General features: G+C 37.8%; 21 protein-coding genes and 2 long non-coding RNA genes across 33 annotated transcripts in view; 10 read left to right on the top strand and 13 right to left on the bottom strand.

Annotated features, from left to right (window-relative positions):
- The first annotated feature begins 1,658 nt into the window (after positions 1 to 1,658).
- On the top strand, positions 1,659 to 6,723 carry LOC113749049 (single-stranded DNA-binding protein WHY2, mitochondrial). Its single transcript, XM_027292692.1, has 8 exons — positions 1,659 to 1,831; positions 2,866 to 2,978; positions 3,103 to 3,200; positions 3,293 to 3,385; positions 3,912 to 4,006; positions 4,113 to 4,186; positions 5,344 to 5,432; positions 6,291 to 6,723. The coding sequence occupies exons 1-8, from the start codon at positions 1,782 to 1,784 to the stop codon at positions 6,405 to 6,407; spliced, it is 729 nt and encodes a 242-aa protein (XP_027148493.1). The 5' UTR covers positions 1,659 to 1,781; the 3' UTR covers positions 6,408 to 6,723.
- A 2,673-nt stretch (positions 6,724 to 9,396) lies between these two features.
- On the bottom strand, positions 9,397 to 11,284 carry LOC113749237 (phytolongin Phyl1.1-like). Of its 2 annotated transcripts, none has more exons than XM_027292922.1 (2): positions 11,058 to 11,284; positions 9,397 to 10,909 (listed from the first exon to the last, which is right to left on the bottom strand). In XM_027292922.1, exon 2 carries the CDS (start codon positions 10,650 to 10,652, stop codon positions 9,807 to 9,809), a length of 846 nt encoding a protein of 281 aa, XP_027148723.1. In that variant the 5' UTR covers positions 10,653 to 10,909; positions 11,058 to 11,284; the 3' UTR covers positions 9,397 to 9,806. The 2 variants fall into 2 exon arrangements, with proteins under 2 accessions (XP_027148723.1, XP_027148724.1); XM_027292923.1 differs by having other exon boundaries at positions 9,397 to 10,903.
- Positions 11,285 to 11,887: 603 nt separating this feature from the next.
- LOC113749713 (E3 ubiquitin-protein ligase ATL59-like) lies at positions 11,888 to 14,527 on the bottom strand. Its single transcript, XM_027293540.1, has 3 exons — positions 14,443 to 14,527; positions 14,213 to 14,298; positions 11,888 to 12,647 (listed from the first exon to the last, which is right to left on the bottom strand). The coding sequence occupies exons 1-3, from the start codon at positions 14,494 to 14,496 to the stop codon at positions 12,254 to 12,256; spliced, it is 534 nt and encodes a 177-aa protein (XP_027149341.1). The 5' UTR covers positions 14,497 to 14,527; the 3' UTR covers positions 11,888 to 12,253.
- An 886-nt stretch (positions 14,528 to 15,413) lies between these two features.
- Positions 15,414 to 20,225, bottom strand: LOC113748740. Of its 2 annotated transcripts, none has more exons than XM_027292287.1 (5): positions 19,740 to 20,225; positions 19,427 to 19,497; positions 18,640 to 18,745; positions 17,385 to 17,517; positions 15,414 to 15,893 (listed from the first exon to the last, which is right to left on the bottom strand). In XM_027292287.1, exons 1-5 carry the CDS (start codon positions 19,841 to 19,843, stop codon positions 15,747 to 15,749), a joined length of 561 nt encoding a protein of 186 aa, XP_027148088.1. In that variant the 5' UTR covers positions 19,844 to 20,225; the 3' UTR covers positions 15,414 to 15,746. The 2 variants fall into 2 exon arrangements, with proteins under 2 accessions (XP_027148088.1, XP_027148087.1); XM_027292286.1 differs by having other exon boundaries at positions 15,414 to 15,900; positions 19,740 to 20,222.
- A 1,016-nt stretch (positions 20,226 to 21,241) lies between these two features.
- Positions 21,242 to 28,304, bottom strand: LOC113748706 (glycerophosphodiester phosphodiesterase GDPD4). Of its 3 annotated transcripts, none has more exons than XM_027292241.1 (9): positions 27,861 to 28,304; positions 26,387 to 26,473; positions 25,690 to 25,787; positions 24,399 to 24,459; positions 23,852 to 23,932; positions 23,511 to 23,603; positions 22,829 to 22,918; positions 22,044 to 22,171; positions 21,242 to 21,815 (listed from the first exon to the last, which is right to left on the bottom strand). In XM_027292241.1, the coding sequence occupies exons 1-9, from the start codon at positions 28,071 to 28,073 to the stop codon at positions 21,647 to 21,649; spliced, it is 1,020 nt and encodes a 339-aa protein (XP_027148042.1). In that variant the 5' UTR covers positions 28,074 to 28,304; the 3' UTR covers positions 21,242 to 21,646. The 3 variants fall into 3 exon arrangements, with proteins under 3 accessions (XP_027148042.1, XP_027148044.1, XP_027148043.1); XM_027292243.1 differs by having other exon boundaries at positions 21,244 to 21,815; positions 24,399 to 24,463; positions 27,861 to 27,948; XM_027292242.1 differs by lacking the exon at positions 21,242 to 21,815 and adding an exon at positions 22,444 to 22,555 and having other exon boundaries at positions 22,108 to 22,171.
- A 1,079-nt stretch (positions 28,305 to 29,383) lies between these two features.
- Positions 29,384 to 38,160, top strand: LOC113749593 (spindle pole body component 110). 2 transcript variants are annotated; one of them, XM_027293383.1, is made up of 12 exons: positions 29,384 to 29,644; positions 29,817 to 29,876; positions 30,083 to 30,169; positions 31,396 to 31,529; positions 33,012 to 33,070; positions 33,204 to 33,258; positions 33,343 to 33,393; positions 34,523 to 34,562; positions 35,225 to 35,334; positions 37,143 to 37,190; positions 37,520 to 37,639; positions 37,863 to 38,160. In XM_027293383.1, the coding sequence occupies exons 1-12, from the start codon at positions 29,458 to 29,460 to the stop codon at positions 37,935 to 37,937; spliced, it is 1,026 nt and encodes a 341-aa protein (XP_027149184.1). In that variant the 5' UTR covers positions 29,384 to 29,457; the 3' UTR covers positions 37,938 to 38,160. The 2 variants fall into 2 exon arrangements, with proteins under 2 accessions (XP_027149184.1, XP_027149185.1); XM_027293384.1 differs by lacking the exon at positions 37,520 to 37,639.
- Positions 38,161 to 38,347: 187 nt separating this feature from the next.
- Positions 38,348 to 45,327, bottom strand: LOC113750026 (probable sucrose-phosphate synthase 4). The gene is made up of 14 exons (XM_027293933.1): positions 44,699 to 45,327; positions 44,207 to 44,296; positions 43,444 to 43,664; positions 43,162 to 43,225; positions 42,687 to 42,886; positions 42,009 to 42,489; positions 41,344 to 41,472; positions 41,031 to 41,162; positions 40,759 to 40,935; positions 40,409 to 40,462; positions 40,237 to 40,299; positions 39,159 to 39,995; positions 38,940 to 39,067; positions 38,348 to 38,824 (listed from the first exon to the last, which is right to left on the bottom strand). Exons 1-14 carry the CDS (start codon positions 44,972 to 44,974, stop codon positions 38,557 to 38,559), a joined length of 3,120 nt encoding a protein of 1,039 aa, XP_027149734.1. The 5' UTR covers positions 44,975 to 45,327; the 3' UTR covers positions 38,348 to 38,556.
- On the top strand, positions 42,897 to 43,451 carry LOC113750027. The gene is made up of 2 exons (XR_003464614.1): positions 42,897 to 42,998; positions 43,091 to 43,451. It is a non-coding gene; the product is annotated as an uncharacterized LOC113750027 (long non-coding RNA).
- A 2,094-nt stretch (positions 45,328 to 47,421) lies between the features above and the next one.
- Positions 47,422 to 54,448, bottom strand: LOC113749916 (eukaryotic translation initiation factor 2D). The gene is made up of 8 exons (XM_027293795.1): positions 54,153 to 54,448; positions 52,423 to 52,534; positions 51,449 to 51,639; positions 51,260 to 51,354; positions 50,766 to 51,188; positions 49,868 to 49,976; positions 48,413 to 49,061; positions 47,422 to 47,820 (listed from the first exon to the last, which is right to left on the bottom strand). Exons 1-8 carry the CDS (start codon positions 54,285 to 54,287, stop codon positions 47,699 to 47,701), a joined length of 1,836 nt encoding a protein of 611 aa, XP_027149596.1. The 5' UTR covers positions 54,288 to 54,448; the 3' UTR covers positions 47,422 to 47,698.
- Positions 54,449 to 54,993: 545 nt separating this feature from the next.
- LOC113749917 (reticuline oxidase-like) lies at positions 54,994 to 57,157 on the bottom strand. The gene has a single exon (XM_027293796.1). It carries the CDS (start codon positions 56,896 to 56,898, stop codon positions 55,126 to 55,128), a length of 1,773 nt encoding a protein of 590 aa, XP_027149597.1. The 5' UTR covers positions 56,899 to 57,157; the 3' UTR covers positions 54,994 to 55,125.
- A 1,336-nt stretch (positions 57,158 to 58,493) lies between these two features.
- On the top strand, positions 58,494 to 61,428 carry LOC113749984 (craniofacial development protein 1). 2 transcript variants are annotated; one of them, XM_027293880.1, is made up of 5 exons: positions 58,494 to 58,790; positions 59,463 to 59,546; positions 59,738 to 59,865; positions 59,968 to 60,153; positions 60,619 to 61,428. In XM_027293880.1, the coding sequence occupies exons 2-5, from the start codon at positions 59,468 to 59,470 to the stop codon at positions 60,988 to 60,990; spliced, it is 765 nt and encodes a 254-aa protein (XP_027149681.1). In that variant the 5' UTR covers positions 58,494 to 58,790; positions 59,463 to 59,467; the 3' UTR covers positions 60,991 to 61,428. The 2 variants fall into 2 exon arrangements, with proteins under 2 accessions (XP_027149681.1, XP_027149680.1); XM_027293879.1 differs by having other exon boundaries at positions 59,735 to 59,865.
- Positions 61,429 to 62,074: 646 nt separating this feature from the next.
- On the bottom strand, positions 62,075 to 66,725 carry LOC113750068 (SUN domain-containing protein 4). Of its 3 annotated transcripts, XM_027293988.1 has the most exons (6): positions 66,379 to 66,721; positions 65,337 to 65,389; positions 65,029 to 65,258; positions 62,957 to 64,245; positions 62,784 to 62,869; positions 62,075 to 62,376 (listed from the first exon to the last, which is right to left on the bottom strand). In XM_027293988.1, exons 3-6 carry the CDS (start codon positions 65,198 to 65,200, stop codon positions 62,148 to 62,150), a joined length of 1,776 nt encoding a protein of 591 aa, XP_027149789.1. In that variant the 5' UTR covers positions 65,201 to 65,258; positions 65,337 to 65,389; positions 66,379 to 66,721; the 3' UTR covers positions 62,075 to 62,147. The 3 variants fall into 3 exon arrangements, with proteins under 3 accessions (XP_027149789.1, XP_027149788.1, XP_027149790.1); XM_027293987.1 differs by lacking the exon at positions 65,337 to 65,389; XM_027293989.1 differs by lacking the exon at positions 65,337 to 65,389 and having other exon boundaries at positions 62,203 to 62,376; positions 62,764 to 62,869; positions 66,379 to 66,725.
- Positions 66,726 to 68,630: 1,905 nt separating this feature from the next.
- On the bottom strand, positions 68,631 to 71,194 carry LOC113750719 (TMV resistance protein N-like). The gene is made up of 2 exons (XM_027294665.1): positions 70,620 to 71,194; positions 68,631 to 69,519 (listed from the first exon to the last, which is right to left on the bottom strand). Exons 1-2 carry the CDS (start codon positions 71,192 to 71,194, stop codon positions 68,631 to 68,633), a joined length of 1,464 nt encoding a protein of 487 aa, XP_027150466.1.
- A 1,402-nt stretch (positions 71,195 to 72,596) lies between these two features.
- On the top strand, positions 72,597 to 74,878 carry LOC113748825. Its single transcript, XM_027292397.1, has 4 exons — positions 72,597 to 73,242; positions 73,394 to 73,483; positions 73,657 to 73,737; positions 74,509 to 74,878. Exons 1-4 carry the CDS (start codon positions 73,116 to 73,118, stop codon positions 74,643 to 74,645), a joined length of 435 nt encoding a protein of 144 aa, XP_027148198.1. The 5' UTR covers positions 72,597 to 73,115; the 3' UTR covers positions 74,646 to 74,878.
- Positions 74,879 to 77,622: 2,744 nt separating this feature from the next.
- On the top strand, positions 77,623 to 79,900 carry LOC113749712 (RNA-binding protein 7). Its single transcript, XM_027293539.1, has 4 exons — positions 77,623 to 77,800; positions 78,436 to 78,647; positions 79,105 to 79,267; positions 79,371 to 79,900. The coding sequence occupies exons 1-4, from the start codon at positions 77,764 to 77,766 to the stop codon at positions 79,589 to 79,591; spliced, it is 633 nt and encodes a 210-aa protein (XP_027149340.1). The 5' UTR covers positions 77,623 to 77,763; the 3' UTR covers positions 79,592 to 79,900.
- A 3,045-nt stretch (positions 79,901 to 82,945) lies between these two features.
- Positions 82,946 to 87,531, top strand: LOC113750717 (pentatricopeptide repeat-containing protein At2g35030, mitochondrial-like). Its single transcript, XM_027294664.1, has 5 exons — positions 82,946 to 85,232; positions 85,700 to 85,761; positions 86,960 to 87,022; positions 87,182 to 87,362; positions 87,478 to 87,531. The coding sequence occupies exons 1-5, from the start codon at positions 82,980 to 82,982 to the stop codon at positions 87,529 to 87,531; spliced, it is 2,613 nt and encodes an 870-aa protein (XP_027150465.1). The 5' UTR covers positions 82,946 to 82,979.
- A 649-nt stretch (positions 87,532 to 88,180) lies between these two features.
- On the bottom strand, positions 88,181 to 89,209 carry LOC113750716 (probable carboxylesterase 18). The gene has a single exon (XM_027294663.1). The coding sequence runs from the start codon at positions 89,207 to 89,209 to the stop codon at positions 88,181 to 88,183; it is 1,029 nt and encodes a 342-aa protein (XP_027150464.1).
- Positions 89,210 to 89,885: 676 nt separating this feature from the next.
- LOC113750122 (protein TAP1-like) lies at positions 89,886 to 90,702 on the bottom strand. Its single transcript, XM_027294062.1, has 2 exons — positions 90,311 to 90,702; positions 89,886 to 90,184 (listed from the first exon to the last, which is right to left on the bottom strand). The coding sequence occupies exons 1-2, from the start codon at positions 90,627 to 90,629 to the stop codon at positions 90,117 to 90,119; spliced, it is 387 nt and encodes a 128-aa protein (XP_027149863.1). The 5' UTR covers positions 90,630 to 90,702; the 3' UTR covers positions 89,886 to 90,116.
- A 770-nt stretch (positions 90,703 to 91,472) lies between these two features.
- Positions 91,473 to 97,001, top strand: LOC113749118 (eukaryotic translation initiation factor 3 subunit I-like). Its single transcript, XM_027292779.1, has 8 exons — positions 91,473 to 91,855; positions 92,479 to 92,694; positions 93,423 to 93,550; positions 93,766 to 93,885; positions 94,027 to 94,116; positions 95,967 to 96,053; positions 96,166 to 96,245; positions 96,556 to 97,001. The coding sequence occupies exons 1-8, from the start codon at positions 91,672 to 91,674 to the stop codon at positions 96,629 to 96,631; spliced, it is 981 nt and encodes a 326-aa protein (XP_027148580.1). The 5' UTR covers positions 91,473 to 91,671; the 3' UTR covers positions 96,632 to 97,001.
- Positions 97,002 to 97,672: 671 nt separating this feature from the next.
- LOC113749648 (endoglucanase 9) lies at positions 97,673 to 100,449 on the bottom strand. Its single transcript, XM_027293469.1, has 5 exons — positions 100,148 to 100,449; positions 98,944 to 99,447; positions 98,704 to 98,853; positions 98,479 to 98,590; positions 97,673 to 98,387 (listed from the first exon to the last, which is right to left on the bottom strand). Exons 1-5 carry the CDS (start codon positions 100,361 to 100,363, stop codon positions 97,891 to 97,893), a joined length of 1,479 nt encoding a protein of 492 aa, XP_027149270.1. The 5' UTR covers positions 100,364 to 100,449; the 3' UTR covers positions 97,673 to 97,890.
- Positions 100,450 to 108,336: 7,887 nt separating this feature from the next.
- On the top strand, positions 108,337 to 110,581 carry LOC113750011 (mannan endo-1,4-beta-mannosidase 5-like). Its single transcript, XM_027293914.1, has 5 exons — positions 108,337 to 108,760; positions 108,857 to 109,051; positions 109,190 to 109,312; positions 109,473 to 109,675; positions 109,812 to 110,581. The coding sequence occupies exons 1-5, from the start codon at positions 108,398 to 108,400 to the stop codon at positions 110,305 to 110,307; spliced, it is 1,380 nt and encodes a 459-aa protein (XP_027149715.1). The 5' UTR covers positions 108,337 to 108,397; the 3' UTR covers positions 110,308 to 110,581.
- Positions 110,582 to 111,354: 773 nt separating this feature from the next.
- LOC113749811 (indole-3-acetic acid-amido synthetase GH3.17-like) lies at positions 111,355 to 115,119 on the bottom strand. The gene is made up of 5 exons (XM_027293674.1): positions 115,035 to 115,119; positions 114,363 to 114,709; positions 113,810 to 113,911; positions 112,368 to 113,185; positions 111,355 to 112,123 (listed from the first exon to the last, which is right to left on the bottom strand). Exons 2-5 carry the CDS (start codon positions 114,653 to 114,655, stop codon positions 111,546 to 111,548), a joined length of 1,791 nt encoding a protein of 596 aa, XP_027149475.1. The 5' UTR covers positions 114,656 to 114,709; positions 115,035 to 115,119; the 3' UTR covers positions 111,355 to 111,545.
- Positions 115,120 to 118,015: 2,896 nt separating this feature from the next.
- Positions 118,016 to 122,116, top strand: part of LOC113748788 — a 4,491-nt gene continuing 390 nt past the window's right edge. The window contains exons 1-5 of one of the 3 annotated variants that reach the window (XR_003464469.1): positions 118,016 to 118,248; positions 118,518 to 118,576; positions 119,708 to 119,770; positions 120,693 to 120,790; positions 121,577 to 121,902. This is a non-coding gene — a long non-coding RNA (uncharacterized LOC113748788). Of the gene's footprint in view, positions 118,257 to 118,517; positions 118,577 to 119,707; positions 119,771 to 120,692; positions 120,791 to 121,576; positions 121,903 to 122,116 lie in introns of those variants that run through there. The other 2 variants (XR_003464467.1, XR_003464468.1) reach the window with 2 other exon arrangements.

The following is a 122,116-nucleotide window of genomic DNA, read 5'->3' as shown; positions in this document are numbered from 1 at the left end:
TCTCGCATCATTTTGTCCATAGTACTTCACATTATTGCTCCACTGTTTGTTTGCAAAGAAGACTGGATCAAAGGGTTTTTTTTTTTTACAAGTTGAACCAAATTACAATTGTTGCATGTCAAATTGAAACGTGAACTAAGAAAAGAGAAGGCTGAGCAATCGAGTGTTTCGGTCAAAGCATACACTCTTTTATATTTTGGTTCAGCAGTTCTAAAGTGTCGACTTTAGAAGACGGGGGGCAGGGGCTAAGCGAATACTCTATATGGCTAATTTTTTTTTTTTTTTTTGAATACAAAGGAGGGGCAACTGCCTGTTAACATGGTACTAAGCGTGGGGTTGTGACCCCTATTATATCAGCTCCTAGTAGTTCCCTTAGTCTGTCCGGTGGCTCTTCTATTAGTCCGCCTGATAACTGTAACTGGATTGCTTCCTTTGCTAGCCAGTCAGCACATCGATTTCCTTCCCTCCAGATATGTTGCAATTTGCATGACCAGTCTCTGCTCTTCATGTTTCTAATCTGCTTCACCAAATTGTGGTAAGGCGATGTGGCGACTGCATCTTCTATCAGCTCCAATCCCACTTTCGAATGCGACTCTATGATTACATCTTTGTATCCTTTTTCCCAAGCCAACTGCATTCCTTTAAGAATTCCCTATAGCTCAGCTGCTACGTTGCTTGCTTTCCCTATGCTTTCTGCAAAACCTCCTAGCCATATCCCTGTCGCATCCCGAATGAGCCCTCCTACTCCAGCTCTTCCAGGATTCCTATATGGCTAATTTGGCATGGTGCGTAAGAATGTATTTGTTTACCAAATTGAGAGGAAAGTGCATGTAATTGCACCATCATTATAAACCATGTTTGAGTTGTCTTCACATATATTTTTCAGTTATTATGTGAAAGACATTATTTGGAAAAATGTGAAGAATTATAAATCCCAATAGTCCTAAAATCTACGACTACTAATCTGGTAGTTTACTAAAATGATTTGGCTGATAGATATAATATTAGATCAATTACTAAATATTGAAAAAAAGAGAGAGAATTTACAAAAGAGAAAGCAAAAAGACAAAAGGTGGCAATATATATATATTAAATTTGTTTAAGTGAAACTTTGAATGAATTTCATAAAACTGAAGTTTGAAAACTGAAATCTTAACCCATTAGGTTAATAAATTGCTAAATATTATTTGAGTGTATACCAATGCTGAGTGAATATTTTATCACTTATTGTTTTGGAGTGGATACAGTACTACTTAATTAATTCACATTTTTTTGGAGCAAATTCAATACTACTTAATTAATTCAAGTATTCTAGTTTTGGTTATCAAACGTGTTTAAATTATTAAGATTTAAATTCATTAAATTTAAATATTAGATCGGGGTTATCAAATAAGGCCTCCGTCACAAGGGACTGATGGAGAAAATGGGATCAAAGTGTATATACAAGTGAATAAGGGGGGAGGGGAATGACGGCCCAGCCTTTTATGGATCAATGGTGAAAGCAGGAGTCCAGGTGGATCATTTGACCCATTATGGTGGACTAGAAGAACAAGTGGATGGGCTGCTGAATGGGTGTATTGGGCCGGGGGGCTGGTTTGGTCTTCCTCTTCCAAATTTCCAAATCCATTTAGGGAGTGAACAGGGGCAGAGTGTTCCGTTTCGTTCCGTTCCTCCGGAGCACTTTGATTTCTCTCTCCACTCTCCATCCATCCAAGAGCAAGAGCAAGACGACTCCTATCCTATCCTATCGCTCCGGCTGAAGTTAGCGGGTCGGGTCGGCAATGTTGTCCAGGCTTTCCAAGCAGCTTTCGCTGTCCGCTTCCACTTCCAGGTGCTTTGCTACTACTGCTGCTGTTACAAGAATACTATCAAACTTAAATGGAGTAGTACCTTTTTCTTTGGAACTTCTTAAACCCTAAACCCCTGCCGGCTTCTCCCTTCTTTAAATTTCCGTCTCGTGATTTGTTTATCAGTGCTCGGGTTCCGCCAGTCAGTTTATACCTTACCCATTGCAAGAATTTATACAGAGTCAGTTCAATGGGCATCATAATTCATATGCTACTAGCATTTTGCTACATCTTTATGTCTTCAAAAGACTAATTTTTTCTTTCTTAAGACTGGCATCTATTACAAAGAAAAGGTTTTTCTTCGACTCTTTTTCATGTGTGCTATTTTTCGAGCCCTACATTACACAGTGGAAAGGTGTCGGAGTCTCTTTTTTTTTTTGTGATTAGCTTTTCCCTTTTCCTTTTTCGGAGTGAACGGTGTCAAGTAAGGACTAGGCGGCTAATGCTCAAATTTACTGACTTGGGGAGCTTAAAATCAACCTACTGCAATTTATTCCACTCACTTCTCTGAAACTTGTTTCTTGAGCTTGCAAATCTGGTGGGCTGTTTAAAACTTGTGATGATTTTCTTTTCTTTCTTCTTTTTTTTTTCTTTAATTATTGGCATAGATGTTTCGTGTGAGCTCTTTGTATGCTCACCTGTTTCCCCCTAGAGTAAACTTTTGTTCCATTGTCAAGCGACACCGCTCCACGTTCCCAGTATTTACATTGTACAACGATATGAGTCCTTAGGCTGTTTTGTATAGACAAAGAAACCACAAGGCAAATGAAGGAAAATCAAGGAATGACTTATTCGTGTCCATTTTTTCCTCATATAGTTTATATGTTCTGTATGGATTTGTTGGTAAGTTTCCTGCCTTAATCACCTTCATTTTAAACTTAGCTGTCAATCATGAATTAACCTGTTTTATCCCCAGCATTCTATCTTCTGTCACTTCATAATAGTTCAGGAAATTCTTTTTTGTTGCTTACTCAATGATTTTCAAGATTAATTCTTCTTCTTTTATTCACTACTTCAGGAACTTACTCTTTCAAAAGTGGTTCTCTCCAAATGACGGAACTTCTCTGTGGTCCTGTTCCTTTGCCACGCAATCTGGAACATCTACTGCTAGACAAAGTTTCGTGGCAGATGGTATTATACTGTACCAAAATGAATTCTTTGGTTTCCTTTCTGCTTTAATACCACGTATCTTATCAAATGATAGGAGAGCAGAAGCTATTATTCTGATTTCTGGCCTTATGTTTGTTGTAATCAGGGAGCATGACGGATAAAATATTTGCTTCTTATTCTGTATACAAAGGCAAAGCTGCATTGTCCACCTCACCAATGCTCCCAACATTCAGAAAACTGGATGTGCGATATGTCTCCATCTTTTCTTTTATTAGCCCTTGGCAGTGATATTCTTGTCTGTTCAGCTATGTCTTTACCATCTGTCCTCTTTGTAGTCTGGTGGTGTCAAACTTGATCGCAAGGGATCAATCATGCTGACATTCTGGCCTGCGGTTGGTGAGCGCAAGTATGATTGGGAAAAGAAGCAGGCAAGTTGGCCATGTTTTCTACGGTGGCGATTTATTTATGTTTTGTCCTAAGTTACTTTATAGTGCTAGCTATGGTAGGAAAATCACCTCAAAACATGTGGCAGTTAATGTAAAGATTGTACTGACATTGTATCTACATAGAGTATATGCATGTGGAATCAAAAGGGAAGAAAATGTAAACTGTGATGTTTAACAGATAACTTTACAACTTATCAGCTGCTGTTCAGGTTATTCCTGCCCTGAGTCTAATTCGGCTTCAGAAATTGGTCTCCTAGATTCTTTTCTTTCCAACCATTAAAGTGGAAGTTTGCTTATATTCTAGTTGAGCTTAGATAAGATTTAGTTGCCCCAGAAATTTTGCAGTTGCGCACAAGTTGCTCTAAAATTGATACAACCATCAACAGTTGCCCGGAAATTAAATGTGAATAAAGATGCCTGCTGATAGCTCTTCTGAAATTTGTAATCTGATAACTAATTGTCTAAAGGAGATCTCTGGCCGACTGACTTGTTTGTTTGACTCAATCAGTGTTTTGCCTTATCTGCGACGGAGGTTGGATCGATGATAAATATGGGTCCTCAAGACACTCGTGAATTCTTCCATGACCCTGCTATGCTGTCAAGGTTGTTATTTCTAGTAATATGTTGTTTTATTAGTACCAATTGATTCAATCAGGGAGTAAGGATTCAGTAATATGTTTTCCCTTTTTACTTGTAAATAATTATTCAGCAATGCTGGTCAAGTTCGGAAGAGCTTATCAATCAAGCCGCATGCTGATGGTAGTGGCTATTTCTTCTCATTGAGTAAGTCCTCTAGATTATGCATACAAACCCAAAAAATGATAATCTATTTTGCTACTTTTCTCCAAATGATGTTTATGTAATGAAGATATATATTCCCCATTCAAAATATTCAATTACAAGTAAAATGATGCACATTCAACATCTAGTGGAGGTTTCATCAAAATGATTGTAGTGGTTAATGCTGAATCCTAGTGGTTGGCTATTTGACATCTATCTTTGTAAACTATAAAACTTCATACTGTAGCTGCCTTTGTGTTTTTCTTTTCGTATTCCTTGGGTGTGATGGGAGGCAGCAGTTGGGGTTGTTAGTTAGATAGGAGCTTTATGAGGTTGGTTAGACTTCGTAGAGCTCACTGTTGCTCTGCAGTGATTCTATCATATACATTGGCATCCCTTTTCTCTCTTCTATTCAACAGTGTTATCTATGGATGCTTTATGTTGAAAAAACTTGATTATGACTTTAGGAGCTTTTTCTCCATTTCACATCAAATTCTCCAATTGGTTAACTTCATAGAGCTCGCCGTTGTTCTGCAGTGGTTCTATCATATGCATTGGCATCCCTTTTCCCTTTTCTGTTCAACAATGTTATCTATGGATGTTTTATGTTGACAAAAGTTGACTATGACTTTAGGTCCATTTTCTTCATTTCATGTCAAACTCTCCAATTGGTCTTGATGACGACAATGGTTATAAAGGTTGAAAGGCATGCATGTCTGTGCCTTAGTTGTAGTTGTTGTTGATCCCTTTTGTCTTAGAGAGAGAGAGAGAGACACTAATGCTGTGGACAAATATGCTGTCAAGGAGGAAAATGATATGATAAATTAAGAAAAATTAACAATAGAGAGTATATGGTAGCTGCCTGAATGCACTGCAACTTAGCTTGATGCATCAATATCAAAGGGTGAAAAAGGTTTAATTAATCAGCAAGATTTGGTTCATTTCCAAAATTTCACCTGCTAAACAAAATTGACATAATTTGGCCCTCTGAAACCCAAACTACTAAACATATATTAACTGCTTGATGCATCACAATACACGCTCACTCTTTCGTATTTGCTTTATACTTGTTTTATTGTGTGTGCACTTTGGAGCACTAAACATATATTGACTGCTTACTGTGTAATTTAGCTACTAATCCTTTTCTTGTATGATTGCAGATGTTGTTAACAATATTCTGAAAACCAATGAACGATTCGTGGTTCCTGTGACTGCTGCTGAATTTGCAGTTATGAGAACAGCTTTTAGTGTATGGCACAACACATCTCTGTTTATTTAACCATGGAATGTTATTTTGTTATGTTAGTTCTGATTAAACTGGAATAGAGCACACCGGTATAGAACAACACAGAAAAATGTACCTGTGACTCGCACCCCCAAAAAAAAAAAAGAAAAGAAACTGTGGCTTGGAAAGGATTGCTTAAAAGGGAAAAGCCAAAAAATCAAGAATCTGCATTATGGGTTTGAGTTTCGACAATAATTTAGTGGCAATAACCTCCAATCTTTCAAATCAACGTCAAAACAGAAGTGGATAGTATAAATCCCATAGTTAGGGTGATGTTTATTTTGTTAGGTTTAAGGTTTCATGACTATTGAAACTCAATTAGAATGTCACTGAGAGAGAAGCTAAGTAACAAGACACTCAATTAGGCAAAATGCTTAACCTTCTAAAATCTAGTCACTGAAAATCTTCTTGCTGATGCATCATCATACTGTTGGAAGCAGAACGGGTGCGCACACAAACGCACTCTAAATACACATTTCACATGAGGGGCATAGGGGGGAAAAGAGGAGTGAGTTGGTATGTGCATGGCATTTGTTTTGTTCTCCAATAAACTTATGATACACTGAGACTTAAAATTACTTGCAAGAATATGTTGATCTAGAATTCTGCAAGCACTTGATTGAACATTAATTGTTGTCATTTGACATGGGTGCACTCGAGAATTTCAATTGTATTGAGGTTTAAGAACTTTGCGAGTCAGCACTCTCCTCCCTCCCACTATTCTATTAGCTTTCTAAGAGGTGTTTCAGCCCTTAGTTTAAGTTAATTGCACATTCATTTTCTTAGATTTTTATATGACTGTTTCCTCACCCTAATTTGCAGTTTGCTCTGCCGCGCATAATGGGATGGGACCAATACAGTAACCAGCCACTTGGGACCGCACATAAGAACCCATCAAAGGTGCTTCCTCACCTAACGGACTCGGAATGGGATAAATGAAGCTCTGTGCAGGTGATCTGTATGTAATTAGTGTGAGTTTTGGCAGCACCTCCGCTTATTTGGCCGATAGAAGAAAGACGAAGTTTGTCTGGGTGTTGCCGTGTTGTTACTTTTGTGGATTTGGTGCACTAGTGATTAATTTATATGTGGCCGACCGAATGAATGCTGAGGTTGGCCTGGAGATTGTTGTTCCCCTATTTTGTATATCAGGAGGGAATGCAGCAACAGTTCTAATGGACGGTTCTAAAAACTGTCTTTTAACTCCTGAGTGGATGGACATCCTTCAATGGAATGAAAGACAATTCCAGTCTAATGAGCCCGAAATTCCCCCTTAACGCACTCCAAATCGATGCGATGCATAAAAGTTTGTTTCCATAAAATCCAGTTTTGGGCAACTTTAACGAGGATTGGTAATGGAATTATCGGAAGGACAATAACCATCAAGGTGATCATCAATTTAGCCTAATTCGCAGCAAAATGATCAGTTCTTTCACAATATCACTTTTGGCATTATTGTCTGCTCTGTGTGATCCCGTTCATAGGGGCAGTTGGCTCGATTGGTGCGTTACCCTCCCTGGGCCAAGAATATATGAAACTAATTGTATTGAGTTCCTCTCAATTCGGGAGCGGCTCGTGTCAAAATTCAATTCGAGCTAAGTTCGAGCTGGCCAAATTAAAATCGAGTTTGAACTCAAACTTAAAATATTAAATTCGGTTCGCGAGCTCGAGTATATATATATATATATATATATATATATATATTAAAATTTTTATTTTAATAGTAAAATTACATATATATTTCTAATATTTTATTATTTATTAAGAAAAAATAATTATTTGTTGTTTTTATTAGATTATTTTCCAGAAACTCGAGCTAACAAGTTGCTCACGAGTCAGAAATTTGAGCTACATTACAAGCTGCTAGCGAGTCAGAAATCGAGCTACAACTCGCGAGTCTTGGCGACTTGAGCTCGAGCCTGGCTTTTCCTTGATTGAGTCGAGCTTGAGCTCAAATTTTTTGACTTGTCAAGTTCGAGCCTACCTGTTATTAAATCGAGTTCGATTCGATAAGTCCAAAATTCGACTCGACTCGACTCGTTTGCAGTCCTACTCTCAACACAACTGAACCTGCCAGCAACTCTACAGTGAGTATATCCACCTTAAGTAAAATTACGGAATCTGGGAGCACTTATACTATTACAACTTAAAAAGAAAAAATGGTTTTCCCGTTGCGTACTATAACAAACTGGCATACTTGGAAGGCGGTCATCCAAGAACCAAATTTTCGTCTTACTGCAAAACTCTCCTACCATTTTGTATCATCTAGCCTAGTGACTGCTTTCGCTATAAGCCTGATCTGCGGTTGCTCCGGTAATTTTAAATTTAATATGAACACATCAGAATATGAAGTCAATGAAACGTGCTGTATACTAACAAAACAAAAATAAAAGTTTAAAAAGTTTTAGGGTCCGTCAGATGATAAGGTAATACTACAACTCAATAGCAGTTTTGTTTGGAGAGAGAGACCACGATGGTGCACAGTGCATACAAATGCGTTGCCGCTATGAATTACAAACTACTACGGCGAGTCGAATGCTGTAAATAAGTATTACCTCTTCTGATGCTCTTTCTGGACAAGCAACCCGTTGCCTTGATCAACCATGAGAAGAAAGCAGCAGCAGGAAGAGCTTGGCAACTAATCCAGGTATCTCTTATGGTAAGAAATGAAATGGAGATGAGAGAATCTTAAAGAACTAACTGCAGAGTGGTATCCCTTCTCGCTTCAAAGTGAGCATTGGCAAAATAGTTTTATAGAGAAGATTCTACATAAGATCTGCTTCTGCTAGTAGAACTTTAACTAAGCTTTCAATGCTCAGGTCATAGTACTTCCCTTTGCCGACAAGATTTTTCAAGCCACAGACCGTTATTGTTTTCCTGATGGCTAAATTCCCAGCTTATGTACCTTTTACACAAGGAAGGAACGGTAAGGGCTAAGGTTGCCCACCATTAAAAACTCTATGCAGATACTAGCCAGTGGTCCTATACTGGGGACATCTTCTGTTTTTAGTAGCTCCTCAGATCTCCGCATCCAGATTTGGATCAGCTCATTCAAACTGCTTCACAACGATAATTGATAGGGAAGAAGTTCTTTCTCAACTGCCCCCACCCCACTTTCTCCTGACTCGCGAAAATGGAAGATGCTACTAACCTGTCTAAACTGGAGAGCGAATGAATTGCATAGTTCAAATGCTTAAGCCAAATAATTAGACAGTATCGTAAAATCAATTTGCACCCCAAAAAGGTAGTCAAGCATATACATATGAAATTTCTCTCATCCGTCTACTCTGCCTCTCCACTATATCTCAACGTCATCTGTTTACTTGAGTTTTCTGCAGCATCCAACTGACATGCAATCTTCTTATATGGTCTATGCTGCAACTTCTATTTGAATATTTCTACCCATGCCCCCCCCCCACCTGGATCTCTCTCTCTCTCACCCCAACAAAGAAAGAATATGATGTTCGTGCCTCTCATTTCCCATTTTCCTTCAAAAAACCTTCACATGCCTAACTTAATAGCAATGATATTGACTTAACATTGATAGCATTTCTCTTTTGCTTTTAAGGGAACTGTGATGTCTAAAAATGATCAAAGTATTTTTGGTTCATCTTCTTGCAAGAGGTAGCTCAATTTTGAAGTTGATACTTGATACTCATTCAGATACTGAATACCAGTGCCAAGATTTCTAATTCCCTAACACTCTCTTAGTGTCCCTTTAGTGAAGAAGTCCTAGGTGGGGCTCCTGAACGAGCTAAGAGAGTGGGGTGAGTGATCCTCGGGTAAGGGTCACGAACAGGTGGGGGAAGGGGGGGCGCATGAGGCTTAATTCCTAATCTTCCTCTTCCTCTTCTCTTGAGTTATTTACTACAACAGACACAAATATCATCGCAAAAATATAGCCAGATGACATGCAGCATTTGTTCCCAACTGAAAGACAAGAACCAAATAAAGTGGAATGCATTTTTACAAATATAAAAGAAGCATGGGCCATTTTGGAAGAAAGTCCAAGAGTTCATTGAGAAAACTGGTGTGTGACCCCAACAAATTTGGAACACATCCCAACAACAATTACTTCCTACCATATACAGCAGCCAGCACTAGCATTTCTAGATATTCAGTGTATGCTATATACAAGGGAGATTCTTACTCAGATGCAAAGAGCTACAATCCAATTTGTACCATAAGTATCGACGCCCTTAGATTAGCTGTAGCAATATAGCCAACAATAGTGGACCGAGTAGTTGACAAGCACTTTTGACAAACAAATTAAACTCTCTCATTATCATCCATTCTGAGTGGGGACATTCTGATTTCAGCACAAAAACATGAAAGAGAATTTCAATGTATGCACTCAACACCCCCGCATATCACTAACCAAATCCCAAATAGCACAAGACACACCACTATGTCGATTGCAAGGACAATCCTCACTTGACGGCACCATCTTTTCCGGAAATTTAGAGAATTTGACCTGAACCTCATTGAACCAAAATCCTTCTGCAATGATACTGGAGAAACTGATGTACCCTGGTTGTTAGCGTCCAAAGCTCCCAAATCAACCCTAGCTCCTCTTTCTGTGGATTTACGGTGTTCCTCCAACTCAATATCCCTGATACCAATTACATGTTCCTTCATCTTCTTCTTCTCTTGTTTGCTAGACTTGCCCAATAAAGGGGCTTTTGTCGAAGCCCCAGCTTCGGATGTGCCAGGTCCGTGGTTACTAGGTGAAGGAGTGAGCTCAGCGGCGTGATAGGGAGGAGTCTCTCCTAGCTGCTGCTCAGCAGCACCGGTCCTAGAGACATTTTCCAACACAGCAATTAAATGACGAATAACTGGGACTAGTTGGTCTTGTAAACAGGTTGAGTTGAGATTTGACAGGTTCCTAGTCGAACCCTTCTTAGTTGCCTTCTTGAATTCATCCCTCAAATGTTGGAGGAACTTAAGAACCCCAATTTTAGTTAAACCCTCATCAGCAATGGCAAAATACACATAGCCGTCTTCCATGAAAAACCCAAAAGTCTTTTTAGCCATGGTTTGAAAATACCATCTGTGGTAAGAAGGGGTTCTCTCCAAGCATAATACCGCCAAGTTGTCAATTTCAGGGTTTCCGCCATTATAAGAGTAGACAACTCGATCACCCTTTGACACGCAGCAGTATTGAACAGTGGTGTGAAGTGATCCCATTAGTACAAAATTAAACTATTTCTCAACATTGCCCTATATACTCAAGAAGAAGAATAATGTAAAGGAGGAGGGCCAAAATCGAACTCCAGTTTAGCCCGCCACAAAAGCTCAGCTTTTTGAAGTCCGGAAGGATACAAAGCAGTCAAGATTTCGAGAGAGAAATAGTAGCCCACAAATTGTCAACAGGAGGTGGCACGCAAGAATACAACCGAAAACAATTCAAGGGATCTGGATTCCCGAAACTTATATCCCTGCAACTTATAACAACCACAACCGATTAAAAAAAAACCCAAATTACGAAACTAGCTTAAGAAATAGTTGGGATTATCCAAACGATGATTCAACAAAACTCGATTAAAGAAAAAAGAGGTAAAAAAAAGTTCTCGAGTCTTTGAGAACACCTACCTCAGAACTAGTTTTTGGCAAAACGGCAACAACCTTCCCGTGACCTCCTGAGAGTTGCTTGAGAGCTGAAGAGGTGATGAGAATCGCGTATATATCTAACAAAGCCAATAATTGGATGAAAATAACAGTAGCAGGCAGATAAGGTAGTCGGTACCCGCACGCATATCTCTCTGACTGTTTAAATCCCGGTCCCGGACCCCACTTTCAGTAGATTCGCCCCCAAATTTGCCTCTTTTACATGCGATGGGATCGCCGACTCTGCAATTGCGGAATTGCACCCTGCAATATAGACATTACTAAATTAAATTAAATTAAGACACTAAAATAATTTTTTGAAACAAATTTTAAAGCGAAAAAATTTATTGTGTTTTCTTTTGCACGTTTGTCCCGTTTGGATTACTATTTTTTGAAAATTTTATAAATAAATATATACACATATTATAGCGATTTTGATGTACGTGAAATAAGAAAATGATTGAAAAATGTGTTAATGAAATACGTTAAAATTTTTTCTTTAGAGAATAGCAATCGAAATATGGATATAATATTTACGTTTAATGTTTATATTTATCTATACTGCAATGCAATTGCCTGCCATTATCAATTTCTTAATCCATTTACTGGACCGTGACTCTGGGATGATTACGTCATAATTGTGCACCGGTACTCACTTACATTCTAGTCTCGACTTCTAACTACTAACTTAGAAAGGTTAATCCTAAAGAGAATTCTGACTGGTACAAAAGAAAAAAAAAAAACTCTTGACTTTGGAGTGCCAATTTCAGCCAAATATAAATCCAAGGACAAGTTATTGTTTCTATTTTTTAAAATAAAATGTCAATCGAGGACTTAGACACTCCATATTTTGATTTAAATCTTGGCATCCAATTTCTCTATGGATTTAATCATAACAATAATTTATGTCTTTCTTTTTCATTCTCTTTTTGTTGCATCCATAAGAATTCAGCCGTCCTGCCTTAGAAGAAGCTGCTGTGAAAGGGAGATAATTGCTTCAGATTTTTAAGGCTCGTAAACCAGCTATGGACTGTCAAAGTCAATATGGTGGGCTTCAATTCAACTGCCTCGCTGTATGGACTGGAGGGAGAGCTACTAGCCTCTTCATCCCTGGATCCACACATCTGAACTGCTTCAGCAGAAACAACTCTGTGACTTCCACAATCCCACAATTCGCCTTTCTAGTAGTGTTCACTACTACTCCTCATCATTTCTGTATCATCATCTATGTTATGCACGCCCCTTTCCTCTTCTTCACTGCGTCTTGTCAGAATTCTTTCACCAGTATTGCAGGAATCATTATCTTGGCCGCTGTCTTCGCAGGGGCGGGAGCCATTTTCAGGAGACAATTCACCACCATCTGGAATATTAGAAGATATGTCATGGCTTGCTAACTGGATATCAGGTGCTTCAATTGATGCTTTAGCAGACACGAGGAGGGATTGGCGGCATAGCGGACACGTAGTATGAGTCGATAACCAGCTGTCAATGCAATCCCTGTGAAATGTATGTCCACAAGCAGGTATCTGTTGAAGCCGTTCCTCTGCTTGATAATCCCCGAGGCACACTGAACATCTGTCACACAAAACAAGACAACTTTTCAACGAGTTTCGCTAGTTGGTACTGATGCGATATGATGTACTTTGTAGGCATGCAGTCCTGGAGCCTTCTGTTTTTTTGGAGCATTTCGTTACACGGCTTTGGCACTACCATGATATGATGTGCTTATCGGTCATCTTAGGACAGGTAGATCTGCCGTATCGTACTTTCATTTCTCTTAAATTTTGTTCAAGCAATGAATGTACCCTACAGTACTAGTGAATTTCAACCTTTATCCACCAAATCCAAAGATGAGCTTCAACACACACACCTCGCAATAGTACATTACAGGGAGAGCATAATTTCTTGATTTTTATCTAACAGGTGGAAACAAATTGCCTTGGAATAAACACCTAAAACCCCACATTTGTAGCCTCCACTAATCAATCATCAAAAGCTTATTTGTGCGCATCACTCATGTTGATTGATTTAAGTATCAGCAGGCCAAGCTGACGTAGGACAAGGGACAGAACACGTGCCATAAACAATCAAAAGGCTTTATATGTAGAAGAAAAGGTCATAACATGGATGGATATTATTCCATGTTTGAGGAAGCGAGATATTTTCTTTATTTTCACCTGTTTGAGAAATGAATGCTTGATAATTAACTATGCAGTCATCTTCAAAGAGTATTTCAGCGTCAACACTTGGAAAAGAGAAGTCGAATCGCAACAAAAATACGCTACTCTGTTGCTCCTGCATTACATGGGGTATACTATAGCAGCTCTTTAAGCCAAAGACCTATAAGTCATACATACCAGGGATAATGCCTAGACTTAGACAACTGTGGAATGACGACACTAAAAGCTCTCTGTTTAGATATAGATGCCTGAGGAACTACGCATCACAAAACTTTTGGATGATGTTCCAAAGAAGTGGTCTGTCTACATTCTGAAGTAGTGTAATTTTAAGGCTCTACACTTTTAATCTAAAATGCTATCCAAAGCCTGATTTCCAAATCAAGAGTAGGTAAAAATTCTGTCCTCTTTTATACCTAGCAATTCGCGTGATGCTGCAGTCCTCAAATGAAACGAGCGGTCAAAGTTCCTTACTTTTTGCACAGGACAAAGGTCACATAGATAGAACTGTGAGTATTGGTGGGCAACCAACTTCATACAAGCCCACGCCCTCAATTTTGTTGAGCTTGAGATAGAAACATTGTAGTTGAAGCTTGCAAACTTATTAAGCTTTTGCAAGAATGTAATAAGATTAATACATGACCACCGAGCCTTATCGAACTCAATCTCCACCTATAACCATTCAGTCACCTCCTCTTACCACCATCCCAATAACAAGAACAATTACGTCGTCATAGCAGCGCACTAACCAATAGTAGCAGATTCTACTGTTGATTTTGTGTTATTAACCTTTTTTTTTTTTTTTTTATAGAGTGGAAGTCAAGCTATACATAGAGTGGTCTCAATGACTAACGGCCAGAAATTGAACGGCATCTTGTACTTTGTGTTTGTGCTAGTAATTGATAATGGCAATTTGGTTGACGGAGGAATAAAAAAAATTATATAAGTCCATGGAGCACTTACTGCGTGTCTTTGACGGAAAAACTTTCCTTGAATACAATCACGGGCAGCATCTCCCTGACCTCCTTCTTTAGCCCCCCAGATTCAGCCTGCAAAATTAATTGATATTCCAACGCTTACTACAATCAAGCAAGCTCCAGCCCATCGGATAGGAAGAAAGAAAATAGTAGTACTAGTGAGTGGGGCAGGCAGGTAGGTAGAGATAGAGATAGAGATAGAGATGAATAAAATACCCTGGAGGAGGAGGAGGAGGAGGAGCGGAAAGAAGAAGAAGAAGAGGCGGGCATTGTGAGAGAGGGCCAATCAAGCCTGCGACACGCGGCACCTCTTCTGATCACCTCCAAATTTGCTTCTGTTCAGGTGAACTCAGTCACCGTTGTGGTGAACTTGTCCTTAGAGAGTCGAAACAAAATAAAGATCGTGAGATCAGGGATCGTCCCCAGTGGATCTGGGATTTGTATTTTCCAATTTTGCTCTTGAAAATATGACCACGTGAGAGGGGCGTGCTATTTTTAGCCGGAGAAAGGAGCAAAAATGAGAATTAGGACCAAATTGGATCACAATTTAAATGTGAAGGACAATTTTGGCTGATTTTATATGTTAGGGACTAAAAAAGTGTTTTTGGTAAATGTTAGGGACCAATTTGGCAAATTTCCCTATTTTCTTTGCTTAATTTTGCAAGTGTTTTTTTCTTTTCGGAAAAAGAAAAGCAATGGAGTAATAATTTTGTTGGGCAGCTAATGCTTTGGCATGCCAATCACTTTCAAGCTTTTGTCATATGGAGTGAGTTAGTTCTACATTTCTATCATTAGCAATATTCGCTTGGAAAATGCACGAATCAGTATTGATGATGCAGAAGCGAAGCCGGAGGACAAACAACCCAAGAAGAGTCAACACAATAATAATAATTCTGTGGAACCAAAATCATTTTTATTTTTGTTTTTCTTTTTGGGTTTGGTATTTACTCCCCCCGGCCCTTTGAACCTTCCTTCTTAGCTAACAGTAGTAGGAGTATACTTATAAAAGCAAAAAGCTAGATACAGTCGACCTTATCCAAACTTCTTTGAGAAAGTTTGTTTTGTTTAAACATTAATTATTATTAATTCGCCTCTTTATTATATAATACTGTTTGAATAGGAGTTTATTTGAATAGCATTTTATGACATGACGTATGTGAGATAAAAAAATAATTAAAATTTATGCAATAAATTATTTTATTTCAAATCTTCTCAATCCAAACACATGATGTTTCTCACATCTTCCAATACTACTGTCAGGATTGCAACAAGTAAAATCATCAACAGTAAACTGTGTGTGTGTGTGCGTTTTTTTTTCTTGAAAAAGTAAACTGTGTGTTTACCTGCACAAATGCTTTTTTAACAAAATACATTGTAATTTAACAGCTACAATCAGTAATACTAGTGCACAAAGAGGTTAAATTCCTAGTTGTATGTACAACACCGCGACTGGAGTTGCCGATGCATCACTTCTTGCAGTCAGCAACTTTATCTTCTGCCTTGATACCGTCATACATCCCTTACCTTAAGCCTGGCTTCTGTATTGGAATGGAGCGGTAGCTTCGGGCTGGTAGGAACACCGCTGAATTTGCGCACCAAGAAGGCAAAGCATGGCAAGAACAATACATAGAGGGTCCCCAAGATGAAGGGCGCGGCCACAAGCCAGCCTAACAGCTGAAACAATCATCACCCGTACAACGATATAGAAACTGTAAGCAATGTGAACAATGCAGCAACACAATAACAATAATATCATCAGACTCGATCACAAGTCTGAGCAAACAAATTTTCTTGGCCTTTCAGTATTCAATTTTTGCATCAGCTTTGATCGCAAAAAAAAAAAAAAAAAAAAGCAACTAAAGATTAGCAAATCTAAGAGCTAAGTTTGTTTGGATAAGGTTATCGATTTGGATTGCCCAGGGCATAAGATGTCCAGATAACACTGGCAATACTCCCACTAGAAACATCAAAAATCCTCCTATCAGTGCGAAACCACCCCCTTTTTTGGCTCCACCAATTTCAGTCTTCAGCCTGCATACAAGTGCGCTTGAATATTGGCCAAAAAATGACAACAATGCAAAGCACTTGATTCAGCTTTTAAAATGAATCAAGTACTTTAGCATGATGTCAAGCCAGACACTCTTTAAGAGATACCTCAAGAGAACCGAGGTCAATGTTCCTCAAAAGAGAAGGTGATGGGGAGCCCATTCAGAAAAGTCTTAAGTCTTGGGTTTATAAAAAATCGACTAAACCAGCCCCCAGGTATTTGGCACTCTCAGATGAGTCAAGACCGATTAAAGATGTGATCCAAATGGAACTTTCTGGGACAGAACTATTATCTATTGCACACACCATTTGTTAAAGAGCGTGATGTTACAATGAAAAGCCTAAGCCATTGCAAATAAAAGTGCAATTTCTTTGCATAGTGTGAGACTGCAATTTCTTAGTGCTTTTCTTGTTTACTCCTTGTGATTTTTCCCTTGATACATAGATCACTAACAAGGACATGGAACAAATTTCGAAAGTTCAATGATCAATCATGAGAAAAGGGCCTAGCTCAAAAGCAATTGGTTTCTTCAACTAAACGTTGAATATGTTGGAAAAGAAGAATTACATGAGGTCGTCTTACTTGATGTATCTCCAACTAGTTCAGCAGTCAAACATGTGTGAAATTCTTTCTTTGTCTAAGAAAGGTCCAGTGAAGAAATTAAGTGCGCCTGAAAAGAATGTTTGTCCAATACACCCTCTTATGGTTTGCAAAAGAACATACCAACACTGATTAGGCACATGTATCACTAGACTGAAGCACCACTTCCTATCAATGATCAGAGATTAAGGCTAATAATAGGAAATGCCGGCACCTTAAATTTAGACCTCACTTTTTCACTTGGTAGAGGTCGTTGCACTTGTCAAAATTGAAGGGCTTTCAAACAGATACCTAACGAAGGACATTAACCATATGTACTACCATCAAACTATGGGGCAACGGAAGAGCCTAAGAAAAACTTCCACTTATTTGTATCTATTTATCAATCCATAACCCAACATCCACAGATAGATAAAGCTAGGTAGATAAAATGAACAGACTACATACACAAACAACATATCCACAAGCTGACATAAAAGATGAGCTTGGAAATGCCGAGTCAGTTACCCACCGCATTGAAGATGCCCCGCAAGATTTCTCTTGAAGCTTGACCAGTCAAGACCTTCTTCAATGCATCAGAAGTTAGAGGAAAGTGAGGTCCTCCAGTGATGAATTCACCAAAGCGCAAGAAAAAAATTATCAGACTGCAAAACACAGAAAGGTGACTGTCAAGAAATCACAGAAAGTATGGTAAATGGCTAACTCTAAACTAAATGTTAGGGATGCATAATGTATTTGATGAAAAGATTCTTTACAGCACCTGCAGTACTCCATTATTTATTTCAGCTTTTAGATTAGTAAGGTCCATACGTATTAAGTCCTTTTGTTGTCAAGATACACAACGAATGCGTTATGCAATCCCCTGTCAAGAAGTGCTCGGAGTCTTCCAAGTCATGCTCATCCATGCAGGCCTTTGCAAATTTTTACTATGATTTTTCGATGGAGTTGAATAAAGCTTCTCTGCCATTTCTTACCATTGCCAAAATGACTCAATTATCTCCTTCCAAATGACCCTCTTAGGATTCTATAGTTTTCACAATTTCTCTAGCTTTTATTTCCCATCCTTGTTCTTCTTTCCAGTCCTCTGAATCTCCTTTGCTCCTTTTTTAAAAATTATCTACAAGGGCTAATCTGCATGAAGTTACTTACTAATTGTTGCTTTCAACTTCAAAAGGGCACAACATCTCAAACTTATGAAATACATATTTGTAGGAAAAAGCAGCCATTTAGAAAAGAAACTAAAAAAGAAAGGCAAAAGTGACTGTTTTTGAAGAATGCCAAAACATCAAGATTAAGTCACTCCTGCTGAGTCGTGTTCTATTTTTGGGTCAAGCACAATTCTGCCCAAATACATGTAATTTAGATGTCTGACAGTTAAAGAAAACAGAGGTATTATCAGTGCATGCAATAGTCCCAAAAATGCATTAAACAAGACAAAGTTCAATAACATGATTCTGCCACCTAAAATGCTATTCAAGTCAATCTAGCACATTACCAGAAACTGGGCACACAGGCAATCGCAGCAAATTCATCAGAAAGGATGTGAAATTTGAATAGGAAGTTACATAGTTCAGTCCAGGAAGATTTCAAAAATGGGAAATCTAAAAAACAATAAATAAAAAATACACTGCATAATCCACAGACCTCCTGCGAAAATACATTAAACAGGAAAGGGCAAAGGGGGCAGGGAATCTGTATATTCTTCAATCCATATAGTGCAAGGGGGTAAAATAAAAAATTACTCAAGTAGAAAAGAATAATTAAACCTCAGCTCGATTGGAGTAGCAACAAAATTAGCCAGCATTACAGTTGGCGCATGACATGAGGATCTGAGTAATGCGATAGCCAATCCACAAAGGAAAAAAGTGACTCCTGCAAAAGAAGATTAAATCCAAGAATTGAGTTGCTAACCCGAGGAATGAAAATTTACCTATTCTCTAACATAGACAACAGCAGAAGTCATGGCAGGGCCCATGAAACGAATTAAAACACATGCGAATCAGTCAAAAATGCAACCAAGTTCCTCACTAAGAAGAAAGTACTCTCGAGTATGACGAATAAACTATATTTAAAAAGAGAGCAATGCCGAAAAGGAAAGAAATGCAGAAAATCCAGTTTGAGATTATGGAATATAACAACAGCACGCGCACAAGGTAATGTGGTCGGATTAAACTGCAGCAGCAAACAAACCATATACATTCCAGGAAAATGCAAAATTTTTCATTCACTAGCTTGCTCAACAGCGAAATTTTGAAACGTTGAAAGTTTGAGGGTCCTCCAGAGGATAATTACTTGAGTAAAAGTGGGAAGGGAAGAAGCAAGGAACTGTGAACCAGGGAACATGCTGTGTAGTGGAGATCCTTGATGTTTTGATGGCCGCAACAATGAGATACATGATGCAGTATATAAGGACAATTAAAGGCTTCGAGTATTGATTGTAAAGGGGGATGCAGGTAATACATGATCATCCCTTGAAAAAAATCATGTTGGAGCAGGATGAATCAAAATTAAAGTGAGCAAACAAGTAGGGTAGGAGGAGGTGAGGAAACATACCGCAGATGGGAAAGACACCAAGGGTAATGCCTAGTGCGGCCGAGAAGGCCAATTGCTTAGGCTCTGCTCCCCTAATACATAAACACCAGGTAACAGCCAATTATTCCTACTCCAACCAACAGAAAAGGAAAGGAAAACACAAAACTACTACTCTAATTGATTGCAAAACGGGATTATTCTCTTTTTTTTGTTGGTGCACACACACAATCGATTCATTAGAGCAATGGATTAGTGAAAAGAAAGAAAAGCTATGCAAGGTAGGCTCTTTGAGGAAAAAAACAGATGGGAAATAGAAATGGAAAAGTGGAATTACATGCGGAGAATATGGAGGAGAGGATCGAGTAGCTTTTTACGGAACCAAGGAAGCAATCCGATTCTGAATCGCTTGAAGATGTTGGTGTTGGTGTCGCTCACCATAATTTTTTTTTCTTTTATGGTTTTAAAATGATTAGTAGATGTACAACTAGTATTACTTCTTCTTCTTCTTCTTTTCAGTATATAATACACATAGTTAGAGAGAGGGAGAGAGAGAGAATGGTGAGATACAAGTGTGTGGGGGTGTAGGCCTGAGCAGGGAAGAAGAGATTACAAATCAGAAATGGCAGAGGATAAGGTTATGAATTTATATTGAGTTTGGCAGATCCCGAGGATGAATCAGAAAGCCGCATGAAATGAAATGGGCGCTGCAACAAATAAAAGTTTCTATGGAGATTTGTGGGAACAATTTGGGTGGGGAATATATATATATATAGAGGATGGAGTTTCTATTATTAATGTGTCTGAAATCCCAGAAATGTTTAGCTGCTGGGGGGGGGGGGGGGGAAGAGAGAGAGAGGCAGTGCGTGTGATGTTGGAGCTAAGAAAAGCCGAGATTTTGTTGTTTGTTGTTTTTTTTTGGGGAATCGATCAGTTTTTGAGTCGACAGAGGAGTCAGGGAGGGAAGAGATGAGACAGCATTCCATTCAAGAATCAAGGTTGTGTTTGGATTGCATTTTCCGTGATTTTTCATGGAAAAAATACTGTAGCGATTTGATGTATGTGAGGAAAAAAGGTAATAGGGAAATGTGATCACGGAAAACGACGTAATTTTTCGACGAAAACCGGCAATCCAAACAAAGCCCTCCACCGCAGCAACAGCAGCAACCAAACCTCCACCGCGGGCGATACGTTGCTTGCAGGAAAGGAAGAACTTAGCGGACAAACAGAATCAACTAAACGACGCCGTGAGTGAGCGGTGAGCACCTCACCGATCAATATCATCTCCCCTTCGTCTAGCCTCTACTGGGGACTATTATCAGTATAACAATCTGCCCCCAACCCAACCACCATCCATTCTACTGCTAGCACAAAACCCACACTATAACTGTCTTAACAATTCTGAAGAGACAAGCGAAAGGCTATGGCACAACCTTCAGATTTTTTTCGCCGCAGATGAGATTCTTACCCTCACCAAAGAGGGACTTTCTTGTGGCCACCCTCACCTACCATCTTCAGATTTTTTTCGCCGCAGATGAGATTCTCACCCTCACCCACCTCACCTACCATCCAAAGAGGGACTTTCTTGTGGCCACTGAGCCATTGCCCAGTGGTTATACATGATGAGCATCAATTGCAAGTTTACGTAACACCATTGAATTTGTTTCTAATGCGTCCACCATAAGTTATAAATTTTTTTTTTTTTTGGGTTGTGCTCTTTATCCCAAGTAGCAGTACTTTTTCAAGTCTCTAACACTGAATGGACCAACAATTTTTTTCTGCAATTGGTTAGCATTCTGTCAACATAATCACATTTTTATCCCATCATTCATCATTTGTTGCTCTCCTCTCACATTCTTTCGACAAACTTATCAACTCTCTTCCTATTCTTATCAAGAAAATGTATTATTTGTATGTCTACCCACAAGTTCATTTGGATCACGCCAAATCAACCCACTCAAAAATTTAAAAGTTCATGTTCATGCGAGGAGGAGGCATCACCAGTCCAAGTTCGCAACAACTTAGGATGGCAAACCTCCTTCTGTAACCTGCTTCAGGGAATTCACAACCTAACCAAGCTAACGTGGTTCAGCAGGTACGAAAAAAATGATTCAACAACTCCTACTAGCATTTTTGTGCAGATGACTTCCTACTCCGGTCTCTCTTTATACTCTGCATCCATGTCTACATAATAAGAGTAACATCTGCAACACGCAGAGTACATGCATTCAGCTATTGCGACTTTCAGGATGACAAAGAAAACCCTTCCTCGAGACACTCTGTTCTCATGTTCTGCATAACTCTCTGAAACAATGTGGGATTGCTAGTAACCACTGCATCAACGTGCTCAAATAACATTTTTTGCATGGAGATCTCATCATCCACAGTCCAGGCGTAAACCTTTTTTTTCCTCCTGTTACAATAAGTATGTATTAGTACATTGAAAGAGTCTTCCAACATTTTGACAAGGACAGGACTAGCATGCACATACAACAGAACAAGTATATCTAAGGTCACATAATTATGACTAATCCCACAAAAATCGAGCTCCGTGAAATTTGAGACTGGCTGCATCCGAATCTGCAGTAAAAAAAGAAATCAAAAAGTAAAGATGCCAACTATCGTCTGTAGCTAAACATACCCATGCAGAATTTTTACAAGCTTCTCATCAACCAAAGGGTGGTAAACGCCAACCACTTCAGCGCCCCTCATCCTCAGTAAGTTCATTCTAGTTCCAGTTGACGGGTTGATCATCACAATGTAGCCCACCTGTCAAACCACCATATATCATGATCCCAATTTTCATCATTCAGCACAACATCCATTGCGGACTCTACGTAATTATAACCACAGCAAAACGTGCTTAGCTTTTTAGCCTTAAGAAGAAGTGCTTCAAGAGCAAAAGGACCGAATTCTCTGTACCAGTAAGGACAATATGAGATAATCTTTTGCCTAAAAGCACCCCACTCCCAAACCACTGCATATAGATATTCTCTGAGACATCAATGGGAATTTTAGATGGGAACTAGCAAGGCAACAACCTGGTTAGGGTTTGCAAAATTATAAGTGTGCTTGGCAGGAACGGGCAAGTCAGGCAACATAGAATGTCTCGCATGGTAGAAGTGAGGAACCATACCCAACTTCAACAGGTAACTGGAAAAATCAGAATGAGGGATTAAAAGTTCATTCACTGCCAGGACAGCGAAAGGCGGTAAGCTAAAGAAACAAGAAAAGGGGCCAGTAAGCATTGAATATCAGAAAGAAGAGCAGGAAACTATTAGACTGGGTACCCTTTTGATTGGTTTATTAGTCTCAGTAAAAATGTATGGTTGTTAGTTCCACCAATTGCACGAAAGCAGTCTCCATTAAACTTATGAAATTAAACAAAGCAAATTGAAAAAGTAAATCAGTTAAACGAGCTTATACCGTAACATCAGCTGATAGCTTGATCAAGTCCCTTGCTAGAGTGTCACTTTTGGCCCATACAAGGCAATTTTTACACACTGTCTTTTCCAGCTGCAGAATGTTAATGCAATTGCAGAGGAAAGATCAACAAAAGACATGTTTGCAATAAAAAACAATATATTTAAACGAAATGACATGAATGTAATGGGATGCAATCTCAAGTTTGCTGAAAGAATGGAAGAATTTGTTTCATGTTCCCAGTCCCTAGGACAGCAAAATATCTTAATTTAGCTATTTGCAGTAAACTTAGCATTAGTCAAGACTGGTCGGTGAAAGTCTTGCTTGATGCATAACAAACCAATTTCATAATTTCAGTAATATCTCATCATGTCGATAGTGCAAAAGGAAATAACAGCCAAAAACCATGTTGCCTGAATGCCAAAGGCAGATAGTCTTCAGACCACATACATTCATTTAATGATCTTTTTCTGTTAAAATGCCACAGAATGCCCCAAAACCAACAATTCCACCTGCTTAGCAACTGCTATAACTCGCAACTCAGTAATCAAGCAAACCCTTCCTCTACTTCTCAATTTCAGCCACTATATCTAGGTAATATTACCAGCAAAAATGAACATACACTATGAGAACTATATCAAGCATCACGAATAACATATTATGCATGTTTTGATATTAAACATACCAGAGAAATAATATCCTGTGCCAGTCCTTTTTCGTATGATGGAGGCCCAACTTTTGCATCAAGAATTACTTCTCGAACCGATCCAGATACAAACTAAAGATCATAAGAAGCCAAACTTATGAAGATATTCCAGGACTCTCCTCTGATTAGCAAGAGTCTTAAGACGTCCAATTGATTGTAATGACAGTAGACATACTAGGTAGCAAAAATTTTCCTCTTTAATGGCAGCTGAGAAAATGGAAACATTTCCTCTTCCCAAACTTCATAGCAGAAAAAGAAAGGGGATAGAGAGAGAGAGAGAGAGAGAGAGAGGCAGGAGGAGAAGCAAATTTTCATATTACCTTCAATGCATCTTCAATTGTAGGAATGGATAGATCATGAAACTTCATTGCAAGATGCTGGTTCGGAACCAGTTCTTGAATCTACAATCACAAACTAAAACATGATCTGGTTTGTATATGCAGTCGCTTGGCATCTTGACTGACAAATACAAATTGAAAACGAAACATGCAATCTCAGAGTTGGAAAGTGAGCTTCTACATATCTATCACAAACTTCAAACATTTTGTACATGGTAAGGAATTCTGAAGAAACATGTTAGACGAAGAGAAGTTATATTCCAAACACCTCGTTATTAGAGTAAGTAACTAGTAAAAACAAGCAAACATTTGAAACCATGCTCAAACTATGTAAGCTTGCAGCAGATACAGTATGGTAATTTGAAGTTCCAAATCTTCATAAATTCCAAAGATATCACAAAGGTTCAATTCCAAAGAACCCAAAAGAATGAGAATGCAAGTATGTTTTGATGATAAAAAAATACCCAGAGACTGTAAATTCTTATTGATGTTAGAAAATTTTAAATTAATCAAAAAGAACATTTCACACCTCTTTGGTACTCAAGTATCCAACTCTAGACGTACTGTTCCCCAATATTCGCTGCAAATCCCTGCCTGTAATATGTGAGAATCAACTTCCCATACAGTTTTGAGTGAAAAAAGTAGGATGTGGATAAATAGATGATCCCAAATAATTACCCAATCTGTCATTGTTAAATCACAGTAAAAACAACTCATGTATCCGCAAATTCTTCTGTCCATTCACATGTAACAGAAAGAATATAGCTGCTAGCATCAGTGGTAATAAATAGTTCATCTACGTTCTACCATTTTGATGCATTTTTCCAGTGAAAATATCCAATCCTTTCTGAGTTTGCAACTTGCATCTCTCTCTATCTAAGCTTCTGGTCCAAAACATCAAAGTATATAAGAAACAGATTCAACACTAATAAATCAGTAAGAAAGCTGGGGAGGGGGATTTTTTTAACCTTTCAAACTGCTTAAAATGAAAGACTTCTTATTTAGCAGCATGTGCCCAGTATGCTAGAACATAAGAAACCTACTATTCCGATGTTTTGATTCTCAGATTCATAAAATGAAAATGAGAATACTGTTAACAACAGTGCAAGAAGAAGTAACACATGCAAATGCACTTTGCCCTGTTAGTAATCCAAAAAGCAATTTGAAATGCTAATAGACTTTGCCACGATATTTTTTTCTTCAATGATGATATATCTTCAACTTTTCTTAAAATTTTCAATGATAATATGTCTTCAACTTTTCTTTCTTCGATAATGATATAACTTCAACTTTTCTTCAAGCACAACATTCAAGTACCTATTCATCATTCCGAGTGAAACCTTTTAAGTAGCTCAGAACTATGCATGTTTATTTTAATGATCATGAATTAGTTTGGGTTTTCACATTCACCTTTGACCCCACAGAATTGTCTATCCAGCTTAAAAAAAAAAAAAGACTGTTGTAAGCGGAGCTTATCAAAATCTGGGAGAACATATCCTACACCATGAACAGAACTGTGATAGAAGTTTCCTTCCAGCATCTTCTTTATTACCATGCAAATGTACTAAGTCCTGTCTCAGAGAGTTGTACCATTTTATTTCTTCATGTCATCATTCTGTAGCTTACCAAAGAAGGAAAATAAAAACTAATACCTAATGCTAAAAGATGTGCCATACAATAAATCTGCCTGAAACAGGTAACCAGAAAATCTATGAATTGAGGAAATAGCAACATAGTGATCACCAATGAATTCAAACATACATCCACCATGAAATTGAGAACAGTTTAACCATTTTCAAAGAATCAAAGCTCATAGATACCTGTCATGAAGAGCAAACAATCCCCCATCCAAAGAACGAGAGACATCAATTTCAATGCAATCGACTTGAGAACGAAGAGCAGTTTGATATGCATCCATCTAATCAAAGATAAAAATAAAGACTCAAGCTCAAAACACAAATCTCTTTTTGTCTTCTTTTTTCAATTTGAAATCCATATATTTTCTCCTCTCTTGTCCTTATATGTGAAGCACACAATTCAAGACCTTCTCTGAATCTAATTCAAATAGAAAGCCAAAAATAAATAATGTACTGAATTAATTAAAAGGAGGAAAAACGCCATATCGCATTTTGGAAGTTTCTGATAAATTGAAAATGAATAATAACAAAAAGAAACATTTTTTGGAGGTGTCCTGCGACATGGTTAAGAAAAGGCACATAATGTTGGCTTCTATGGTATGGCAATTTTTACGTGCTACAGAAGAGTGCAGGTTTCCAGCAGTTTGGAGTGAGACATGATTCCGACTACAGCTACTAGGTTATACACTAAAAAACCTCCTCTTCTTCCTTATTTTTCATCCACAATGTTTGTCATTTGGATCAGCACAAGAATTCCTTTCATATTGACCAAATTAGGGGATAAAAATGGAGATGGTCATATTGTCTAAACATTATATAGACACCAACTTCTTGGGACCATGGAAAAATTGTGATTAGATGGGGGTGGAGTTATGCTTACTGTATTAGGGAAGGCCTTGGAGGAGTCACCACCATGAGCACATACAAGAGGAGGATTTCTAAGCCAACGGCACCTGCGAAATTGCATCTGCATAAAGGAGGTCAACAGTAAAGACCAACAATAGTAACCATCAACATAACTGAAGTCTGATATCTAAAGACTGAAACTCAATTACTAAAGTCTTAATTTGCTGAATCCACAACGTCAAATCTGTTTGCTAACCAGCTAAATGCGAAGACCAAATTGAAATATTTTATTTCACGTGTATTATATGGTTGAATAGTAATATTATGCTTTTAAGTCTATATTTTATCAATTTCTTTAATATGACTTTTTGACCCCAATAAACTGCTTGCAAATATAGAAAGTGTATTTTGTGTGTGTATAAGAGAGTGTTTATTTGATGGAGAGATTATGTTTAAAAGTGTGCGTTACTGAAAAAAGTACATGTAGGAGAAAGAGTGTGTGAGAGAGAGAGAGAGAGAGTGTGTATGTGTGAAGTGCGTCCGTTAAATAGAGAGAGTATTTAATATGTGTGAAAGTGTGCGGAGGCGGGAGAGAGAGTGTCGGTGTGTGTGGGTCTAAGAGTGCGTGCAATAATTTTTTTGGATGAATTTATTACAGTTGTTCACAATTCAGCCAATTAAGTGATACAACTTTCACTTAAAAATTTTGTATACAAATTAGGTGGTTCTTAATAATACACAAGCTTAATAGAAAAAAGCACTTAATACATTAATTTTAAGTAATTATATAAAACACCCCCTAGCCAAGTCTGTCTTTTACAATCTCATCCCTTATAAAGATGATGCCATAAGAATTTACTCAACTGTCTGTTAAAAAAAATTCACGAGTTATATTTCCAAGAGCAAATTTAGTCTGCAGATTTAGTTAATGCAAAGAAGTGGTGAAATTTTGAAATCGAAGACCAATATTAACATAGTCCTTTTGCCTTTTAGTGTTAGCTTCAATACAACACAATCAAGGACTTTAACATAATGACAAATGCTTCGCATTTGGTACTACTTTAAATCTATTATTCAAGGTGGAGAATCAACAACAGTAAGAGGCATCCTTCCATAATTATTGTTGTGCCTTATGAACTCCAGTACAAAAACAACCACCACAAAAATAATACGTAATAATAATTGTCTGATGATACCAAGAATTAGTTTTTGGAGATCTATGCGATCAGATTATGATGCTCTGCTTAGTAATTGATAGTAGTACAAAGCAACATATAGTGCTCATGAAAACTACAGTAACTTTTTTTTCCCCTATTGTTTCTTTTTCGCAAAGCACCAATTTTTTCCAGATCAATTATCAATTTGATTTGCTTAATCTTCCAGAAATAAAAATGCGACTAACCGAAACATCTTGCCATTGAAAAGAGAGAGAGAGAGAGAGATAGATAGATTTGGTCAAAGTTTGGATCTTGAAAACAAATGCTAGTGAAAATGAAGGACGCGGTTACCTGATGGAAGCGTCGGAGCTTGAAATGGAAGAAAAGAGGTGGTAAGATGGCGATAAATGCTAGGGCAATGAGCAGCCATCGGAAGACGATGTTTCTTCTGATGGTGGAGGGGAAGGGGAGGAAGGGGGGCCATCTGCGATGAGTCCTCCGGACTCCTAGCAGCAGCTGCGGACGCTGCCTATTCCATCTTGATGAGGATGCTGAGATCGCCATAATCTACTTCTGCTGCTGCACTACTGCTCACTCCTCATTATTACTAGTAATCGTTTCCGATATTGCACTCATATGCAAACGTGATGAGGGCCTAAATTAACAACAAAACCAAATTATATATGCTTGGGCCACACTATAACGTCTTTCTAGTCGAATTTTGCTCCACCTTTTTCTTTCCTCTCTTTTTTTGGATTGGGGGGTTTGGGGGAGCTGCGGCTAATTGCAATTGAACTGCTGCTGGACAGAGTGCTACCGCATGGCCAAGGAAATTGTTTTTTATTTACCAAAAGGTCATTTTGTGTTTGGATATATTATTTAAAAAAAATTATTTAGAATAACACTTCCTAAGAGTTTAATATTTTTTTTGATATAATATATGTAAAATAAAAACGTGATTAAAATTGATGCGTAGTATGCAATTTTTTTTTTTTTGGCAAATTATGCTACTGTTAGACGTAGTAGTATCTCATAGCCAAACAAATTATTTCTTATCAAAAGGTCTTATATCTTGCTATGGCTATTGGGCATGTAGAAGTGCATCCAAAGAGGAAAAAGCATTTTTTTTAAAAAAAGGGAGGAGTTTGGGTTATGAAAACCAATTTTTTAATTCGAATTGGAGAGTGAATCGAAAACCTTTCGGTTCAATCGATTCAACTTCGATTCAAAGGTTTAACAATTTTTTATTTATTTTAGTATTAAGAATTTTGAATAATATCAAAATATTTACTTTAAAATAAATATTTAATAAAAATTGTTTGAACCTTCCGATTTTTATCAATTCAACCGGTTCTTGATCAGTTCAATTAATTCTTTGAATTTTTAATTGAACCAGATCAGAGACATGACCAATTGAGATTTGCATTTCAATCGGTCAAATCGATTGATCCGATCCGATTTTCAAAACATTGATGGAAACATTATCGTTACTTCGACAAAATTTGGAAATAGAATCTCAATCTCTCATGCCAAATTTTGAACAAATCATCTCCGAAATAACTATGGCAAATTGGCAATGCTCGTGGCACGATGCAAATTCATTCACACAATCCATAGCAATGTAGTACTTCACACACGTCTCGTCTCTACTCACTAATTTTCTCAATTGATTGACTAACTAACTAATACTACTATAACATTTAAGTCAATCTCAAACAAGAATTCTTTGAGCTCCATTAATTAATTCATTAGGAGACCGCTTACTTTCCATAATTTCATAATTTGTTTAACCCTGTGAGTATAATCGAGCACCTAACAAATCGGAGAATGTGGCGTCAACAATGGGGGAAAAAAAAGAAAGGCAGAAGCTCCTCCATCTGCCCATGCTAATGCCTAATGGTAGTGTGGTATACTAGTATCATCATGCTGGCCGTTGATTATATAAGTAATGTATCTCGCTAGCATGCACCAGTATCTCACAACGGAGCGAAATTCCTCTTCCCTTTTTTTCCCTCCAAATTCAGTCTCACTCTCTCTCACACAGACACGGGCAAGCCTTACAGAGCTACAGAATTCCTTCTTTGTGCTTTCCTTTATTCGCTTCATAATTCCAAGAGTTCACCCATCGCTCTCTGGTAACTGTCTTAGGCCCGATTAATTTCGTCAAAATTAATTTCGTCTTTGATTCCAGATTGAAAAGCTTACAGATTCTTATCCATAACAACTTCTCAATTAAACTTTCCATTTTTACTCCTTCCACACTTTCCTCACTTTATTTTTTTGGTTGTATGGATGCGATTGTATCAGGCATCGAAAAAATGGAGGATTATTTGCAGTATATGAGGACTCTACGCACTCAAATGACCGGTTCTCTTCCTACTGTGTTTTCTTTTTAATTAACCTTTTTTTTTACTCTGACTTTCGTCCAGAAATTTTCAATCATTCCCAAATTTCGGACTACTATATGAAGCTAAATCAACTTTCATTGCGATTTTGTGTTGATTGCAAGTTTGGATGCGTAAATGTTTCTTCTTTAGTTATCGTTACGTAATTTCTGGATTTAACAATTTCAGAGGTGGAAGATCAAGCGACTAAGCTATCGGCACAACAGCAAATCCACCTCACTATTATTCGGAATCTCGAAAGAGACCTCGATTTTGGTAACTGTCTCTCTCTCTCTATCTGGCCTTGTATTCCTCTTCACTCTGTAGAAGAAGCACATATAATTTTTTGAAAAAACCATATTGGATGATTTTTTTTTTTTGCCAACTTTCAGTTTTTTGTCAAGTTCGTACTGTTTGAAGTGGTACTGGTGGGTAAAATCGCATAACTGCCACAAAATTAGGATTCGTAAATCGTACTTATGTTACACAAGAGCTCGTATTGCAGCAAGATTTTTTTTTAAAATTGCAGTAAAAGATCTGTTAATGCTTGTTGTCTCTTTTATTAGTTATTCATAGTATTGTTACTAGAGGCTGTTCGGGAACAATGAAGTTACTTGAGTCTTCATTGATTATTGATACTAAACTATAGCAGCTCAAGTTACGCTCACACTATCATTGAGGTAATGAATCCTACTATTGGTTGGGTTGCATTGACTCTAGTTGTGTCTAACATGTATTCGTTTCAGTGTTTCATAGGATGGGGCTCAGTGCTCATCTTCTCCAGGATGCCTCACAAGTCATGATAAACATGGCAAAACAAAAAACAGGGAAAAAGAAAACATAAAGATATAAATGGCTACATCATTAATGATCTTTACTTGTAAATTTCAACTTTGGTAAAAGACATCTGAGGTCCTAGTCTGGAAAAATTAGCATCACTAAAAAGAACGTAACCAAAGACCATGGAGGGGCTAGTGAATTGAGTTCGAATGGAACTGTGTATAATGTCTAAAGTAAGATATTCAAGGTTTTCAGAAGTTACACGAACTGGCAAATCTACTAATTTATTTTTTATTGCGTCCTTCTTTTTAATTAAATTTCTCAACTGTGTTGCTAACTCTTCTGCTATAACTTCTGGGTGAAGCTCACTTTACTTTTTTCAAACTCAGATAGAATGACGGCTTCCACTATTTCCCAATAGATTTTTTGTTTTTTAAATAGTAGAATGTGTATCCGCATCTGATGGGAGCTACGTGATTCTAATTATGCATTTTCTTTACATGCATTGCGGGTTGTGGAGATACTAGTTTCTGTTTCTGTTCCAGATTCTGGTAGAAATGAAGTTGGTTCTGGATATAATTTATTCTTATATCAGTATCACAGCCAGCTTAAAATTCTGTGTCTATTACTTTATAATATTTTAGTTCCTGTTAATCTTGGAGGTTATGTAAGGCACCACAAATATTTTCTTTCTCAATTGACTCTTTAACTACTTAATGCAGTGAAAAATGAGACAAAGCGAGTTACAGAGGAAAAAGATCGCATAATGAAGGAGAAGGGACTAATCTGTTCCCAGATTCTGGAAAAGCAGAGGAAAATAACTTCATTGGAACTAGATTCATCTACACTGAACCAGGTTAGTTATCTCTTGTGGCTTGTATGCTGAGCTTATTAGGTTGAAGTGGTGCTAAAATCTGCTTATAGCCCTCCTGTTTAAAAACCCCGTGCCATCAAATATAAAAAGGAAAAAAAAAGGTAAAAGGGTACAGGCTAACTGATTGAAGAATAAAATAAAACAGTACTCTATGCTGGAGAATGTTGCTGCTTTCTCGCACCCCTATTTTTGTGATGAACTAATGGTGATGATGTTAGTTGATTTGGAGATAGCAGTACGCAGTGTAATACGTTGCCTTGCTATCCCATTGCAATTGGATCTTTCATGTTTTTAAATTGACACCCTTTAATTCCTTGTACCTTTCATTCCTCTTAAGATCCAAAATCACTTTCTCTATATTCTGTTCCAAACTACCACTTAGCTAATTTTCTGTTTTCGTAGCAAATTGGTCTCTTGGATATCAGCCTGGTTGATCATTTAGTAGTTCTTTCATTTTATGTGTATCCCCTTTCCAAACCTTGTTTTTTTATAGGAAATTCATTGGGAGTAATAAAATTATGCCATTATATTTGTTTTCTGGAAAATGCTTACTCCTATGACTAGTGATATACCTGCCCTTAAAATCAACCTGTTAGATGCAGTCAAAAGTCCGGATACTATATCCTTGCACGCAACATGCATGTACATAGTGAAGTTCACTGTGAAGAATATGGCTGTGTCCTTTATAATGATACCTTTGAATAGGTAGTGTTTCTTATTCTATCATATGTTGTAGGCAGAAACTGTTAATTAGAAAGAAGAGGCTAGCAAAAAGGTGGGGAAAGTTATGAGAATGGATCTACTTGGTCACTTCTCTTCACTTTAGAAGGAATTGATTTTGTCATGATAGACAACACAATGGGTGACGGAAGATAAATTGTCAAGTTGTGCTTGTAGTGGTATTAAGTAAAAGATTGAGCTAGGAATTTGAAGAGTTTGTTTTGCCCCAAAGTATTTTACTGTTCAACTTTGGGGCCAATTCGAAACAGATGACTAATGTTTAAGCAAATAGGTTGTACCTAATTATTTTGTTTATGTGGGACAATTTCTGTAGTTTTGTTTATATTACTGCACATGACAATCTGGCTTTGCATATTCCTGATTTGACCAGGTAGTTGAGATTAAATCAAATTTATTGCCATCATAACCTTAAGAGCAAATTTTAGTGCTAGTACCTTGGATGCAACACAAAAATAGGAGTTTGAAGATACAGAGTAGAATTATTCCATTAACTAACTTTTCTCTCACATGACAGCATGTCTTATTCCTGATCAGATACTACACAGACTAGAGGAACCTTGCCTTTTCCTAAGACTATTTCTAGATAATCACCAAATAATTACCTTGTCAGCCTAGACATTAAAAGTTATTATATACAGAATAAAACAACCAATCTCCAATATAAGGTATTTGAGCAAATTTAATTATTATATCCTTTTGATAGCATCATGGTGTTTTTTACAGACACTGGACCTGATGCAACATGAAAGAGTCACCCAGTCAACAAAATTGCTTGAGAAAAGGTAATTTTAAAGAGTTCTTTTTTATAAAGCGTGGGTGGTTAATTTTATAAAGTTCTAGATCAATTTGGTTATGATAACAGATCATAGTGTACAAAGGAAACGTGATTTTGAATGAATTTAGTTTTCATGACAGCTCATATTACACAAAGGTTGCTGATGATATTATTACAGAACTCAAAGATCAACAGGTTTGACGCCTCTACATATGTCATCCAGAGTTGGCATGCTGTATTTATTATTCTGATCCCTGATTGAATACTTTTCCTATATAGGGCTGGATAATTGCTAACAAGTGCAGCTTTCTTGATACAGAGAATGGTTTGGTAATTTCTGGAACTCATTCATCTTGTTGTTAGTTGTCACCTGTAGCCCATTTCGGGTCTGTTTTTACTTTTCAAGGATGTGTGTCAGCTGAATGAAACTTGAATGAAATGGAGCAAGACACGATTAGCTGCATGCCTCTGAATTGTCACTAACAGGACGACATTCTTATAGAAGTAAAAGTCCTTATATGTGAAGGCCACGATATCTCTGGACCATCTCTTCCTGCTTTATGAATCAGCTAATGCTTTGGGACGTCTAAAAGTAAAAGGAAGACAATCAAATGGATGGAACAACAAACACTTTGTGCAGATGCACGCATATAACAATTTTAATGGTTTGCAAAGCTCACTCATGGGCAGACTGATTCTATGTGTAAAGTGATACTCTAAAGCAAATATTGAAAGTTTAACATTTCATTGACCTTAAAATGGACTTTCAACTGGGTGCATTGGTGACAATTTGGACTTTACAGTCAAAGACATTCTAGTAACTAGAGCATTTTTAAAAAGGAAGTCAGCTTGCTTATTTCAATTCAGGAATTTCTCCTTGTTGATTACATTTTGCCATTTCTTTGCCCATTGTTGAAAATTTGGAGCTAGAAAAGGTAGTTATTTGTCCAAATCTGAGGATAGCCGCCGTCAAAATAAAGCCTGATGTTGGATTTCCACATTGTTTCTCAGCACCCAGGCTTTAGGTAACAGAACTGTGCAATTCCTGTCAATGTAAGATCCTGTATAGAGGAATCTAATTCACTAAAGAGCAAGCTTCTATAAAATAATTTTATGATTCTCTTAATAATTTCTATGATTCTCTAAAATATAAATTTCTATCAATGATTGATCCTTACATGCTTATCAATAATTGATCCTTCAAGGTTTTGATTGAGGCCTTTTGATTTGGTGGTCTTAAGTGATATTTTACTTGCCAGGAAAAACAAGTATATGTTGGTTTTTGTTTCAGAAGATTTATTTTGAATTAATTTGTGCTCTTCTCTACTCATGTCTTGTGAAAGATGCATTAGCTAGTCTTCTCAAACAACTTCAATGTCATTTGCACTTTTGTCCTATATTATCATTATTCCTTTTCGGATCAGGCCCTTCTTACATCATTAATAACTTAAATACACAGGTGGGAAATAACATCACCCGGGAAATTTGTGAGACTGAAGGTAAGCCTAATGGATGGTGTGTAAGTTTTAATATCATGTTCTCTTTCTTTACATATGCACTAGATGGATACAGAATGTTTTCTTTTGCAGATCAAAATGGTCTACCTTAGAGAATTATCATCTAAAGTAAGAATACATATCGCTGAGGCATGCCACTTCAATATATTAGAAGCAGATATATCTTGGAATTCGTTGAATTGGTTATTAAGAGGCAATCCTTAATGACGAATATATGATCCTGGTGAACATAGAAAATGTAGAAGAGATAATTTACATTGAGAGGTGAATATGTTTGTGGCACAATAGAGACTAAGCATCTGGTACCCCCAGCTGAATTATACACTGCTAGATTGACAGAATTGTTGCGGAAGCAACATGAATTTGCTTTGACACTTTGATATGCACATATTTTTCATCAAGTAGAATGCAGTCGAAAGGATTGGTTCAGTCAAGCATGAAAACAATATGAAAAAGCAAAGAGTACTGGTACAAAAAATATTCTTTCATGGAACTTCTTCTTCAATTACTTTTGGATAGCCAAGATCTTATGTTTCACCTTCTTGAACTTAATCTTACTTGAAGCACTAGACAAATACCATGTCTACCCTGGACGATGTAAAATTTCTTCTTATGTGTAATAATAAGAGCTCGGTGATCTTCAGAGTCTCAGGGAAACATAATGAAAAGCCTACTGATGAAGTTTGATGCTGCAAAAGCTGAGTTAGACCAGATGGTGCAGATGAAATACAATCTTGTTTTGGAGAATAGCAAGGTGAATATATGAAATTTTGGATACAAGTAAGGCTGTAACTAGTTCTTTTAGCTTTGTTATAAATTTGTTTCATCTATGGAGTATTATGCTTAAAAAGAAAAGGGAGAATTGGGAATATGGTTAGAGAAGGATTTAAAATTCATAAGTAGGGCAGGTGTTTAGATAAATTCAAGATTGGGGAGTTGAATACATTTTATTTAATCTAAAAATATTACATGATCTATGATATTATCCATAAGTCCTTCCCCTCTCTCCACCAATTTCACAGTCACAAACTAAATCATCAGAACACAGATGCCTTCTTCCGCTTAATACAAGGACCACAAGCACTTAATCAAATCAGATGGAGGAACCTCATGCACTTGCTCATTTCATTGTAGCCGAGCCTATCAAAAGTGTTAAATAGCATAAGGACACACATGTTCTTTGCTTCCAGATTCTTTGCTGGCCTACCTGTATGTGTACATGATATGAGAGCAGCACTTCTCACGCTGCCAAATACGTTGTCACTGAAACTACTCCCAGCATCCAATCTCAGCAACTACTCTCGGCATAAAATCTACTCAAGGTCGACATGGGTGAAACTAATTGATTTCCTTCAGGGTTAGGCATCTTTTGGAACCCAAAAGATTAGGATTTTGAGGAAACGGGATTAGTAAACTCTCAATTTAGAGATGAAAAAGGAAATTGATAGAAGCCTAGACTAGATAACAGTACCGTCATACAGATTTCTATGACTTGAACTTGATTTGAATGTAATAAAAAAATTATCAGAGCTGCTGATAATTCGCCATTTGAGGGAAATTATTCACTTTTGGTTAAATTGAATACTGGAATCACATCCTATTGAAAAATTCGAGTGGAGAGAGTAAATTTCAAGAATTTTTACCATCAGAAAGTTGGCAGTAGGTAGTGGCAGCGGTGCACAGTAGCATTGAAAGCCACCCTGTCATTCACATCTGCTTGGTGTTGAAAATTAGTTCGTTGGGAAATTAGTTGGGAAGGTAACAAAAGGAAAAGAAGGAAGGGGTACTGTGGTAATTTAGCATTTAATTTATTGCTATTTAATTATGGAAATGGTACTTAATTCCCCATTTTGCTCAAACTTATGCCCTCCTTTTGAATTTTGTTTCTTCTCCTTGCCATATTCCTTATTCTCCCAAAAAGAAAATAAAAATTGTCCTATTTTGTATCATTCTATGTCATTTTATTACTCACTCTTACTAGTTTAGTGGTTACCTTTTTGTTGTGGAACAGGTTTATGTAGAGATGTCTGTCTTTGTATGTCTGCTACAATTCTTCCTGTTGTTTTATTTTCTTGCTGTCTTTACCTTTATCCTTTTGGTAGTGAAAGTGGATTATAATCCTTCCATGATGTGTCTGTTGACTCTTACAAGATATTTTACCCTAAATACATTGTTGAATAAGTATCAAGCAGAGTCAACCCACAAACCCCCTCCCAAAAACAAAGAAGATTTGCTTAAATGTAACCAACAAATGTTTTGACAATTAATCCAAGATTAACTTTATCATTTATCATGGACAAAGTTCTGACTAAGCTTACTGATTTATTTTTGCTTCTACATGGTAGTCCATTTGCACATTCAGAAAATTGATTATTTTCCAGACACTGCAATATTGAAATGAATTATACCTGCTCCCATTTTAAGGAGAAAACCATAACTATGTTGACAGACTTACAGTTCTTACATAAGGTGTTAGATTGTGACTAGCATATAATGATTAGATTATCCTTACTGTATTTTATATTAAATTCAGCGATTCAAATGTAAGCTATTGTGCTGCAGATAAAGCATGCTATGGAGCTAGTAAAGGGGAAGTTAAATGAATATAAGGTGAGTCACTATGCATTCTCTGTAACTTTTTCTCGACTAATTTTTTTTTAGCACGTAATATGCATTAAATTGATTCCAACAGCTTCTAAAAGATCTTGTGGTCCAAATAGCTCATTTCTGGAAATTATTGTTTTCTGTTATTTCTTTCTGAAAATGGATTCCTGTCTTGACAAATTCTGTTCACAGATTAGTAGTTTCATAATGCAGCTGTAAAGCTGCGGAAAGTACCATATTGGGAGCAATATTTGACCTTGTGATTATATATTGAGTGTCTATAGGCTGTCTAACAATAGCTGTTAAAGGTTTCAATGGTGGATGTGTAATTTCAGCCAGAACTTCGGGAAATGGATAGTGAATTGTTGGATGAGGAACTTCAAGTGCTTTTATCAGACAAATCTGGGGAAGCCGAGTTTTTAGAGGCTCTGCAACTTCAGATAATGACCTTAAAGGTAGAAAGAATTCGGCAACTATTCGCAATGGGTTTTAGAGTTACAGTTCACTGTTATATCTGCTAGCCCTTAAGTTAATTCAGGAATGTTGCTAACCTCCTAAATTAAGTAATCTGTTAAAATTGGTGCATGTTGTATAATAATCACTTGCATTGTAGAATGGCTAGACATATTTTCTCTAGTGCAATGCACTGAGCATCAATTTTTTTATTCTGTTATCCAGGAAATTTCACATCCTGTTAAGTGTTCTTGTGGAGAAGAATACAGGGTAGAACTGGGTGCTTATGGAGAGGCTTAGAAAAAATGCTGGCTACAAACTTATCAAATGCTCTTTCTTCCATAGTCATTGAACATGTGAATAAAAAGCTGCAAATTGTTTAGGAATAGCAGCAGGACATGCCATGATGAAGTTGCCATGCATTGATCAGATGACAACAGCAATTTCTTTTTCTAGTATCTGTTTGGTTTTACTACTTTATGAATTACTATTTGAATAAGTACGATGTATTGCTATTTAATCATGAGTCATTACTTTTACATTTGCAACGGTTAAGAGTTGATCAGTCAATGAGGAAAAAATCATCACATATGCTTTCACTGAGAAGTAATTTTTATGATTTATTTTGCATGCTGTCACTGCTTTTGACCCGTACGTGCATAATTGAGTTAGAGCACATTCGTTTGTCTTGGATATTCTACTGATATCAATTACGTGTAAGGGTACTCAATGGATTCATTAAGCATATGAAGTGCTTGATTTGATGATGAGATACAGCTTTCTTATACGACAAACTACACGTGTTATTTGTTTATCTAACAAAGTATTGCCACAGACATAAACTAGCCATGGCAAACCCCCAACCCCTAAAAAATAAAAGGTTAAAGTAATAAAACTTAGAAAATGTTCAATTTTGAAGTCATTTCAATGTCTCCAGAGCTTTGGAGATATCAGGGATTTCATATCCCTCTGCTCTGAATATGTTGGCGCTCTCCTGGGGCACTGCATCATCCCTTCTGAAACTATCTTCGGTATGTAGAAGCATCTCACTGCCATACTCCACTGAACCTTTCAGGATCACAGTCTTGTGGAGGCCTACAAGCAGATCCTCATAATCTGTGTCCCCTCTTTCCCCAAGAAACACAAACATTTTTGACATATCAATGCCCCACCTAACTGATAGGTACCTGTATTGACATGGCAACAATGCAATTAGGATTCTTCTTCTTCTTCTTTAGTTTCATCTGTATTTATTAGTTTCTATCTGTGAACAAGTATAGTACCAGAACGATAAGGACTGACCTCAGTGCATGAGTTCTTGATGCAAAAAGTGGTAGCACAATTAACCTGGCTGCTGCATGTGTATAAACGAGGTTGCAGCGAAAGCCTCTCATGCGCAACCTCTGCCGTATTTCATCAATTTTCCTAGTCTGTGACATGATAATTTAAATGATTATATCTGCTGTGATAACCCGGGATGTAAATCTTTCATCTTCACACAGAGTAGTTAAGGAATCTTACCTCTGATCCTGGTCTAACTGTATATGAGTAGCATCGGGGGTTGCATGCACTTTTGCATGGTTCAATGTCATTGTCAGTTCCATTTTCTAGCTTGGCAAGCCTCATCACGATAGATTTCACATGCTCACCAGGCCACCTGTAGTCGATGTGAGCTTCATAGTCTTCATCTGCCAACATATCTCTCCATGGGTAATAAATTTCACTACCACTGCTACAGACCAGTGCATCAAAATCTTCTAACCTTATCTGGGAACTTTTAAATGCTTCTATCATCTCCGATAAATTTAAGCCTGTCAAGAGTACGAAACCTATCTGGCTTGATCTTGGATGCATAACTTGCATTAGATTCTTGATTACTAGAGGTAAGGTTTCTGTAGCAATTCCCACGTTGTTGTAACAATCAGTCGCTACAACATAAAGCCCTTCTCTTCTCCCTGGACAGTAGTTTATGATGGGTTTGCCATTTGAAGTAGCCTTTCGTGTTAGTGTTTCAATAAGATCCTGCTGTCTTGCCGCTGCATCAAGTTCTCCATTTACCCTGAATTCTCCATCAACAGAGAATTTCAAAGAAAGATCTTCAACACCCCTTAGAGATTCACTCATAGGTTCTTCAGTTGCTGGCACAACCTCAAGACGATTGGTAGGATGACGACTGCGACAGTGCTCAACATAGAAAAGGTAATTACGGCAGTGCTCTGGCCATGAGAAGCGATGGATATTCTTTAGTCCACTTTTCCGGCATTCAAGCCAGAGGTTCTTGTCTGCTACAAGCTTCAGAAGAGCATCTGCTATTGCTTTCTGGTCATGGGGGTCGATAAGTAGGCCATTGTTAAGTGCCTGAAAGAAAGACATTGCTCATATCAATCTAATTGGTCAAAGAAACCTACCAGGGTGTATTTTCTATGTTACCATTTGGTGTTGTTGATAAGGACCTAACTTAAAGTTCATCTTTGAACAGGACAGATGGCAAGATTTCATTTTGCTAAGAGTCACGGTGATTTAGCAGGAGAATATATTCTAGTTGGGTGTCCATGTTATATGGATTTACACCTGAGACCTAAGTACAGTTGAAATTCACCTTGAGAATATCTACAGGCCCACCATTTTTTGTGGCAACAACAGGTAAACCATAAGCTGCTGCCTGCAAACAAAAACGGATTTCTTACAAAGGTCACATGGTCGAACATGCCTTGAAAGGTATGGATGATTATAGCAGACTGTATTTCAGAAACCAGGAAGTGTTAACTTACCTCAATAAGAGTCAGACCGAATGGTTCCACAAGAGCTGGATTGATGAATACTCCCTTCAGAAAGAGAAATTAGTTGTCAAGAAAGTGTTACTTGTAGCAGTTCACAATGGGCTGTTGAAAATTAATTTGGCTTGTTATCTTTCCCTTCTAAGATATTCTCAAGTGGATGATGCTTTCATGACAGTCAAGTGTTGGTAGACACTAACTCTTTGGCTGGACCAGTAGAACTAGTGAAGTGGCTGAATAATTGCAGTTTGACTGTGGATAATTAAATCCTTACAGTGCTTACTGGGCCTAATACCTGACTATGTTAGTTAACTTATTTCACTGACATTTAGTGAGTGATTTACCTTTGTTTTTGCTGCCAGACTATATATCTGAGGAACTTCTGGTTGCTTGTGATGCTTTGGATATGCCACTTGACCATACAAATCATACTTATCGATGAGCTTAAGTACTGCTGTTAGGACAACTGAGCTGCTGTTGGACATTTCTTCAAGATCTTCTCTGTTCCCCAGTATAAGTGTCTGTAATGACATTGTGGAAGTCATATTAGCATCATCATACACTCTGATAGAGCATAGTAATATGTTGGCTGCAGGTGAGGAAAATGCAGGATTACCAAATTGGCTAGTTCCCGTAGGGGCTGACATTCTCCAAAAGCCTTGACTAAGGTGGTAACATTTTTCTTGGGATCTGGACGAGACAATGCAAGTATCATGGGCTTGTGAGGGTTTGTAAAAAACCGCATTACCTGGATTCAGGGAAGTCAAAACATCACATTAGATAAAAAATTTAGAGATGTTAAGGATTTTAAGTTTCATTATTGGTGTAATCTGAACTCGGTCCAACAAGATTTATATGAAAGGAAATCTGTCATACAAAAGAGAATCTTTTCCAATATGTTTACAGTGCAAAAGAGAGGAGTGTCTAACCTCAGACCAAATAGGAGGCATAGGTTTTTTCTGAGTTCTGTCAGGTCCAATCAACGAATTCAGATCTCCATCACTGTCTAATGAATCTGGAGTCGTAACACTGCTGAAATCCATGCCTGGTGGTATTACCTATTTCCACATAATGATCAAGAAACAAGCTTTTCACTAGTAACAGGTGTGCCAAAAGGGAGACGCAATGCCAAAGAAAATTGGTTGCGAAGATGATGCAGGTATACATGTTTCAGACAATGTGATCTAACTGAATATTCTTCTAGGACTGCAATGCATAATGGATGCTTACCTTAAAAAGTGGTTCATCAGATATTAATGTAGTTTATATATTCTTCAACTCATGTTCTCAAACTGATTAATGCTGCATAGGGATAAGAACATGCGACAGTTGAAATCCAGAGCTACTGTTTGTAATGCTATGAGATTTCTACTTATGTTGACTACAGAAATCTTAAAAAAATAGACTAGTGTCTCTAAAAAAGACAAGGACTGCCAGCTGTGCTAAAAAACTTTGGCAAACTGTAGAATGCTGTTGCATTTTGAGATAAGTAAGTGTGACTTTTAGATGTTCTGAACTTGTTCATTTCATTGTTAGCAAGAACTCAACATTTGAGTCAAATAAACAAACAATAGCAATTAGAGATTTGACTCACCACCATTCTCGGCATATATCGTCCCAGACAGCTAACTCCTCTACGTCTACGAACCCTTAGTTTCCTCTCCAACTGGATGTCAAACCCATCATACAAACCCCACTGCTCTTCAATTTCTTGTCTTGTGCTAGTCACCACCATATCTGCAGCATCCAGCCCCAACTCTTCAGCTTCAATTCTCCTCATGATCTTGTAGGTGGTATTAATGTCCTCCCTGGAGAGTCTTCCTTGCTTGAGTAATTGTTCAAACTTGTTCCTACCCAAAGAATGACCTGTTAATACCATCGGCACATTCAAAGCTCCAGACAATCGTGCAGCTACCTCTCCTGCATCGGCATAGTGGCCGTGGATCACATAAGGCCATGTTGGTTTTCCAGCATTTACCTGGTCGCCAATAGCTCTTGCCATGTTGACAATGTGGCCCAATGCTCCGTCTACAAATTCAGGTATGTAAGGCCAGAGTGATTCTTTTAGAATGTATCTGTGGTACATAGCAAAGGGAATCCAATCAATTTGCCAATTTTGGAATATCTTAACAGGATTGGAGTGTAAAAGGATGATGCAGCAGTGCAGCAGCAAGGGTGAATGCTAACTGTAACAATTTGTGAGATAATTTTAATTAGCATAAGAAGGCAAAAATATGTGTGTTCTATTTCAGACGAAGATAATGTGTATTACTTTTCACGAGGTCCACAGGGGATTCGGACTATGTAGGCACCACAGCTACCAAAACCATCAGACGGGCATGATAGCATCTCAATTGGCTCTCCGTAGCTGGAGTCAACTTCTGGGGATGTCATTTGTCGAGTCAGGAGATCTACTCGATATATTCCTTTTGTATTTGCAAGTGCTCGGGCAAGTTCCACGACATATTTCACCTGAGTATTTTCATAAAATTCACATATCAGATGCGTTAGTAAGAACAATTAGTGTGCCGTGCATGGAAACTTGCTCTGGAATCATTGACTAAAGTGGTTTACAGTCTCTCAGGTCTGCTTCTCATTAGATCTTAAGGCCTTGATATTGTTGAGTCTTTAGTATACATGTTATCATTTCCTCCATTCCCTATTGTTCAATTTCAGCAGTGGAGAATGAAGATGAAGACTGATTTTAAACTTGCGTGTAGCAAAGGAAATTGTTAAACGTTTACTACCTGACCGCCAGTGTCAGAATCTCGGCCAAGTTCCATGTTTTCTCCACGCACCAACCCATGAAGACTGCATAGTAAACAGTCAACAGTGCATGAAACTCAGCTGATAAATTACTCCAAGTTCTGTCCAGTTTGAGAATTTTGTTAATTTTGGTTGTCAAGAGAGGCGTGAAAATAGCAACAGGTGTTGTGCTTATTCTGTTACTTATCAATGCTTTCTGTGAACAATTTCTTGTTTGGCCTTTTCCGCTTGCATCAATATATGGAATCAGAGAACAAAAATACCTAATCAATACGATGTACAGTTGTCGTGATTTATCTGCCTCTGACCATATCTGAGTATCAGAGTTGATCCTTGAAATGTGAGTAGGGAAATCTGTTTGAGCTAAATCGCCTCTCTCCTTCTCACCTTCGGAAATTTCTGAGAGGTCATCAGCTGCATCACTTCGACCTTTTTCACGCTCGAGTCTACGTTTTACTAGTTTCTGTGCATCATCCCAAGCTATCTGCAGGTAATACGTAAGTCTGACAATCTAGTCTTGAGCAGAAGTGTTACCAATTATGAGTTCTTGTATTGCCCTTCGCTAGATTTCATATACAAATGATATTAAAAAGTTAAATGGAGGGGAGGCCATTACTGGGAAGAAAAGGGATGATATCCTTTTGTCTGTCAGAAACTGTTAATAGTAGCTATCACGTTTTCTGTTTCTCAGATTAATTTGCTACTTTTGTGCATTAGACAGAGCCATTGTTCATGGTACAGTAGTTGATTATCTTTTACCATTAAGGACTAGGATTCCCAAATGGCGATTGCGCTGTTACAATTTCTTCTGCGGCATGGAGAAAAAGTTGTCATGCTTAATCTGCTGAATTGCCGTATCTCTTTATTACTTGGTAAAACTGCAAAGTCGTCTACATGGTTTTATTGTCACCTTCGAACCGTATGTAGGGATTATGGATGTCTTGTGAAAATTACATATGTGAGAGTGTGTATATCCAAGTAGTCTGTGTGTTAACTGTTAAGTAGTGTGAGAGATTGGAGAGGGACCTGTTTCTTTTTGCGGGCAAGATGCCAAATTCGCCAGCACATATTCTCGAGCCTGTTGTTGCGTTCGCGAGAATTCCTTGTCGCCACGACCTGCATGCAACCACAATCCATCCATGTTCATTCAACTCTCGATTACCAATTCTGTCTTTGACCCCTTTCTTGAATATTATCATTGTGTAAAATGTTTCATTACATTTTCAGCTTCATTTTATCAACTTCGCATGCATGATGATTTCAAGTTGAAATTTCATGGTTAACTTGGGACTTGAGCTTTCGTTTTACGTTTCTTGTTTATATTCCTTTTTCACAGGTCTCATGCAGCTGCCAAAAGTAACTGCATAAAAAACTCGAAAACACTTCCATACGAGGAAGTCTTCGAAGCTGGGGATTGTCAGTTTCTTTCCTTCTGTGTGTGTGTGCGTGTGTGTGTGGTTGGTTGGTAAGCGCGAGAGTGATAGAGGAAGAAGAAGAGAGAGAGAGAGAGAGAGAGACCTTGATCCAAGTCCTGTAGAGGTCAGACTCATCAAAGCTGTTCACGACTTCTTCTACAAAGTACTTGGTGGGACTAAACAGCTTCCCAGCTTCCTTCTCTTTCCAAGCTTCAAACTTCTCAAACGTCAACTTCTCATCAAACCTCTTCCTCAAACTAGGACTCGTGGATTTGTTATTCTTGATCTTCTCTTCCTCTCTCGAGCCATCACTATTTCTCCCACTTCCCGCATCCAATATCGCCTCCAAATACCCGTTTAGCCATTCATTTCCGGCCATTTCTCTGTCTGAATTTCTTCTACTTTCTGCTTTGTTTCTTATACAAAATTGATGTACAAATGGGGAGCTTGTGTGTAGAGAGAGAGTGGGAGTGAAGTAAAGAAACAAAACCTCCAATTATTAAACTTGCATCACATGTACACAAAACCAACTGTAGTATGATGCAGGTGGAAAGGAGCTAATTAAAGCGTGGTTTTCTTTTTTCTGGAAGAATATGTGAATATTGGTTCGAAACCGAGTTAGAATGGAAGAAGAAGCGGCTGGCCTTTTAAAGGCATACGAGATTATATTTGTTTATTTATTTTAATCTGAGATACTATACCTAATACAAACTAACTAGAAGTATCTCTACAACCCAAAAAAAAAAAAGGAGCAGGCAGGCTATTATTATAGCAGCTAGCTACAAGGACGGAGGTTTTTTCTAGTGCGGCCTAGGCAAAGGGGTGGAGGCTTTGGTTTCGATTGGTTTCGTAAGCTTTCATTCTCATTTACACGCAGTGTATTATATCAACTTGGAAGGAAGGAACCAAGGTTTGTAAAATCGGGATCCTACGTAGGATCGATTTTAGTTTCATAGGATCGAATCGTAGGATCGGAGAATCTAAGATCCTACCAAAAGCTCCTAATTGCAATTAAAGGTTGCAATTCTTTAATAAATTACAAATATACCACAAATATTTTCATTTACTTGCAAAATGGAGCTTCATATTTCACAAATTTACAAAAAAATTGTAGGATCGTACGATCCTACCGATCCTACGATCCTACACGATCCTACCGATCCTGCTACGATTCTATGCGATCCTACAGAGATTAATATGATTTGCGACTCTGAATACGATCCGGATCGATTTTGGTTATCCGGATCTAGGATCGTACGATCCTACGATCCGGATCGCGATTTTGACAACTATGGAAGGAACTCCAACATTCACTCGAATGTATTTATCGGATTGGGTGTCTTCTCCTTTTCTTATTGAGTCATGTTTAATTATGTGGTTTATACTACTTATGTGTCGCCTCCTTGGATTATTCATATGCTTAATTATTCTCCTTTTGTTTTTCCATTTTGCTACTCGATCGCAGAGGAGAGGTACCGTACGTCTTCATTATATTGATCGCACCCAAAACTGAAAAGAAGCTTCTTGCATGAATTTATTGTGCTTTCGCAATGGTGGATGCATGTGACCTTAATTTGCATTTTGAGTCCACAAAACTGGGAACTTCACATTCATATATATGCTCGTAATATTGTTTGAAAGAAATGACTGCTAGAAAAAGGTTGGAAGTCCTGACAGCTGCTAGAAGAAAACTTTTCAACTCCAGAGATCGAATAAACTAAACATTTTCCTGGTATCAGATTCCCACAAGAATCAAACATCGGGGAACAATCATTTCGGCTGACTAGGATTCTTGAAGACAAATTTAGCGTTTTCACGCGAGAATGCAACATAAACCAAGAAAAGAATCTTGGAAAGGAGAAAGGGAAAAGCCTCCAATTAAGACCATTTTCTTTTTGGGGAGAACAGAGAATTGTGTGTGTGTATATATATATATATATGATCAAGAGAAAGGTAAGTGATGAATGGACATGGGGATTTGGGAAGGCAACATCAAGAACAAAGGCATCAAATTCAACAGCCATTAGCACTTGGAACCATATATAAATATAGCGCACGTAACATATAGGGGAAAAGCAAAAAGAGAGCAGAAACATCCAGTGAAGGGGATATTTGCGGGAATATCCAATTGGTTAAGACTCTTGTCACATTTGTGGCCATTCAATTCTTTCTATCTTGTTGTTTCAGAATTCTAACCTCTCCCCCTAAAATAAAAGAACGAACAACACTACTGCATGTATAGAGCTAGCTGATCTTAACAAAAGGTTAATTCAACGATCATCATGATCACGATGGTGCATTGTAATAATACGTATACATACAAATTCATGGACACACGAGGTATAGATTCTTTAGATATGCTTCAGCAAGTAATAGAATAGATTCCACAAGGTCAAATTATTGAGATATATGGACCCCCAAGCATGCGATCCGGCCTACTTTTCCACTTGTTATATCACAACATTTTCGGATGTATATTTGAATGTTACTCATGTACACACAAGCTCTTAACCCCTTGCACTTTGTTCAAAAAGGGAGATTAATTAATTGCATGGAACCCCTTGTATTTTAAAAGCTGCTTCGGTGTAGCCCACTGTTTTGATGCGTCGCGTGCAACATAAAATAAAATGATCCGACCTCACAACAAATTGATTGGTCCGCAATCCTCCGTTGATTGATGAATTTGGGACAGGGACGGTCATCACCATGATGAAACAGCTTTGTCTTTTTATTTTTACTTTTTTTTTTGCTCCCCTTTCGTGGGGATTATGGAGCTGGGCTCCACCAGTTATTTTAAATTAACTCAAGGGCCTGAGAGAGAATATATTTAGTCGCAGTCACAGGGGTAATTTAATTTTAAGGATGAAGGACGGGAACGAAAAGCCAACATAAAAATGGGGACAAAATTAACCCAAGCTAAGGGGATTGAAGTGAAAAAAAAAAACCGGCTAAACCTTAAAGGGTTACTGTAATCAACCCGTCATTTTAATTAAGGAAAAATTTACAAAAAGTGTCAATTCTCGCCAGATGCAAACCATGTCGCCCGGAATGGCTGCTCCAAAATCTTCCATCCCTGAAAACTTTTGAAAACTAACCTGAAATCTCATTTCTTTGTTTTGTCAAGAACTTCGATATATCTCTTGGGTATTCTGCATTGCTCAATCAGGTGTTTTGCAAGATCATCAATCACACCCCCTTGAACCAAAACTTCGAGTCCCTTCTTTCCTATAAAAATAAAGAATGGAAAGTGTGTAAGAAATGGTCAACTTAGCATCACCAAAATAGATGTGAAAGCGTTAAGCAGACATGAATTGTCAGCTAGATACTAAAATGAAAAGGCAGCAACCTAACAGCATGGTACATGAGCAAATGCCTTAGTCATTCCCCATTGGCAAACAAAGCTATAGTCTACCCTCCAGATTTTTTCCCTGGGACTAAGCTATAGCGAATATCTTCACCATCAAGATCAGATAAGGAGAGAATATTTCAAGTTAGAAAGAAAAAGCACAAAATCATTAAACTTGAAGTTCAGTTGTATCTAACGTCCATCTAAAAACACTTAACACCAAAACATGAGATGAATAAACAAGAATAACTGAAACCCATGATTAGCGTTATCATAAAACCATCAAGGAGATGCATCTTGAAGTATAAGCTGGTAAACCACAAAAAATTAACATCAACAACTCTATCACAGAAAAATCTAGCATGATGACCGTGACAGATTTTTTTCTCTCTTTTTCTTCTCTCAGGTTACTCGAGCAAATAAAAACCAAGAATTGCTAGTAGAAGCTTAAAGGTTAATAAGATGACCTACCAGGCAGTTCTGCCACAGTGGTACTACAAGCAAACTTCTTCTGCAGCTCTGAAGATAATGCCTCAGCATCTATTAAAAACGATTCTAATCCCGAAAGTTTCGTAACTTTCTTGTTACCCTGCCTCCGTTCAGTCATTATCTGAATTGGCTTTAAACCACCTTTGCGAACAACAGTTTCACTGCCCCTTGTTACTCTGTGATGGGCTTGCATCCGACTAATAAAAGTTGATCCTAAATCTTTCTTATGAATTTCTGTTGGATAGGTTGATCCTTTCTTTATGGCCCCTTTGTATAAAGCATCACAAAGAGTTGCATCTAAAGTCACCATGGATCTGTCTGTTGGCTTGACAAGATTTTGTTTTTCAACATACTGGAAGACAATATCAGAGGCTTCAGGAGCACTAAAAAATTTCCCCAGCTCCACACCAACAGAGATAAAAATAGGGTTCACATGAACACTTGGTTTGTAAACCTCAGACACTTCAAATACTTTAGGTGCCTGTCCTTCATGGATACCTTGTGTCACAGTTGATTGTCCGCCCTTCACCGCTTTCTTTTTCTCTGGCCTGAAGGATTCATAGTCTGGATGACTACGATTAACCGAAAACAATGTCGCCTCCTTTTTATGTTTATCTTCTTTTACTGAAATCTGTCCAATTTGACCAAATTACAGCAAGTGTATCAAGAAATAAGCGAGAACAAGTACTTGTAAGCTGTGAAGCCTATTCCATATGAACAAGAACAACTACATGTAAGCCGCAGAGCAAACACAGACCTCATTATAGTGCGTTGTAAAGGCTTCAATTCAGATGACTGCTATATGTGCAAGTCTAGTAATTACACAAATAATCACCTGTCCTTTAGGAAGCCTTGCAAAAATTTGTCTAGCTTTCTCCTAGTAATAAGTTTCCCTAAGAACCATGACAGCTTACTTGCAAATTAAACTTTGTGGCATTAGCAACAGTAAGAGAGGAAAACTTCATGCAATTTGCTAATTTTTACAACTTTCTAAGTTAAAGGAGCAGAATACTGGATTTTTGCATTGAGATATAATTTATGCCACTGAAGTTCCTTTTGTATAGAGCCAAATGCCTTTCTATGCTTGGGAAGTGCCAAATAGTGTTTCCAAACACATCTTACAGGTTTTCAGAGGTACTGAAGGTTGTTGCTTATAACAGCCAGCATATTTTGCTCGAGGGATTCTCAACCTCATTGTATTTCTTTTCCTTGATAAGAGATATTCAGAAAAAGGGAATTAAAATTTTCAGTAAAACAAATAAGAAGTTGGAGGTAGATAAGCCTTCAGTCCTTTCTAAGTAAACTGTTCTGATATAGTATCATACTGTAACCATCAAAAACCACCATCACTATTGGCAATTAAAAATTGACAACATTACGGAACAAGCTGCACATTGTTAATCCGAGGGAACAAGTTCATAGAATGACAAAACTTACAAGTCCTGCAGAGGCTTTAGCTTGTAGCCACTTTGACAATTTCTTGTAAGAGGATTTCTTTATATCTAATGTAACACCTGAAGGCCTGCAAGGTAGCACATGACCTGACCTATACCACAATAAACAATCAGCAAAACCATTACAGACAAAGCCGTAAATTCAAAGTCAGAAGCGATTAGAACAATGTCTAAACAAGTACTGAGAAATTGCTGCCTTGGAATGGGTGGGGAAAAATGAACCATAATAACATTTTATCACTGACAAGCATGCTTGAGCCTTTTCTGGCTACTTGTTAACCAAGTTAGCATAGTACTTCTCTGAGAGCAAAAGGCATTATGACTTCCCCAATTTGGTACACATAAAGCTAACTTAGCAGTTTTCAAAAATCCAGGGAACAATTTCAAACAATTAAAGATTACTCATTTGACTACAAGAAGCTTAAACAATTTCAAACACTTAAAATTACTCATTTTAACTACAAGAAGCTTAAAGATCTTTGGATCCCTAATGAAGAACAGAGGTTTTTCCATAGATGGACTTGCTGTATGAGATTTACAACCTAAAAAATTAAAATTACATAAAACCAGTCGAACATGGCAACATGCCATACTGGAACCAACTATGTAGCTTCAAGTCAAACAACCTACATCATCATACTATCAGACAAAGTTCAGTAGCATTTATCAAAAAATTTGCATTTGTCCACTCTTCAGGCACAGGGACTGTTTCCAAACCAACATGATGACATAAATAAATAACAGTTTAAAGCAAGAAACATGATGTCATATTAGATATAGGAACAGTTTTTTTCTGCATATGATGGCTTTTATAATCAAGAGGGAAAATAAAATAATCATGTATTCAACATCCAGAAATCTAAAGAATGTGGTTATCATACCATAAAGAACTACCAGGCATGGGAAGGTCATTCTCCTTGACTGTTGTGTGCAAGGCCTGCAAAAGGCACTTGTCCAATAATGCATCAACATCCTCAATAGATAATGAATGTTGGTCCACAGCATTCAATTCATCTGTTGCATCAGTTTCATTCATCTTCAAATCACCCAGACCCGAGACTAACTGCTCAGTAATTTCATTTGCCACATCAGTTAGAGCTGTAGAAGCAGCACCAGCGGACTGATCATCTTTAACATCCACCACATCTCCAATTTCTTCATTGTTGACTGCATTTCCATCATCAACTGAAACATCACCTTCACATGAATCCGAAGCCTCACAAGCCGATACAAAAGCAGGATCCTCGAAGACAACATCTTCAAAAAAACCAGCATTTGGAACATAAGGATTTTCTACTGATTCCCTGCAGATGAGAGGAGAAATTATGTACCTTATTCTTGATCAATAGAAATCCTGTCAAGTTCCAAGTCTTACCAAAGTGTGTCTCCATAGTAATGACTAATTTTTAAGGCCTTTCCGCGTAAACCAGCTTTTGAAGCTTCAGTGGCACTCATCATGGTCAATCCAACCTAATTAAAATAGAATCCGTGTCAATAAAACACAAAACTTCTAGACAATTCAATTGATCTGAATGACAAGACAGCCAAAGTTCGAAGAGCCTACAGCTATTGGAGCAGGATTGCCAGGAACTTTCACTGCCCATGGCTCCCCGGCTAAAAAATTTGGAAGACCTTCAGCAGGTATGTAAACGCCAGGGAACATCAAATCTGCCCCACCAAGTACATACTGAGAAACTTCACCCCCTTTCAGCCAAAATGCAGGCAAAAGTTCCGGGACCTTCCAAAGAGCATAAACTGCCAAGGTTATATACAGAAAACGTTAGCTTGATGTAAAGGGCCAAAATGCAAAAAAATTCAACCTAAAGCACGCAGAAACAGATCAAGCACAACTGAGAAATTGCCACCTGATATGGGTGGGGTGACATAAAATGAAAAGAGAAAGAAAAAAAGAACAAATCAAGCACAAAAATATTTGTACTCTCTGTCAGACCAAATCTTAAGTTATGCCCGTTAGTGGTGGTTTAGAAAAGAATAAACAGCCAACCCATCTGACCTTTTACGCATTGTAGAATACCATCTTTCTTGGAAACGTGATATTCCATCCCCACATTGACTAATCACCCAAAGAAATACGTAAAACAACACCAACAAATTCATTGAGAAAATAAGGTTCACAAAACATAAGTATTTGCTAGATCAGTCATATGTACTAAACGAAAGATAGTATTGATCCTGAAATGGCAACTGCACCTCACATAAGGAGAAAGTGTTGTCCTGAACTGTGAGCTTTGTTGAACGAGAGTCAAATGAATTGTTGCCACATATATTAACACTAGCAGGGAACAACCACACTTGATCTATAAAGGAATGTTCACTACATACTGATTTTCTCGTCTCCTACTGAAAACATACATTTAATTACCGTATGTAACCTAAAGGTAACAACTTAAAAAAATCTATGGGTAATGCCAACATGAATTAAGAAAAACAAATGAAGGTCATAATTAGTTTAAGCATCTTCAAGAACAGAAGCACACGATAGAGTTTAATACGCGCCAGATGTTCCATAATAAGTACCTGTGGGCAATATTTCTGTGCCACGCCCATCAATATCGAAAAACATGGGATGGGCACCCTCCACACAATATACAAGAATTCGATTTGGATACTTGGAAACAGTTATCTCTGCCTGATTTACAACAGCAATAGATTCAGTTAAAATTGATAACAGAAATATCAAAACTTCCTGGATAGGCAAATAGAAAGAATTTTTCTTCCAAGTGTCAGATAACTTGATAAACAAGCACCAAAGCTGAGAGACTATCAGGAAAACAACAACACATCAAGCAATTTTGAATACATTTATAATCCTAAATTTCCAGACAAGTCATAATTCCATTCAGGTCAGGTGGAGTTAAACATATGACAGGCAAAATAACAACTTGATACTTTATTCATCAAGAATCAGCACAACACATCAGAATGTATCATTTTAGGAATTCCAAAATAGGGCGTTGCGTGGACATATGAGCTTGGAAAAACCAACAATATGTTTATTCAGCAAGACTTGTGAGCCTAATTTAGACATACTTCCATTTAGGAAAAGAAAATATATTTCAGTGATGTCATGATTCAAAAGCCCAGGTCTCATCAACAGCCTGTTAAGAAAAATCCTCCAAATGGTGCGAGATTTTACTTTTGTCATTAGATCTAGTCCTATTAGGGCTCTTATCTCACCAGACACAAGACCTTATACAGTGAAGTGCAGCATATAGTCCTATTCTCTGCACAATAAAGGAAAACAAAATGAGCAGAGTTGCAGAGAGTAACAGGATTTTCCAACAGGTATGCCCTCTATAAGGTTTAGCAACTTCATTCTAGCTCCCTCAGCGGAATATTCTAGCTCGCCCTCAGGCAACAAATTCTCATTTCGAAAGAAATTCTGCATCCAGGGTATAAAAAGTTAAAATCCCCAAATTTAACTTCTACACATTTGGAAATTAGCAATTTAGTGGAAAATAAAAGAACTTTGTAAATCTGTTATGCAAGAATTGCTCTTCTTATCCTCAAAGCAACCAAAGCGATATTAAAGCCCCTATCAGGCAGAAGCTTTCAACAGCAAAACCTCATAAACGCACCCCATTGGATTCCTCATCCAAGTTTAAACCCAACACAAAATCCAAAAAAACACACACACACACATTTTTGGCATGCAGGTGACAGCAAAAGGAGTACTCATTAACCAGTTTATTAAGATACACGTTTGTTCGAACGAGCCATAAACAATTACAGAACATTTAAGCCGCCTAGTAATCATCAAGAAGCTGCTTTTTACTCTATTTAGACAGATAGAACAAAGAAGAACATCACTTTTCACCATGAGATTTTGCAGTAGTCATCGCTAAATGGCCTGAGCGAGCCATGATATATCGATGAACCAAAAGAAGATTCATGGTAATTTATAAAGTGATTAATACTACAATTTTAGTTTCCACAAGCCAAAAAAAAGTAAGACTGGCCATCAGAATTCCTTTTCTTCTTTCTTCCTCTTCCAATTAGTGAAAGCACTGAGGGGGTGGTGCAAACAAAGAAAAGGAGAAAAAAGTGCAATCTTGAACCACCTATCATCCTCAAATTCCACAGGCCAACTGATGATAAGCAAACCCTTAAGCAAAGGCAGCATTTCACGAAAGGCGACAATTATTTTGCGCAATTAGTCATCATAAATTTTGCAACATTTCCCTCATCCATCCTTGATCATGGTCCATAAAACTCACTCATCATGAAGTAATCTATCCATTTAGTACCTTAGGAGGAAGTAAGGAATCGATATCGGCATCGGAGGCATTAGGAAAGCGGGCTGCAACAGTTCGCCTTAGCTTCTTCCGGTCGGCGCCAGATAGACGCTGTTGTGACTTCACTTCCGCTGCCTTCTTGAACATTTCTTTCTCTTTCTTCTTCTGGGCTCTCCGCTACCTTGGGTGGACGAGTGAGTGTGCCGCTGCCTGCTGTCGTCTATAAGCCTTAAGATGGTACGATGTTAGAGGGGCGAAAGAAAGTTCTGGAATGCAGAGGCGGTGGATGAGGCGATTGCTTCCTGTCCTGAGTTTTGGAGACTCTTCTTGCTTTTATGCGGTTAAAAGTTAAAAGTTAAAAGTAAAGTACTATCGGAGCATCAAAACCTTTGGTTTGGTTGATAACTTAATTTAATATTTAATAAATTTGACCAATTTGATAGTTTAATTTAATATTTAATAAATTGATCCTATTTGATAATTAGGCGTTGTTGTTTGATAACTTAATTCGATATTTAATAAAAAGAATTTTGCATGTTTGAAATTGCCCGTTTTTAGTCACGTAGTATTTACAATTATCATAAACAATGCCTTGAATGAGAAATACAAGTAGACTGCACAAAATCTGAAACTATTTGGCAATTCAAGATTCGTGCAATGGAATTTCGATGCATAAAAAATTTCGATTGACATGACTTTAACAAATTGTGTGCTAAAAGCAATTGTTTAAAGAAAATGAGAAGTAAAAATATTGTAGCATAATGTTGACAAGTAAAATTTCATAAAACAAAAAAAAAAAAAAAAAAAAAACTTGTTGGGATAGTATATATATGTAACACCCGAGATTCACGGATTTGACCCAAATAATTTTTCAATAGAATCATATTATTAATCCAGCAGAAACACATTATTGAATCGTGTTGTTAATGCACTGTATCATTATTTATGTAGTACATATACTGATATACATGGCAGTCTTGGATAATCAATTGGCAGCGGGCAAGGGAGGAATGCCCTGTTGATTCCTAAAGACGTTGAGGGGATCAATGCGAGTTTTCGCTTTCACTAGCCTATCATAGTTACCCAAGAAGTACTTCTCACCCCAAGCTCTGGCCCTTTCCACGGCGCCATCTGCACTTTCTTTGTCGCTGTTGCTGGTGTTCATGACTCCGAGGTCAAGATCCAGGTAATTGACGTAGGCGGCTCTGGGAGCGGAGGAAACAAAAGGCCCCATTGCACTGTAGAATCCTCTTATCCAGTGGATGTACCCGTTGCTCCCTTGGTCGTCCTTTTCCTCCCAGTGCACCATGTATTGGATGCAGAAAAGGTTGCCTCGTCTGTGAGGGAAAGCGATGGATTCGCTGCTGGTCCTTTCCATGAATCCCCCATAAGGATCGAAGATCACGTACCCTTTTGGTTCTTTCTGTAGCATGTCAAGGGCTGTCCTTATTCCGGCCCTGGAAATCGGGGTCCTCACGTAGTCTGATTTAGCCTTAAAAAATGATTTGTTTGGCGAGTAACGATCTCTCAGCTGAGAGGTTTTCACGGTGCTGCTGTTTCCGGCGGGCTCCAACCCAGAGAAATAAACTACGGACTCGATCCAGCTCATTTCCTTGCAGTCTCTTTCTCGGAGACGTAGCTCCGGAAAAACCTTGATCAATTCGGACAAAGCTTCCCTTTTAGTACCCAGGAAAAGCCCACTGAATGTCGCTGATACTAGGATAGTTGGCGGAAGCCCTTCCGACGAATCCGAAGCTAGGGAAACTGTAACTGATAGGTAAAAGTCATCACTCAGCTTTGGTGCGACGTGCTGCCACTTCTCCACAAGCCTCCCCACGTAGTTTTTGGTGCCAGGTCGGGACAATGTGAAAGCCGTCACGGTTCGAGGGACCTCGACTAACTTGATCTTCCAGGCGTAAATGATCCCCCAAATCCCTCCACCGCCTCCCCGCATAGCCCAGAACACTTCCTCTCCCATGGCTTCCCTGTCCAAGACCCGTCCAGCTGCATCCACCAGGAGCGCATCCTCCACGTTATCAGCTGCCACCCCGTATTTCCTGGACAGGAAACCGAAACCCCCTCCTGAGATGTGCCCTCCAACCCCCACCGTCGGGCAAGACCCAGCTGAGAAGCCACGATCTCTGCTGGCCTCGGAAATAGCATAGTAAGTTTGGCCCAGGGTGGCACCTCCCCCCACCCACGCCGTTTGGGACTCCAAATCCACAGAAATCCGGTTCAGATTCATGAGGTCGATGATGACGAAGGGAGAGCCATCAGTAGCAACTGAGGAAGTGCCCTCGTAGCTGTGTCCCCCGGACCGGACCCTGATCTCAAAAGATCCTCCTCCTAAGTTGCCCCTACAGCACAGGAGGGTGTTGACTAGTTGGTCTTTGGTCTGGGGCATAATAATTGCAGCTGGCTTAGGTACGGAGGGTTGGGCGAACCTAAGGTTGGTTATGGAGAAATCGAGGAAGGTGTAATAAAGCTTGGCGTCTTGACCAAGATGATGATAACTTGGGAAGAGGGTGAAATTGTTGACCCCATAATCAGCTAAACAAGTAGCAAGAATCCAGCCGCTACGAGTACTGTTGTTGCTGGTGCTGTTCTTCATGTCTTCATGATCAGTAGCAGTAGCAGTAGTAGTACAAAAGGAAGGGTGGACGGCAAATGACGTGATGAGGATGATGCTAATAAGTAGACGCAGGATAACAAATGTTAGTGGTTCATCAAAAACAGCCATATTCATCAGCTTCTTCATGGTAATTAACCAACCAGCATACTGGAGCAAGCTAGCTAGTTTTACTTAATGATCAAGACTGCTTTGTTAATATTTGCATGAAAGAGAATCTCCGGCCGGCCATGGAATAAGGACGCAAGGATGAAGAGGACGCGCATTGACTATTCAATTACAAATTACAATTAGTACGTACGTGGAAGATGACATACCACTTGTACTATTCTTAAAAAAGAAGTCAAGTTAGTAATAATTCTTCTCACCAAGAATTTTCAAAACAAGCCGCCCCATTCAAAAAAATAGGACCATTCAACTGTTACATTAATGAAATTCCGTAATATTCACTCAATTTATTTTCTGCTTTGAAAATCTCAACTTAATGATAGGGACTCTCAGTACTCTCATATACTCCCTCTGTCCTATTTTAATGGTCCTATTTTTATTTTTATTTTACATAATTTAAGAAAAAGTAGTTAACTTTGTTGGAAAAATAAATTTGAATTGCTATTTTGAGATATTTTGTTGATGAATGATTAGAATTAGGTGATATTAAAATTTGGTTCCCCTCTACTTTCTCAAACAAGGAAAAGAAGTGGAGTTTTAAAAGACACCTAGAGATTAGCGTCTTCGGTTATATCTCCCATGTTATGATACATACATACATATATATATGTATGTTTATGTGTATATACACACATATACATCCATACATACATACATATGTATATATATATATATATATTGTGTAATGTAAAAAACAGTCCCTCAGCCCTCTAGAAGCAAAGAAGGAATTAAACTCTTTTATACAGACTAAGCAAATACGTACCATGTAATGTTCAATGGAAATACGTACTAAGCAAATACACGCAATGGAAAATAGCATCCAAAATTCTCACGGCAACTCTCTGTTATCCCCAGCCTAGGCGCGCGGATTCCGCCCACTTACACTTGTGGAATAATAATCATAAATAATGATGTAATATTAACTTATGGTCAAATACTTCTTGTGTCGGTATAACTTAAGATTTTGTGTGGCATTTCAAATACTATCATCTTCCACGACCGCTAATGCCATGAATGAATTTTATAATCAGAGTTTGCGGATTGGTTCATAGGATGCTGTGCTGTTTAATAATTTAGTTCAACACTTAAATTTAATAGATTCAGATCTTAACATATTCAGACTTTTTGATAATAAAAAATTGAACATCTGAATTAATAAAGTGACACTGAATTTTCTAGACAAAACTTGCTCTCAAAATTAAGTAATAAGTTATTCATTTATCACTGAAAGTGATATATATATATATTTAAATATATTAAATTTAATACTTAACAACATAATAATTTAATGAATTCAGATTTCAATTTTATCTATACACCTAATGGTCAGCATCCACTCCAACTGGTCGGCTTGTTTTTGCAGCCTGGCCAATGGAACCTAATCCGCATGCAACCCCATCAGTTGCTACTTTTCTCTTGCCCAATAATGATATTAGTATTTGTTTTGTCAGACATCATTAAAAATGCAGGCTTGGGCTGGAAAGTGGGTATGGGCTAGATTGCCTTATTCACCATAAACAACAAGCAAGAAACAGAAGTCAGAAAATATAAAAAAAAATAGAAGACACAGAAGAAGAAGAAGAAGAAGCTGCTAAGTCCTCCGGCTGCGTCCTACCATATCTCCCCGGTGGCTGACAGATTCTTTTCACAACACAATTCTTCACGCTACCCATAAATAACAAACCCCTTCACAAAACTCAAAAGGAGGGAATAAAAAATAAAAGCGAAATAATACAAAAATAAGGAAAGGAGCTGAAAGAAGAAATCCCCAAAGCAGCCAAATTCCGCAAGCCAAGATCCCCACCACCCTTATCACTGCCCACCAGTCACCGAACCCTCTCCAAACTCCGAAGGTAAAAGCCGGTAACCCTCTCCACATCTCTCTCCATTGGTCTCTGGTAGCCCATGAATGTTCGTAAGTTTATTTATTTATTTATTTTTGTTCGTTCTCTAAATTGTTCTTTAGAAGAGATGTTCTCAACTTAATGCATCGTTCCTTCCTGTGGGATTATCGAAAGATGGATTTACAATTAATTCTTGGTGCCTTTTTTTTTATTTTTATATTCTTCAATTAATCTTTTGTGCCTTCTGTTAAACTCAAATTAGTTGCTATACCCATTGACGATGGGATGCTTCTGATAAATTACGAAAAAAAAAAGGCCAACAGCCGAGTAATGAGCCCGCCGCAATGATCAAAAAATATTTATGTACTATATGTCTTTGAATTGGATACAAGAATTAGAAACTATCCCCCAAATAGTCTCACCCCACTTTCTTGTTGTTTATATGTAGCTTGTTAATATTGCAAAGATCCCCACTTTCGTTTGGATTTCCATTTTTTTCTTGTTTATGTGTGTGTGAATATGTTAATGTACAGATTCAATTTCGATATACTAGCTGGATACCTTGTTTATAGCTCACGTTCTTCGGTTCTTGTAATTTATCTGCGTATTGGATTTCGTATATCATGTTGTGGCAGTTTGGTATCCTTATTTATGGAAATTATTGTCTGCCTGTTAATCTAGAAATAATGGATGGTATGAAAGTGGAGTCGAACCAAGATGTTGCACCTGTTCCTCCTCCATCACACACACTGCCTGAAGATGTTGGTAAGAGACTCGTATGCCTTTCCATGAATGCCAAGTTTCTGTATAAACCAATCTTCTGTCGGAATCCCCTTTTATTCCCTGCCCGCTTTTTCTCTCATTTTTCCCCCCCACTGTTCTCCTTTGACTGGCCGAAAAGGGGGTATTGACCTTGTCTGATGCAAAATGTAAAAAAAAATGTGTTTCCGTAGCAGAAAGGAAAGCTAGGGTAGATGCTGTCTGGCAGCAGATGAATAAAGGACTGTCTGGGAAGGCTCTCAAATCCACCTTAAAAAACCAGAGTTCAAGTATTAACAAAATTTCTCCAAAGCCTTCTTCACAGGTCTCATCCGATCTGAGGATCCTCTATATATATTTTTTTCAAAAAATTATATAGCATAACCCTTGGGAGCCAGATACAGTTATTTTGCTGTTGGTATTCCAGAATTGGATGAAAGTCCTTGGATTGGCTCCAAAGAAGACATCATCAGCTGCGGAAGGTGCACCAGGGAAGCGTCCCATTGTAGCTCAAAATGGTAGTAGTGACGATGCAAAAAAGCTTGCTGCTGCCGCTCTCTCAGCAGTTAAAGATGCTGCAGCTGCAGCAGCCTTGGGCCGAGGGAAAATGGAGGTACACTCATTATTTTGTTCACAATGCTTTACTGGGTGGAGTTTTCTGTCTTTAAGGATTCTTGCTATGTGTGCGGGGAAAATGTTATGCTTTGCTCGTGTTTATCTACACTGATTACAACTAATTGACCGAGCTCTGTACCCTCATGATGGGTGTCATTGATCATCTTTTCTAAGATTTTTCCTGATTACTGTATACTGTAAACTGAATCTGGGTAGTGCTGCTTTTTGGCTAAATTCTGGTTGAAGATTTAGCTCTATTGCTGTGATGAATTGGAGAAATTAAAAGGTTTGTTCATGTAAAACCTGCATGAGTTAGCACATTTCTGGGTTTCAGTTATCCTGGACTGGAGTGGACTGAATTGGCTCCTTAATAGAGTAGCTGTATTGTCAGAGTTATGGTTCTTCTGTCAAATTCTTAGCTTATGTACTGCCATTCTTTATGAAGACTCCGTCGCATCTGCAGGTTACTGAATTTCGAGACTTTGCTGGTGAAGAGATTGAATTCAAGAAACTCGTTGATACCAGCTCAAAAGAAGCATTTGATAAAGGCAAAGCCTCAACTGGCCCTGCTTCTGCTGTTGATGCTGTTCTTGAACAAATAAAAAAGAAGCAAAAGCTCAGTGTGCTTGACAAGACAAAGAAAGATTGGGGAGAGTTCAAGGAAGAAAATAAAGGATTGGAAGAAGAGCTTGAAACGTACAAAAAGAGTTCGAATCAGTATTTGGATAAGGTATCTTTCTTGCAACGTACTGATTACCGGGAATTTGAGCGGGAGAGAGATGCTCGACTTGCCACGCAGGCCAAGAGGAAGGCAGATATGCGAGAGGACTTTTGATAGCCTGAAATTCCTTCGGAGTGGGTGGACCCAAAGGTCAGATTGAAATCAGAGTTGAGGATGCAGGAAAAGGCTATTTATTTCCTGCTTATAAGAGCCGACACCGAGACGGCCTTCGATGATTATTACACTATCAGAGTTCTGTGTTTTTCTGGGAAGTGATGGACCCTGTGTACCATGCCATTGTATACAAGGCAAATAGGTTTCTTGTCTTTGATCCACTGAACCTTAATTTACTGATAAGTGTGTTATGGATCAAAGAACCTAGGCCTGGTTTAGTTTTCCAAATTTGGCCTTGCTCCTTATGATGTATCATGTCCTGCCAGTTTAGGCCTGTTGTAGTGTAAGCGAAACAATAATATTTGTTTCCCATAAAGACAGAAGCCAAGTTTTAATAATGATGGGTTCAGGATACCTTGCAACATCTTCTTTTTTTTTTTTTGGGGTACTTGGAGTTGTCATGGTGTTCCCCCGCTTTTCAAATGGTTTGTGGAGGCATCTTCAACCGGGTGAGAAGCAGAAGTCCTACAAGGCAACTGTCTTATTTGAGAATGATTTTCAATCATCTTCAAAGCATTCTTCCATGAACCGTTTTTGTCAACATACACTAGTTAGTACATGTGAACTCTTAGTGCCAGAAAATTTTCGGCAATTTCGCCTGTGATTACTCATTAAACAATTGCCAGTTTCTTCTTAATTTGCTATGCGACAAATCGGTGCTCAGAATTTTATGATCCCACGTCAAATATAATTATGGACCAAAATCTCAAAAATAAAGTGCATGAAAACAGTAAAATGATATAATTGTCTCTCTGGTCCGCTTGGAAAGTGAGAATCTATTCCACTAATTAAGCCTCTTGCCCTTAGTTACATGCGGACTTCCTGACACTTTGTTCCTGATCATTATTCATGGATGCTGAGACAACGAAAAAAAAATTGGATTTTGAGAAGCAGTGAACTTTTGATTGAATCCATCCACAGACACACAGGTTTGGACAAAATAATGCCAGTTCCCAACCTAACCAGGGGGGAACTCTCGCAATAAATAACTAAATAAACAAATAAATGTGGAGAGGAACAAGGATTTCCTCAAGGCATGAGGTGTCATAATTAATATATACACTCTCTAGAAAAAATTAGGTGGTGCTTTATATCGATTACAACGACAGAATGATAATGGTAATGCTACAGCTCAGTAGTAGAAGAAACCAGGAAGAACCTACTGACCAAAATTTCCCGGAATTCTGCGACCTATACATGCTCAACGCCATATCTACAAACAGCCTCACAAGTGCAAAGAACCCAAAAGTTAAGCATACAAGAAAAATAACAATGCCCTTGTTCTCCATATGTACTTGATTCCTCCGGACTTTTTCCACCTCCAACCTGCAATCACATGCACACTTAGAATCACAGCCAAAAATGGCACGTATAAAAGAGTAGCAGAACATTTATTGACAGTCCACAGACAGAAGTCTGAGAAGTTGAGCACAACACCACCGACAGAGAGTGAAGAAGGCATACAGATGATTCAGTTCCCAATGCTTACGACTAAACCATTCAAATCTCTCACTCTCTGTCCTGAATCATTGTTATTAGAATGTCAGAAACAAAGAAAACATAGTTCAGCAACTGATTTTCTCGGACCAAGTCTAACACACCCATAGAACTTTGATGCAAATGTACTACACAATCATGTTATAGAATGAGAAACCTACTGCATGACAAAGACAACTAACCACAGAACCATGTAAGTGCAAACAAAATACCCACTCTGAAGGAAAGAAAGCCACCTGAGGACAGCATTACTTCTGACTATATCATCCAGCTGCATGGAAACAAAAGATTTCCAAGCCACAAGATCATTGACCTCTTTACTCTGCAAGATTATAAATGTCAATATCTACCAACAATTAAAATCACGCATAAAGAGAAGAAAGAATTTAAAAAAAAAAAAAAAACCAACCATAGCCTCTTTGCTGTCCTGCAAACTCCTTATGTCTGATTTTATGTTCTCCAGAAGTACATTTTTTTCTCCCATTTCTCTGTCAAACTCTCTAAAGATCTTGTTGTATCTGAAATTGAGCTCCTCAAGATATCTCTCTAGAACTGATAAATTCAAATCCAGTGTGCGTACTTTTTGCATAAGAATCTTGAGAACACTGTCCCCGGGCATCCTGTTAACCTGATGCTGACGAATTTCTTCAACAGGATCTGGAACATCAATTGTTGTTACCACTCGTTTCGTGTCAGAGTGCCCAACAGCAAGTTCAGGTTCCACTTCACTATCAACGTTATGATAACTGTCACCTTCAGCTGGTACTGGACGATGGGGCATATGCGTCTCTCGGCTAAGTGATTCATCAGACACAATCACCTTATCTTGAACAGATATTAGATCCTCAAGCATCCTCTCAACAGCATCCATGCCATACACTTCGAAAACACTGAGCGTACAGTAAAACTCTGAACCATAATGACTGAGCAAATTCAATTTTAGGTATCTAACCCATTTTGGCTCTGGAAGAACAAAACTGTGAGCATGCTTTGTGTTTCCAGCAGTAAAATTTCCGAGTTTAGTCCATGTATCAGTTGGATAAACTTGACTTCCTAGCAACTCAAATTCTTTTAAATTGGATGAGTGATGCTCAAAATTTGCTATTTCAACTGTGTCAACCAATGTTTCTTCTGAGAGTTCGATTACAACAAATTTTTCCTCAGCAGAGCATGGATTTCGAAGGTACTTGTCCTTGTCTTTGCTTAAGATATTAGAAGCACCATAGGCATCCTTGTTGGATGCTAAGACCTTAGCTCCTTTTGATGAGGAAGCATAGTTGTGCTCGGCCCCTCCAGGCTCAACTCTATGTTTAATGCTCCCAGCATGGCTGCTCATGTATCTACTCCTGGAACTGATTGCTCTGTTTTTGAATTCATCAAGTCCTAAAGGTACTGCAAGAGAAAATCTATCTGATATTGGATCTTCTCTTACTGAAGTTGTGGCAAGATCTGATTTTCCACCCAACCCTTGCTCCTGAAAACGTGAATCTGGACTCGCATCATTCGACAAATCTTCTAATTTACCATTTACATTTTCAGTTCCAGCTGCTTCTGAACATGAAGCCTCAGTAGAGTCCACAGAAGGAGTTTCCCTTAACGAACTCCTGCCATCAGGTGAAGCAGAACTTTGCCCCACATCAGGTTCTCTTTTGTCACCATCCCAGATTCTTACACTAACAGGAAAATCTGTGGATCCATCTACACCCACCAAAAGGAACAAGTTAAATACAACGAGTAAAGAGATTAGAGGTAGCAGCTAGTAAAGCGAGCAGGCAAAAACCATATAACTGGAAACAGTGATCTGAGGGACCAGAACTTAAGCCCCCAAGCTCATAGGCAAGTGCAATTTTCATACAAACCAATTTATGCTATCTCAATTTTGTTACAGGATATTCCTCCTCTTTAAAACATGGATTCCCTAGCTTTGTACTTGTGTTGCGTCTGTTTAGGTTACTAGAATCTCTTTGACTCACTCAAACCAGAAAACAAGATGGTTCATTTTATTTAAGGAGAGGAGAGCAGTATGAAAGAACTTGTTGATGAACACAGGGAAGAGGGATGAACCAACGTCTCCCAACAATTTATTCAGGCATTAACAAGAACTCTAACACACGATGCAACAATAGTACACCACTTTTACCCGGGAATTGCCGCCCCTTAATATAAAGGAAAAGGATTAGTCTACTGATGCAATTGAATGTTTTTTCACACAGGCTAATCACTGCAAACTCAAAAACAGGCAAATAACTAGGAGACAAGGTCTAAGGAACAAGATTGATCATGAATCATGAAAATGGAGATCACCATGGCTGTGTCAAAATTCTATAACCAGAGCCATGGTGATAAACCACCGAGATTACATATTCTTGAGAGCCCTACAACTGCTCTCCCTTGGAAATTGATAGAAAAACTTTCCCTTGATTGAATGAAAAAGAAAGAGAGAGAAGAAATTTTTAAACAGAAAGTCTGATCATAACTAACCTTTATAATTATCACTTTGCCCAAACCATATGTTCAAAAAGAACACGAGTCCCCAGAGAACAACTACGGCAGAAACAGAAACAGAAACAGAAACCTTGCACAAGCGATTCCTCCCACAAATAGCCCTTTCCAAAGCTCTTCGTTGTAGAAGAGCTCTACGTGATCTCTGCATTGCACATCAATCTTATCTGCTGCAGATTACGAATATAAAGCTACAGATGCAATAGCACCTACACAAGAAAGAAAAGATCTTTCCCTTAATTCCATAATGCAAATACATTTGTCAACTCTAATAGAAGCAAAAGCACCTGTATTTACTAAGCTTAATGTCCAGATCACATGAGTCACTTTGTCATCATAGCTGATAGAAAAGAGCAACGTCAACCAATTAAAAAGTCAAACAAAAGGCAGCCTTTAAGTAACAGATACTATGCATCCATACAACTAACTAGTTAAGATGACTCCAACAAAGTGAAAAGACGTTACATCAACTACTTATAAGTATCAATCAGGGCTGCCTGTGTTAAACCCTCCAATTCCACCAAGCAGTCAAACGCTAAACATGTAGTCTAATTGTGAGATTGAATAAAAAAGAGCATCAATGGCCAGGTAAGAGAAGCAATAACGCGTAAGATCGCGCATGCCAAATAAATCATGGAGCTTTGATTTCACAAGAATTATTCTTTAACATACTAATGTAACAGATGAAATGCTATCTATACACTGTAAAGCACATGATCGTTGCAGTAGTAAAAGAAATGAACTTTTATACTCTCAACATGATTGAATATGCAGAAGCACATTACTCAGGTAAGAAAACCATATGGATTCATCTTGGCTTGAGGCTAAAGAACGACGTTGATGTAAAAGCCAACGGTTTGTGTCCGAGAAAGTGAAAGAACAAAAAATAAAAGAGAAAGTGGAAATCAAAAGGGGGAAACATAACCGTAGGAGTGAAGTCAAGTATAGTCACACTTTACATACAAGAAAGAAACGAAATTTCACCAGATGCTGATGGCAGAGTTTCGCAACAACTCAAACGACCACAAATTCAAAACAATTTAATGCACCAGAATTTAAATGAGCAGAAAAATCCCAGATCTTATCAGACCTCTCAATTCTCTTCCAGAACAGAATAATAAACGGAAACTAATCGATCAGCACACCAGACGGCATGAAGCAGAGATCTTTATCTGGTGTGATTAGCTAGAAGAAAAAAGAGTAAATTTCTTGAAGAAATCCAATTCCGTAATTGGATCAATAAAAAATAAGCATTCCCAATAAAGAGCGAACATTGGAAAGTGGAACTCATTGGTCCAAGAAGAGCAAATTGATAAGAAGTATAATCACCTGAATTGTCGGTCAAATAAAGGGGGAATCAAAATCCCACGAATTTGAAGGGGCAAAGCCTTTGCTTAAGCTCATAGAAATCCTACCACTAGTCCCGCAGTAATCTTGTTAAAAAAAAATTCTATCTTTCGCATTTATACCACCATCCGCTGGTAATGGTTTAATCTTATTCTTCTTCTCTTCTTTGTTTAATCTTAACCTGGAAGGGAAAAGAGTGTGTAACGGTTTTGTGTGCTGGCCAGCGCCGATTGTCCCTTCTTCTGTGCATTTTTTTAAACTCTAGTCTAGTGGGATCTCTCTCTCTCTCTCTCTCTGTCGGATGATTCTTGAAGGGAGACTGTTTTGAAAAAGAATTGAATAGTGAATAAAAGATTTACCCCCCGCCCCCAAAATCGGTTAAAAGCCTCGCCACGCAAGTGCAATAAAACGGGAAGTATACAATACAGCCAGTGAAAGTAGCAGTAGTAGTAGTGCTTTTCCTAAATGCTGGCCAAAAAAGGAAAAAAAAAAAAGAGAAAAACAATAATAATGATAGATCTAGGAAGGTACTCTTTATTTTTGCCCAGAAAAAGGTCCCAACAATAGATGGTGGATTGAATTTTAGTTATGGAAGTAATGGCAATTTTTGCAGAGGAAACGGACAGAGGAGCCGCTGCTGTCCAAGCCTAGAAAGGAGCAATTTTTTTACCACTTTGCCGCTGGTTGTACACACAATTTTGGTCCGTCGCAAAACAAACAAATGCACTCATTACATTTTGCAAAACGTTTCTTCATACTGCTAAAACCCATGAATTTAGTTCCATTTATTGGCAGAGGCAGAGCAAGCAAATCGTTGGCTGCTAGGTTTTTTTTTTTGTCATATGAAAAGAAAGAATTCCGAAAAGAAAGGCAAAAGACAAAAGCCAACTGAAATCCCGCCATGTTCTCAAGTCAAGAAGGCTCATGAGAGACACATTAGCTGTATTATGAAAGTATTACTATTACCCCGACTGGCACTTACTAACAAGAAGGATTTTCAGTGCTAAAATAACATTAAAAAAAGGGGTCTAGGATTTCGAGGAGTGCAGGGGCAGCATAAAAAGGTCAAGAAGAAATTTTTTTTTTTGATTGATAAAACTCACCTGAAAGACGATGGTCCAATGGTCGGAGGTGGTGGCAAGGGTTGACGTGTTGGCTGCCACGTGGAGCATGGTGAGTGGATGATCCGACGTGGTCAATAAAAATGGAAGTTTAACTGGCGGTGTAAACCGTAAAGATCCACGTGTTGGCTTTTGTGGTCCGGCCGGCAGACGTCGCACTCCACGATGACGGAAGACACAGCTGAGTCATAAATAAATCTGATCCAATTCAGCAAATTCAAGTGCGTGTTGTTGCGGCCTGTTGGTAGCTGAGCTGGATCCTCCAAGTCAACGTAGTGAGATGGGGAGCAATTTTTTAAGTACAAAAAAAAAAAAAAAGGAAAAATCATGCAGATGCAGGCAGTGCGTAATATTCTGGAATTAACCAGGGGAGGGCATCTTCACTTTCCAATTGAACCCCTCTCCTCTTCTTTCTGTGACTTCTCTCTTCCTCCATAACATAGCAGTAGTAGATTAGAGACTGTTGGAAAACCTTAATTAAATGGCTTGAAAACTACCTTCCCAACACAAAAAAAAGCTGATTCATGCTAGTCTTAATTAATTATATCGCTCCATTATTTGGCTTTGTCGAGTCAGACCTTTCTTCAACTCATCAACTTGGCATTGGTCCAGGTCATTGCAAATCTCAGTAACTTGTGAATCAATTCAAATTTATTTTTTTTTGGAAAATATTATATAATAGCATTGTGGATAAGTTATTTAACTTGATTGAATTGCCTGCCTTTTCTTGAACGGCATATCATGAATTCTTGACGCATGTCTATGGACAGATGATCGTCTTGGTATTTAGTGGATAATGTGCACAAAATGATGTTGGAGTTCAGTGGATAGTTTAAAAACAGTTCTCTGCAGAATTACCTATTCCAAACTCTTGTTTCTCTTTTCTTTTCTTCTCTTCCCCCGGGGCGCGGGGCGGTGGTAGTCATTCAGATAGAGAGCGACAAAACAATGAGTTTCAGAAAACGGACATTCTTGCTACTGCTGAACTTGAAACTTAAGTTGTTGAATTTGTTGAAAGTAACCTAAGTTGTTCAGTAAAAAATATGTTACATAAGAGTTGCGCAGTTCAGTTTGAAAGGTAATGGTGGAAACTAGGGAGCTCCTGCAATCGCCTTAGGGATTCTTAGGAAATGGTGGAAATCCAGGAAAGTCGCTAAAATCAGGTCCGCTAGCGAACCCCTTGGCGACTATTGTGGCAACAGTAATGAACCCTATCAGTTGGGCAGCGACGAAACAACCGTACAAAATGAAACCAATTGGTTTGAACGTTGCAAAAACCTCCCTCCAGGCTATATCTCGACCGCGGACCAAAGAAGCCCAGGCTTTAATAGACGAGGGAAGCCTGCAAATACTACAAATTGGACCAACCAAGTGCTTTCTGAAAGCTCCAGGAGTCCTGCTCCCAAATGCGTGGAGACTGAAGAGCTGTTTAGCTTGGTTGTAGGACAATCCGTACACCTTATACGTACCATCAGCTCCATATTTAGACAGCAACTTTCCATCTCTTGCTGTTATGACAATTCTACTCCCGCCACCAAACCAGTTGCGTTTTCCTGCCAAGGCCTCCAACTGGATTGCATGGTCCACAGCATCAAGAACGATTAGGGTCCTCAGGTGTCGAAACCGGCGTGCCATCATACTCAGCCCTTCGCTCGTGCTTCTTATCTTGACGTTTCTTAGCTTGAGCATCTCGGAGAGTAGGATTTCTTGTAAATAATCCACTTCGTGTTTCTGGGAAATTTGGCCAACATCATCCAGAAAACAAGCAGCTTCATACTTATCAGATAATCTGTCAAAAAGGGCTCTGGCAACAGTTGTCTTGCCTATTCCCACCTTCCCGTGGAGTCCCACTATGCGGACTTCGGGACTTCTCAAATCCATCAACGAAATGACTTCCTCCATATGAGATCCTACTCCCACCAGATTATGTTCGCCAGGAGGTAGTTCAAACTGGTGCAACTGACTATGCAGGTCTTGAACAAATTTCTCGATGAACTCATCGCTGTTGATTGATCCATCAAAATGTCCAAGCACGACATTAATTAGTAATACGACTTGAGTAAGTATTAGTTATTACTGCAAACAAACGTGCTATTAGTCTTATACAATCACAATATATATGGTGGATATCACACCATCGAAGCGACCGTTAAGTAACACTAACATCCAAGTTAATGCATAGCAAAATGATTTTGTAGGTCTGAGAACTGTCCTTCACTACAAAATATTTTTCAATCTATAACAAGCTGAAAGCAGAAAGTAAGGGAAACCTGTACGACCTCAATACAGCTTTGAGGAGTTGAGCTTATTCAAAAAAACAAAACAAAAACTGGCCAAATACATAATATAGCTTAACTCTTCATCTCAATAGGTAGGTAATTAAGTAGTATTTGTTTCTCTAATACTTGTAAAAATATATAATTTGCTCCCAGTTGATGAGTTCCTGTTCTTGATGATAAAGAAGTTTATTTACTACCACGACTCTCTCTTGTAATGATAAGTATTTAAACTTATCGCATACTTATGGCCTTGTTTGGCAAGCAAGGTTTTTACCAAATTTGTCTGTTACAATTTTTTAATAACTTTAGTTACAGTAACCTCAAAAAACTTCTCAAAATTTTAAATCATGTACTTTAAAATATTCAAAAATTTACACACTTGAAAATTTTTTTCTACAACTTCTACAGTAAAGTTGTAGAAAAAAATTTTAAATAAACACAAACAAAACTCACTTGCTAAACGAGGTTTAAATATAATGATTTGCGTTACACTTCTTTGTTTGTCACTTCCTATATATGCATTGATCAATTAAATATATATCCAAAGATAGAACGTTGCGTTGTGTTAGTAAGGCTTCCCAGAGCCTTTTTTTTTTTTTTCCTTTGCTAAAAAACAGAAGAAAATGTTTTGGTTCCCAAAATATTGGTTTATCATGTTAATCAATTTATTATGTCAACTAAGTAAATTATAAGTCTTTTTAGTATAACGTGTGTAATTAAAAAATAATAATAATAATACAACATGTTACGCACGTGCTAGCCAGGCAAGGCAAGTGGGCAAGTGGGCAAGTGGGCAACCATGAAGCTAGCTGGTAGTACTTACTCATCTGCGAAATTACAAGAGTGCCAGCCTGATATGCCGGCTGCCTGAGACAAAGCTTCCTTCCACTTCTGCACCTTCTCCGGGCTATGGTCTCTGTCGTGTTTGGCAAAAGCATCGGCGAAGCTATTCCTGTGCTTGCGTACGTCCGACGGATCGACGTCGTAGAATATTGGCAACACAGATTGTCCAATGGTCTCGTGACATTCGGTGATCTTTACAAGTTCCTCCAAGCACCACGTCGAGGATGCGTAGCCCTTGGAGAATATTACGATTGAAAACAACGATTCTTGGATTGCTTGCAAGAGTTCGGGTGAAATCGACTTGCCCTTCTCCAATCTCTGATCATCTTTGTAAGTATAGATGCCTTTGCTGCAAAGAGCTCGGAAGAGATGGGCGACAAAAGTTCTGCGAGTATCTTCGCCTCTGAAACTTAGAAAGACGTCGTAGGTCCATGTTGGGGTCGAAGATGATGATGATGATGATGATGAGATGTCAATCCAGCTATTATGATGATGATTTGAGGCGCTAGAGCCCACCAGTGCAATCTCGCTCTCTCTGTCGTTCACTGCATCCATGAGCTATCAGGTCTAAATGAATAACAACTATTGATACTATAAGAGTGCATCCGCAATTTATCAAGTCAATACACAGCTTCCTTCCCTTCTAGCAAGTCAATCACTACATATATTCTCTATTATTCAATATGCATTTGCACCTAAAATTAACGCAGGCAGAACATAAAACTAGTAGTACACGTCAACGAAGAAAGACAACGGAAACTGCCCTCTATGCAAGTATATATATTAAGAAGAATCAACCCACTCTGCGTCTGGCTTTGCTAAGATGACGCACAATTGGTTGCGTCCACCATTTAGAGGCAAAAAAAGAAAAAGAAAAAAGACTAGAGTACAAAGTCATGGGTCATCACCACTCGACATTCATCTACCTATATAGTAAAAGAGCGAATGGGTTTGCTGAGGATGGTGGTTGCTGTGCTGAGGTGTCTCCATTTAATTGGCTGGAGTTTGGTCGTCATTCTCGTGCGCTTCGCGTGCTTCCGCCAAGAAGAGGAGAGCTGGACTTCCTGCTGTTGTCCGAGAAGAAGTGAGGAAGGACCTTCGGTTTTGAGAAGGAACCGTTCCTCAGTGCCGTCAGTACCCTTTCCCTCGTCAGTAGCTTGCTAGCTGAGCTTATGACGGTTGCTGATGGCTTGATCGATGGCAAGTGCTGGGTGATGGGCTCAATGTGGGTTGCCATGATTTGACAACATTGCCCTTCTTTTGAAACCAAAACCGCTCTATCTTGCTGCCCTTCTTCCTTGTCTTTGCGATTTGTGAGTCTCGCCTCTCCTCTGGACAGCTGCCGAAGAACACATTTTTTCTGGTGGGTAGACTTCCTCTCTCCGTAACAGCTCTTTTTGGTGGGATTTGACAGGGGTTGGGTTCGATGCATCAAAAGTCTCCTTTTTCCCTCTTTGTTCATCGACCGTCACTCTCTAACCTCTTAGAACAACTCTCTCTCTCTCTCTTTTATTTCATCTTCCCCCTGAGAGCAACAATGACCAAGATGGTTTTCTTCATCTTCCAAGCTCTCTCTTCTTCTTAGAGAGGCTCTTTGTTTTAAAGTTCTTCCCTTCCTGCCAAATTTTATTTAGCCCTTTATTTTTTAAAATTTTTTATTTGTCTAATATGCATAAATTTCTGATCTTGCAGGTGAAATATTACAAATTTTTTGGTCAGTCATGTACTGCCTACCGTGCTAATGTTAGAACCACTCAGTGTTCAGCTTCTAAACAAAATTGCTTTGCCGAGCCTGCAAATATTACTCTCGTCTTTCCTTCTGGAGGATTAGGTGGCTGTCAACATGAAGCATGTTGTTGGTAATGTGGCTTTGGCAAATATTACGCTTCTTCTTTCTTGATCTTGCCACCGGAGCTCTGTTCTATCTTCTACCGTCCAACTTCTCCATGATTTCTTGTCTTCTTTCCTGGGATCAACCTGATTCTACTGATGAGACTGGTTCATTTCCCTGTTCCTCCTTCTTTCTTGCTATTTCGTACAATTTTTACCAAAACTATTTTCCCCCTGTGGTTGCTGCTGAAGCGGTGAAGCAGTGATTTGGTAATGTGGTCGTTGGGCTCCTAGCCCCGTTGATATTACCATTTTATCTCTTCTATTCCTCTTCGTTTCTTGCTTCTTCCTCTGTTGTCAGAGAGTAAGTGAGCTGGGGGGATTGGTTGTACCTTTGTAGAGCACCGATTGTGGTCTATCTTCTTTGTCATTCATTTTCTTTTCCCTTTTTTTTTCTTCCTTTCCATTTTCCACACCACACGATTTTTCTTTTGGGCAATGGGTTTAGTCTTATCTTTTGAGCTTCCGTACATTCGCTCCCTCATTTTTTTCCTCTCATCTGTCTCTCCTCTTCGGAAACTGGTGCTCCATTACAAAACCTCAAATCAGCTGAAATACAAGCCGAAAAGAAGATAAGCCTAAATCCATGGAAGCTCATAACAGTAACAACGATTTCACAGTAGGATGCATACTCTCCATCAAGACCCCTCTTGGAGAAGAATTTCAAGGCCAAGTCTTGACCTCTGACCGCTCATCCAACATACTTGTTCTTAATATCCTTCTCCTCCTGTTTTATCAAGATTTTCTCTTAAAAAGTTTCATTTTTTCTTTTCAGTATTTTCGCATGCATTTACAGTATTTATTATGAATTGGTAATTTTTCTTGTGGGTTTTGAAATTCTTTTACTTTGGATTTGAAAAATACAAGAAGGAATAAATTCAGGGTCACGGCCAAACAGGAATATTAGGCTATTGAAAGCCAATTACATCAAGGAGTTTACTTTTTTGGGTCATGGTGAAGACCCTCTTGATCTCAAGAAATGTTTTTATTGATCTTAATAATCTTCAAGCCAGAGAAGACTCTGCTATCACGCATTTCGAATTATTATTTTTTTAATTTCTGACCAAGTTGTGGATTTGGACTATTTTGTGATTATTGTGGTTGATTTTATAAGTGGCATTTTTCAGGCAAGTTGAGTTGGAGGCTGAAAGATTTAGGATTGCTGTTACAGCTGAAGCTCAGAGCATTTTTTATGCTCTGTCCAAAACGTAAGGTTTTTATGTTTGTCATTTCTTTATTGCTGTTTCATGATCTTCTATTACGGGTTTGACTTTCTCAATATGATTTTTTAGTATATTTTATGAATTTTTTTCTTTCCTCTTGTATTGGTTGAAAATATTAATTCTTTGCACTCTTGACTTATTATTTCTATTTTGTGATAAATAAGTTCTGGTAATGCAAAAAGCAGATTTTTGCATGAACTAGATGGCATGTTATTTCAAGAATTAACTGTGGTTATACAGCTTAAAGTGTGTATCGTCATAAAGAAATCTTTACTAATCAAAATAATTGTTTCCAGTAAAAGATCATTGATGTTGAGTAGATAGTATTGCTTCCATTTAAAGGTACTAGAAATTTTGTTTTTGCCTTATCTGCTCTGTTCGATGGTGCTGTGTAAGAGCTTTTTTTTTTTTTTTTTTTTGCCTTTTTTCGCTCTGTTGCTTTTTTTATCCTATTCTCACCATCCCATCGCCTCCTTCTCCCTTATTCCTTAGTACACATCTACTTCTTGTCTTTATTATTAACAATCTGCCTTCCTCCCAAAACTCCACCTCCCTCCATGTCTGCCTATTTGTTCCCGGTGTTTTACATTGTCGTCTTTCTTTTCTCAACTGTATCACAATCAATGCTTGCTGCCGACTCTTCTTCCCTCTCTGTCCCTCCCGCTCTCATTTCTTTGTCTGTTTAATTCAATTCGTCGGACTGAATTTCTGATTGATTAAGAAGATTAAAAAAAAAAATGGTGACCGTGAAAGCAGGGACTAGACCATCATGGGTGGGGCTTGAGGCAGCTGCTTGGTTGCAAATAGCATCCGGGAATGCATCCACTTTTCCTCTCTACTCCCACTCACTCAAATCAGTTCTGGGATTTAACCAGCATGCTTGGGGTGGCTAATGATATTGGGGAAAACATGGGTTTGCTTCCAGGCCATGCTTACAAGAAGTTTCCACCTTTGGTCATTCTCCCTATTGGCGCTTTTGCATGTTTCTTCGGTTTTGGGGTTCTCTGGCTTGCTCTGTCCAGGACTATTCCTTCGTTTCCTCATTGACTGGTAACATTCGTTTCCTGGTTTTTCTTGGGAAAAAATTGCTCATCTTAATTTGATTGCCTCCTTTTTATTTGGATAACTCTTTCCCTGTAAAGATATAGTATTTATTTTGAATGGCTGTGGTATAATTTTGCTGACATATCCATCATGTATGCCTTATCATCGACTACCTTCACAGTTTTGATCTTTGATGATAATGGAGTCGAGAGAGTCTTTCCATGGTCTTGTATCTTCAAAGTTTATTCTGATTGTCCTGCTTGTACCTAGCATCTGCAGTATGGTTTTGTCTACAAACTAAATTCGCTTTTCTCTTGAAGTTCTTCATCACACATGTTCCAAACTTTTATTTAATTAAAGCACACTCTACATTCCTGCTAAACAATAAACATGACTGCATTTCGATGAAATTAAGCATGCACCAAGTACATTATAAATACCCAACATCTATTATTGCTGCTACCTTTTCCCGCATAATCAGAGATTAATCGTTAACTAATTTCATATCAATGGCCTGTTATGGCATAAAACTCGAGTCCGCTCCTCCTTTATTCTCAGCGTACACCAACTTTATACCATGTATCACACTTCCATTGTCCTGTCCAGAATTGTTGCGTTAATCCTTCCAATTTTCATTTTCATGCAGACAATTGAATAAACGATATAGAAACAATTCAACAATGTCAAATTAATGCTTGTTGTAAATTTAAAAATGCCACAAATAATCAATCCTCCACAGAATAATAGAAAATATTAATAGTGTTTACTCATTGTTTAATACTTTTAAATCTCCCATTTACTTCTCCCAACACTCCATCCCATTTGTACATGAAGCAGAATCATACTGATGCACTTCAATTTTTTTCGCCTCAATTGTTTTCTTTTCGATCTTTTTCTCAGCACCACCATGTTAGATGCACACCTTTATTTGCTCACGCTTTCTTATGATGCTGCCTATTTAAAAGTTTAATCATTTTATAACGAAATAACTTAAATGCAATTCATCCAAATCATGATATCTCCACTTATGAATTTGGGCATTTTCCGGGCAACATGAAATTAACACCGCGCAACGCGCGGTGATCCCCTCCTAGTTGTCAATAACTTGCGGGCAAAAGGGTTGGCGTATATGCACACTAATCAGCTCGGGTTTATCTACGGGTTGATCCAACTAGACCCGTTTAAATATGCTGGAGATATTAATTTTGGCATAGCACATAATTTAGGACAGGAATATGCTGCGACTTGTGAGAGGTTTGCTTGCTGTGGAATGAGCGCAAATCTGGTGAACCATCTTTCATCTCTAGCTCGCTAGGGAATTATGGGCTGCAGCTGCAGCAAATTCCTTGATCGGTGCTTTCCTAGTAAATTCTTGTTTGGGAAATTACTGGACGTTTGCCAGTTTTTCTTTTTTTTTTTTTGGTCGGATACAATAGATTTTATACTACATATATTCCTACTCTATACCAGAGGGAGGGGGAATCCAAAAGGGTCAAGAGGCAATTGTTTCTACTCTATACTAGGAGGATCTAAAGGGGTCAAAGGGTAATTCGGCGGGGACTGAACTACCACCGACTCAAGAGACACTTACTCCTACTCTATACTAGGGGCAGAGGGGATTCAAAGGGATCAAGAGATAATTCGGGGAGAACTGAACCATCACCATCTCAAACAGGTGCTCACTCGCTGGGAGAATATTTCAGGAAATCCTGAATATTATGGCCCTGTTTAACAAGTGAGTTTTTTGGGTGTTTGTCTAAAACTTTACTGTACCGTACTGTAGAAGTTTGTTAAAAAAATTTTGAAGTGTATAGTTTAAAAATTTTGAGAAATTTTTTGAGATTACTGTAACTAAAATTTTTTTAAAAAAACTTGTAACAGACAAACTTGACAAAAAACTTATCTACCAAACAAGGCCTGTAATGTAAGCCAATGAATTCCTCCAACATTTGATCTACGCTCAAATAGAGCCTTAAGGCTCTTTTTTTGTGGCCAACATTAGTTGGTTGACCTTTGCCAACATTAATACTTTATCGTATAACTTCCTTATAATTTTCAAAATATACACGTAACCCCCTTTAATTAAGGCTTTTGATGTAATGAGTATTATAATAAGGAATTTTTGTGGAATGCCATAAGAACTTTTCTTTTGGAAGATTGATGTTTATGCTTGAGAACTAACTTGCTTATTTTTTATTTTTTTTAAAAACACTTACTATCATCTGATACAAATGATACATGTCAACTAACTTAAATTACCAAGCTAATATTTGTACTACTTGCACACTAACAAGTACGTGTATTGACTCGCATCGTAAGAGTAAACACAAAAAGATCAGCAAGAGGAGAGAGAGACCTGCCATCTCGATCACTAATGAACTTTTAATGGCAGGGAGAAGAGCATCAACCAAAGATGATGAACAGTAAATACAAATATGGATGGGGGAAATGCCTAAACTTGTATTAGCAGTATTAATACTATAAGAAAATGAACTCGAATAGGCATCGATCATGATCAACGACTAAACATGTTTAGGAATTGATCCAAAACTAATGAGTGAGTTTCATTTAAACATATAATAATATCCCACATCATAAAATTTCTCATATCATCTGCCCTCGGGGGGAAAAAGGAAATAAGAGAAGCAATAAAGAAAAAGAGGTGTTTTTTTCTTTTTCTTTTTTTTTTGTTGGAGGGTAAAAGAAAAGGAGAGTGTTAGCAGTGTTTTGTCTGGAAACGAGACAGGCTTTGAGAGTCGGTTTCGAATCTTAGAGGAAAAAAAAAAATCGCTTTTAGCACTGCCTTAGCCCTCGGGTAAAGAACCAAAAGTCGGCGTCGCGATAAACCCCATAAATATAATAGTAATCCGAAAGGATCTCGAAAATAAACGTGGTACCTACCGTCCTCAAAAGAATTAGGGTTCTGGCAACTTGCTCTAACATCGTCCAGAAATCAATTAATCGCTCATGGCGGCTGAGAATCCCAATTGCACGGTTTACGTCGGTAAGCTTCTTTTCTTCTGGTTCTGCGGATGCCTTTTCTGTTTTTCTTCTTTTTCCCTGAACGTCACAGAATTCTATTTTAGCGTGTTGAGTAATGGTGGATTAAGTAATTCTGTTTCTTTTTGCCCTAGGTTAACATGAAAGGTTTTTTGGTTTTCTACTCCTTCCTGCTTATCCATAGGTTTACGGCTTTTTTGCCTTTCCTTTCCCCGACTTGCGATTTGTCGTGTCGTGGGCTTCTCATTTGACATTCTGATTAAGCTGATTTTGGGGCAAAAGTATGATTGTTGATTTTTTTTTTCCTTTTTGGCTATTACGTCTCGTGTTGGAATTTGCTAGGGTTTCAGCCTTTTCAATATAGCCATAAATTATAATGAGGATGTTTTATGGTGCTTAAAAATTTATCTATTGCGTTATGAGGTGTAAAATTTATTGTCGCCGAAAATCAGCCAGTGTTTGTTGTTAAGAATTAAAAGAATAGACATCATTGTATTTGGGTTCTGGTTAAATAGAACTCGTAAGTAATCGGACAATGGAAATACACGGTGATTTAGGTTATCTTGACAGACCGCATTTGTCATGGTAGGTTACTCAAATTTGGATGTATCTAATGCCTTTTGGTTATGCCTGTTGCAGGCAATCTAGATGAGAGGGTAAGTGATAGGGTACTGTATGACATCCTGATTCAAGCTGGTCGGGTGGTGGACTTGTACATTCCTCGGGATAAAGAAACTGAGAAGCCGAAAGGTTTTGCATTTGCACAATATGAAACAGAAGAGGTAGCAGACTATGCTGTCAAGCTTTTTTCTGGCCTTGTAACCCTTTACAAAAGAACATTGAAATTTGCGGTATGTCTTTGTTCTTTGTGATTCATCTTGTAAGTTTTACTTTATACACTATATTACTCCATCTTTTTTTGTTTTTTTTCCCCAAGTTTGGGTCTTATGTTTGACTCAATTTGCTGTATCATGTGGTAACTTTTTGCTACATTTGTACTGCTATTCGTGCTCTCTCTCTCTCTCTCTCGTTTTTGTTTTGTTTTGTTTTAACTCTTCAACATTGGCCTCCAAGTCAGCCTGCGACTGGTTTCTCTGTGGGACTCCATGAGACGGTTAAATTTGTTGCTCCTCCTGAGGAGGGGTTTGTGGAGCTTCCGCTTACATCTTCTCTTGAAGAGGCAACAACTGAATTAGCTTATGGACCCTTACACAACTGGTGTAGGCTGACATTTGTAAATTGTGTTGAGGAGGCATGATTTTTCCAGCTTGCATAGAAAGTATAGTAATATTTGGACATTGAAAACAGATTTCTGGGCAAGACAGGCCCTCAATGAACTTGCCTATGGTAAGTTCCTCTCACAAACCGAGGCCTCACCCTGTAGCGTATAACGAAACGGGCGTTTCTCCAAATTCCATGAGGTTATCGACATCATGCAGGTTTCAAGATCACCAAGTAAACTATTCACAAGGTGATGCATACTTTCAAGACATCATTGCGTTTAGAAACCCTTGCATTTAATATTTACAACTTCTTCTGTTTTTGTGTTTAACAAAATTTGCTTTCTTATTCAGTGCGTGTCACTCCTGGTGTGTCTGTAAACCAGCCAAATGGGTATAGATCCAATTATGACAACAATGATTATGAGCATTCTAATGGATATAGATCACATTATGACAGCAACAATTATGATTACAGTCGAAGAGTGTTTGGGGCAGCATTGGATAATATTAATCGCTCTAGGTTGGGCCGATATGATACACGTGATTCTACCAGTTATTATGCCTCGTATTGATTTATAAGTTAGGTGGATACCAACTATAACTTTTCAGGTATGAAGCAACGTTGCAGATGTGATAATTCGGGTAGCAAAGTAGAAGGTTGTATATGTATAGCTCATGTTTATGGTTTTAGCATTTGTGTGTATCTGCATCTATGGTGTTTGTGTTTTAGCTTTTGCACTTATGAAACCTGAATTTCTTGGAACTTTATGTTGTTGTAGCAACGAGGTCATTTCTATGTTTGTAATCTGAAATTAGAGATCCTAGTAGTGATAATCAGTTGTAATCATTCAATGGATGACTTATTCTCTTCTGTTTTATTCTTTTTTATTTCTGAACCATAATTTGTTGTTATCCTGTATGATAGCTTAACATATATGGCATGGTTTTTTTTTTTTTTTAAAGTCTGATTGTATTACTCTGGAGATATGCCCTTTAGATTTGGAAAAGATTTTTCCTCTCACTTAGTGATTCTCCTTGATGGAGCAACTTTTATGGAACAAGCACGCACAAATTCCTTTTCAATTGTAAAGCTGGGGGTGAGTGTCAGGTACCATATGGCGTACCTGATAATTCCATTCTCCCAAGAACTTGTGATCAGTTGCATTAACTGGAAATCCAAGGTACTATTTTTTGGCTGAATCACTCCAGAAATTAATTTATTACATTCAAGTATGGGAAAAGAGCAGAGTTGAGCAGACAAGCATTATTCCTATCATGTACAGTTAGATTGTTCAGTATGCATTTGTTCATGTGTGCAACATGTCGAGATCAGTTGGTTTATTAGGATTCTGCTTCTTGGTAACTGCTTTACGTTTTCATTCTGATTTGGTCTTGGGAATCTGTGATATCTATCTCGATGTTTGATTGTGTAGCTGCGTGCTGTATCATCATTTGTAAAGAGCCAATCGTGAATATTCTTAGCGTGTGGGGTGTTCTTTAATTTCTTGATTAGTTTCACTCTGGAAGCTCATAGCATAAGAAGCTTCATTGCTTTTGGTTGTTTTGGAGCTTGTACAATTACCAATCTGTTTGTTTTGGCAAATGGGAAAGATTTTTGGAACTTTTTAATTGTACTTTATTTTTATATGCTCGCAGTCAAATCTTGGTTTGGCTTCGGTAGAGCAGGATTTGATTGTCTACTCCTTGCAAGAGGCCTGTATTTGTCATGAAAATAGTCGAGGTTTACTCTTGTACTGGGCATAGCGAATAACAACTGATAATTTAAAGCATAGAGTTGCAATATGTTTTCCCATTTCTCACTCCATTCCTTGCGCTTTTGCTCTTGCCCAACCCCGTGCCCCTTCCTGCGACCTTTTTTTCATGTTGTGGAGTCAGACGAATGGAGGAGCAACTTTTGTGTCATATAGACAGGAAAAGAAGGGGAGAAATGGCAATAAGATGATGTCCATGGTTCTCGTTGCAGAGAAAATTACAGAAATAATTTGCTCGTGCTCTTAAAAATCATGTGTTTGCTAATGTTGCTCAGCAGTGGATTAGTGGTCTAATGCAATCGTAGCTAGTTGGTTCCACCAGGCTTTCTTAAATTCCCGAGGTCAGTGTTTTGATATTCCAGGGTCTGAATTCTGATGCAGGCAACAATGGTTAAAAAGAATAGGACGCGTGTTCTTTTTGTTTATGGTGTGCCCGCCAAGTTGTCAGGCTCGCTTGATTTGGTCAATTTGCATCGTTGATGACTTTCACCCAGAATCCCACAAAAAAGAGAGTGTCGTCTTCTGCGAGGTTCATGCAAATTTGAAAATCCTCTAATGGCCTCCAAGAAGGGTTACTGAAAAGCATTCCGCAACAGCAATGCCAATACAATTTGAGACTCTCTGGATGTTACAAATTAAGATGGGATGATATGAAATTGGGAAAATATTGACGCGTCAGTATGGCGTAAAAACTGAGAACTCATAACTACGAAGAGAAAATTTTCATCCTTTCTAGTTAATGAACGCGAGTAATAATTGTCAACTGAAGAACTGGACGTGGACTTGATCATCATCAGTGACTTCCGTAACCTTTTTATCAGCAGCTTCGACACTTTCATCTTCAATGGTACAGTCCCCTGTATCCCTAAACCACAAATCTTCATTGAATGCTGTTTCACAGTTGACCTCTCGGCCACCAAATCACCAAAATTCTTTCGTGGGAGCCTGCAGGCACGCTCTGGTGAGAAGTTTATCATCTCAATTTGTTTTGGAATCTTTTGTATCTGTTTATAATTAATCATTTTTACATATTCATTGTGCAATGGTTAACCATACATGAGTCAACCATGCGCGTGTATCAAGATTTATATATCATGATTCGGACCATGCAAAATCAATTTTTATGCCATGACTGGACCGATAACATATCGCTTGTACAAACTAAACAAACACTCGCTATTTTTAAAAAAAAAAAAAAAAATTCTAGTGGGAAGGTATGAGATTTAAGAAATGGAAATGAGAAAGAAAGATCAGAATCTCTAATTATTCTAACCTCAATTCTATTTTAAAGAAATAGCTTCTTTTTTTTTTTTTTTTTGGAGGGGGGCGCTCACAGGAAAAATGTTTTAATATGCTAACATAATACAATTAAGCACATGTTTACTATCTTTATTTCTAAGTGAGAACTAAACGGGTGGTTATTACTAATGCTCAATTCAAAAATAAAATAAAATAGTAAAAAAATAAAGGGTGATGCCTAATATTCAGGTAGGGTAAAATTTGATACTCGTCCGATGATTAATTCGATTAGACGACCGATGGGTAATCCGTCAGGATTTGATATTGATGAGGTGTATTCGATGGATAATCCAATAGAGTTTGGTAAGAGAACTCTAAAATCCTGAAACTCGACGTAAATACACACACATATAGTAGCAATCTTTTTATGCATTGATATTTAGTGATCTTTTTACACTAATAATTTTGAATGTGTATAATAATTTTTTTTTTCACACTAACACCTTTGGATGTATATCACAGGTGTATGATAGACATTTTCATGTAGATTACTCTCATGTAGGTTATATGACCCTACCAAAGTTTAAAATTCAATTTAATGTGTGGATTAAACATTATGTATGTACTAATTTTAGTTTGATAATGGTTAATTACCTTTTTCTCAATCATTCAAATTGGCAGGTAGAAGATAGCCAATAAATAATCCAAACTCGGGAGTGAGAGAGTTTGGTAATGAAAGTTAAAAATCTGTAAAGTTACCCGATGTGATTGGTTAAAAAATTTAGATGCATGGGTTAGAGTTTGACGAGGAATTTTTAAGGACATGCGATCCCAGGCTTCAACTGAGCAATTCCGCACAAAAGCACAAATGATGCAATAGCAGTGTCTCTCAAGAAACAACAGAGTATCTCTAAGCCTGATGATCTTTTTTACGCTTGATTGAGCTGATATGATGAAAGCAAGGCTGCATTCTGTAGCAGGTCATCTGAATAGAAGAGGTCAACAGGATGTCTTTCAGCTGAATTTAAAGATAACCCAGCTAGCCAAAAGAGGTGACATTGATGAGGCCTTCAGAGTATTCAACGCAATAGCACATCCCAACGCTGTCACTTACAACTCGATGATCTCCGCCTATGCTAAGAATGGAAGAATCAGTGAGGCTTGTGCTCTATTCAATCGAATGCCATTTCAGAACTTGATTTCTTGGAACACAATGATGAGCGGTTACTTGTATAATGACTATTTTAAAGAAGCAGCTGACTTATTTGATAAAATGCGTCGAAGGGACTCTTTTACTTACAGTCTCATGATTACTTGTTATGCACGTAGCGGTTTCGTAGAAAAAGCAAGGCGAATATTTGATTCGATGCCCGATAAGAGTTGTGCAGCGTGTTGGAATGCACTGGTTACAGGGTATGTCAAGAATGGGATGCTCAGCGATGGTAGGAAATTGTTCAATGAAATGCCAGTGAGGAACTTGGTTTCGTGGAATACAATGCTCTCGGGATATACCCGTAGCGGGCAAATGCGTTTGGCTGCTAAGTTTTTCGAAGAGATGGAAGAAAAGGATTGGATTTCGTGGAATTTGGTATTAGAAGGGTACACGCAAGCTGGTGATCTGAATGCTGCTAGGGAGTTTTTTGAAAGGATTCCCAATCCAAGTGTTGTTTCTTGGGCCACAATGTTGAGTGGCTTTGCAAGGCATGGCCACCTTTCAGAGGCAGAGGGATTCTTTAACAACATGACGGAGAGAAATGTTGTTGCTTGGAATGTGATGTTGGCTGCATACATTCAAAATTGCAAGGTTGACAAGGCAGTAGAGTTATTTAATGAGATGCCAGAGAAGGATGCTATATCATGGACTACCATCATCAGTGGTCATGTCCGAATTGGTCAGCTTGAAGAAGCAAAGAAATTGTTGGATAGAATGCCTTATGAAAATGTAGGGTCACAAACAGCCATGATACTTGGCTTTATTCAGAACAATAGGATGGATGATGCCAGTCAAATTTTTGATCGCATGAGGAAACGTGACACTGTCTGTTGGAACACGATGATCGCGGGATATGCTCAACATGGAAGAATGGATGAAGCTTTCGATCTATTTCAAAATATGGCCCCAAAGAAAATAGATACTTGGAACACCATGATTGCGGGCTATGCTCAAGTAGGAAAAATGGAGAGAGCACTTGAGTTGTTTGAGCAAATTGAGGAAAAGAATGTAGTTTCTTGGAATTCCATAATTTCAGGTTATGCACAAAATGGGTTATACATGGATGCACTGAAGAGTATTTTGCTCATGATTCGTGATGGGAAGAAGCCTGATCAATCCACTTTTGCTTCTGGCCTAAGGGTCTGTGCGAGTCTTGCAGCTGAGCAATTTGGGCAGCAACTTCATCACATTGTGGTGAAAAATGGTTATATGAAAGATATGGTTGTCAGTAATGCTCTAATTACAATGTATGCCAAGTGTGGAAGTATCTTGAGTGCCAGAGATGTATTCAGTGATGTTGATAACCTTGACGTGGTATCCTGGAATTCTTTGATAGCAGGCTATGCTCTGAATGGATATGGGATAGAGGCATTCAAACTTTTCCAAGAAATGGAAGGATATGCTGTCATTCCTGATCAAGTTACTTTTGTTGGGGTTCTTTCTGCATGTAATCATGCAGGCTTAGTTTCTGCAGGTCTAACCTTGTTCAATTGCATGACGCAGAAGTATGGCATTGAACCTTTGGCTGAACATTATACTTGCATGGTCGATATGCTTGGCAGAGCAGGAAGGTTAGAGGAAGCCTTTGAGTTAGTCAGGAAAATGAAGGTCCAAGCCACTGCAGGAATATGGGGTGCTCTTCTTGGGGCTTGTCGCTTGCATAAAAATGTGATGCTTGCTGATTTTGCTGCTAGGAAGCTTTTTGAAATTGAACCTCATAAAACATCAAGTCTAGTGCTTCTCTCAAATATTTATGCTCAGTCAGGGAGGTGGGATGAGGTCGACAGAGTTAGAAATTTCTTGAATCAGAATGGCATTGAAAAGGAGCCGGGATGCAGCTGGATTGAGGATCAACGCCAGATATTGGTTTTTCAATCTGATGATTATTCATGGCCAAAAACAGCAGAAATATATAGGGCATTACAGATTTTAACAACACAGATTATGGAGCTTTCCTGTTTAAATGGTATTGAGTGTGCTCTTCTTGATGTTGGATGATTTATTTCATCACATGCATCAAATAAAGTTTTAGCGGTACTTCAAAATGCCCTTCTGCAAATTCACTTGTTCAGGTTCTTTTTGGTACTCGTTGAGAATTACCTTGGCTTTGTATGCATGAAGATGATATTGGTACTTGCTTAGGTATTGTTCTAATAATCTTGTACTTACTATTTGGAAGATATTTGGTGCTAACATGCAATACTGGGGATGTTATATTGCATGAAACTCTTGAATGCTACTGCTTAAACTTCAACTGCAGAAAAAGCAGTAGGCTTCAGAAAATAGCTGACAGCCCCCACCTCCTTGCCACTTCCTCGTTTTCTTCTCCTGAAATCCTCTTTTCATGTAGTTAAGTATTTTCAGAATTTATGTTTGTTTCCCTTTATTTAAAAAAAAATTGTTTCCCTTTTGCGTTCATTGTCTGTTAAAATTTCTTGCTGATTTTAATTGTGTAGATAGAACTGCCAGATGGATTTAATAATGGAGCAAAGCTTCTGGTGAATTTAGATCTGAATATGTTTCTTGTTAAATAGATGTACATATTAAATGAGATGAAGCAGTTCAGAGAAGCTTAGGTTACTTTCAAATTTTAAAATTTAACTACGCAGTGACCCATTTCATGTCTCATGAATGTAGATCCTACATGTGAGTAGAGTTGTATGGTACCATCTGAGGATGATCCTGTCATGAGCTAATTCAGAAGTTTGGCACACAGGAAATTTAACATCTGTAAGTGCTGTAAATTCCACGTTTACTTGCACTTTTTCCATCTCCATATACGGTTTAACTGCTTTTAGTTTCGAAAACTCATACTATCATAAACCCAACTATGAAAATGATGCTAAAATAGAACAAGCTCCCAATAAGCTACGAATACTACAATAGGTTACCTGTTTACATCACATAATTGATATTCTATTTACATCTGAAGACAAATTAGGAAAGAAGCGTACATTTGATTTCTTATTTGTATTACATTTTCTTGATACAGGACACATATTCAACACGAATTATTATTCTGATAGAGCAAGTCACAAACTCTAAATTGACAAGCGACTATGAGGCTATCAAAATCAACCTGCCTCTAGATCTCGACCCCATATGCACGAACAGACAAATATAAGACACGTGAAGCAAAAGATAAGAGTGTGTAGAACATGGTGAATGTCAGATTAAATGTAAGACATGTGAAGGTCCTAAAAGTTTGTTTCTCAGGGTTTGGTAAAGCTCTATATCTTTAAAGGACTTTGCAATACGAAGTTCTTCATGTTCATTTTGTATTATAATAGTATTATTGTTTGAAACTTTCCTTTTGGGAAATTATGCAGGAGAAAGCTGCACTAAATACCTGTTTAGAGAGCCTCTTAATACAAGAATATTGTAATCTTTCAGGTACCAAAAACTCTTTGATTAGTAGTTACGCTTTTGGGTCACTTCATATTGACTTAACAATTCAGCATAATTATGAAATATGAACTCTTTTGTTCAGTCTTGACAGAAATGTCAACTTCTAAATGTGTATGTCTGGATAGTAATTCAACTACCTGATGTAAATGAATGCATTTATTAAGAATGACTTGTGGTAGTTCTATGTATGATATTTATCTTAGTTAAAAGCTGCTCCACTTTGAGTTTGATTACCTTCTGTAGTATTACTAATACTATTGACTTCTTCTGCATGTCCAGAATTTTTTTTAATGCAAATTTATTGACAGATGTTTACATAAGGAAGTAAGATATCATTCTGATGAAATGGGAGGGAAGACTAGTGTGAGAAGGTTGTTCTTTGACCTTCTTAACACTGTAGTATTAACTGTGTATACATAGTATTTGATCTTCACAACGTTATGGTTTTCCCATAGTTTTCATTTTAGTACAAGAAACTCGATGATTCTACAATGTCAACAAAAATTGGTGTGCACACTTTCTTATTGCAGTTCTGGTGAATTAATGTTGGCAATAGGTCAGATTTTGTTGTTTGAGTTTTTCAATGACTACCTTACTGAGACTCAGCAGAAATTTGATGACCTGAGTATGGTGTTTATTATCAACTGGTATTGCAGTTCAATATGTATATCTCTTTTGGCTCTTGGCTCTGATCATCGCACCCCAGATCATGTAAATTAGTGCCAGTAATTGAGTTGCAATTAGTTTTTCTTATCTTTTCCTGAATGCTTCTCAACTTCCACTTGGAACATCATTGCCAACTTGTCAATTTCCATTCTGCATTCAGTTGGAGAGCAGATCACATGATGCTATACTGTGCCAGGAGGCTTTGGATTGGTAACTGAAGTTCATCAGATATGCATCCATAGTGGTGTGCAAGATGATGCAAACTATCAAATTTAACTAGACATCCATGTGAAGAGGTGGAGACATAACACACAAAAGAGATCAAAAGAAAAACAAGCTAGATTTATGTATGTTTCTAATTGTAAGCAATGAGAATAATGTCATCATCAATATAGTTTTTGTAGTTAGGCATCGTTCAAGAATGTGGATGTTTGAATGCTGGCAGTGAGAAGCATTCTAGTCTGGCCTACTACATTAACAACTTCATATTTCTTAAAAATCTGAGTTTTACCTGGCATATATCTGAGTTTTACCTGGCATATATAACATTTAAAACATTATACTTTTGAAATTTCTTTTGCATCATTGATTAGGATGATTTGAAGCAAATTATAATGATCAAGAGATATATGAATCTTCGTTATTGTTGGACTTCTCTATTGGCACTGGCTAACCAAAATTACTGAGACTGTTTTAATCACGTACACAAATGTGTTTATACTTCATAAAGAACGAAAAGTGTTGATAACAGCATAACAGAGATATAAAATGTTCTGCATGTAGTTCTCTGAGCATGATATATTGTTGTAATTTCTGGGTACTGAAAATTTGTGTATCTTACTCATCAATGCAAAGTTTGCTACTTAGCTTATTTCTTGCTTGGTTGAAAATTTAGATTTCTCCTGAATAAACTGTCTCACTTCCTTAACAAATAGTGCAGACTCAGGCAGCTCTGGAAAGTTATAGAAACCATGAATACCATTAGGATATTCAACCAACCAAACGTCCTTTCCACACCTCCTCAACCCCTCACAATACCTTTTCTGCCAATCCTGCAATGGATCAAACCCTGCAACAAATACCAGCGAGCTTGGAAAATCCTCCGGCACTGTGGCTGCTGCTTTAAAATTTGGTCCATCTCTGAAAACATTGGCTGCTTTATGGTTTCTATCAGCACCTTCGGGCAAGAAATTCCTCCACATCCTGTCTATGCTCTCGATATTGAGGAAAGGCACTCTTGTGAGCCTCAGTTCTGATGCAGTGCGCTCTTCTCCACCAAAAAGTGGTTGCATGGCTAGCAGCCCAGCAATCTTTATTTTCTTAAACTGGTGAGAGTCTTTGCAGGCCCTGTGTGTTACATGGTGGGCTATGTTTCCTCCAGCACTGTCTCCGGCTATGAAGCATTTGCTCAGGTCAGTTTTGGAGGGCAAAACAGCATAATTTTGTGCTTCTATATACTTAAGGGTGTCGAAACCATCATCATAGGCACAAGGGAATCGGTGTTCTGGGGCAAGGCGATAGTTAACAGATACAATGGTTGCGGGTATCTGAGCTGCTAGGTTGCAACAGAGAGCATCAAAGCTCCTGGAGTCCGGACCAAAATATGTGAATCCACCTCCATGGAAATAGACAATGAGTGGCAATGTTTCAGCTGAGGATTTGGTGTCTGGGACGAAGAGGCGGAACCAGAGGTTGCGAGAGGGGTCGACGGAGATGTCAGAGGAGGAGACAGGTACGTCATTGAAGACTTTGGTAGTGGGAGCTATGACTTTTTGGTCGAGGAGGCTGAAGAGACGGCAGTTGATGGTGCCATCAGAGCGGACACATACTTTTGCAGCAAAAGTGCCGATGGAGATTTGGAGTCTCGTCTTAAAGGGGAGAGGCGGTTCCATTGCTGTGACCTATATAAGCCTCAATTTGGTAGTATGTTTGTGAGACTCAGATGCGGTTGTCGCTGCTTTTATGGCTTCATGGTGAACGTTATTTGCTAAGCAGACTAGCAATGAAGAAGCCAACAGAAAGAACATAAACCAGGTACCACATCTCCAACTATTAATTCCTGCCGGACATCAGATGCCAACCTAAATTACTAAAAGTTGAATCATTGGAATGGAAACAATAATGGAAGAAAAGAACGAGATGTTTTTGTTGCATCTGGATGGACAGTGCGGCAGCAAATAATTGAAAAGAATCCAACTCTTGTTGTTTACTTATTTGACCTCGGAGCTCTAGTAGTAATTCCAACTTGAAAAATGACATTGCATGTATGTTTTGACGTGCATGTCTCGTATACTTTTGAAGAATCCGTCCGTCGTTTGTTTCCTTTTCTCTGCTTTTGCGTGAATCTTTGATTGTGCTGTGCTAAGTGATTAATAAAACTAGTCCAAGAGCTTCCCACTAAGGAGATATACAGATTCCTTGTTTATACAGCAACACGAGTTCAAGCAATGGCTCACATTTTTAAATTTGTAGTTCCATCCTTTCAGGTGGTTTTACCCGGAAAAACATAACCAGAAGAAAGGGGGAAAAAAAACGAAGATTATGATCAGGCAGAAGCTGAGACATATTAATTTATGGAGTTCTCAGAACTTCTGTAGCAATATTTTAGAGAGAGAAGTGCCGATCGAAATAAAGAAACTGATGTCACACCAACTGAATTGGCTCTTATTCATCACATAAATGGATCGTCTTGGGAACATATAAAGGGAATATATATATATATCTTATGAACTGATTGAGTTCCAGCTCTTCCATCAATAATGAGTGATGCGTCTGTAGGGTACTTTGAAACACTCGTAATCAAGAATTTGCGGGCTTGCAGACATGGTTTTTGCAGTCTAATGCACAGGCTTCTTCCTTGGCTTCGTCTGCAAATTAAGATTGAAAAGCAATGTTGCATTGCAGTATCCATTAATTATATATATGTATGTTACAGATTGCGGAGGTGATCAGAGTTTGAACGGGGAATTAATTAATTAAAGATCCCTACGTACCATCGTGGAATTTGGAGCATTTCTCGAACATGCATCCAAGGTTGCAATAATGGTGGCCAGCTGGGGGTGGTGGTGGTGGCTGCTGCTTCTGGCCGCCGGCAGCAAAAGATGGAGAGAGAGAACCACAGTGCTTTTCGCAATACTTGAAGCACCTCAAAGGACTGATACCACTGTGTTTGCAACCCTCCAAGCAACCTTCTAAGCAGCCTCCTTTTTCTATATGTGCTTCGGCTCCGCTCATCATCATCAAGCAGCCCCATAACAACAAAGCCATCATCATCACCATCACAGTTACTGCATGTTTTCCGGTTCCCTCCATGATTTTCTTTTTCTTGGTCTTGGTACGTAATCCTGGAGTAGTGTATGATTTCTGACCTTTGTTGGAATTGGCATGGCACATGTATATATATACATATACAGCTAGAGCAAATTTGTGTGTAGGTGAATTTTTGCTGTTCAACTTAACATCATTCACACTAGACGGGTTCCAAGTCTTTCACAAATTTTGCATTCATTACTTACTCATCTCTATCGAATGATTTGACCTGTCTTGCACTTGCACCTGCTTCGCATCTTGCATCATTTAGTCGTCAATGAATCAAAGATTATGACTAAATAATCTTAATTAGGTAACTACTTCCAACTAATAATGCTGTATTTTTTACAAATTATCTTTGGGTTTCGTCTGTACTTTTTAGTCTATCTTGAAAAACAAAACAAAAATAATTTGGCTCTCTCTTTTCTTTTTTTTTTTTAATCCTAAAAAATTGTTCATACAAAAACACTTTATCTCTAATGGGATTAATCTTTCCTGCACTGACAGTGTAAACACTATCAGCGTTGGATCAATAACAACTATGAAAAATTTGAATTTGAAATTTAACTTTTATACACATGTCATGAATCTAACGGTAATAATGTATATACTGTCAGTGTATATAAGATTTACTCTAATTGATGTATCAAGCATTAAAGAATAACAGATGTGCACTATTATTACAGGCCCAGGCCAGCAACAAACAATATACTGATAGGCCCTACTTTTATAATTGGGCTACGGCCCGTTCCGCCTTCCTAAAGGCTAAAACAGTAATACCAGTAGTAGTAGTACAAACGAATCGGGTCAAGTCGGTTCATAGTAGGTCCAAGTCTCTTTCTGTTTCCAGAACCAACTAGGGTTTTTGTTCTTCTTTTTCTTTCCTTTGTTATTCTATCATTCGCCATTAGAGATATCCGATTAAACCACAGTTTTGTCGTTCACCAAATCACAATCATAATCTAGTAAGTTTTGCCGTATACCTTTTCTGGGGATTAGATTTTGTAAAGATTAAAAAAAAAAAAAAAAACTCAATCAGGGAAAGATGAGGCCGATACTGATGAAAGGCCATGAGAGGCCCCTGACATTTTTGAAGTACAACAGAGACGGCGATCTTCTATTCTCTTGCGCCAAGGATCATACTCCAACCGTCTGGTTCGCCGACAATGGCGAACGCCTCGGCACTTATCGTGGCCACAACGGAGCCGTCTGGTGTTGCGATGTCTCCAGTGAGTCCCCCACCCCTCCCGACCAGCTCCCATCGCCACATTTTGTTATCATATCGTGTTCTCTCTAGTTTAATTATGAATTTTGTTTAGGTTTATAGTGTCATTGAAATCATTTAACCTTTTTTTTTTGTTTTCACTTTTACTTATAATTCAATTCTCAGCTGAATATCGGTGTGCTGATGCTGGTGTTGTTTTTGTTTCCCCATGAAACATATAGGTAGAGAATTTTAAAGTCCCTTGTCTCCCCTGGTCGAAATATGCGTAAAAGGAATTTTTCCAATCTTGTTATTTCTCACGCAGCTAACTAATTTGTTGAAACAAATACACGTTGTATGAATTTTCAACTATTCATATTTTTTTCAAGTAAATCAGTCTGGCTGTTCCATCTCCGTATCCTGGTATAACACACTGGTGCTGCTGCTACACTTTGTATTTTCTCGCTCGCGAATGCATGTAGCTACTTCGCATTAAGAGAAATTTTTGAAAGATGTGGTTTGCAATGTTCGGGGAGATTAAAACTAACATTAACATGTTAAGATATACAGTTTTGTGTCGCGAGTTAGTGTAAATATGGGTCTTTAATTTAGGGTAATGGTTATACTGATGTGGTATTTTTGGTTTAGGGGATTCGTCTTTGCTGTTAACTGGAAGTGCGGATCAGACAGCAAAACTTTGGAATGTTAAAACAGGGACTCAGCTGTACACTTTCAACTTCGACTCGCCAACTAGGTCTGTTGATTTTGGAGTTGGTGATAAACTTGCTGTCATAACAACTGACCCCTTTATGGGATTGCCTTCTGCAATTCAAGTCAAACGAATTGCCAGAGATCCTGCTGACCGTGAGTTGATGTGTTCTTTTGTTGTTACTTGCAAATGATGATCTTATGCTTGTACTTTTTTTATTTGGAATCTTATCTGGGTTCTGTACTTATATTCTGGTTTGAACATGTCTGTTCTGTTTTTCAATCTGAAGGGATGACTTAATCACCATTTCTATGATGCTATGTGTACCAGAAAGAAAAGAGCAGGAAAACAATTTAATTGTTTACACATTGACTAATTTTGGACTGTAAAGAATTGTATCGTTCTTTAATCCGGATTCTGTGTTATCTCCAATTTCTTTCTTCCATCACATTATTTATTTTGCTTGTAGATGTGTTGATTTACTGGATTGTAATGGGTTTTATGTTATTCGGACTCTTCACTTTGTCCCGCCATACCTGTGTCGGACTCTTCATTTGCTCTAGATTACCCATGTCCACAGGACTCCTGTACCTGGATCCGAGAAACATAGAATGGTTTTATGCTTCATCATTATGATGTGAAGCATCAGTTTGTGCATCCATGAACCCACATGCACTGACAAATTTCCCCGAGTTTTCTTGCTGTTTTTTGTGCTCATAAAGCCAGCTGCAGCTGTTTGATGGTTTCTCTTTATTATGTTTTCCTTGTAGTAATCATGTAAAATGCCCTCACCCTCCCCCACCGGAAAAAAATTCCCTTAATTGCTCTAATTTCTTGACTAACTAGTTGTTTGCCAAAAGTTCTGACATCATTCATTTCGCAGAGTCCGGTGAATCTATTCTTGTACTCAAAGGCCCTCAGGGAAGAATTAACAGGGCTGTTTGGGGACCTTTGAACAAGACTATCATAAGTGGTGGTGAAGATTCTGTAATACGTATCTGGGATTCTGAGGTTACACTTTCTTGTTTGACTTTTCTAGCTTTTAGTCACTCTGTCACAAAGATCTTTTGTGTGCATCATTGGGTTTAGCGTAGCATATTTGTTTTACACTATTTTGCTGTTTCATGTCTCTGTTTTTTATTTAGATTCTTGTACATCATTTAGGCATGGATGGAAGTTAGTCTTCTCTTACTTTTTTTATTGTCCTTAAATTTTTTTAATATCAGACTGGGAAATTACTCAAAGAGTCTGACAAGGAGGCTGGTCACAAAAAAGGCATAACATCGCTTTCAAAATCCAATGATGTGACGCATTTCGTCAGTGGTTCTCTTGATAAGTCAGCTAAAGTATACTTCTTTGTCATCTTTGGTTTCTTTTTTCTTTTCTCTTTCTTTTGGATGATCCCCTTCTCTTCCTTTTACCTCTACCATCTGTAGTTTATTATTTCCTTTTTGTCTTATTTGTTTGTTGTTAATCTTTTTTGTTAGCTGTGGGATATGAGAACATTGACACTTCTGAAGACCTATACAACTGAACGTCCTGTGAATGCAGTTGCAATGTCCCCGCTTCTTGATCATGTATGTACTGGTGGAACATCTGTAATTGTTTTTTACATTTATTGATGCACTAAGTAAGTTTGCTTCTTGTTTGTTCTGTGGATAGAGTATTTGTAGGTATAGGTGGCAAATCAAACCCATTTAATTAAATTTACCCATACCCGCCCATGAATATATGGGTATGGGTATCTTAAGTTTTTGCATATGGGTATAAATGGGTTACTCAATAATACTTATTGGGTAACCCATCAAACTCAATTAACCCATTTAGAATTGTTTTTCCCCAAATCTCCTCTTTTCCCCCACCTATTTTTTTTTTCAGATTTTTCATTTTGTTATGATGTTAACTACTTTTGTTTCATTATTATTATTATTTGTTGGTTTTAGTTTATAATTTTATTTTCTCTTAATTTGTTAACTTACTCATTTTTTAGCATTACCAATTTATGATAAGTTTTAGCCTCTTTTTCTACCTTTCCAAAATGGAATTTTAAATTTACACATGAAAAAAATATTAGGGGTTCAAAATTTTTGGATTAAGTTTTTATGTTAATTTTTATAGTACTTAATTCAAATTTTTATATTCTTATTATTTAATTATTAAATAGTATGTAATTTTGTGACATAGAGTACGGATAGGAAAAAAATTGATAATTAGACTTATTGAACATTATAAATAAATATTTAAAACTAATGATGGGTGCAAAGAGTGGTATAAATTGATAACTTAGTTTGTCAAAATGAATTTAAATGAGTTTACAAAAAGTTAAAATAAATGGGTTATAAATGGGTAATTGGGTTACCCAATTCATTTTTTGACTTACCCATTTATACCCATCTAATTAAATGGGTTGATTCACTTATACCCATTACCCATTTTACCCAACTCAAACCCGCCCAAGTCACCCATTTTGACACCTCTATTTGTAGGTAAGATGGATCAAATAGCATTTATTGATTAACAAAATGTGCAGAAGCTCTTTATGTATATCAGCTTACTTTCGTACTTATGTGTTCTTTATTGAGTTGGTGCATCTTTTAAATGGTGTCTTGTCAACTTTTCTTGAAATTTTTGGTTGGAAATTCAGTAGCACAATTTATTAGCCATTCCTTGTGTACTTTCTGATGTTAGATCATCAGTATTGCAATTCATCCATCAAGTGTTTATTTTTAGTTTCCTTATGCTGCCAATGTGACTGATTTATGGTAATTTTTTATTATAATGATAGTAAGTAGTGTCTTGATTCTTGCATTGGAATTTGATGATGTTTGGTCATATATTTCATAGCTGATGAACTTTAAACTAGCACTTATAATCATTTTCCCTTAACTCTGTGGGTGCTGCAGTGTTTAGAGAGCAGGCAATCTAGTTTCTGTCGGCAACAATATTTAATTGGTGGGTTTTTTAGGTATAATATAATAAGTCTGGGTGTCAGTGAATTCATTTTCGGTTTTGGTTTTCCTTTCTATAACTTCTATATAATTTTGTGATGAGCAGACAAATTTTTTAATTTGAAGAACAGTATACATCCCTTGGTATCTTTAGGGTTAATCACCTCTAGCCAATTCGTTGAGGGAATGACGCTTTAGCTGTGGTCAATGTGGTTAGAGGCCAAAAACGAGATTGATTGAATGAATTTTACGGAAATTCCAAACTGCTTAACTATTTAGAGGTGTTCCATTGAGGAACCATATCATAACGTGTGCCTGCTCTGTTGGATTGGATGGGAATAACCTTAAAATTTCTGTAATGTCTAGTAGGAAATAGAGATTCTGGCATGATTATCTTCCTATTAGTTGGTCGAACTGATTTTATGATTGTCATTAATTGAATTTCTCATATTTGTGCTTTCCTGCTGTGTTGATTGCAGGTGGTACTTGGAGGTGGTCAGGATGCATCAGCTGTTACTACCACTGACCATCGTGCTGGAAAGTTCGAGGCAAAATTCTATGACAAGGTAGATAATTTTCTTGGAATGAGAGAGATGATATGCAGCTTTTAGGTCCCTCATAATAGTTGAATCTTTTATCTTGTGTTTAATTTGTATCCCTCATGGCGTGCTTGGTCAGGTTCTTCAAGAAGAGATTGGAGGTGTTAAAGGTCACTTTGGGCCAATCAACGCCTTGGCATTCAATCCTGATGGAAAAAGGTAATATCTTGCTTTGTATGGAGGTGGCGTACAATCATTTATGTTACAATTGGAATTGATTGGTGCTTGCTAAATTCTGGTATCTGGATTTCTAAAGAAAAGTAGGCATGTGCCAGAGCTTGTGAAGCGTCAAATTTTCAGTTTTTGGTTCTACAACTTGGATATACACTGTTGCATTTCTGTTCATGCTATGAAATGCTTCAGTGCTACAGTTTTTGGGTATTCAGCCTGCTTGTTCGATTACTTTGGTAAAAGCTTTGGATTACTACGGACTAATAATGCAGATCGGTGTTTGTTCTTTCTTCTGCAGTTTCGCAAGTGGAGGTGAAGATGGGTATGTGAGACTGCATCACTTTGATCCAGACTACTTCAACATCAAGATCTAGACTAGAATCGTCAAATTAAGGGATCTCCTTTCTCCAACAGCTCTTGTAGTCTAATGGCCAACAATTTTGCTTGTGGATCTTACTTAAAACGCTCTAGTCTATGGAAGCCCTGTATTCGTGATTAATCTATTTTACAACTTGAGGAAACCGTGCCTAAAAAGAAAAAGGAGAAGCTATAGAGAACTGTTTTGCGGTTTCGGAGAACTTTTTTTTTTTTGGGTCTCGAGTATAGATTATGTTCTATCTATCCTCTGTTTGTAAGAAAGAGTTGCTTGTTAGAGAAGGATTTGGTATTATTAAGTGGAGCGGGCATCACATTGTGAAATGCCAATAGATTGATAGTAAAAATTAACAAAGGAATATTTGACAATTTGATTAATTTCCCAAGTAATGTTAATAAATTCTTAGTTTTCGTAGTATAATAGTACCCTACAAACCAAATATGCCGGCCGTTGTTCAGCCTCTGGATTTTATTTTGGTCAATCGAGCAGCAAATATATATATATCGAATCCATATGAATGTAGCAGAGATTTACAGTCATTAACTTCCCGGCCGGCTTAGTGGCAAAAGATCTTTGAACTGTACTACTGGAACTTTTCAAGCTCCCACAATGATTTTATCGAAATTTGGAGAGAAGATGCAACCTAAAGCAAGTGAAGCTGCCACAAGATTAAATTTTATCGAAATTCTGAAACTAAAATCATTTACATCGCGACCCGGCTGAGCGTCAAGTTTCCCTATGCTTCTCTTCGTAAATGAATTCATTCATGAACGACGTTTCTCGTCTCTTCTCTCGTAAATTCGCGACTTTTGGTTGGAAATTGGAAGCATGCATTAGTGTGTTTGGATAGTAAATTATTTGAAATAATTTTATGAACAAATATTGTAGCACTTTCTTGATTGCAAGATGATTGAAATATGTATTAATGATACAAGTAAGATAGTACATATAAATAAAGTGGAAATACGTGTAATCCAAACACACTCTGGTTTTAGGTTTTGGTTTCATAGATTAGCTGAAAGAAGCGTTTGCGTAAGGTAGAACTCGGAAATCATTTGGTTAAAGCATTTGATATTCATATTCCACCACCTAATTTGCTAGTGGTAGCACTAGCATGATGATGCCCTGTTTTTGGACAAGCAAGCTGGCCTAGCACCGGGGAATACATATCTACAATTTTTTTTTTTGGGCTAATTCAAATCAATTTGGACTAATGGATTGATTATAGGAGTAATTAATTAGCATGACTACTCCATCTCACATGTTGAAGCTCCCGGCAAAGAATGCTAACGGTCCAACTAAAGCTGCATTAATATAGGTTGCAGGCTCCGAGTGACTGTAATCCGTCCGATCATCTGGGAAGAAATCATTCTGATTTGGGCCCCCCACGACGGCTCCAGTTAAGATGTTAGGATTCGGATTGGCGGTGTAGTAGAATGGTTGGAATCCGCCTTCACAGCCGAAGGACTGAGGATGAATTGCTTCCGAGGGCAAGGAGGAGCCTCTGTGGTGAATTCTTCTTGGATAATCTGAGCCGTATCCCACCATGTACGACATTTTCAAAGGGTTTTCGCCTAAGATATAGTCCACCTGTCTCTTTGAGAGGCTCCTCAAGGTATTTGAGGTGACTAAAAGGTTTCCACAGTTGAAGGTGTGCTTTGTGGCTGCCATGTATTTGGAATATGTGGTGAGCAAGAAGGTTATGGATGTCACGTATTGCAGGTTACTCTGGCTTAGCTTGAACATCAGCCCTCCTGCAGTTCGTTCACAAACAAGATTCATGCCATCATGCGATTTGCAGAACGAAAAGCCTGTTTAAACTTTTTGTGCCATGATCAACATTACCTGGCGTATATTGTGTGCTTGAATACGGAGAATTTGGTAAAATTCTGCACACAAAGTCTTCAGCTTGTTGCCTATAAGGCTCAAATGCCATGTCTCTGTTCAGCAAGCTTCTCTGCGATGGACAATTGATTGTTATACCTTCCATTTTAATGCATGTCCAACGAGAATTTGGATATATATTAGCAGTTTCATTTTATGTTTCGATGCGATGTTGCAAGTTTTTACCCTTGACAGCAGAACACGAGCACCGGCGTATTTGTTGTCCCAGCTAAAAATGTCTGTTCCATCATTGGCTCCCAGACTTTTGATGAAATTAAAGTAGTAAACATTGTTCGTTGCTCTGAAGAGCCAGGCTGCCCCCCATAATAACTCATCCTGTGAACAGAGGAAAAATCAGATTTAAAAATGAATGATTCATTCTGAAGGTTAGTATTCTTTGGGTGAAGAATGAAAAGAACGTAGTACCTTATAACCGGAATATGAGCAGTAAAATGGACAAACGGCAGAGCCGAGGGAGTCACTGTAAGAACCTCTGTATTGAATTGCAAACTGCATGACTTTCTGAGCAGTTCTCAGCAGCAGTCTAGAGTATGCCGGATCAACTGTTCGGAAGACCAAGGAAGCAGCAGCCAATGCAGCAGCAGTTTCTCCTGCCACGTCGGAGCCCGGATTGCTAGGTGAAACAGAGTACACGCTCCTGACAGTGTCCATGTCCTCAGGCCTCTCCCAGCACCTGTGGTCAGAGTTGGGGTCGCCAACACCAACGTAGAGCTTGCCAGGAGTAGCCAAAGCGCACTTGAGAAGATAATCGGTGGCCCAACGGATCGCAGCTCTTGCACTCTGTAGCTCAGGTCCCATTTTCTTGCCGTACTCAAGTGTGCTCCAAGAGAGCATGGTGGTCGTGAATGCCATTGGGAAGTTGAATTTCACATTGTCTCCAGCATCGTAATATCCCCCGGTTAAGTCCACCTGCATGCACATCCAAGCTCCTTTTAGACAAAATCTTTTTCCTCCTAACATGGAGGGAGGAATTTTGTATGAAAAGCAGTTGGTTGGCTTGGGGATTTCACGCTTGTCATCAGTAAGGACCAAGGAGACAATCTTTTTTTCAGAAATGCAATAATGAAAGAGCAAGTGATTTTGTGTTTGCAGATAATTGCAGACAAGATTATGGCAGAAGCAATCATGATGTCGAAGGCATACTTTTCAATAAGTGAAAGTGGAGAGTTGTTATAAATTGTCAAGGACTGATAATGGACTTTGCATATACGCATCTAACAACATGCTAGCTAGTAGCCAGGCCTGCAAGACATGAAGTTATTTTGATTTTTGCAAGACATGAAGTGATGCTTCAAAAAACAATAATAGTACGAGGTTGGACGAAGCGTGTATAGACAAGTTTGTCAATTATCAGTTTCTCGTCCTGCTCTTCTGCATAGATTTTCATTTCAAATCATTTGCAAAGTGTAGACTGCTAACTTGAAACTCTCTGACTATTGAACTGTGTACAACTGCAGACATGAAAAGCCATCATGTTGGACCGAAACCTGTAATGTTTCATTCATGTTTTCCCTCCCGTATAGCAAATGATGGCCATGAAACTAGCAGATAGGAAATAAAGCCAAAGAAGAGATAGAAATATATAGTTAAGCTAATTGGATGTACGTACACGGGCAAAAGAACCATCGGAGAGGCCTGAAGCAGACCTCCAATCAATTTGTTGGGTGCGGGGGAGCCTCCCTGACCTTTGGCCTTGAAAGAACAATAAGGACTTTGCCAAGGCATCTCTGTAGTTGGGCGTCGACCCCCCTGCTACTTCAACGACTTGCCATGAGTTCAATGTGGAAGAGAATAAGATTACAAGGCAGAGGACAGCCAGGGCCATTGCTTCTTTGCTTGCGCTTGGGGGAGGGGGAGAGGGGAGGTTTGTTTTATTTTTCAAGCGTGCAATGGCCGCTGGTATTGTAATGTAATCTTGGTCAATGCATGTTAGTTTAGAAGGAATTCAGGAGGACCCTTTATATAGGGCTTGGAAATCCAATCCAATCACCCCTCACGTAAATTTAGGCTTTACATTCATTCAATCCTTCATTTTTATTATATATATATACCTGTCAAATACCGGTTTCATTATGGTTGAACCGGATTCTTTTGCCAAAAATCAAAATTGAACAGTTGTAGTAAAACTCGATCATGGCGTTGGCTAGGAATTGAATGCAAATTTAGAAAATTGGGAAGCTATAGCTTTAAAACTACTAGTAGTAAAAGGAAAAGGGTAGAGAATGTAAGGCCAAAATTTATTGTTCCTACCATGAGCATCTCGTTTTCTTTCTTGCTCGACTCCAAATGCTGTTGGAGAAGAAAAAATTTTGAAAAGACAAATGATACTTAGCCTAACAAAAATGGTCAACAAGAAGTTGAAGCATTGAGCTTCGGACAAAGTGGGATTTGTCTCGCTGTTGCCATTTTTTTTTTTTAAATAGTATAAGTGAAAGGCGTCGAATTTAAGACTTATCATCATTTGTATTCCTTTCTTTCATTCCTTCCCTTGAGGGAAGTGTTGACTACTACGTCTCGAGAGAGCATTCATTAATACGAGCAAGTCATCACGAGAACGAAATTATATGTATTACTAATATTTCTTTCTTTTGGTCATGTTATTTCACCTTCACTTCGCTTTTCTACATATTAATACTCGAACCTTTTGTAATTTGGGACGTCTCAAAGGCAAATCGTAAACAGTAGAAGGTGTGAATAGAGTACTGATATAGGTTAGTATTCAAAAAAGATTTTGAGGCGTGTCATGAATGCAAATTATGAGACGATTTTTTCCTTTTTCTTGGTCTAAGAACAGCATCAATGACAATGATGACATATTCTTTTTGTTCAGAATTCGGATTGAGTCATTAATTTGCTCCGGGGGGAAAAAAAAAAGAAGAAGAAAACGGAAATACCGGAAGAATAACTGCCTGCCTGCCAGGCGCTTTTCTAGAGAAGCGTGTAAGTAAGTAAGTAAGAAAGGGAAGGCGCGAATGACGGTTGGTTTGGGGCCTCTCTCAGCCGCTGCCGTGGATCGCGCTACGATATCGGCTCCAAATAAAGTTGATTTTAATTGACAGTGTAATTGAGAATGGACTAAAATAGTGATTGCTTTTCTGGGACCTCATTGCTTAAAATAGTGATTGCTTTTCTGGGACCTCATTGCTTACCTTTCTTGATTATGGTACTTTCTTGGGAACACATCTTTGGTTACCTTAATTTGCAAAAAAAGAAAGAATTTTTTTTCCTTTCTCGACCAAAAAAAGCACCATTTTTTCAAAAGAGTCGAAGAACCCGCCCGTGGATTGTGCAATTACTTTATAGCGTATGCTTGGGGATGTCAAAAAAATTGAGATAAATCAAAAAGGAATCTGGAGATCAATTCAGAATTTCAAGTAACTATTTGCCATTAAATTCGAACGTGTTTTTTTTTTATTATTATCGAACGGCAACAGGTAGTCTAGTCTACTCTTACTTCTATTCTAACCTACACTAGAGGGAGGGAGAGGCTCAATGGACCCTAGCAAAAGCAATGAAAACTGAACCATCATCGAATCAAACGAGTACGTAGTGCATCTATATAGATTTAAAAGAAATTACATATAGTGACATATCGACGGAAGACAAAATTTGAATCTTGACCTTCCATCCTATTAAAACTTAAGTCTTTGATAGTGACCAACAGTCCAAAGGATCGTTGATTATTAAATTCGAAAGTGCTTACAGGAGAAAAAACTTAGAGAGAAGTTCCACGCTTAATGTTGGCATTTACGTCCTTCAATCTAAAAAGGTTTATACATTATGGATTAATGTGAATTATTTTCATTTTTATTTTTTGAAAAAGGGGGTTTGGGGGAGGGGTGGGGGGATTGGATAATTAATAATGTAAGTAGGTGGACAGTTGACGGCTGAGAGAATGAGACGAAGGAATAATAAATAATGGCATAGAATCTGGATATTGTCTTTTGCATGCGCGCCGGTCTAAGACCAGAGACGGGTTAATCATCAATAATGTTCCCCTGATTTTGGGGACAAAGCTACCCAGCTTACTTAGCTCGGAGTTTTGAAATTGGAGTAAATTTAAATTCAACTTTTGTACACATGTCATGAATCCAACGCTGATAGTGTATACACCGTCAGTGTAGGAAAGATTAATCATTGAAATTAATGGCATATTGCGGCGGTAGTAAAAAACACGTCATTTTAAAGTTTAATTAAAAAGAACATGGATTATCTCTGTACACTAGCAGCATTAATTGTGATCAACCTGAAAAAACGTCCACCAAAATCTTAGCCAGTAAAATATACGTCTACATTTGTTAATGAGTAAATTATATATATATATTGACAGTGATATACACTGTCACCGTTAAATCCCTGACATATGTACAAAAGTTGAACTGAAGATTACTCTGCATTTTGGACATTTACTGAAATTTCACCATGCATGTGAGTGTGTGACTTGCATAACGTCCATCAACATGAGGAATTTGGGCTTTATGGATATTTTTGTCTTTAGAATAAGCAAACAATACTACTCTCTTATTTTTTTTTTTTTGTTGGGTATTTCTTGGCTGTATGTAATGCTCAAGATTAGCCTCCGGAGCATTAAATACGAAAAACTTTTGCTTTTCATTTGATCTGAAGAATAGAGAGCGTGTCAACCAACAGTCTACACGTCCTGAGGAAGAATTATTTGCATATCAAACAAAATCCTTAGCGATCACTGATTACAAAAGGCAATGACCTTAAATGTATATACACTATAGATAAGTAATCTCCCTGCATCCAACTCCAAAGTGGAATCTTTATAATCTTCTCAGACAACAGACACAGATAGATTTACACCATCCTCTCACAACTCAATGCTGGGGGTGTTACAGTTACAAACAGGCAATTCTCTTTGTTATGACAGGTTGATCTGGGGGCCCAGGGAAGCGGTATTGGGCTCCTGTATCTAAGAAGAGGAAACAAATCTAGGAAGACATCGGCCTGGTCCAAAATAATGTCAACATTCGTAATACTACAAGTTTTGCGATGCCCGGAACTAGATGTGCAGTGCACATTATTCTTATTTTAAAATTTAACACAGACCAATTGATTTTTAGTATTTACTCAGTTAATTAATATAAATTGATTAGTTTAACAGACCAATTTTGAGAACCAAAACATTTCTTGTTCTTTAGCAAAAATAATAAAAACCTTACTAACACAATGCACATGTGGAGAAGACATCTTGAATGGACATAAAATTTAATTAAACCTAAGGCAACATTTTGTCTTTCCATTACAATTGCACTTTTCTTCCTTTCTTATTAGTATAAAGTACTAACAATGAACCAGTTTACATTAATTGAACAACTATTTTTTTCTTTTTTTATAGTGTGAGTGGAAGGATTCGGATTCGAAATTTCTCACTTACACTCCCTTCCTTTAAAACTACCGATCCATAATATCATATTTGCATCTCGTGTGAATTCCATCTATGCTTAATTATATAAAAGTTTGGCAATCATTATTATTGTTTTTGGTGAACATTGATAAAATAGAATCTTTATGCCTAGGAGCTTTTTATTTTTGTTCTTTCTTCCGGTACTTGTTGAATTAGCTAAAAATTAACAGCACGATGACATCGAAATAGACTTTAAAACGTTAAGCCAAAGAAAGTAATTCTTCTTCGCAAAAACCTCTTCCTATATGTTTAAAGTTCTCCTATTCCAATGCCTGAGAATTGTGAGACTTGAGGTTGCAGAGACGATGGCCGGCTATGATAAAAGGCATTAATTTGGCATCCAGAATGATTTTCGGATGAAGCAATTGTGCTTGAGGGGGAGACGTGGTGAATATCACTGATGCATAGAAAGATCATTTAATTTGACATGAGAAATATATAAAATGATGCTACTTAAATCACATGATCTACAACGAACTCAGACTGTGAACATTCTATGGATTGGTAGAGTAGCTAAATAAAGTTAGGTCATCGATGAGGTCCATTTTTTTGTGTGTCAATCAATGTATTCACAAAAGTACTTCATACTTTGCAATACTGGCTAACTAACTTGCCGTCTGTATGCTTTTTCTAGTAATCCAACGGAGATAGCTGGGAATCTTTCCACACTGCATCACATCTAAGATCTCTAGCAAAATAAGCTATGTATACCTTTAGCTATACGGTTTACTTTTCTAGTTGCAAAGGAAAAGGAGCATGACAAATCAGATAGCAAACTTAGGATATCTTCTAACACACGTATGCAGCTTGCGACTGCATCGTGATTTGGATCCTCGATTCTGAGTTGACGCATAATGTTATTCCAATTCTGTTCTCTTACTTTTTCTGAGGCTAACCTCACTGCTTTTACTGTAAGTTACTCCCTCGAGTCTTTCATGGGTAAATAAGGGCATTTCCTCCCCCAAGTCTCTCATGGCTCAATGACTATGCAAAAAATGTTTCTATGTTCATGAAATGGGATAAAGAGGTTCTATCCTTTTTTTTTTTTTTTTTTTTTTGGGTTTGCTTAGTATAAAAGCAAGCAATGCATATAGGTCCAATTCTATAAGCAAATGCTTAGTTTTCCTTGCACCCGTTTGCCAAGTGAGTTTTTTGGGTGTTTGTCTAAAACTTTACTGTAACTTACTGTAAAGAAGTTGTAGAAAAAATTTTTGATGTATGTAAATTTTTGGATATTTTGAAGTGTATAGTTTAAAATTTTTGAAAATTTTTTTGAGTTTCCTGCAGTTAAAGTTGTTAAAAAACTTATAGCAGACAAGCTTGGCTAAAAACTTGCTTGCCAAACCAGGCCATTATTCTTCAATTGATATAGGTCCAGTATCTTGCATCGAACCTCAACTAACATACTTTATAGGTTTTTTAATTGTTACTTGTGTACTTAATTGTTGTAGATATCAATAAAAGTGTGTAAATGGCTTGACAACATTCAGTACACTTATTCTAAACACCAATCCAAGGCAAAAAGTACAAATCATGGCAGTGGCCAATAGAACATCAGTGGCATGCCACTGAAAATCATAGAAGCCATTGACTGACATGTTTAACTGGTAAATATTTAAGAAAATCAGATATGGACGCAAGGAACATAAAAAAGAAAATCAAAAATCAAAATTATTATGGAAGGATAAACAGTTAAGAGAGATAGAAAGTGGGATAAAAAATGGTCAGAACCAGTATAAATTTCCCTATTTTATATTCTTGTCTTGATCCTTCTATTACTTTTTTTTTTTTTTTTTTACCAGCGGTTAATCAATTCATTAATTCAAGAGCAAGACAGAGTGTTATTCGAATGAATTTAATCTAGTTTAATCAATTGATACAATCTTGTTACCAAGTGAAAAGTAAATTTAATCTAGTTTAGTCAATCCGTAAAATCTCATTACCATGTGAAATGCAGTATATCTACAACAAAAATTACTGTATAAATCCAAATAGGGCTCAAACTGCTTAACCAAGTAATATGCACACGCAGAAGATGCTAATAGAACCAACCAACTGATGATTTGACATGTTTAGTTAAATGGTGATTGTGTAAAAGAATGATAGACTTTCAATGAGAGTTTTATACTACGAGAGTAATAACACCAACAGAAGGATAAATAGCTTTATAGTACAATATGGCACAAAAAAGAATATATATCACCTTGTCTATAATTGTGATTTGAGCCTCGGTTGGCCAATAATGACAGTCTTACTTAAAAGAGTTCCTTTTCAACTTTTTATATGGATGTTGATCCTTTTCTAACTCATAAAAAGAAAAGGGGGAAAAAAAACACGATGCTTCTATCAAATGATACATCTATCTCCTATGAGAATCCTAAATGTAATTATACCAGTACAGATTACAATTGTACTTTGAAGTTTGAACGATGATATACTTCTGATTTTCAATTGAAGTTTTTGTTGGTGAAAATTGAAGTAGAAGTGCAAACAAGTCGAGTTTTGATCTAATCGAATCGAATTTTAGTATAATTTTACGAAATTTGAACTCGAGTTCGAACTCAATGAGTTCAAAATGTCAAAGCTCGAGCTCGAGGTTAAAAAAATAAAAAAAATATTATTTTTATTTTAAAAAATAAATAAAATAATAATTTTTTTAATAAATATTAAAAAAATATATAATTTTATTATTAAAATAAAAATAAAAAATATATATATATAATCGAGTACGAACTGATTCACGAACTAACTAATTTAGTATTTTTGAATTTAAATTCAATTTAATTAATTGAAACTTGATATTGATTGAACTCGAATTGAGTTCGAAACCTCGATTTCATTTGCAGCCCTAGACCGAAGAGCCGTGGAATTTGGAAGAAGAAGCAGATGACAGCACCCTCTGACCAGTCCACAGAGAGAGAGAGAGAGAGTAACACGGACCAACTCAAGTTGTTACAGACTTACAGTATACAATGATATGATGCGCATGGGTCCCTAATTTCATTAACTCGCCGTTGCCGGCGCCATACTAACGGCCCGGGTTTTCTCTTTTTAACAGGTTATTTAACCTTACATTCTTTTCCCAATACCAGTCTCGGGTTCTGTTTCTCGTACCAGTCAATTTCTCCTTGGCTTTCTGCGCTAGTAGACTTACCTCCATGTCTATCTGCATTAATTTTAGTAAAAGTATTACATTGCCTTGACGGCAACGAAGAGAGGATGGCTATATATGGACTGTCCGCCAAATGCAAATGTGGATACAAGTTCTTCTTGCATGGAACCATTAATTACTGCTATTTGCTAGCCACAGCAAAATAACAAGGAAAATTAAAAGAAATCCAGTAGCGCTGTCTGCTACTCATGAATATCGCTGAATTTATCTTGGTCTTTTCTCCATCAATAAACATCTAATCGTTATCCTCAAAAGGAGAAGCACGTAAAAGTTTCTCTGGAATCAGCAACTCATATCAAAGGATAAGTAATTATTAGTCTTTTGCCAGGAGTGCAATGGTTAAATTAATCTGTGATGTTGCCCTCAAACTCAAACTACATGAGATGGGTACGTACGTGATCAACCTAAAGCGGGAAGTTATTCAGATTTTCCCACATGATCAACCTGCAGCTACAAGTACAATGCGTGCACAAAACAAACTAGAACAGATATAGCAAAAAAGAAAGACGAGTTTCTTGAATTCCCCATCTAAGATCAGAATCAGATGGTCAAGGACGTTCATCCACATATATCATGATGATCAACTTCAAATATACGTGCCACCTTTTCTTGCTTCTTTTTCCCCCATTTTTTGGTGGCAAAAGCTATGCGCTCTTCTTCATGATGATGAGTATGATCGATCTCTTTAATTTGTATGTATGGTAGTATTCGTTAAAAATTCGGTAGGGTAACAACTCTTACCTTAGCAATTTGAATTTTAAGAATACCATCCATAATTCAAGGATCAAATTAAACCAACCACATGGGATAAGCACATCAGCTATATTTAGCAGCCCCTCCGGCCTTTCTTTGTTTTTGTTTTTTTCCCTCGTCAACCTTTCGCAAAACCTCAATCCCATGAATTCTTCGGCAGACGTTCGGCTTTCGACCAATCAACTCTCTCTCGGTCTCTATTCTCATACTCTTTCTTCTCACCCCACTTTACGTGATAGTGATACCCCACCCCTGCATGCATGATGCATCATCGAAAGAATCTCCATAGTTAAATCAATTTAGCAAACCACCGTCACCGGAAAACCTACTTAACTTCCGCCGCTAGGTTTTCTATTTTTAGCAACTCTTCTTATCATCAGCACCTTATAAATACCGCCCCTCTCCCACAATTCATCATATCCCCCTCGTCCATCATCAACCACTCAAGTTAACAGCCTCCAGCATTATAGCAACACACATCATTCTATTGTGTGCATCAATCAATGGCAAGTTGTAGTAGAAGAATAAGCCATCTTTTTGGACTAGCTGCTGCACTAGTAGCACTACTGTTACTAGTTCTTGCTTGTGAAGCTAGCGGTAGTACGGTTGCAAGAAATGGTGCAGGATTTGTTAGGACTCAGGGTGCTCGTTTTGTTCTGAATGGCTCACCATTTCTCTTCAATGGATTCAATTCCTATTGGCTGATGCACGTAGCCGCTGACCCTAGCGAGAGGCATAAAGTGTCTGAAGTGTTGAGAGATGCCTCCGCTGCCGGTCTCTCGGTATGCAGAACCTGGGCTTTCGGCGATGGAGGCGATCGTGCACTTCAAATATCACCTGGAATTTATGATGAACGTGTTTTTCAGGTTCATTCTAATTATTTTTTTCAAGCACTTCTATTTTTGTATTGCAACTAGCTAGCTTAATTACAATGCTGGTGTACGTGGTATACCACTATACAGGCGCTGGATTTTGCGATTTCTGAGGCAAAGAAGCATGGAATTCGTTTGATATTGAGTTTTGTGAACAATTACAATGACTTTGGGGGTAGAAGGCAGTATGCTCAGTGGGCTCGAAATGCAGGAGCACACGTCAACGGTGACGATGATTTCTACACGAATCCCACCATCAAAGGCTACTACAAAGATCACATCAGGGTAAGACTAAGAGAAAGCTGCAATTAAGAGTCGGTAATTATGTTTCCATGTACGTCTTCCAGATTTATTTTCTTTAATCTGGACGAATAATGCTTTTTTTTTTTTTTTGGGAAATGTACATATGGTTCGCGTTTGCAGAGAGTGGTGACAAGGTTCAACACCATTACAAGAATTTCGTACAGGGATGATCCCACAATCATGGCATGGGAACTCATGAACGAGCCCCGCTGCCAAGCTGATTACTCCGGAAGGACAGTCAATGTGAGGACTCGTTGCCGCTGCGTTTTAGTATCCCTCAAGTTTTTTAGTGCATTTTTCGGGCACGACCATTTCATTTGAAATATGTATATTGGTTAGAGTTTTTTTTAACACATTGTGCTGAAATGAATGAATGAATGAGTTGAAATGTTGTTGATCATAGGAATGGACTCGAGAGATGGCAAGTTTCGTGAAGTCATTGGACCGGAAGCACTTGCTGGAGATTGGCATGGAAGGATTTTATGGGGACACAAAGCCCGAAAAGAAACAATTTAATCCTGGTTACCAAGTTGGAACAGATTTCATAAGCAGCAATCTCCTCAGGGACGTTGATTTCGCCACCATCCATGCATATCCAGATCAATGGTAAACTAAAAAAGAAAAAAAAAGTTATATCAACCAATAATCCCATGGTTTTAGCAATCAAAACGTGAAAGCAAGCATGATATAATTAATTCCTTCTTCACATCATGATCTCACATATTAATACATTGGGTGGCAGGTTATCTGGAAAAGATGACAAAGCACAGTTGGTATTTATGCAGAGGTGGATGTCAAGCCACTGGGAAGACTCGAGGACCATACTGAAAAAGCCGCTAGTCATCGCGGAATTTGGCAAGTCCAGCAGAGATCCAGGCTACAGCTTGAGAGCGAGAGACGATTACATGAGCAACGTGTACAGAATAACATACGGCTATGCAAGGAGCGGAGGAACCATGAGCGGAAGCTTAATATGGCAGCTCATGGCCCAAGGAATGGATTCGTACGACGACGGATACGCTGTTGTGTTAGGCCGGAATCCTTCAACCACCGCAATCATGTCCAGACAAGCCCATGCCATGAGTGCTCTGTCCCATTTGGTCGCCGGAGCTGATGACGCCCACGGCCACGGCCAGGAGGCTCACCCAAGATTGATGAACCATCGTCATCCTTCCCGCAGAGCACTGCTTCATCATGCAAAGCAGCACGGCCATCATCGTTCGTCATCCCTTCTCTGAGAGCATTGGCTCTTGACGGGGTCATATTTGATTAGTACTATTAAATTCTTGAATAATGAGAATTGATTTTGCATTAAATATTTGTACTTCTTAATTTCAAAGACGTACAAATTTTTAGTGTGGCACGCAAATCCTTGATCGATGCATCGTCACCTTCAATTAATTTAAAAAGCTTGAGAATCTGCATGGTAATTCTCATGGCTTAATGCAGGATATTCTATTTGTTTTTATGCAAAGTTGTAACCAATGAAATAAAAGTGTGATTTACCTTCAATTAATGCAGGATATTTTTTTTTTTTTCTCTTTTAAGGTTTTTTTGTCCTTGTTGACTTTTTCTATGCTCTTAAGTGGTCAATTGCATCGGCAAATTACACTCAGAATAAAAGCTCTTTTGAGTTTGATAAATGGTAGTATTTGGCAATAATGATATAGATATAGAAAGTAATTAAATGCAGTGATGACGTGTTATTATTGATAAATAAGGCAAGAGGAAAGGGATCCACTAATGTTTTACAACTCATTACCGTGTAAATTAATTAGCTCTAAACCAATAAGCTAAACCCAATGTTTTAAAGTATTAAGTTTGCATATATTGAAGTGATGGATTATGTGTATTACTAGCAATTGTTAGCAAATCATTCACGGCGAGAGGTTTATATTGGATTTTGACAACCCAACGCTCAAATATATATACATTTTTTTTTTCTTTTGTCAATCAATGGGGGCTAATTGATAAATTAGTGAGGCAAAAATATGTATATATTGTGAATTTTAAGCAAAATAAAAATGAAATGAAATTTTAGGCACTAAATTGATCCGCCACTCCCTACCCTTTTCTTTCTTTCTTTTTTTGTTTTGTTTTGGAGTCTTTGACCAATATTCAGATAGCAAATTGCGTAATTAGCTTAGATGCCACATACATTCAGAAATACATGCATTTGCATCCGTCACACTCACACACGCTAGTTAGTTAGTTACTTAGTTAGTTTGCCATTTTGCCTCTGGCGGCGGCTTTTCTCATCTCATCAAAACTTGAAAAGAAGAAAAGAAAAGGCGAAAGTCTCCGCATTTGCCAATTTCATCATCCGGGTTTTGCTTTAACTTCATCTCAGCAAATTGATTTATATGCATTTGCATGTTCCGGATTTGATTAACTGAAATTAAGGCTCTGTCTTTTCAAGACAGTTTCCTGCACAAAGATTTCGAGACGGTTTGATGCTAAACTTACTTTCATTCATTCATCCCGTCGGAGGAAAGGCAGGCAATACTCGGCTGAAAAATGTTTCCACCACCATTGAGTTCAAGAATTGGATGGCCTTCTCAGATTTAATGCGCTTAGGCGTCTTGTATTGATTCAAAGATGCACCCTCAGAAAGAAACAAGTCCATGAGCCCGTCAAACGTTCCTCGTTTCACAACTCTAATTTCCAACGGATCGATTACATTGCTTCGCCTCCGCAGTGTCTTGTACATCCCATCTAATGATTCTTCCACCACATTGCAGCATCCTTCCATTTGAACCCTCTCAAGCACTGCAGCTGTTCCCGCATTTTCTCTCATTTGAAGCTCCCAGAAGAGTACATAGTGCCCTGGAAAACAGGACACGTCTGCATAGCTGCTGTAGTCTGTGAGAAGGCAGCCAAGTGGTTCAAGGATTTGCATGGCTTTTGAAACCGCTTTCAAGAGGCCTTCTTCGGTTGTTTTATCCAAGTCTATGCTCAAAACCACATTACGCCGTTGCACAACTTTGAATTGAGGGGTGTCGTTACGGAAATCAGTTACCATGAGAACATCTCCAACTCTATATCTGTAAAGCCCTGTAGCGTACAGCAAGGAGGCAATGCTAAAAATTTAGACTTGAGGGTTTTTTATTTTTTATTTTGGGCAACGAGGCATTAAAGAAGTTTAGAATACTGGAAACAAGAAAAGTTACCATTAATTCATATAGCTAGTGTTTGTATGTAACTTTTAACTCAATCATTTGATTGTGGACACCAACGAGGCATATACTAAATTGAAGAAGGACAATGCAAGCAAAGTTGAAGAGTAAAGAGAGCCAACCTGTAAAGGTAGTTACTACTAGTTCATACTGCTGACCAATTTGCACATTGACAAGATCGACGAGTTCACCCAGCGTACTCATGCAATTAGTATCATTATCTTGGCTATGATCTTGCTTATGACCTAGTCGCAAAAACTCGTAGTAGGCCATCCATGGTACAAGAGTGTAAGACACATTATAAGGGTCGCTCAATGGCTTCAAGTTGAGACCAAAAAATCCCTCGGAAGCCGCATAGTACATTGAAACTAAAGGTACCCCACCACAGTAGAACTCAAGGTTTGGGATATATTGGGTCATAGTCCCTGTACTGACGACCTCAATGCACTTGGTTCGAGGCCAAAGCCTCTTGACTATTCCTCCCCATGATCCTGATCTACATTCAATTTCAATTGAATCAGCTAAGTCGGGCATCTGTTGGCTCAAAATCAAAGATACAGCCTTCTGGCATCCAGGATCAATGACCCAATCACTGATATTTCCTGTTTTTATGTTGGAACAGAGTTCTTGCCAATGCTCCTCCAAGAATTTGATGACGCGAAGAAATCCGGATGCATAAGTTGTTCCGATTCTCACTACGGCATCACGCTGCACAAGACCACAAAGTAATTGGCAGTACATGCTCTGTTTGATATCTTCACATAATATCACCTCATCTGGGCTAGTGTCATTATTCCAGCAATTAGAACGGTTTTGAATTCTGCTCCTCCTGAAGTTGCTTGATACAGCATTAGTTACCACCAATCCACCCAAGGTAGTCATTTCTGGCATGATGAATCGAAAGTTCATCTGTTTACCTTGATTCCAGAATTCAATGTGCCTGAATGGAAACATCAAATACAGCCAAGACAATATCACAATTTGAATTTTGTGGGATCGAGATACAAGTACTTGTTTACACAACTAGGCCTAATTTTAAGACACAAGGATTTTTAATTTTCAATAGAAGTTTTATGGTAGTCATTGAGCAACTTACAGGAGAACCCTAAGTTGCTCAAGCCTCAATGACCAATTAAAACTTGCCAACAAGATAACTAATTAAATGGGTCTAGTTGCTCAATGACCAACTGAAACCTACTTATCTAATACTGTAAACCATCTATATAAGACCTCAAGGGTAATGGCATGAGAGAGTTCATGGTTCAAATTGGACAACTCTCCTTTATCTTAGAATTACTTGTGTTCAGGAACTCCAGTGAAATCAACAAAATATATTTTCAACTAGTAGTAAATCGAACTTCAGACCTTGATTTTGTTAAGAGTAGGGATTTGGCAAAATCCCTAACAACTAGAAGCTGCATTAGTTGTGGAGATACCTAATTCGTACGTGGAATGCAGAAACCTTTAACAAGTAGTCACTCCTATAATAATTGCAGGTAACTTAGAAAAGAAAAATTCATTTGTGAGCAGTAAACTTGAAGAAAAGAATTCTAAATTTGATCACTTGTTTAGTATAGTAGCAGTGAGACTGGCATAGAATGCCCTGCGCCTTGGCTCTTCAGCTGTTGTCGGAATCGCTTTCCGCTTTCCACCGGAAGTTCCTGAGCTGCAATGAAGTGTTAAAAAGTCAGAAGACTCAGAACAGGAACAAATGAGATAGCAATCATTAAAAGAAAAAAGAAAGAAATACTTGGTCTAATTCGCTCGTGTAGTATAAACTATAAACCGTGCTGAGTTTCGACTGATATTCAGTGCCATCTTCTACAATGTATAATACTTAATCTTGAGTCTTAGACCAAATTATGTATGAACAGTTTCGTAGACCAAAGTCGTCTACCTAATCTTTCTTCTCCTTTGGTAAAGCAATCTTTTTTTCTCAATTTGCAACTAAATATGTTCACCTCAAGAGTTGAGTATTTTTCTTCCTAAAACAGATTACATGAATTGAGATGGATTAATCTATCAAATTAAATAAGAGAATCTGTAAACAAATTGAAAAAAAAAAAAAAAAAGGCTAATATTGACTCTTTTTTTATTACAAATTTTTTTTTTTTTACCTCAAGAGTAGCTCAGTAATGGGGTGTGAAGATATTAGGTGGGATGACTCTCCGTTGGCTATCCGATCAACGAAAGGCTCGATATCTTGGTATTCTACAACCGGCACCGCCTTCTTGAAAAGTTGCTTATCAGAGTAGCCATTTAAGAAACCTTTCAGATACTGGGTGTTTGCATTTGTTGTTAAAATCTGCTGCAGCAAGTCATCCTGTATTTGACTAGCATCAGCAGTCATCTTCTCCAAAAGCTCCAGAAGTGCTTGACTATCTGTTGAATCCAAAGCTGGCAACGACATGTTTACAGCTAGCTAGCTATCTGCTGCTGCTGCTGCAGTAGTCTAAGTTGAAGCCTGATAATCAAAATCCACCATCATCAATTCAAATGCTTTTTATCTGTTTCTTGGACAGACAATTAATCGGTGATTAAGATGAACGGACTTGGTCAAGAATCAAGGGAAACAATTAAACAAGACAGCTATGCATCTGATTCCGATATTTCACTAGTAGTAGTATCCCGTGTTCCGTATAGATAGCTATGCATCTGATTCCCATACCAGGCACGCAATCTAGACCCACAAAGCCATGATCAGCAAATTTTTCTCATTTGCCAGCCTAAGAAAGAAAGAAAGAAAGAAAGAGTATCAAATTGAACACTGGTACTAAAAGAAAGATTACCCTCGCCACCGGCACCGGCCGACGTGCTCCACACTCTCAGTCAGCACGGATGGTGATAGCCACCCACAGGTCGCGCAATATTCGCACATTTGTTTACTAATTAAATTAAAGAAAAAAACTCCACTGCACTGATATCAAGTATCAATAGGACTGTCAATGGGGCTGGGCCAGCCCGAGCTCGGCTCGCTTGGCCCGACAAAAAGCCCGATGAGCCAGATCATTTAGTGAGCCGATTTGAGTTTGAGCCTAAAAATTAGGCTCGAATTAAATGTGAGCCGAGTTTGAGTCTTATTAGACTCAAACCCGATATAGGCCCGGTCCTTTAATTATATATATATATAATATTTATAATTTGATATTATGTATAATTATATATCCAAATATATTATTATTAAATACTATATATACATAAATTACAAAACACAAAAATACATCTAAAAACTCTTTCATGAGCTTTCTTGAGAGCCAATATTGGTAATGCATAACTAAATTTCTAATTTTTCTTATTGGTTGAGTAAATTTTTGTATTGGCATAATATTGGTTGATTTTTTTTTAGTCTACAAACACAAAAATCATCAAGCATATTTGGATTTAAATCACAAGATTATAAAAAAAGTTTCAACTTTTAAAGATGTATTGGCTTATGATCGCATGTTTTATTACTATTTTGAATGGATTAAATATAAATATTGTTGAAAATTTTTTGGTTTATATACGTTTTAAGAACTATTATTTGTTCATGTTTAGTTTTAATATTATAGTCTTGTAAATGTTAAATTAGTTTTACAACTTAATAGTTATAGTAATTATATTAAGAAAATTAAGGAGTAATAAGTGAGCTTGGGTTAAGCCCGATTAAGGCTCACAACCCGAATATTATGTGAGATGAGTATGAGTTTCACATTTATGAACCCGAAACTCATAGCCCGAAACCCGAAAATGATTCAAATTAAAAATAGTTGAGCTTGAACTCATCAAAGCCCGACTCATTAGGCCCGATTGACAACCTAAGTATCAACCATGCATACGGGACGTGGCTTTTTGCTTTTTTAAACTCTGGAAATAGGGAAGCTGTGAGTTTGGGTGGTCCATTTGTATTTTGTACAAATGAAAAATTCTTGTAAAATTTGACATAAACTCGTACAATTTTCATGTGATCAAGAAGTTCGTCTGTCTCCACAAATTCATTGAAATTATACCAAATTTTTGCAAGACATAAACTAACCATAAGGGAACATCAACGCTACTTCCTTCCTTTTTTTTTTTTTGCAACTATTATTGTTTGTTTGCTTTGGAATATAGTATATTTTTTCGATTTGCTTTAAGTCAGTCTCTCATATTTCGATTCTTGATAATTTATGACAACCCATGTATAACCTGTTTGGAACCTGAGTTTTTTTGGAATTTGTCTAAAACTTTACTGTAGCGCACTGTAGAAGTTTTTTAAAAAATTTTGTAGAAGTTTTTGTAAGGTAAAAAAATTTTTTGTAGAAATTTTTGTAAGGTGAAAATTTTTTTTTTTCCTTTTCTTTTCTCTTTCTCTTTCTTTTTCTTTTTCTTTTTCTTTCTTTCCTTTTCTTTCCTCTCTTCTTCTTCTTCTTCTTCTTCTTCCTTCCCCCTCCTCCTTCCCCTCCTCCTTTCCCGTTACCCCCAGCAGGCTCCCTTTCCCCCTTCCCCCGCCCACTGCCCTCCCTTTCCCCCTTCCCTCTTCCCGCCCACTGCACTACCTTTCCCCCTTCCCCCACCCACTGCCCTCTGCCCTCCTTTTCTCCCTCCCACTGCCCTCCCTTTCCCCCTTTCCCCGCCCACTACCCTCTGCCCTGCCCTTCCCCCGCTCCTAGTGTTAATTACAAGGTTCGCCATTCCTCAGCTTCTTCAATGGCTGTGGAGTCTAGTCATAATACTTTCTCTCCATTCACAGAGTGCTAAAAACCCAGTTGCTTCGTGGCCAGCCGCTGGTGAGAGATCTCAGCTTGTTTCTATCAAACAGAAACTCGAGATTATGACATCCATGCTGGAAAAATGTGATGGTAAAATTTCAACTGATGAGGTATACCATTTGGATGTCGAGATAAAGCCATTGTTGGAGAAGGTGAGGAAAATGGCTGAGGATGTTTCACAATAAATGTGGGGTCGGTGATGCACTTAGTTTTTTATACTGTTAGTGGCATTCCCTTTGCTCATAGGATGACCGACTGCTGCCCTGCGATCTGGTCAGGGTGGCCACGGAGGGGAGGGGGAGAAGAGGGGGAGAGGGAAGGGAAGGAGAGAGGGAGAGAGAGAAAGAAAAAAAAAAAGGGAAGGCCGGCACCGGAATAGGTGGCCTGCCCCGGAATCAGTGGCAGAGGTGGTGGCTGGCGATGAAGGTGTGGTGGATCGAGGTGGGGGAGAAAGAAGAAGAAATGAGGAAGTTTTCTGTGTATTAGATATTTTAAGATGTGTAGGTTAAAAAATTTGGTAAGTTTTTTTGGGTTCCTATAGCTAAAGTTGTTAAAAAACTAGTAGCTAAAAAACTTGGGTAAAAAACTAGGTTCCAAACAAGCCCTAATTATTCTCACATTGCACATTTTGACCGGATGGAGACAAATTGGCACTCATTGAAGCTGTTTAATCCTTTTGAGATGAGATGACAAAGCCTACTATGAAGTTCTAGATTTTCTCTTTTGAATTGCTCTCTCTCACAGTCGTACTGCTCTTCTGAATGCTTTGTGTCTACCTTCCACGGTCGTACATAATTATTATTAACATATATAGTAAATGTGTGAATGCCAATCCCTCCAATTGAACCCAATTGCTGACGTGGCACGCTGTGATTGGCCGATTGATGGTAGTCCTCCGTTGATTGAGCTGATGAATTGAATTGAGGACAAAATCGAGATTTCACGCCTTGATGAATAGGTAGGGTTCTGAGAGTCTTCACTTGCGCCGCTCAATGTGTTTCTTGCTTCTGCTCCGTCTTTCTCCCTTTCTTCTCCGATTCTTTCTCCCTTTCTCCTTTCTTTGTCTTTCACTTCTTCTCTTTCTTCTTTAATTGAACATTAAATAACAGTGCAAGACAAAATAAAGGTCACACGTTGGGCTTCTTCTTACAAGTTAAAGGGTATCTCCAGAGCTTCTCTCCCCTTCCATTTTTCTTTTCTTTGTTCCTTTCTTTAAACATTAAACAACAGTGCAAGACAAATCAGAGGTCATACATTGGTCTTCTTCTTGCAGGTTAAAGGGTATTTTCCTTTCTCTTTCTCTCTTAATTAGCCTAATTTTCATTTTTAATTTTTTTACAACCTTTCTCTATACAGCCTTTATTTTTTCCTTTTATTAAAGTAGTTATTTACGATCTATTTTGTTGCTATCGTTTTCTTTTCTATTGTTTGGATCTGTAGGTTTCCATGGTACTGGTTTCATTTTCTTGCTGAAGTATTTCTATCTATTTTATGCCTAATTTCTTCTTTCTTTTTTGCCATAATTATTTTGTTATTTTGCAGGTTTTTGTCGAAATTTTCTTCGACTACTCACTTTTCATGACTGGTTGCAACCATTATCGGTATCACAAGTTTTATTTTCGGACCTTTATTTTCTCTTTTATTTTTTCTCTGAGATACGTTACAAATGGCTTGTAGATCTACTGGATTTTATTCTGTTCTCCGGAGGTGTCGTCTGCTCTTTTATTTTCTTAAATTTTTTTAGAACTTTAAAAAAAACTCAGTCTCTACGCACTTGGACCCATTTGGAATATTTCCTTTTTCTTTCTTATTCTTGAGCATCTGCTGAGTTGTTACGAGAGAATAGATGTTGAACAAATTAGTTGAGCCGTAGTGTTTTTGCGCTATAAACATTCTTTGATCTAATTTAATCAATTTTGCTTAAGTTTTTGTCGGTGAATTAAATCTGGAGAAAGGAATGAGTAGGAACCTTTTTTTTAACCCCTGGAGTAAGGTAAATTACTCCAAATTTAGTGAATAGTGTCTGGTTATTTCTTGTTTTGAGTCTTTTCCTGCCATTGTTGGGATTTTTTTGGTCTCTTGTTTTTGTATCCATGATGTCTTTATGTTCAATTCTGCTTAATTAGACTGAAACTGCTGTAATGGCTGGACTAATTTTATCAGCGTTGACTTGAAAAAGTTTCTTTTTCAAACTTGGCTGGTTTGGCTACTGAATTTGTATTGGAGCTAGACATATATTTCAAAATTAAGGCTTCAATGTTGTGCTTAGGTAGGTAATCATGTAGGGAAATTTGTAATACGTCGACCACAGTAGTTTTAGGATTCTTAGGCTGAATAATTTTTAGACAGTCAACCCTAAAGTAATTTGAATTCTATCTTTCAACTTGAAAAACTGTTCTCCACAGTTTGTGTTGTTGTAGGCCTAAATACCAATTTATGGATTTCACTATTTACATCTTGGATCTTTAGGGCAGTTATGTATGAGAAGGTTTGTTCTCTGTTTGTTTTGTATCTTTATTACATCATGAAGTGGTGGATCTGTTTTGGTGGTTTTATGTCTACTTAATTGCCAGGTTTCTCGCAGCAACGGCCAACTGAAAATAGTACTTTTCTTGATAGGACTTATCAATATCTATCTTATGAATCTAAGTCGTACAAACTAACCAATTGCTTTCTACCTAGGGGCAGTTTTTGCTTAATACGACTAATATAAATGGTTTTGATGCTTGTAGGTAGTAAAACATTTGCCAAAGAAGAAGTCCCAAATATTAGATTTTTTGTACAGGCTAGAAGCGGTAAGTAAATTGCCATTTTTCTTAGAAATACTAAATTATGCATTTATTCTTAGCTACTTGTTCGTCTTTATGAAATCATTCAACTTTTTGAAATCAATTGAAGGAATAACTGGAAGATGCTATTGATGCTTAGTGTATGTGTTTTGGTGTTTGTGTGTGTGTGTGTGTATTTGAAATTTCTTTGACTTTGTATACCATAAATTTGGTTTTCCATCAGATAACATGTTCTCTAAGATTGCATATTTAACCAATCTAATCATTTCAAGCCAAATGACCAATTTTCTTGTTATGGGAAGTGTATTATATAATTTAGAGATGATATGCAGGCACAAAAGTTATTTGGCAGCAGATGGACTAAAATTGCAAGAGTTTAGGTAGTTAAAAATAGTTGTTAAACACAGAAAATGATCTGTTAATATTTTTCTTACATATTGCAAGAGTAGTCATATTTTGTACTTTGTCCTTTATTATTAGTTTCATCGTTGTATTATTTTTTAAAATTATTTATATATCATTCCAATGTTTTTTAAATCAGTAGAATTCTAGAATCACTGGAACTTGGTTGAGGTAAAAAAGGAGTTAAGTGGTCATCAATGTATCAAAATTCTCATGTTTTTGGTGTTTTTGCTTCTTATTCTCAAATTCAGTGGTGACATTGGCTTTAAAAATTTACATCTCTTTCTTCTTCTTGAATAATGTATTAAATTATGTGAATAATGTATTTTCTGGTTTGACAAGTGCAAATATAGAAGATCATTTGTTCTCTCTTTTTGAGAACCATTGACCATTTTCCAAAATGGTAACTCTATATAATTGGAAAATATTATTGTTTATAATTTTGTTGGTATGGTCATTAAGAAACAAACAGTAAATTAAGGTTTTTATGCCGACGCTCTTATATCTTTTAACATTCTGTTCCCAGGTAAAACCATTTTATGGTTTGCATTGTATTGACATAAAGGGGTATCGAAGACTGCTACTTTTGCTTAATGTTGAATTTTGCATACAAGTTCCGTGAAGGTAAGATGCTCTATCAACTCAGTGTGAAGTCTTGCCGCAAAAGAATTTTTTTTTTATTTTGTATCTGGGTTGGTTTCCCCATATAGGGAGGTTGATAGAACTTTCAAAATTGAATTTGAGGTGAGCAATGGGGTTGGCAATAGTTGGAATTTGACAAACTATTGTTCAGTATAGCATTGATTAGGACCTAGCATTTTGTTCGAATATTATGGATTGGGCTGAAATTTGACTATAGTTTCACTATAGCATTTATTAGGACCTAGCATTTTATTCGAATATTAGCAACCAAAAGAAAATTTTCTTAAAAATGGTTCATTTTGGTATGCATTCCAGATTACATCAGCTCCTTTCTTAAAGTTTGCGTTTCAGATTACATCAGCTTGAAATGTTTAGAGTCGATTCATTGTAAGTTGACAACATAAAATGGTTCACCTCATAAGGCCTTCAATATTAAATCTGCAACATTATACTTTTAAGTGGTATACCCTCATATAATCCACGGGAGTTTCAACTTTCTATTTGACTCGTTGTTTAAACAGTTAACGTCAACTTTGTTAGGGGATTACATTTTTATCTTTTATTAGAAATATGTTTTAATTTGAGTTTTTGAATTTCAAGTCATCACATACCCCTGTTCTTTCTTATAAAATGATGAAAACCAGTTAGATGACTCCAGTGTACTTGTTTTACAATATTGTCACATTTTTCAAATTTTCAAATCGCTCCTAAGATTCTTTTCATTGATCTTGTTTTAAATAATCACTTGTGATATGGTACTTCTAACAGAATTACGGGCTGAATTTCTAGGATGAAGAGTGCGAAAGTTGATTAACTACTTGAGATGACTGCTTTTTCACTTTTCTCCTATACTGTCATGATCAAGACGCAAGATAATATCTTTCCAACCACGATCAGTGTGCATTTGACAGTTTGAATTTCTTTTTTTTTTCTTAATTCTTGCCCCGGTGATGATTAGTAATCATCCAAAATTATTTATGTATAAATATATTTATGGGAACATCAACGATTGTCTAGGGATCAACTGGCCTCTTTACTTATTCGATAATTCCTTTCTCATATTTTTTTTTCTATGATAGCGTTATTGCGTTCAACTGAATTGTGTTTTTCTCCAATTAGGAAGTGTTTGGCTTCAACAATTTATCACAGTATTAGATGACAGCATCCTTAATTTTGTACAATGCAAAGCTATGGTTCCAACCTACCATAGCTGAATTTATGGTTGATTTTGATGCACATACAAAGCTGTGGCTATAAAGCACGTGCTCCGTCTCATACCATTGCATCTTCTCAAACAACTACAGGTCT

Source organism: Coffea eugenioides, chromosome 10 (genome assembly GCF_003713205.1).
Source record: "Coffea eugenioides isolate CCC68of chromosome 10, Ceug_1.0, whole genome shotgun sequence".
NCBI lineage: Eukaryota > Viridiplantae > Streptophyta > Magnoliopsida > Gentianales > Rubiaceae > Coffea > Coffea eugenioides.
The sequence above is the reverse complement of the archived record's forward strand: the minus strand, read 5'-3'. Positions and strand labels throughout refer to the sequence as shown.

What these genes read in the sequence shown, in the direction of transcription:
- LOC113750011 (XM_027293914.1), top strand. Translation starts at nt 108,398, where the DNA reads ATGGCAAGTTGTAGTAGAAGAATAAGCCATCTTTTTGGACTAGCTGCT. An exon ending in ACTCCGGAAGGACAGTCAAT is followed by an intron (nt 109,313 to 109,472) that starts GTGAGGACTCGT and finishes TGTTGATCATAG; the next exon opens with GAATGGACTCGAGAGATGGC. An exon ending in CATGCATATCCAGATCAATG is followed by an intron (nt 109,676 to 109,811) that starts GTAAACTAAAAA and finishes ATTGGGTGGCAG; the next exon opens with GTTATCTGGAAAAGATGACA.
- LOC113749237 (XM_027292922.1), bottom strand. Translation starts at nt 10,652, where the DNA reads ATGGGATCACTTCACACCACTGTTCAATACTGCTGCGTGTCAAAGGGT.
- LOC113749118 (XM_027292779.1), top strand. Translation starts at nt 91,672, where the DNA reads ATGAGGCCGATACTGATGAAAGGCCATGAGAGGCCCCTGACATTTTTG. An exon ending in TACGTATCTGGGATTCTGAG is followed by an intron (nt 93,551 to 93,765) that starts GTTACACTTTCT and finishes TTTTAATATCAG; the next exon opens with ACTGGGAAATTACTCAAAGA. An exon ending in CTCTTGATAAGTCAGCTAAA is followed by an intron (nt 93,886 to 94,026) that starts GTATACTTCTTT and finishes CTTTTTTGTTAG; the next exon opens with CTGTGGGATATGAGAACATT.
- LOC113749984 (XM_027293879.1), top strand. Translation starts at nt 59,468, where the DNA reads ATGGATGGTATGAAAGTGGAGTCGAACCAAGATGTTGCACCTGTTCCT. An exon ending in CTCCAAAGCCTTCTTCACAG is followed by an intron (nt 59,866 to 59,967) that starts GTCTCATCCGAT and finishes TTGGTATTCCAG; the next exon opens with AATTGGATGAAAGTCCTTGG. An exon ending in TGGGCCGAGGGAAAATGGAG is followed by an intron (nt 60,154 to 60,618) that starts GTACACTCATTA and finishes TCGCATCTGCAG; the next exon opens with GTTACTGAATTTCGAGACTT.
- LOC113748706 (XM_027292241.1), bottom strand. Translation starts at nt 28,073, where the DNA reads ATGGCGATCTCAGCATCCTCATCAAGATGGAATAGGCAGCGTCCGCAG. An exon ending in AGCTATCAGCTGATGTTACG is followed by an intron (nt 22,172 to 22,828) that starts GTATAAGCTCGT and finishes GTGGTTTGACAG; the next exon opens with GTGGGCTACATTGTGATGAT. An exon ending in CTTGTAAAAATTCTGCATGG is followed by an intron (nt 21,816 to 22,043) that starts GTATGTTTAGCT and finishes TTATTGTAACAG; the next exon opens with GAGGAAAAAAAAGGTTTACG.
- LOC113750717 (XM_027294664.1), top strand. Translation starts at nt 82,980, where the DNA reads ATGATGAAAGCAAGGCTGCATTCTGTAGCAGGTCATCTGAATAGAAGA. An exon ending in TTGAGTGTGCTCTTCTTGAT is followed by an intron (nt 85,233 to 85,699) that starts GTTGGATGATTT and finishes TTAATTGTGTAG; the next exon opens with ATAGAACTGCCAGATGGATT. An exon ending in GGGAAGACTAGTGTGAGAAG is followed by an intron (nt 87,023 to 87,181) that starts GTTGTTCTTTGA and finishes TTCTTATTGCAG; the next exon opens with TTCTGGTGAATTAATGTTGG.
- LOC113750026 (XM_027293933.1), bottom strand. Translation starts at nt 44,974, where the DNA reads ATGGCCGGAAATGAATGGCTAAACGGGTATTTGGAGGCGATATTGGAT. An exon ending in GTCTGGCAGCAAAAACAAAG is followed by an intron (nt 40,463 to 40,758) that starts GTAAATCACTCA and finishes CTCTTTCTGAAG; the next exon opens with GGAGTATTCATCAATCCAGC. An exon ending in TCAAGAACTCATGCACTGAG is followed by an intron (nt 38,825 to 38,939) that starts GTCAGTCCTTAT and finishes ATGTCAATACAG; the next exon opens with GTACCTATCAGTTAGGTGGG.
- LOC113748740 (XM_027292286.1), bottom strand. Translation starts at nt 19,843, where the DNA reads ATGGTGAGCGACACCAACACCAACATCTTCAAGCGATTCAGAATCGGA. An exon ending in TGGTGTCTTTCCCATCTGCG is followed by an intron (nt 18,746 to 19,426) that starts GTATGTTTCCTC and finishes CTTCTTTTGCAG; the next exon opens with GAGTCACTTTTTTCCTTTGT. An exon ending in TGCGGGGCATCTTCAATGCG is followed by an intron (nt 15,901 to 17,384) that starts GTGGGTAACTGA and finishes TGATTGTTTCAG; the next exon opens with CTGTTAGGCTGGCTTGTGGC.
- LOC113750068 (XM_027293988.1), bottom strand. Translation starts at nt 65,200, where the DNA reads ATGCAGAGATCACGTAGAGCTCTTCTACAACGAAGAGCTTTGGAAAGG. An exon ending in AGGACAGCAAAGAGGCTATG is followed by an intron (nt 62,870 to 62,956) that starts GTTGGTTTTTTT and finishes ATAATCTTGCAG; the next exon opens with AGTAAAGAGGTCAATGATCT. An exon ending in AGAAGTAATGCTGTCCTCAG is followed by an intron (nt 62,377 to 62,783) that starts GTGGCTTTCTTT and finishes ATGTGATTGCAG; the next exon opens with GTTGGAGGTGGAAAAAGTCC.
- LOC113749049 (XM_027292692.1), top strand. Translation starts at nt 1,782, where the DNA reads ATGTTGTCCAGGCTTTCCAAGCAGCTTTCGCTGTCCGCTTCCACTTCC. An exon ending in ATGATTGGGAAAAGAAGCAG is followed by an intron (nt 3,386 to 3,911) that starts GCAAGTTGGCCA and finishes TGACTCAATCAG; the next exon opens with TGTTTTGCCTTATCTGCGAC. An exon ending in TTATGAGAACAGCTTTTAGT is followed by an intron (nt 5,433 to 6,290) that starts GTATGGCACAAC and finishes CCTAATTTGCAG; the next exon opens with TTTGCTCTGCCGCGCATAAT.
- LOC113749648 (XM_027293469.1), bottom strand. Translation starts at nt 100,363, where the DNA reads ATGGCCCTGGCTGTCCTCTGCCTTGTAATCTTATTCTCTTCCACATTG. An exon ending in GCTCATATTCCGGTTATAAG is followed by an intron (nt 98,854 to 98,943) that starts GTACTACGTTCT and finishes CTCTGTTCACAG; the next exon opens with GATGAGTTATTATGGGGGGC. An exon ending in CTCGTGTTCTGCTGTCAAGG is followed by an intron (nt 98,591 to 98,703) that starts GTAAAAACTTGC and finishes TGTCCATCGCAG; the next exon opens with AGAAGCTTGCTGAACAGAGA.
- LOC113749712 (XM_027293539.1), top strand. Translation starts at nt 77,764, where the DNA reads ATGGCGGCTGAGAATCCCAATTGCACGGTTTACGTCG. An exon ending in AAAGAACATTGAAATTTGCG is followed by an intron (nt 78,648 to 79,104) that starts GTATGTCTTTGT and finishes CATTGAAAACAG; the next exon opens with ATTTCTGGGCAAGACAGGCC. An exon ending in CCAAGTAAACTATTCACAAG is followed by an intron (nt 79,268 to 79,370) that starts GTGATGCATACT and finishes TTTCTTATTCAG; the next exon opens with TGCGTGTCACTCCTGGTGTG.
- LOC113749811 (XM_027293674.1), bottom strand. Translation starts at nt 114,655, where the DNA reads ATGTCGTTGCCAGCTTTGGATTCAACAGATAGTCAAGCACTTCTGGAG. An exon ending in ACTGCTACTATACTAAACAA is followed by an intron (nt 113,186 to 113,809) that starts GTGATCAAATTT and finishes GTTTCCATTCAG; the next exon opens with GCACATTGAATTCTGGAATC. An exon ending in AGTAGTAACTACCTTTACAG is followed by an intron (nt 112,124 to 112,367) that starts GTTGGCTCTCTT and finishes TGTACGCTACAG; the next exon opens with GGCTTTACAGATATAGAGTT.
- LOC113749593 (XM_027293383.1), top strand. Translation starts at nt 29,458, where the DNA reads ATGTATCTCGCTAGCATGCACCAGTATCTCACAACGGAGCGAAATTCC. An exon ending in CAGAACTCAAAGATCAACAG is followed by an intron (nt 33,259 to 33,342) that starts GTTTGACGCCTC and finishes TTTCCTATATAG; the next exon opens with GGCTGGATAATTGCTAACAA. An exon ending in GGAAATTTGTGAGACTGAAG is followed by an intron (nt 34,563 to 35,224) that starts GTAAGCCTAATG and finishes GGTGATCTTCAG; the next exon opens with AGTCTCAGGGAAACATAATG.
- LOC113749713 (XM_027293540.1), bottom strand. Translation starts at nt 14,496, where the DNA reads ATGCCCGCCTCTTCTTCTTCTTCTTTCCGCTCCTCCTCCTCCTCCTCC. An exon ending in CCTCCTCCTCCTCCTCCAGG is followed by an intron (nt 14,299 to 14,442) that starts GTATTTTATTCA and finishes TTAATTTTGCAG; the next exon opens with GCTGAATCTGGGGGGCTAAA. An exon ending in TTTTCCGTCAAAGACACGCA is followed by an intron (nt 12,648 to 14,212) that starts GTAAGTGCTCCA and finishes TTTGTGTGACAG; the next exon opens with ATGTTCAGTGTGCCTCGGGG.
- LOC113749917 (XM_027293796.1), bottom strand. Translation starts at nt 56,898, where the DNA reads ATGAAGAAGCTGATGAATATGGCTGTTTTTGATGAACCACTAACATTT.
- LOC113750719 (XM_027294665.1), bottom strand. Translation starts at nt 71,194, where the DNA reads ATGGATGCAGTGAACGACAGAGAGAGCGAGATTGCACTGGTGGGCTCT. An exon ending in TCTTGTAATTTCGCAGATGA is followed by an intron (nt 69,520 to 70,619) that starts GTAAGTACTACC and finishes ATCAATCAACAG; the next exon opens with CGATGAGTTCATCGAGAAAT.
- LOC113750122 (XM_027294062.1), bottom strand. Translation starts at nt 90,629, where the DNA reads ATGGAGGGAACCGGAAAACATGCAGTAACTGTGATGGTGATGATGATG. An exon ending in ATGCTCCAAATTCCACGATG is followed by an intron (nt 90,185 to 90,310) that starts GTACGTAGGGAT and finishes CTTAATTTGCAG; the next exon opens with ACGAAGCCAAGGAAGAAGCC.
- LOC113750716 (XM_027294663.1), bottom strand. Translation starts at nt 89,209, where the DNA reads ATGGAACCGCCTCTCCCCTTTAAGACGAGACTCCAAATCTCCATCGGC.
- LOC113748825 (XM_027292397.1), top strand. Translation starts at nt 73,116, where the DNA reads ATGGAAGCTCATAACAGTAACAACGATTTCACAGTAGGATGCATACTC. An exon ending in GTTTACTTTTTTGGGTCATG is followed by an intron (nt 73,484 to 73,656) that starts GTGAAGACCCTC and finishes GGCATTTTTCAG; the next exon opens with GCAAGTTGAGTTGGAGGCTG. An exon ending in TTTTATGCTCTGTCCAAAAC is followed by an intron (nt 73,738 to 74,508) that starts GTAAGGTTTTTA and finishes CCGTGAAAGCAG; the next exon opens with GGACTAGACCATCATGGGTG.
- LOC113749916 (XM_027293795.1), bottom strand. Translation starts at nt 54,287, where the DNA reads ATGTTCAAGAAGGCAGCGGAAGTGAAGTCACAACAGCGTCTATCTGGC. An exon ending in ATTCCTTACTTCCTCCTAAG is followed by an intron (nt 52,535 to 54,152) that starts GTACTAAATGGA and finishes GTTGTAAATCAG; the next exon opens with GCAGAGATAACTGTTTCCAA. An exon ending in GCAATCCTGCTCCAATAGCT is followed by an intron (nt 51,355 to 51,448) that starts GTAGGCTCTTCG and finishes TATTTTAATTAG; the next exon opens with GTTGGATTGACCATGATGAG.